Genomic DNA, 124573 nt, shown 5'->3' with positions numbered 1-124573 from the left:
ACGGCTTGGCCGCGCCCAACCCAGCAGGCGGCTAACAGGACAAGCGTACCTTTAGGCTCCGGAGCGCCTTCACGCTCCAGGATGGGCACGTGCGTCCACAGCAGGGGGCTGGGGCTCCTGCCCCTCTCAGGCGGGTGGTCCCAGGCCCAGGATACCTAGTTCTTGGCTCTTTTCCCCAGCAAGGTCACTGCTGCCAGATGCCCTGACCAGACGCTGGCCCTGCCGCCTGTCCCCTCCCCAGGGGCTGTGCGTAGATTTCTCTGTCCTCTCTCCGTCTCACTCCATTGCCCCTGCCCCGCCCCCTGCACCGACCTGCCCGGGGAGGTGTAAACATTAACTCCTGGAGAGGCTGACTGGGCACCTGTGCACCTAAGAAGGGACAGTGACAGAGAACTGGGCCAGCAGAACAAAAGAAAGGACGAGGGCCTCCAAGTGACCCTTTCCCATCAGTCTGGATGACATGTCCCCCACCTCCGATCACTGGACTGTCTGACTCCTGGACCCCAGAGCCTCAGCCCCAGCAGCTGCACCAGACCAGCCTCTCCCCTGAACCCCAACCCCACAATCGCGTCTGGTCACTCCCCTTCTTGAAGGCCCTCACTGTCTCCTCCTGTCACAGCAGAGACCCAGCTCTCCATAACGTGGCCCAATCCTTTCCTGCCACTTCTGGCTGCAAACTTTCAGTGCTAGCCAAGCCGATCGACTGCTCGCCCTCCCACTCCCACAACTGACCTCACATTTTCCTGCCTTGAAGCCCTTCTTCTCATGCTGTTTTCACTCTCAATATTGCCCCCTGGTGGGTCTTCTTTGCTGACGGAAATCCTGCTCCTATCTTCAAGGTCAAGCAAACCCCAGCCCTTCCCAGTGCCCCTGCCCCACGTACATCCCAGAACCCGCCGTGCCTGGCTGAGGAGTGGAGAACATCCCACTCGAGGTGTTAAAAGACGGGTGAGAGGGCTTCCCTGGTGGCGCAGTGGTTAAGAATCCGCCTGCCAATGTAGGGGACATGGGTTCGAGCCCTGGTCCAGGAAGATCCCACGTGCTGCGGAGCAATTAAGCCCGTGCACCATGACTGCTGAGCCTGCGCTCTAGAGCCTATGTGCCACAACTACTGAGCCCGCGTGCCGCAACGACTGAAGCCCGAGGGTTTAGAGGACATGCTCCGCAACAAGAGAAGCCACCGCAATGAGAAGCCTGCGTGCGCACCGTAACGAAGAGTAGCCCCTGCTCTCCGCAACTAGAGAAAGCCCGCACGCAGCAACAAAGACCCAATGCAGCCAAAAAAACCCAAAACAAAACAGAGACAGGCGAGAATCTGGGCTGTGATCTTGGATGAGTTAACATCTCTCCATCTGAGCCTGCCCACACACAACACGGGAACAATCTCACCCCGCAAAATGAGGGGCTCCATGTGAGCACACCTTGCACACTGCCTGGCACATCTCTGGTGCTCAGTACACAGCAGTGTCCTTATTTTCTCCCCTTTCACTCTTTGGGGATGTACCAAATGCTGCTTTGCTATCTTAGGGGTAAGAGACAGATTTCCAAAAGTCCTCAAAAGAACTGCCTTTTTATGGGTTGGTCCCCCCCAATTAAATTTCAAGTGTCTTGAGAGCTTGACAGGGGATGACACACAATCTTGTCCATCTTTTTTTATTAACTGAAGGGCTAGCACATCATCATATGTGGGAATACACAAATATTTGGATTAACTGCTTAGCACCCCTCCTGCCCAAGTCCTCCTAAGGATGGAGCTTGGAGGCAGGATTCTGGCTTCTCATCCTACCTCTACCTTCAGGGACCACAGGGTGCTGGGCCAATGGCCAACGACTTCTTTCTGGGTCTTCAGGTGGGTTATTTCCTCAAGAAATACTTATTCTGTGTAACGTACTGTGCTGGGTACTATGGGGGGTGCAAAGACTGACTAGTTCTACATCTGAGGCCTTTGCTGTCCAGCGGAACCATGACACGAGCATAGATAAGTACAGTTCTGGACGAGCTGTGATATGTGCCTTAAGGCCAGGGCAAGTCAATGGCCGGAGGGGCTGGGGGCAGCAGAGACGGCCACTGCCCCTGGGAGAGTGAGGGGCGTCTGTAGAGCCGAGGACATGGCTGTGGTCTGGACGTGCCAGCATTCTGGAGAAGGGCATGCAAGGCAGTGGGAAACTCATGAGCAAAGATGGGCCCTGCTAGAGAACGGACTTGAGGCTATGGGGAGCGGGAAGGGTAAGCTGGGACAAAGCGCGAGAGAGGCATGGACATATATACACCACCAAACGTAAGGTAGCTAGCTGGTGGGAAGCAGCCGCATGGCACAGGGAGATCAGCTCGGTGCTTTGTGACCGCCTGGAGGGGTGGGATAGGGAGGGTGGGAGGGAGGGAGACGCAAGAGGGAAGAGATATGGGGACATATGTATATGTATAACTGATTCACTTTGTTATAAAGCAGAAACTAACACACCATGGTAAAGCAATTATACTCCAATAAAGATGTAAAAAAAAAAAAAAAGATGGGCCCAGCAGGAATTCCCTGGTGGTCCAGTGGTTAGGACTCCGCGCTTCCACTGCAGGGGGCAGGGGTTTGATCCCTGGTTGGGGAACTAAGATCCCACAAGCTGCGTGGTGTGGCCAGAAAAAAAAAAAAAAAAAAAAAGATGGGCCCACAGTGTCTTTTGGACTGCAAGCGTTGCAGTTTTTTTTTTCTTTCTTTTTTTGCAGTATGCGGCCTCTCGCTGTTGTGGCCTCTCCCGTTGCGGAGCACAGGCTCTGGACGCACAGGCCCAGCGGCCATGGTTCACAGGCTCAGGCATGTGGGATCCTCCTGGACCGGGGCACAAACCCGTGTCCCCTGCATCGGGCCCCTGCATCGGCAGGCGGACTCCCAACCACTGCGCCACCAGGGAAGCCCCAATGGTTGCAGTTTTGCCAGCGTTCTTGAGGGGAGCTGGAGGTACAGGGCTAGCGGGGGGCCTTGGCGGGACTGGGCAGGGGTTTGAAAGCCATGCTGAGTCTGTTAGTGATGATGTGACTCGGGCAGAGCTGTGGTAAGGTAAGGTGAGCTGAACAAACTACGTGATGTGCTGAGGGGTGTGTGTGTGTGTGTGTGTGTGTGTGTGTGTGTGTGTGTGTGTGTGTGTGTGTGTGTGTGTGTGTGTGTGTGTGTGTCAGGAGGGAGAAAGACCGCTGAGAGAGCTACCGCATTCATTGAGACAGATCCCCGTGAGGTCCGGCCATGGTGCAGGGTTCCAGAGTTTGGAGGAGAAAGCAGTCGTGTGAAAGGGGGTGACAGCTGACATGCTGGTTTGCTCAGGGAGGGGAGAGAGTGACAGATCTCGGGGCATGTTTCTGTGAAGAGGGGCCAGGAAAGAGAAGAGTCCGCGAGCCAGAGAGAAGGAAGAAAGGACCGCCTAGGGCAGGTGAGGGAGGAAAGAGCTTCAAGGACAGGTGGTCCTCGTAGCTGTCCAGGGCTGTGAGGCTGAGGCTGGGTGACTGGGAAGTCACAGCCAGCGGAGTCTGAGGGACAGGGTTGACTAGGGAGACGTGGCGAGGGCTAAAATGTGAATGGATTCCCGCCCCCTGCCACCGCCCCGACTTCCTGCTTCGGCTCCCCTCTGCCTCATCTGGCCGTTTGGAGGACAGGACAGAGAAGCCAGGATCTATATGTAGGCTATTCTTAGCCAGAGTTCTTGGTAATCCTAAACAGGCATAGCATTTGAGGCACGCTGCTGCCGCCGCCGCCGCCGCCCTCCCCCGTCACACCCTCCCTGAAACGGATGTGTTCAACTCACCCTGTCTTCCTGCCCTGTGTCCATCCCTACCCGCCCACCTCCTTGGAGCTTTAGGGCGCCCAGAAGCAACCAGGGTTGCTGTAGCCATCAGAGGTCCACGGGAAGCCTCCTTCCTGCCACACACACAGATACTTTAAATCCCGTCCCCCCATCCCATTATTAGAGACCCATTCCTTTGCCTTCTTCCTTTTAGCATCTTCGAAATCACCACCAGGTAGGAGAGAACGAGCTGAAGAGACTTCCCCAGAGCATGAAGAGGCACCCTGGCTATGGAGCCTGGAAGCACCAACAGCTGGGGGACCCAAGGCCACAAGCGGGCGTCAGAGCTGCCGGGCTCCGGCTGGGGTTGGGGCAAGGGCCCCGTCTGAGATGGCACAGGCCTCCAGAGCGGCCTTCCTCGCTCACCCTTCCCCGTCCTCTGTCCCTCCCTGCCAGGTCTCACCTCAGAAAGCAAGAAAGGAAACAGTGAGGGCTTTCTGGAGCCGTCCCCCAGAGGCCTGTCTGTGCTGGGGAGGTCAAAGAGAGGGAGGGAGGGGCCGGAGAAAGGCGGAGAAGAAAGGGGAGGCGAGACAAAGGGCCCCATCCACCTTTGAAGCTGTCTCTAACCCGAGCCGGTTGGGGGGGGGGTGGGCCTGAGCTTTAAAGAATGTCTCAAATTCCTGCGGAAATCAGAGGGCTTGTAAGAGCTCCCCCTCCCCGGCACACCTCCTTCCCAGCCCCCCAAGTCCAGTCCTCCACACCTGGGGGCCCCGACCCTTTGTCCTCAGGTAATTGCTGGGCGTTGCCCCTGCGTGGAAAATCCCATTGAACTCGCCAGTTATCAGCTGTGGCTGCAGACCACCCTCCCTACACCCTCCCCACCTCCCCCGAAAACGACCCCCAACACGTTTCCCGCAGTCTTCAGCAGGATTAAGGCTCTTTGTGATTGGGGGGGAGAGGAAAAAGCAACCTGGTGAAAAGTGATTACGACAAGCCGGAGGGAGAATGGCCTGGGGCCTGGGGACCTCCCTCTTGGCTGCCGCTGTCTAAATTGCCTCGAGTTGGGGGTGTCAGCCTTGGCTCCGGTCCTCACCCAGGGAGAGGTGAGTGACCCCCCCCGCGCCCCCCAACTTGGACTACGCGCCACTCGCCTCCCCTTTTGACTAAACCAGCCCCCCCCCAACAGCTTCCCATTCTTTCTTCATTTTTAGGCCACTGTTGGGAGAAATGGGAAGAGATGGCGTTCATCCTCCTTCTTCTCTCTCCAAAATCTCCCTCCCCAACATTTTCTCAGAAAGAGGAGGGAGGGGAAACTGAGGCTGGGGGGTCCGTCCGCAGAAGAGCGGGCTCAGTGAGGTGTTCCCCGTGAAGAGCAGAGGAGGGGCGCTGCTAGGAAGGGCCTCCCCAATGGACAAAATTAAAAACCGTGGCAAAGGAGGAAAGAGGCGGGTTTTATGGCCTCTTAGTTCCACTCCCCGAATGCACACCTGGAGCCGTCCGGAAAGCCCCCCAGAGGAGCTCTGGGCGGGGAGGGGGAGGGGGAGGGGGAGGGAAGAGGATTGCCCCTCCCCCCCGCCCGCGCCCACACCCCGGGCCGCCGCCTCTAATCGCCTTGTCCCCCCAGGTGTGGCCCCCGCCCCGCCCCCCCGCGGGGACCTGGGCGCACTGTACGCGGTCTCGCCCTCCCTCCGCTTCCGCCCGTCCGCGCCTCCTCCCCCACCCGACCTCCTCACCGGAAAAAAGTAATCTGGCTGCCGGCGAGGAGGCTGCAGCGCCCGCGGCTGCCCGGCCAGCGGCCCTGGCCCCGGAGGCTCGGACCGGCCCCAGGATTGGGGTTTCTGCGCCCCAGCAGGTAGCACGGGACGCGCGGTGCCAGCCAGGAAACCTGAGCCCGCGGAGGAGGGGCGCGCCCCGGGCCGCCAGCCTCCCGCGGGGCGGAGGTGCGGGCCTGCCGGGCCATCCCTTGCCGCTGCTCCTGCCCCCTTGTCCCCTGCCCCTGCGGGTACGTGCGGGGCCCGGCCTGGCCTCCACCTGCCGCGCCAGCCCCGGGCCTGCGCGCCGGCCTCCTCTTCTCTCGGAGGAGCAAGTTTGTCCCCAGTTGAGCTTTGCAGTTGTTTCCCCCACCCCCCCACCCCGCTTCAGATAACCCGTTTGCAGGAAAATGGTTTTATTCCGGGGCTGGGAGTTGGGGGAGAGGGTGCAGGCCTGGGTAGTGGAATGTGAAGAATGGCCAGCCCTCTTTTTTTTTTTTCTCCCTCTTTTTTTTCCTGAAACCAAAACAAAAGTCCTTTCCTACAGTCTGGCCAGGAGGAATTTGGAGGCTGGGGGGCAGACTGAGGGAGACAGGGGCAGCAGAGTTCGAGGAGAGCCGCCTCCAGACCGTGTCTGCAGAGCCTTGAATCCGCTGACTTTGCCCACTTGGTTCAGGGGAGCCTGACCTCGGGTTATTCTACCTTCCCCTTCTGGGGGGCCTGCCCCGCCCCCAGGGGGCCACGCCAGGGTGGGGCCCTGAGGAGCCAGCCCTGGTTAGTGGCAGTCCTCCGCCTTTCCGGTGGGGGGTCTCTGATGCTCGGTGGTCCTCAGCATCCTCCTTGGGGGCCTGGCTCCCCTGCCTCCACCCCAGCCCTGTCTTTGGATTAGGAAGGGAAGGGGATGGGAAGGCCCACGAGTGAGGGGCGGCTGCCCCCCCGGGGGTGTCCCTGACTATGTCAGGGGCTGTGGCCTCCGAGTGCGCTTGGTCCGGCGGGTGGGGGCTGAGCCCACAAACTCGAACTGCTTCTGCCTCTCGGCATGGTTGGGGAAGGGCAGCTGGCCCTGGTAGAGGCGCTTGATGAAGTGAGCCTCTCGCTGGTTCTGGCGGCTGCGGGAGGCCTGGCGGGGCCGGCCCTGCCGCGTGAAGGCCATGAACCAGCCCTCGTGCCGTGCATTCTGGAAGGCTGTGTAGTTGTTCTCCAGCACGATCTCTGTGAACACGCAGTCTTTGCTCTTCCCGCTGGGCTGCAGGGGAAGGAAGGGGAGTTTGTCCGCCTACCCTGGCTGGCTAGTCTGCCTTATGGACCTATGTTGTAGGACCGAGGAGGGAGCGACAGGGGCTGTGAGCCCAAGAATTCCTGCCCGGTGAGACGGGCACCCTTGTTGGAGAGGCTAAGGAGGGGGCAAGGAACAAGCTTTGTTGGAGTCAGATCTGGACTTAAATACAGCCTTGTCATTTGGAGGTTGTACACATTGAGCAAGGTATTTAGCCAGGCTGAGCCTCCGTTTACCCAGCTGTTTCATAAAGGTCAAGGTAACTGTGCAGTTCAGTGCATACCCAGTGGGCACTCGTATATAGGAGAACGTTCCTTGGTCTGCGTGAATGGTGTTGCTGGGTGGAGGGGAGGGACGCGACAGTCTGATGGAAAGAAGGGGAAAACGTCTGTAGAACACCAACTGTGTAAAGAGCCAGGCAGCCGCCCATCTGGCTCTATAGATAATCTTGACACCGTGCCCATTTTACAGATGAGAAGCCTGGGACTTGACAAAAATAAGCCAATATTTGAAAACAGCCAGAATCAGAAGCCAGGATTGGCGGATGCCAAAGGAAGTGGAATTCTCCCTGCACAGCCACTCTGGCCCCACCACTGTAGAGAGTGTAACTAGTGGTTACGCTAGTAGGCAGTTAGCACGACTCTTGTTACTTGGAGCCCAGGACCCCACTGACCTGAGGGGGCGTGGCTTCTGGCCTCTCAACCCTGATCAGCTCTTAGCCCTCGACACAGAGGCTGTGACATGATGTAGGTGCTAAAATTCTTCCTCATCGTTGCTGGGAAAGTGCCTCACACCTCAGAGCCAAGGATTCTTATGGGTCAGCCAGTGTCCTCAGAGGGCTTCTAGACCCACAGGGACCGGAGAGACCAGAGAGAGGCCGAGGGGTGGGGTGAGAGCAGGAGAAGTCAGAGCCCTGGGTGGGGCCCTGCATGCCGCATTCGTTCATGACGCCCTGCCCTCCGGGCCTCACCTTCCCGATGAGCTTGCCCCTCTTGTTCATACAGATGTATTTCTCGCTCTCAGCTCCCTTGATGCGCACGCGGCTTCCGAAGGTGTCTGTCTCCACTATGAGCTTGGCTGGGGGGGTGGGGGGTGGGGGAGAAAGACCTCTGTCCCTCGGGGCTGCTGGCCCAGGGGTGTGCAGGGACCCCCTCCCTACCAGCCTGCCCTCTGAATTTGGGTGGGGGGCCCTCGGGGCCTCTCCTCCTAGAGGCTTCTCCCTGCTCTCCCCCTGCAGCCTCCACCCTGACCCGTCTGGGGATGGACCAGGCAAGGCTGGGTAGGGGCGTGGGTGGCCTCCGGGGAGGGCTGGGCCTCACCAAACTTGTTGCCATCCTCAGCGGTGGCGGAGATGCGACGCCCAGTGACCTGCACGTGCTTGCCGCTGGTCCGGCTGTAGAGCTGGTACTCGCGGATCTGCCGCCGGCTCAGCTGGTCGGTCATGGCACCCTGGTCCCTCACGTACTGGTTAAAATTAGGAGACGGGTGATTCTCCCCCTTTGCGGTTACCAAGGGAAAAATAGTGTCAATTTGCTTTGGGTGACACCACCGCAGGTCCATCCAGGGGAGGGGTGCGGAGGCGAGTGTGGTGGGGCAGGTCATTTGCCCTGAGAAGTTGAGGTGCAGGGGGCATCTGGCCATGACCTTCCCAGGCCAGTGTGTGAGCCAGTCATTGTGACTTGGCTCTTCGTCTGCCCTGGAGCACAGGACTGGTAGCTGCCCAGCTCTGGGGACACTTGGTGATACAGCTCAGGCCTGGAATCACGACTCTGGGAGCTGGAAGGAACATTCAAGCTGCTGGTATCTAATCCCCATGGTCTAGGGAGGAAGTGCACAGGGCCGCACAGCTGATTAGTGACAGACGCCTGTCCCGCCTCTAGGACGGAAGCTTGTCTCCTCTCCAAAACTCCAGGGGCTTGGCGCTTTTAGCCAGGGTGACCAGATGTCTCCCCAGTCCTCCGCACTGGCCTCAAAGGAGCCCACGCCCAGCACATGCACACACACGTGTGTGCACAGTCACGCACACACATACGTGCACACACAGCAGCTGGTCTGTTAGAGTCACTGGAGACCTTTTTGGGAGCTCTCAGACCCTTCTCTGTAGGCTCCTGCAGGGCCCCTGGAAGCATTTCTTTATACCACCAACGAAGGACTCCTGAGCTCACGCCCATCTCCCCGGCCGCTCCCCCTGGGTGCTCAGGGCCCTCAGAGAAGCCAGTGCCCCTTCCAGCGTTCCTCCCCCTCTAGCTGAGGGCGGTGGAGGCGGTGGTGAGAGGTGCCCTCAGTGGTGGCCCAGTGGCTGCCCTGTGAGGCCACCTGCGTGTGCCACAGTGTAACAGAGGCTCGTGGCCAGCCGGGGTGACGCTACCGCCAATGCTTCCAGGGGAGTGGAGAGGGGACGTTTCCACCCGCACACGATACAAAGCCAGGACGAGTACCTCCTCCGGGCCTGGTGTCTCCTTACCCATCTGCAGTGCTGAGTAGGAGAGAAACAGACCACTTCCTGCCCTCTCTCTCCAGCAAGGTGCAAACCGGGATGACGTTTCCCAGCCGCTGGTGACAGCCTCAGCTCTAGCACTAAAAAGTTTCTCCACCTGGATCCTGCTGGCCTGTGCTGGGACAGCCTTTCCCTGCCCCAGATCCCTAAGTCCGCCGCTATCCCAGGCCCAATCGCAACCATCCGGACAGAGCTAGACCCAGACCAGCATCTGTGAGGGGCCTCTCTCTCCTGGAGGGAGGGGTGGGAAGTATCATCTTTGAGGAGCGGGGAGGTGAGGGAGCAGCTCCAGGCTGTCATTCAGCGGAACCTGCTCAGGGTTAACCCTTCCCGGGTGTCTCTGCCCAGGTCCGACCCCGGCTCATCCACAGCCTGGATTCCCAGCCTATGAGGGCAGGGTCTGCCCACCCCACATCCCGCCCTGGGAAAACCTGAGGCCAGCATTTTGGGTGGGGGACCTGCCTCCCTGCCAGGGGGTGGGGTCCGGCCTGTCCCCAGCCCCCCCGAGCCTCCTGGCCCAGGTTCAGGCCCTCCGCCCCTCTTGGCGGGCAGCCTCCTTCTGGCTGTCTGTTCCAGGTCGGGAGCAGAGAGGGCCCCCCCGAAGCCCCCTCCTCTACTCGTCCCCCTTCAAGCCCTGCACAAAAGCAGTCCCACGCCCCCCCCAGCCCACAGCCCACAAGTCGCTCTCCCCGCGGGACCTTGCTTGTCCCTTTCATGTTCCCGCTGCAGGGGGACCTCCCCTTCCACTGCCGCAGACAGCTGCTTGTCAGACGGCCCCTCAAGCATGGCTGCGGTCCGGCCTGCTGGCCCCCCCTCCGAGGGGGGGCGAGGGGGCACTTCAAGGGGGAAAGGACAGCTTTGCCACCTTCCCCGGGTCCTGAATGGGGCCTCAGCCAGGCCATAAACGCCGGCCCGCCGCACCATTGTGCTAATTCCCCCTCCAGAACAGGTTGGGCCCACCCCCAGACCCCTCCCGGCCAGGCTGGGGGCTTTCTTCTTGCTCTCCCTGGATGTGTGAAGCAAAAGGCCTGGAACGGGGGCTAGAGCAAAAGGGGGAAGGAAAGGGGGGGTTGTCTCTCCCTCTCTCCCTCCCACCCCCCCACTGCTTCAAAGGCAGCCCCTTTCCCTCTCCCAGAGAAAAGGCATTTACCTTCAAAAAAAGTCCCCACTGGATATGAAGAGAAGCGGGCCTCTGGCCTGGGAAAGCCAAGGGATCTCTCCCCAGAGCGGTTCTGGACCAGTGCATTTTAATAGCTGCACTTTTATGGAGGATCACAAAAAGGGACCGAGCCTCACATAGGGGGCTGAGGCTGGGGCGGGGGGGCGGGCGCTGACTTGGGGTGGGGGGTGTGGAGAAGCAAACCCTGAATCTCATCCCATACAAACCTCTTCGGGCTTGACCTCATTGCCCTGTAGGTAAGGAGTCGCCCACCCTGGCTGGGCACTCTGACTGCCCACGCGATCACCCAGGACCGCGACCCACAGGACCTCCGTGTTGGTGGGAGCGGGGTGATGAGTGGAACAGACGGGCGGTTTTGCGTGGAAACCTGTCCTTTCAGGTACTCGCAAGTACAAGCCTCACCTGAGCCATCACCTCCGCCCTCTTCCGACCACTCCCGGGCTCCATCCCTCAGGCTTGGCTGCCCCATGCGCTTAGCCTTGGGGGGAACACAGTGTGGAGGGATGGAGGGAGCAGAAGAGACCCCAGGGCAACACGGGAGGGGTGTCAGAAGGAGGGCTGAAATAAAAACTTCCATCAATCCCCCAGTCTGCTGTGGCCCCGTCTCCTACCCCATCCCACCGCCCCCCCAAACCTCAGAGTCTTCTGGACTCAGGGAGAGGCCAGGATCTGCCTCTGTCCACGGAAAGGAGACTGACCGCCCCCATCGGTAGTGTGGGAGAAACGGGGAAAAGCTGGTGGGGGGCGCCCGCCTACCTGAGTTTGACAGCAGAGAATCAGCAGCTGCAGGCACCTGTGTGGGAGACGAGGCGGGCCTGGGTGTGGGTGCTAGCAGCCAGCCCCGGGGCGCAACAGGCACCCACCCCTGCCCCACGCGGTCCGTGTGCGAGTCCCAGGAAGACTGGGTCTGCCCCCGAGGCTGGAAATGGCAACAAGACGGCAGTCCGAGAGGTAGCGCACTTACAGCGTGAGGTTGGGCAGCAGGCGGGCGGCTCCCATCGCCGGAGAGATTTCTTGGGGCCGTTGCCCTCCTGCCCCCAGAGTCAGGAGCAGATGTGGGCAGTCCCTGGGGGCAGAGTCCCAGAGAAGCCAAGGTCTCTCCAAGCCACAGGTTTTCAGTGGGGAGAGGAGAGAGACGGGAGGAGGAGGAGAGAGGAGAGAAGGGAGGAGGGCGAGGGGGGAGGAGGGCGTAATTGGGAGACTGAGGTGTGAGGAGTCCACCTTCCTGGCCAGTGAGACTGCAAAGCAGCTGCTGGCGGGGGTCGGTGGAGGGTGCTGTCAGCCTCTCTCTGGGATACCCCAGCGCAGAGGATGGAGCTGCTGGAGGCTTCTAGACCCAGAGGCTGGCTCCTGCGTTCTTACTGACCCTCACGGACCCGACGGCAGGGCCCCTCCTCCCCTCTCAGGGCAAGCTTCCCCTGCCCCACCTCCCCTAGGGTGAGCTGCAGGTATCATTCCAGGCCTGGGGTCGCTGGGTCTGGGTCTGGGGGTGGAAATTCCCAGCAGCAGCCTTAAAAGGAGGAGCCTCCCTCCAGGGGGCAGGAGGTGGGCTTGGCTAGGAGCGTAGCTTCCACTGCCTCTGTCATCCCTTACTCCCCCTGTCTGCTGTCTGGCCACCGGGAAGGAGGGGTTAAGGCTGTCCCGACGGGCATCACACAGTGGGCGCCACAGCTTGGGGACCAGGGGTAGGGAGGCAGGTGCAGGTGGGGCCTTAGAAGGACCCCATGGTGAGGAGAGCGGGTGCACTGGTACCAGCCGCTTTCCTCCGGACCTTGGCCGTTTCCTCTGAGAGACGGGCACAGTAGTGCCTCGGGATGTTGGAGGACCCAGTGAGATGGCCGCACTGAGGCAGAAGTCAAAGGTATATGTTCTGGGCCTCACTTGTCATCCTCCCATGACAGCAGCCATCCCTAGAACCTCCGGGAGCTGGGAGGAACCCAGGGCCTCCTCCCTGCGGCCCCTCAGCAGCGGTCTGGGATGAAGTGCCCAGCGGCCCCTTCTTTTTCTAACCTCGGGTCCCACGCTGCTCTGTACCACACCAGGTATCACCCCATTCTGCAGAGGAGGAAACTGAGGCACACGGTAGGTCGTTTGCTCAGGATCACCCAGCTAGTGAATGGCGTAGCCAGGTTTCCAAAGTCCATGCTCTTTCTCTCCCACACAGATTCCTTCTACTGTGCCCACGCCTGCCGGGGCCAGCAGAGCGCCCACCCATGATGTCCCAATATTCCTGGTCCTGGAAGCTGATGACCAGGAACTCTACGCGGTTCCTTCCCCGCAGAAGGTGGCTGATGGTGACTGCGGAAGGGGGCTAGGGCTTAGGGGGGGAATCTGAGGGAAGCTTACACCTCAGCTCTGGGCTCCCTGGAGGTCTCCGTGCCTCCAGGATGGGAAGAGAAGGGGAAATGCTGGCTGTGGATTTATTTACCTAAAGAGATGAGTGGGAGGGCGAAACTCTCACCTCGGCCTCCTTCTCACCTTCCTGAGCTAGATCAATCCACAAAGTTGTCTGCCACCCCTCCCCACCCACCGACAAGCAGGGACACCTCCAGCCCACCCGGTCAAGCTCCACACTTGGCTCCCAGCTCCGCCCCAGGTGCCCCGCTGGGGGCTCAAGGGTGAGTTGAGCCCGAGCTGGCCTGGGGAATGCAGTGTTGGCTCCGGCCCTGACCTTTGTAACTAGGGGTGTCCCGGGTTGGAATCAGTTGGAAAGAATGTCAAAACTGGAAGGGAGGGCTTCCCAGGTGGTGCAGTGGTTGAGAGTCCGCCTGCTGATTCAGGGGACACGGGTTCGTGCCCCGGTCCGGGAAGATCCCACATGCCACAGAGCGGCTAGGCCCGTGAGCCATGGCCGCTGAGCCTGCGCGTCCGGAGCCTGTGCTCCGCAACGGGAGAGGCCACAACAGTGAGAGGCCCGCGTACCGCAAAAAAAAAAAAAAACTGGAAGGGAACCTTAGAGATTCTTCATCTGGTCCAGACTCATTCACCAATGAGGTCCAGAGAGGGTCTCACAGCTAGTTAGCAGCATAGTTGGAACAAGGTACCAATCATTTCCATTTTCCACATTCGCACCACCATTTGGGGCCCCATTTAAACTCTCCCTCTTCCATGGAAACATCTGGAATCTACCTCTCCACTGTGATCGGTGCTGGTTCTGTCTCTATTCTCTGGGAAGACCTTGTCCTCATGCTCACATGCTCACCAGCTCCTAGCTCCCCGGTAGGGTATTAAAAGCTATCTCCTCCGGACCTCAATCCCCAGGAGTCACAGGTAAGAGCAGAGAGGCATGGAGGAGACAGCTCAGGCTTGGGGTTCAGGGGTGGAGGGGTCAGCTGGGAGACGGAAGGCAGTGAGGAGAGGCAGGTGTGGGGAGTTCCATCTGGGCCCAAGGTCTCTGAGCCCGAGAACCTGGTTCCTATCAGTGGGGGAAGGGCCTGCTGTCACTGGCCAGCCCCCAGCCCAGCCTGGGTCTCCATGGTAACAGATGCCCACAGTCAAGCTTGGCCTTGGGGCTCAGACAGGGGGCTGGTGCCAGGGGGCTCTGGGGCACAGCTGGGTAGCCCATTCTGCACCTGCAGCCCTGGCTTTCTGGCTCCATTTGCCCCTTTACCCCCATGGGAAGGCCGGCGGTGGGCCCCAAGTGAGGAGTGTTCCAGTCCCAGACTCTGAATTTTATCCCCATTCCCTGACCGCGGCCCTTACAGGCTATGTGACCTGTGGCAAGTCCCTTCACCTCTCTGGTCTCAGCTTCCTAATTTATAAAAAGGAAATGGCCACTGCTGATGCTGCCAAAACTGCTATCTTGTCAACTGAGAGGAAGGACACTTCCTGAAAAGTGTCAAGTGCCGCAAGAACGAGGGAGAGGGGCAGAGACCCTCTTACGTGGTCCAGCCTCAGTTTGCCTAAATTTTGACTTTCTCCCCTCACCAGAGGGACCTGGGAGCGGGGGAGGGGGGCGGCGGGGGGAGAAGGGTAGGGTTCATTACCATTTATGGGGGGTGGCAGGAGGTGATAAGGGGAGTGAGGAGTAGTCAAGGCCGTGGTGGTTAATCCCATCCCACAGTGCCAAGTTCAACACCTCCCTCCACAAAGGGGGCGTCTCACGCCTGCTCCTAGCAGCCCAGCTTGTGCAGACCCAGAGTCCACCTGCATGCCGGCCACTTGTCACCACCTGCTTTGACCCCAGCCCACCCTTTTCCTGTTGACAAACAGAAGGGCTAGGGCTGGGGAAGGGTGAAGGGCAAAGAGCACTGTAGCAATGCGGACAGACCACCCCCCCATCTTTGCTATCTGATCCCCACCGCCTGCCGGCACGTGGAAATCAAATTGTCAGACGTCTAGCTGTTAAGTGCCCTTCTGTGCAGTCCTGCTGCGGAGCCAGAGAACAGGGGCGCTTGCCTGGGGTTGGCGGAGCAGAGAAGTACCTGCGACAACACAGGCTTTGCAATAACTTGGCTCCGGAACTGCCCCTCCTGGGCTCCAGTTATACCGTGGACTCAATTCTAACTCCCACTCTCAGTTTGAGGCTTCCTGGCACCCTCAAACTTCCACGTCCCCCTCTCACCCACAGAGGTTAAAAACAGGGTCCTAGTGCCAGACTACCTGGGTGTGAATCCTGGCTGTGTGACCTTGGGGGGCAAGTTGTTTAACCTCTCTGTGCCTCACTTTCCACATCTGAGAAATGGGGCTAATAACACCCACCTCTAGGCATGGCTGTGAGGATTAAAGGTGTGAATCCATGGAAGGCACTTAGAGCGGCACCCAGCTCACAGCGTTATCACTGCAATCACATCAGCCTTCTTTCTGTCCAAACCACTGTGCTTGTTCTGCCTCAGGGCCTTTGCACCCTCTGTTCCTGCTCCTAGGAATGTCCTTCTGCCAGCTCTACATGTAGCCACCACTCCCTTTTTGTGAGTCGTCTCCTCTGAAGGACCTTCTCAGATCCAACTAAACAGTACTTCCCGGGACTTCCCTGGTGGTCCAGTGGTTAGGACTCCGCACTTCCACTGCTGGGGGTGTGGGTTTGATCCCTGATTGGGGAACTAAGATCCCACAAGCCATGCGTCATGGCCAAATCCCCCACCCCCCCAAAAAAAAAACCCACCAGCACTTCCCCACCCTGGAAATTAGCCTGTTTTATGTCCTCCAAAGCGCTGGACAGTAATTGAAATTATGTTGTTGGCTCCTGTGTTTCCACTAGACTGTAGGCAACTTGAAGGGAGGACTTTGTCTTGCCCACCCTGTATCGCGGTGGCATGAAGCCATGGTCAGTGCCAGCTACCTACCTGGAACCAGACCTGAACTGATGTCCCTTGTCGCTCTGGGGACTGAGGTCAGTAGCATGTTCTCCTTTGTTAGAGGGTGGGACAAAGCCCACATCTGCCGTGTGGGGTGTAGAAAGCGGAAGTAAGAATGCCAGCCCTGCCTTCCTCTATCTCTTCTGGCATCAAGAGAAGCTGAATGGGGAGACTCAAGCCTGCCGGCTGCCCTTCCCATGCAGGTGTTCAGAGACCTCCAACTTTCTGGGACCCATACCTGGGGGTCCTGGGGAGAGAGGGCAGGGCCAGTTCTCCACTGGCCCACTTCAGGCCTGGCCAATGGGGGTGCTGGTTAGGGGCAGGGAGAAGCCCAGCAGAGGCCCTGCAAGTAGACCCCGAGGGGGGCGGCCACCTGCACGTCACCGTGGGTGAACCCGGCTTCAAAGTGGCTCTGCAGGCTGGGAGGGGGCAGAAGGTCAGAGCCACGCGATGGGTCATTCACCCCCCTTCCAATCCTCTGTTGGTCTCACCCCAACAATTTACTGAACCCCGTTCCTGTGGCTCTGACTGCTGCCCTTGGGGAATGCTAGCCCAGGAGTTGTTCACCTGCCCACCTCCTGAAGAGATGCTTTATAGCTTCCAGGAAGCCTGCCTGTCTCCCCACTTGGGAGGGTTCCTTGAAGGTGCAGGCCTCTGGGCTCCTGCCTGACACAGATCACACCAGTGACGTCCCTGTGAGCAGCTCACCTAACAGGACGCAAGCCTGGGAGAGCAGAGCTAGGCCCGGCCCTTGAGATGCAGACCCTCAGGCTGGTCCCTTCCTGGTAGGGGCGGCGGGCAGCTGTCACCCTTCAGTTCTGTATCTGGAGAGCCAGGCCCTGTCAGAAGGGAGTGTGGACGCAGGAAGACCCACCCCAGCTCTAGCTCCCTCCCTCAGGCCTGCGGGCTGAAGGTCGAAGCTGGGAAAGGGGCTGAGACACTTGGTCCTTCCCCCAAAGCTGCGGATGGGGTAGTGGTGCCGGGCGTGGGGGGGGCGCGGTGGGGGCGGTGTGGGGAGAGGGAGATAAAGAGCAGAACACAGCTGGCTGGCAGGCAGGCAGGCAGGCAGGCCGGGGTGTGCTGGCACACGGCTGCCCTCTGCCGGGCTCACGGGCTCACTGCAGCCGGCAAGGACAGCTCCGGGGAAGGGAGGGACAGCTCCCGGGGAAGGGAGAGACAGCTGCAACAAGGTCCTAGCAAAGCAAATTTTATTGTGGGTCTGAGAGGTCGGGGCTCTTCCCTCCAGGTCCTGCTGCAACCGAGAGTTGGGGTGAGGAGCTCTTGTGTCGCCCCCAACACGTCCATCACATTCAGACTCAGCACGGTGGTCTCACGGGCCCTCCCTCGGTCACTGTGGCCAGGCCACTCCTGGCTCCTCATTTCTTAAATCCTGGCTTTTTAGGTCTGGGTGTGGTTTTGGCCTGTGAGAGAAGGCGTTGCTCCAGTGTCCCACCCTCTCCCCATCCTGGCACCTTCCCAGAGAACATCCCTCCTCCCCCAGGAGGACCAGCCCCTTCTTATCAGCACTCACCTTTCCCACAGGGCTCCTGTCTTTAGGATGGTATCTGGAACGGGGGTGGGGTTGGGCAAGGAGTGGGGATGTGAGAAAGAGAGAGCTCAGTCTGATGCCAGTAGCCCCGGGCCCTCCTACTAGTGCCCAGGCTGCAGAGCTGGGCCCTGGGCACTTCCAGGAAGCAGGGGGCTGTGACCTGCAGAGGTTTGCCTCTCCACCTGTCACCTGCCAGGGACCACTCTGACTCTCTTTTATTTTTTAAATTTTTAAATTTTTAAATTCAAATTATTTATTTATCTATTGGCCCACCACGCGGCATGCAGGATCTTAGTTCGCCGACCAGGGATTGAACATGTGGCCCCTGCAGCGGAAGCCCAGAGTCTTAACCACTGGACCGCCAGGGAAGTCCCTAACTCTCTTTTTAAACAAGATGTTTTTTCTTCTTAAGCTTCTATCTGCTTTCCTTTATTTGTGTATAAGACACAAATGTTTCTTATCATAAAAGTAACGTTAACCACATTGCGCAAAACGTAGCAAATAGAGAATAAATTGCCTATACTTTTCTTTACCTCCTACTAATATTAACATTTTGTTTCCTTTCAGAACTTTTTTGCTTGTGAAATAAAATGAAAATAATTTGGGACTTCCCTGGTGGTCCAGTGGTTAAGAATCCACCTTCCAATGCAGGGGACGTGATTCCTGGTCGGGGAACTAAGATCCCACATGCCGTGGGCTAATTAAGCCCGTGCGCGGCAACTACTGAGCACACGGGCCAGACCTAGAGAGCCTGCGCACCTCAACGAAGATCCCAACCAAGATCCCGCGTGCCGCAACTAAGACCCAATGCAGCCAAAACTTAAATAACTAAATATTAAAATGAAAATAATTTAATATCCTGCTCTTTGAATTCTAGAAACACTTTCCAGTTTGCTATATTCTTCATGGGCATTATATCACATGCCATTGAAAAGACGTGACATAGTTTAAGCAACTGGTATATTGATTTACAAGCATTTACAATGCTTCCATTTTATACTATTATTTGAATAATGCAGTGATATAAGTTTCTTAGTGCATATATTTCCCTCATATCTTGGATGGGATTCTTTGGAAGGAACTGCCATAAGTGGGAAGAAGTCAGAAAATAAGAACTGTTAAATGCTTTTCAAAAAGACTGTGCCAACCGACAGTGGCAGCACACCTGTGCACCTGTGTCTCCGTGTACCACACACCTGCACACACACGTGCATCATCCTCTTTCAAGCACGATGTACCTCAACTAAAAGATTTTGGCTCATTTAATAGATGGAAAGAGTTACCTCACTGCCACCTCCTCTTTTTCCACCTTTTTTTTCTGGAAACCAAACACAAGCATCATTGGGAGTTCTGGCAAGGCCCAGGGGCAGAGCAGACTCCCGCCGGGCACCTGGCAGGTGTTGCCCTGGGCCTCAGCGCACTCAACTGGGGAGGCCTGGTCCAGGTTTCTGAGGAGCCTTTGCGGGGGGGTGGTGGGTGTCCCTCCCTCACCTTGGCAATGCTTGTGTGCTTCTGGGGCGCCAGCCTCTTGACTTGTTTGACAGGGGTCTCCTTCTCCAGGGACACATCTGTGTCTTCGTCGTCATCATCTTCTTCCTCTTCCTCCTCTTCTTCCTCCTCCTCTTCTTCCTCCTCCTCCCCCTCCTCTTCCTCCCAGGATTGGTCTGAAGTGTCAGCGATGGTGTGGGAGGAAGGCAGGGCCTCTGAGCCCGAGGGTCTCTGCCAGGCTCCCCTTCCCAGATCTACCTGCCCAAAGTGCAGCTGGCGGGGTGGGGAGGGCAGTGAGGGCTGAGGCCACGGCAGGAGGGCAGGGGAAGTGGTAAGCTGCAGCTCTGGCCGGGCCGGAGGGGGATGCACACTGGGAAGGAGAGTGTGAGGGGAAGGAAGGAGAGGGTGGGGACACAGCAGCGGAGGAACTCAGGCCTCATCCTGAGGCAGGTGGAACCCGCCCGGGGTTTGGAGCAGGAGAGAACCCTGATGGAAGAGGCACCACTGGACAGAGAAGAAGGCAGTTAAAGGTCTGTCGAAAGAGTCAAAAGCACAGCTAATTGCCAGGGTCCATGTTACTGCTACAGCTACACACTTCACAGCAGGTAATGTTTTGAGTGTGCTCTGGTACCAGGTGTTATGTTAAGTGCTTTTTCTGAATATGCCATTTATTCCTCACAACTAGGAGGAATACACTTGAAGATGGAACCAAGTATAACCCCACCCCCGTGTTATGGCTGGAGGGCTGCAGCCCACAGAGGACGTGGCAGAGAGGTAAAGGAGAACTGGGGCTAGGAGGCGTGCCCATGGCCTCCTGGTCCAGGCTGCTGGTGATTCTGTTGCCTTTGGGGATCTTCTCCAATAATTCAAGAATCCCTCAAGTGTTTGAGTACCTATTATGTCCTTGGCCCTGTGCTGAGCACTGTACCGGCAGACCTTTCTCGGGTCCAAGCTTGGACTTACCATAACATTCCTGGCCACAGAGGAACACGGGTCCAGAGCCAGCCCGGAGCTGGAATGTGACAGGAGGAGAAAGCTCCAATCCCGCCAGGACAACCTGCAGGGGTAGGGGGTAGAGGGTAGGGGCAGGAGTAGAGAGGACAGACCACTCGGGCCTGGTACCTGGCTGGGGGTGGGGGATGGGGGCTGGCCTCAGGCAGAAATACTCAGTTTATTCCCTCCCCTCAACCACACATGCTTCAGGGCTTCCCTGGACCTCTCTGCACTCTCAGCCCCCTGGACCTTCCTGCTGAGGTGGACTCTGTTGGAGAAGAACATGGATCTGATAATCTCATTCCTGCCAAGATCACAGACGGTCTTCCAAGCTGAGGTGCAGCCGTTAAATAGTCTGATAGCTATGGACTGAACTGTGTCCCCTCAAATTCTTACATTGAAGCCCCTAACCTCCAATGTGCTGGTATCTGGGGATGGAGCCTTTGGGACCGTAACTAGGGTTAGTTGAGGTCATGAGGGTGGGGACCTTGTGATGGGATTAGTGCCCTTAGAAGCCGAGACCAGACAGTTTGCTTTCTCTCTAGGCCATGTGAGGACACAAACAGAAGGTAGCCATCTGCAAGCCAGGAAGAGGGCCCTTACCAAAACCCGACCGTGCTGGCACCCTGCTCTCAGACTTCTAGCCTCCAGAGCTGTGAGGAAGAAATGTCTGTTGTTTAAACCACTCACTCCATGGTATTTTGTTATGTCAGCCCAAGCTGACTAAGGCATTGATCAAATGAGGAAAGCAGATGCAAAGTTGTATTACAGTCTTCCTATCATCTTATAAGTAATGTGTGAATATTCATAGGAAAAAAGGTTAGAAATATATTACAGTGCTAACCATAATTTTCAGTGGACAGTACCTCATTTATTTTCTTTACACTTTTCCAAACTTTGCAAATTTTCTAGAGTAACAATGATGATACTTAAATTTCTTGAGTTCTTACCATGTGCCAGGCCCCATGCTACACATTTTACCTGCTTTATCTCATTTAACTCTTCACAAGAAGCCCACAAAGGAGGTGTTGTTATTTTACAGAGGAGGAAACTGAGGCTTAGAGAGATTAACTTAGAGTTTCTGGTTCAGAGAGGAAGCAGATAAGTGAAAACTGATCACAAACATCTAGAAATGCTGGATAAAATGTAATTCAATGTTTTTACTGCTTGGTTGAATGGTAAGACAGAAAGAAGTGTCCCTGTGCATCAGAAAGAGGTGCAGCCTGTGCAGAGGCTGATGCCACAGCTGAAGGGAGGATGTCCTTGAAAACAGCAAGGACTTTGGGTTGTGACACTCACGTGGACAGGAGACAAACCCTTGGGGAGGGGACCTTCAAAGGGCTACATCTCAGTAAAAAGCCCCATGGTGAGGGTTGAGGAGAAGGGACTGAAGGACCCTAAGTCATCTAACTAGAAAGGACCCACCATCAAAGGCGGGAAACAAGAACCTGTGGGTGGGATAACAGCGTCTCCTGTGAGAAGGTAACAGCTGTGGTTGTACCTCTCACTTAGAACAAATCTGAATGTACTCGGTGGGCACTGCCAAGCCAAGAGATCTGTATAAAATCCCAGGCTTGCGATCTTCCCGTGGCAAATGGCAGATGCAAATACAAAACCAGTCTCTAGGGACACTCTGAATTCTTTTCACACAGAATTCTTTCACAAAACAGAACCGAACCAAACTGGAAGAGGTTTGAAACAACCCTGCTAGAGTCTGGCAGCAGAACAAAACAAAATGTACAACCAGGAGCCTGAGATAAGAGAATAACAACCTAAACCACATGAAATGTGTGATGAAGATCAAATAAATATAAGAGTAGGAAACAAAATAACAAGAACAAGATATTACAAAAAATAAAAAGAGGGCTTCCCTGGTGGCTCAGTGGTTGAGAGTCCGCCTGCCGATGCAGGGGACACGGGTTCGTGCCCCGGTCCGGGAAGATCCCACATGCCGCGAAGCGGCTGGGCCCGTGAGCCATGGCCGCTGAGCCTGCGTGTCTGGAGCCTGTGCTCCACAACGGGAGAGGCCACAACAATGAGAGGCCCGTGTACTGCAAAAATAAATAAATAAAATAAAAATAAAAAGAACCAAAAGCAGCTTCTAGACATCAAAAACATTAGCATTGAAGTAAAGTGAACAAATGGTTAAAAAGCAGAGTGAAGCAGCTGAAGGAAGAATCAGTAAATTGGAGAAGTGCTGGGAAGAAATTACCCAGTATGAAGCACAGAGAGAAATGAACAAAATATGAGAGAGAAGCTGGACATGGAGGACAGGTGAGAAGGTCCAACATGCATCCAATCAGAGGTAGGGACTGGAGAGAATGGAGTCAGTGTTCCAAGTGATAACGACCAAGAGTTCTCCAGAAATGATCCAAGACAGATCCTCATATGCAGGAAACCTCATCCCTGAAAAGATAAATAAAATAAATCCACACCTGAACATACTATGGTGAAATGACAGATGAGAACAAAGAGATGAGCTTAAAATCAACCAAAGAGGCCAGATTTCCAAAAAAGGAACAATAACCAGGCAGACTGAGGATTTCAACAGCAACATCAGGAATCAGAAAGAGGTCAGGAATCAGACCTCTTACCTAGAAGTATATACACAGCCAAACTATCATGAAGGAATGAGGGTAAAAGAAAGGTATTTCTGAGCAAAGCCCAAGTAAGTTTACTACTCCCAGGTCTACAAAAGGATGTTCAAAAAGATGGCAATTAAATTGAGAAGTAGGTGCAAGCAGCAGTGATGAGAAAAAAAATTGGTATACATACATACATACATACATACATACCTAAGGAAACATTGCCGTAAAATAAAACAACACTAGTCATGACTAGTGTTGAGCTGGTTTAAAACACGTTGGAGCTAAAATGCTACATGATGACAATATGTATGCTAAAATGAAAGTAATTAGAATCCCCTGGTTTGGGAGGAAGAAAACATTAATTTTCGACTTTGATCATGCATGACTGTTAAAAAATTAAGGAGAACAAATAAAGATTAGAATGAGATTCTATAGCTTCTAAACCAGTAGAAGAGAAAAGGGGAAAAGAAACTTTAATCAATCTAATAAAAGACAGGAAAACTAGAAAAAAGAAACAAAAAAATTTAAAAGGCAAGGAAAATAGAAGCACAAACTACATGCTACAAGTAAATCCAAGTATATTAGCAAGTCACAATCAATATAAAGACTATACTGGCTGGATAGATTAAAACAAGGTCTAGCTACATACTGCTTATAAGAAACCTTATAAGGACGGAGAAATGCTGGAGTAGAGAGATGGAAATATACATACCAGGTGCAGCAGAGGCTTCCAGTTGCTTATCCAATAGCCATTCTTTCCTTCCATAATAACAGCACCCTGATATTACTGAAATACTATACCCAGCCAAAAACTGCATTCTTCAGTTTCCTTTGCAGTTGTTACTATGTTACTAATTTCTGGATCAATGAGCTATAAGCAGAATTTGGAAGGTGGTACTTGTGGGAAGACTCCTTAAAAGGTGGACAGAGAACTGAGAGAAGTCCCTGTGGTCTTCCCTTGCTGCTTCTTTCCTATTACATTAATTGTAGAAGTGAGGGCTGGAGCTGCAGCAGCCTTCCTAGACTGTAAGGTGATTTTGAGGATGGTAGGTCTGCACTAAAGACAGGAGAAAGATACGAGGAGACTTGGTCTTTGGTGACCATGGAGTCATCTCATCAGCTCTGGACTGCCCATCTCTGGACTTCTATGCAATACAGAAATAAATCTTAAGCCCCTATAGTTGGGTCTCTGTTACGGCAGCCACACATGACTAAAATGAAAATGAAGCTAGTTGTACTTTCTGGTGAGTGATGTTGATAATGGGGGAGGCTATGTATGTGTAAGGATAGGTGGTATATAGGAAATCTCTGTAACTTCCTCTCGATTTTATTGTAAACCTAAAACTGCTCTTAAAAAATAAAGTCCCTAAAAAAATAAAATAAAATAAAGTCCCTAAAAAATGAAGCTAGTAGTGTTTGTTACGATTAGGTTTGGTAATAAGTGACAGAAAACTCCATAACAGTGGCTTACACAGGTAGAAACTCACTTCTTTGTCACATAAACTAAGTCCATACATAAGCTATGAGTACCCCACTCCTCAATCACCAGGGATCCAGGCTCTTTGTACCGTGTTGCTCTACCATTCTCAATACACGGCTCCCACCTCGCCCAGGATGGCTGCTCTTGTTCTAGTCATCACATCTACACTCCAGGAAGGGACAAAAAAGTGGTCACATGATCTCTCTTTAAGGACATTTTTCAGATGTTGTAGATCCCACTTCTGCTTACATCGCATTGGCCAGAACTTCATGGTTATGCCAAACTTAGAGGGAATATAGTTTTTATTCTCAGTAGCCTTGTGACCAGCTAAAAGTCATGAATCCATTACTAAAGAATAAAGGAATAATGGAGATTGAGGGACATCTGGGAAACAAATTAATATCAGACGATATAAGCTTTAATTCAACAAGTATTTTAGGGATAAAGAAGGTCACCACATAATGAAAAAATTTAGACAAGGAAGATATTTACAATTATACAAGGAAAGTAAAAATTCTACAAGAAAGCTAAACCTGTAAATTATATGCATCAACAACACAGTCTGAACATACATAAACTATAGCCACAGTAATCAAGACAGTGTGATATTAGAGGGATAGACACATAGACTGACAGAAGACCTAGAAATAGACACACACAAATACCTGCAACTGATTTTTGACAAAGGTGCAAACTCAATTAAATGGAGGAAGCCTTTTCAACAAATGGAGCTGGAGCAATTGGATGTCCATAGGCAAAGAAATGAACCTTCACCTAAACCTCATAGCTTATACAACAGTGAACTCAAAATGGATCATGGACTTAAGTGTAAAACATAAAACTCTATGACTTTTGGACAAAAAACATAGAAAACCTTCATGATCTCAGACTAGGCAATGTGTTCTTAGACTTAACATCAAAAGTCATAAAAGGAAGAATACAATAGACCTCATCAAAATTAAAAACGTTTGTTCCATAAAAGCTCATGTGAAGAGGATGAAAAGACAAGTTATAAACTGGGGAGAAAATATTTGCAAGCCATATATTTGACAAAGGACTAGTGTCTAGAATATATAAAAAAATTAACAAAATTCAACAGTAACAAAACAATTAGAAAATGAGCAAAAGACATGGACACTTAACTGAACATACATATGGCAAAAACCGCATGAAAAGATGTTCAACATCATTAGCCATCAGGAAAATGCAAACTAAAAGCACAATGAGACATCACTACACACATTAGAAAGGCTAAAATAAAAGAGATAGTGACAACATGAAATGTCGATGAGGATGCAAAGAAACTTGATCACTTATGCATTGCTGATAGAAATGCAAAATGGTACAGCCACTTTAGAAAACAGTCTGGCAGTTTAAGAAACTAAATGTGTAACCACCCTCATATGGCCCAGCAATTGCACTCCTGGACATTTAACCCAGGAGAAATGAAAACTTAGCTTACGCAAAAACCTATACACAAATGTTCATATCAGCTTTATTTGTAAGAGCCCCAGATGGGAATCAGACCAGTTTTTCCACAGATGAATTGTTGAACTGTGGTACAACTATACCACGGAATACCAGTCAGCAGTAAAATGAACGGATCTCCAGGGAATTATGCTGAGAAAGTCCAGTTCCCCCAAAGTTACATATGTCTGATTCTATTTCAATGACCAAATTTTAGAAATGGAGGACAGATTGGTGGTTGCCAGGGGTTAGGGGGAGGTGAGGGAGCAGGAGGGAGGTGAGTGTGGTTATAAGAGGGCAACATGAGGGATGCCTGGGGTGTTGGAACTGTTCGGTGTCTTGGCTGTGGTGGTGGATATAGGAACTTAGGTGATAAACTTGTATAAATAGATCCCTGCATTGTATCAATGTCAATATCCTGGTTTTGATATTATATTACAGTTTTGCAAAATGTTACCATTGGAGAAAACTGGGCAAAACATACAGGGATCTCTCAGTATTATTTCTTACAGCTGCATGTGAATCTACAATTATCTAAAACGATTTTCAATTAAAAAAATAAACATATATAAAGTAAACAAAATTATAAGAAGAACCCGAAGATCCACAATCATAACAGGAAATTTTAACACATTTCTTTTGCTAATTGATACATCAGGAGACAAAATATATATAGGTTTGAACACAATTAATACACCTGATTTAATGGACACACATAGAATCCTATAATACTACCATGTAGTAAGCCACAAATTGAGTCTCAACAAAAAACCAAAGAATTGATATGGTCTATATATATACATACACACACACACACACACACACACACACACACACACACACACACCCCATATTTTCTGATGCAATTACACTAAGAAAAAGGGTGATGACTCAACCCACCCATACCTTTGGGAATTAAAAAATTTGAAGTAAATATTCATCAAATAAGAAATCATAATGGAAATTAGAAAATATTTAAAGTAAGATAAAGTGAAAATACCACAAATCACAAATTAAGGGATGCAGTTAAAAACATCTTCAGAGGGAAATGTGTAGTATTCAAAATAAATAAATAGAACTTACTTGGAAAAAATAAGCTAGAACATGAATGGGCTAAATATCTAACTAAGGAAGTAAGAAAAAGGAACAAAGAAAGCAGAAAGTCAGATAACCAGAGAAATTAATAAAATAAAAAATAAGGAAACAATAGAAAACATCAACAAAATCAAAAGCTTTTTCTTTGAAAAAAAAGAAAAAGACTAATATCCAGTGATTGAAATGAAGGGAAAAAAGGAAAGATGATAAACACTACTGGGAATTTTAAAAAGAGGAATATAATAACAGATATAGTCATGATGAAAAATATTATTAGCAAATAGCATGAACAATATCTAGAAAAATATAAATAATCATAATTGACTCAGGAGATGTTTCGTTCAGGCCAAGTAAGTAACAGGGACTGAATTTACTCTCCAGCTTGACACAACTAAAAAACTATAATACAGGCATACCTCAAAGATATTGCAGGCTTAGCTCCAGACTACTGCAATAAAGCGATTATCACAATAAAGTGAGTCACATGAAATTTTTGGTTTCCTAGTGCATATAATTACACTATACTGTATTCTATTAAGTGTACAACAGCATTATGTCTAAAAAATGTACGTGCCTTAATTTAAAAATACTTTATTGCTAAAAATGCTATTCATCATCTGACAGTGCAGGGCTGCTACAAACCTTCATTTGTAAAAAACAAAAACAAATGAACAAAAAAACAAAACTCCCGCAATATCTGTGAAGTACCATAAAACCAGGTATGCCTGTGTAGGAAACAACAGCTCTCAAGACACTGGATACAAGTCAAGGAAGAACAGTGATCTCTGAGAGATGGGACAGAGATGAGATGAGCCTTATTGTTGCCCAAGCTTACTTCCTGGACAGTGCAGGGAGGGGGAACCCAGACAAAACCTAGTGGTCTCTCTGAGTTTAGGAAATAGAACTGGAACGCAGAGAAGCCAAGGCACCTAGAGTTCATAAGAGAGGAAAAAGCTGCAAAGACAGCACTCCAGAGATCTGTAGAAGGCCCCCTTGAGTATGCAGTTAAGTAGTAATTGGAACATCCATGCAAGGAAACTACCTGAGGCTGGAGAAAGAATCATCATAAAGGTGTCTGGAGCTCACAGAGTGGAAAATCTCATAATTTATGGGCATCTATTGGAGTACTAAGAAGGGTCTTGCTACAGTAGTGGGGCAAAATTAGACTAAATTCAGCTTAAATCCCTAACAAAGCTTAAAAACAAGATGCAAAAGGATCAAATGGTATTTAAGTAACTTCACTGCATCCCAGAACAAAATTCAAGAATACTTATAAAACTGTAAAAATATCCAGCATCCAAATAGTAAAATTCATGTCTAGCATCCACTCAAAAATTACCAGACAGGACTTCCCTGGTGGCACAGTGGTTAAGAATCTGCCTGCCAATGCAGGGGACGTGGGCTTGATCCCTGGTCTGGGAAGATCCCACAAGCCATGGAGCAACTAAGCCCGTGTGCCACAACTACTGAGCCTGCACTCTAGAGCCCACAACTACTGAGGCTTTGTGCCACAACTACTGAAGCCTGTGCGCCTAGAGCCCGTGCTCCACAACAAGAGAAGCCACCGCAATGAGGAGCCCGCTCACCGCAACGAAGAGTAGCCCCTGCTTGCCGCAACTAGAGAAAGCCTGCATACAGCAATGAAGACCCAACGCAGCCAAAAATAAATAAGTTTATTAAAAAATAATTACCAGACATACAAAGAACAAGGAAACTACAACTCATAATGAAGAGGGGAAAAATTCAATAAAAACTGAAACAGAAATGACATAAATGAGAATTAGCAGAAAAGAACATTAAAACTATAGTCCATATGTTCATGAAAGATCGAAAATGAGATACGGAAGACTTGAAATTTGTAGAGGTGAAAACGACAATATCTAAGATGAAAACATACTGATGAGATTAACAGCAAATTAGATACTGCAGAAGAAAAGAATAATGAAACTGAGTAAATAAAGACTATCCAAAATGAATACACAGAGGCAAAATACTTTAACAAAACGAAAAGAGCATAATGAACTGTGGGACAACTTTAAGGAGCCAAGTATACATGTAATTGGATTCCTCAATGGAGATGAGAGAGAAGGGGGAACAGAAAAAAATGATTGAAGGAATAATGGCCAAAAATTTCCAAATTTGACAAAAATGGTAAATCCACAGATCTAAGAAGTGCAGTGAACCCCAGTGCATTTTATAATCAAATTGCTCAAAACTAGTTACAAGGAGAAAATCTTAAGAGCAGCCAGAGGAAAAAAGACATCACATACAGGGGAATGAAGACAAGGATGTGAGAAGATTTCTCCAAATAATGCAAGTTAGAAGACAATGGAGAAATTTTTTTCAGTGTTGGAAGGAAAAAAAGTCAATCTAGAGTTCTTTACCCGGTGAAAATACCTTTCAAAACTGAAATGAAATAAGGACTTTCCAGGCATACAAAAGCTTAAAGAATTCATCATAAGCAGATCTGCATTACAAAAAATGTTTAAATCCTTCACACAGAAGGAATATGACACCAAATGGAAATTGAATCTACACAAAGGAGTGAAAAGTACCAGAAATGGTAAATATAAAAATGGTTTATTCTAAGTTCTAATCTCTTTAAAATATAGACCGTTTAAAGAAAAAAATAACAACAATGTAGAGTAGGATTTATAGCATATGTAGAAACAAAAGTTATTACAACAATAGCACAAAGGATGGGAAGTGGTAAATGAAGTGTGCTGTAGTTAAGATTCTTATATTGTACATGAAATGGTATAACATTATTTCACTATAGACTGTTGTAAGTTAAAAATGCATACTGTAAACTCTAGAGCAATGATTAAGAAAAAAACCAAAGAGATGAGGTACACCTAAGAAGCGAATATTGAGGATGAAAATGTAACCAAAAAAACCACTTAGTTAATCCAAAAAGCCAGAAAAGAGGAAGAAAGGAGCACAGATGGGACAAATGGGAAAACTAATAGCAAGATGATAAATTTAAACTCAACCTTGTTGATAATTTGGTTAAATACTAACTGTCTAAGTGCTCTAATTAAAAGGCAGAGATAGCAAGTGGATAAAAAAGTAAAACTCAATTAGGTGTTATCTAAAAGAAACCCGATTTATACATAAAGATACAGAGGTTAAAGTAAAATAACAAAATAAAAGAATAGGAAAAATATACAACACAAACACTAATCAAAAGAGAGCTAGATTGGGGCTTCCTTGGTGGCGCAGTAGTTGAGAATCCACCTGCCAATGAAGGGGACACGGGTTCGATTCCTGGTCCGGGAAGATCCCACATGCCACGGAGCAACTAAGCCTGTGCGCCACAACTACTTAGCCTGTGCTCTAGAGCCCGTGAGCCACAACTACTGAAGCCCGCGTGCCTAGAGCCTGTGCTCCACAACGAGAGAAGCCACTGCAATGAGAAGCCCGTGCACTGCAATGAAGAGTAGCCCCCGCTTGCTGCAACTAGAGAAAGCCTGAGCGCAGCACCGAAGACCCAACACAGCCAAAATAAATAAATAAAATAAACAAATTAAAAAAAAAAGAGAGATTGACTATATTAGTCAGACCAAGTAGACTTCAGAATATTTATCAGGGATAAAGAGGAGCATTTCATAATGATAAAGGGATCAATTAACCAAAAGGATATAAGAATCCTAGACATGCAGGATTTATTAGGGTGAACCTAATAAAAGAGTTTTAAAATACATGGGGCAAAAACTGATAATTAAAAAGAGAAATAGACAAAGACATAATTATTGTTGGGGTCTTCAGCGTTCCTCTTTCAGTAACTAATAGATCAAGTGGACAGAAAATGAGTCAGGATATGGAAGACTCGAACAAAACCATCAACCAACTTGATACAATTGACATTTATAGAGCAATACACCCAACCATGGGAGAACACACATTCTTCAAGTGTGAATGAAAGAGTCACCAAGATAGAACATATTATGGGCCATAAGGCAAGTCACAACACTGTTTAGACTGAAATCATATAAAGCATATTTTCAGACCATAATGAAATTAAAATAGAAATCAATTAAAGAAAGAATTAGAAAATCTCTATTTGGAAATTAAAAAGCAAACATACTTCTAAGTACCGCAGGGACTGAAGAATAAAACCAGAAAATAATTTGAACTGAATGAAAATGAATATAGTACTTATCAAAATTTGTGGGATGAAGCTAGAAAGATGCTTAGAAGGAAATCATAGCATGAAATGCTTATATCTGAAAAAGGTCTAAAAAATCAATAATATTATGCCTTAAGAAACCAGAAAAAGATCAGACTGAAACCAAAATAAACAGAAGAGAGGAATAAAGAACAGCTCAATTAAATACAAAAGTGGAAAAACAATAGAGAAAGACTGATGAAACCAAAACTTGGTTCCTGAGAAAGACTGATACAACCGTTAAACCTCTAGCCAGACTGGACCTGGTAAAAAGGAGAGAAGACACAAATTACCAACATCAGGAACAAAAGAGCAAACTTTAATACAGATAATACAGAAAAGGATTAGGGAATAATATGAACAACTTTATGCCAGAAAAAAGTTGACAATTTAGATGAAACAGAAAAATTCCTTAAAAAACACAAACATAAAGCTCTCTAAACAAAATAAACCAAATAGTCTTATATCCATTAAATAAAATTAACTTGTAGTTAACCAGATTGCTTCACAGGTGAATTCTACCAAAACATTTAAGAAAAAGAAAAAACAAAACAAATTTACATGAATTCTTCCAGAAAATAGAAGAGAACATCTTCTTTTTCATTTTATGAGGCCCAGAATTACCTTATGCTAAAATCAGACAAAAACATGACAAGAAAACCATAGACCAATGTTGCTTATAACATAGACAAAAATATCCTTAATAAAATAGTAGCAAATGGAATCCAGCAATATATAAAAAGGTAATACATTATGATTGAATGGGGCTTATACCAAGAATGCACAGTGGGTTTAAAATTTGAAAAAAATCAATGAATGTAATTTGCCACATAACAAAATAAAGGAGAAAAAAATCACCTCACTACATGCAGAAAAGAATTCTTTGACAAAATTCAACACCCACTCATGATAAAATATCTCAGCAAACTAGGAATAGAAGGGAACATCCTCAAACTTAATATAGGACATCTACCAAAATCCTTCGTCTGTCTTAATGGTAAAAGACTAAATACTTTCTCTCCGGTAAAAGGCAAGGATAGTCCTGCTCTTACAACTTTTACTCAACATTGTACTTGATGTCCTAATCAGTGAAGTAAGACAAGAAAAAGAAACGCAAGGCATACAGATAGAAAATTAAGATGTTAAACTGACTTTATTCACAGAAGACATGAATAAATACATAGCAAATTCTGTGGAATCAATGGAAAGCTGCTAGGACTAATATGCAAATTTAGCAAGGTTAGATAATACAAAAACCAATTATATAACTATATACTAGTACTGAATAATGATAAAATAAAAATTTTAAATAGCATTTCTGTACCTTATCCCATATAAAAAAATTAACTGAAAATGGCTCATAGACTTATATATAAGAACTAAAACTTTAAAACTCGTAGGAGAAAACACAGGAGTAAATCTTCATGACCTTGTGTTAGGCAATTGTTTCTAAGATTCAACACCAGAAGTAGAAGCAACAAAAGAAAACACATATAAACTGGACTATATGAAAACAAAAAACTTTGTGCTGCAAATGATATCATCAAGAAAGTAAAAAGACAACCCAGGGAAAGGGGTGTAACTACTTGCAAATAAGCTGATAAGAGGCTTGTATGTAAAATAAAGAACTCGGGTTTCCCTGGTGGTGCAGTGGTTGAGAGTCCGCCGGCTGATGCAGGGGACACGGGTTCGTGCCCCGGTCCGGGAAGATCCCACATGCCGCGGAGCGGCTGGGCCTGTGAGCCATGGCCGCTGAGCCTGCGCGTCCGGAGCCTGTGCTCCGCAACGGGAGGGACCACAGCAGTGAGAAGCCCGTGTACCGCAAAAAAAAAAAAAAAAAAAAAAAAAAGAACTCATACAAGTCAATAGTAAAAAGACAAATATTAAAATACATTAAACTCAAACACAGTTTTACAAAATTAATAAAGATTTGAACAGAAAATTCTCCAGGAATTCCCTGGCAGTCCTGTGGTTAGAACTCCATGCTTTCATTGCCAAGGGTGCGGGTTCAATCCCTGGTCAGAGAACTAAGATCCCACAAGCCACACAGCCAAAAAAGAAAAAACAAAAAGAAAGAAAGAAAATTCTCCAAAAAAGATATACAAATAGCCAATAAGCACATAAAGAGATGCTCAACATCATTAGTCATTAGAGAAATGCAAATCAAAACCACAGTGAGCTACCACTTCATACCCACTAAGATGACTAATCAAAACCAAAGACAAAAACAAGTGTTGGTGAGGATGTGGAGAGATTGGAATACCCGAACATTGCTGGTGAGATTGTAAAATGGTGTGACCACTTTGGAAAACAATATGGCAGTTCCTCAAAATGTTATATATATATGAAGCTACCATATGACCCAGCAATTGCACCTCCAGGTATATGCTCAAGAGAAATAAAAACTTATGTTCAGGACTTCCCTGGTGGTGCAGTGGTTAAGAATCCGCCTGCCAATGCAGGGGACATGGGTTCAAGCCCTGGTCTGGGAAGATCCCACATGCTGTGGAGCGACTAAGCCCATGAGCCACAGCTACTGAGCCTGCACTCTAGAGCCCGTGAGCCACAACTACTGAAGCCCACATGCCTAGAGCCCATGCTCCACAACAAGAGAAGCCACTGCAATGAGAAGCCCGCGCACCGCAACGAAGAGTAGCCCCCGCTTGCCGCAACTAGAGAAAGTCTGCATGCAGCAACGAAGACCCAACACAGCCAGAAATAAATAAATAAATAAAATGTTAAAAAAAAAACGTATGTTCATACAAAAATTTGTACATTAATGTTAATAACAGCATTCCTAATAGCCAAGTGGTAGAAACAACCCAAATGTCCACCAACTGAACAGATAAACAAAATGTTGTATATCAATACAATGGAATATTATTTGGCAATAAAAAGGAGTCAAGTACTGATACATGCAACAACATGGATAAACCTTAAAAACATTACACTAAGTGAAAGAAAGCGGTCACAAAAGACCATACAGTTTATGATTCCATTTACATGATTTGCCAGAATAGGCAAACCTATAGACATAAAGTAAATTAGTGGTTGCCTAAGGCTGGGGGTAAGTGAATGTGGGAAATGGGAAGTGACCACTGGTAGGTATGGAGTTCCTTTTTGGGTTGATGAAAGTGTTCTAAACCTAGATTGTGATTGTTGCACAACTCTGAATTTACTAAAAATCACTGAATTATATACTCTAATGAGTGAAGCTTATGGTATGTGAATTTTCTTCCAAGAAATATGCTAATCTCATTTTTAATAGCACCCCAAATCATGAAATATGTGGGGGTAAACTTTACAAAGTACGTAGGGGACCAGGACCCTGAAAATTACAAAACATTCCTGGGAAAATCTAAAGATGTAAACAAATGGAGAAATATATCATGTTCAATTATCGATGACTCAAAATTGTCAAGATGGCAATTCCCCCCAAAGTAATCTATAGATTCAATTCAATCTCAATCAAAATCCCATCAGACTTATTTTTAAAGAAAGCTGATTCTGAAACTTATACGGAAATGCTAAGGACCTAGACTTGTCAACCCAGTTTTGGAAAAGAATAACAAAATTGGAGGACTCACACGATCTAATTTTAAGACTTACTATAAAAGCACAATAATCAAATTAGTTTGGTATGGAATGAGGGTAAACATAAATCAATGAAACAGAATAGTGTATAGACATATATGCATACACATCTGGTCAACCAATTTTTGGCAAATGCCAAGGTAACTGTGTCAGTGAAAGAGCAGTCTTTTCAATACTGGAGCATTAGATATCAATTTGGAAAAAATGTCCTTCTATCCTCACTTCATACCATACAAGAAACTTATCTTGAAACGGATCATAGACTTAAATATAAGAGCTAAAACAATAGCATTTCTAGAAGAAAACATAAAAGGAAACCTTTGTGACCTTAGTTTAAGCAATGATTTCTTCGGACACCAAAAGGATGAACCATAAGAGAAAAAAAATGTTAAGTTGAACTTTATCAAAATTAAAAACTTGTGCTCTTCAAAAAACATTATTACAAAAATGAAAAGGCAAGCCACACATTAGGAGAAAATATTTGTAATAAAGGACTTATATCCAAAATATATTAAAAAACTGCTACAAGTCAATAAGAATAACTCAATTATTTAAAAATGGGCAAAACATCTAAACAGGTATTTTGCAGAAGAAGATACACAAAAGACCAAAACCCAAATAAGAAGACGGTTAATACCACCAACCCTCAAGGAAAAATAAAAACCACAATGAGGTGCCACTGGATATGTACTAGATTGGCTAAAATTAAGAAGACTGACAATGCCAAGTGTTGGTGAGGATGTGGACCAACTGGAATTCTCGTAGACTGCTGGTAGAAATGCAGAATGGTACAGCAATTTGGAAAATAGTTTAGCAGTTTTGTATAAAGTTTAACATATGCTTCCTATGTGATCCAGCAATATCACTCCTAGGTATTTACCTAAGAGAAATGAAAACACGTCTATACAAATACACTCAAACATTCCTAGCAGCTTGATTGACAATAGTCCAAAAACCGGAAACTACCCCAAATGTCCATATGTCCATTAACAGGTGAACGAACAAATTTTATATAAATTGTAGAGTGGCATATTACTCAGATATAAAAAAGGAGCATATTACTGTTTTATCAACAACGGGGATAAATCTCAAAAGCATTGTGCTAAGTGAAAAAAGCCAGCACAAGAGACTACATATTGTATGGTTCCATTTAAATGAAATTATAGAAAAGGCAAAACTATAGTGACAGAAAGTAGATCAATGGTTGCCAGAGGCAGTGGTAGGTGGAAGGAACAGACTGCATGAGGCGTGAGGAACTGGGGGCAGGGCGGTGGAAATTCTCTACCTTGATGTTGGTGGCTATTGCACAATTTGTCAAATGCATCGAGCTGCACACTTAACACTAGTGAATCTTACTGTATATAAATTATATCTCAATACAGCTAATAAAAGAACTGACTCAAAGAAATAGAAACATCTGAGAAGATCTAAACCTATTAAATAAATCACAATAGTTTAAAAATCAAACCAGTCCCACACAGTTCATTCACTTATTTACTCACTCATTCATTATCTATTGAGTTCCTACAACATACCAGACACTAGTATAGGGGCTATATGGATAATGCAGCAAAGCAGGCAAAATCCTTGCTCTCTTGGAGTCTATATCCTGGTTGGGGGGAACAGACAATGCACAAGTGAAACGTCACGTCAGTAATGGGTCCTATGGGGGAAAAAGTGATCATGGGTGGGGTAGAAATGGGGGTGCTGTTTGGGGCCAGGGAAGACCCTTCAATGAGATGACATTTGAACAAAGACCAGATTGAAGTTGGGGGCAAGTGTGTCCCTGGCATGGGGGGACATGAAATTGACTAAAGGGGACCAACGATGAAGGCAGCTTTATCTCTTAGGAGGCCCTGCAATAAGCCTGAGCAAGAGGTGATGGTCACCTGGACCAGAGTGTAGCAGGGAGGTGGTGAGATGTGGTTAGATGAAGGTAGAGCCAACAGGATTTGCTTGTGGGTCAGATATGGGGTGTTAGAGAAAGAGGGTTTTATCCTGGCTAATTGGAGGAATAGCTATTTACTGGGAGAGGATCAGGTCTGGGGATGGGGGAAGAGATTATAGATAGAAATCAAGGATTTGGATTTAGACATGCTAAGTTTGGAATATCTATTAGATATCTGTTAAGTGTTTTGAGTTGGACAGAGGATCTGGAGCACAACAGAGAGGCTGGGTTTACAGAATAAATGTCAGAGTCTTCATTTGCATAGGTGGTCTTTAAAACTATGGGAATGGATGAGATTTAGGGAGATCTCATAGATAGAGAAAAAAAATAGGTTTGAGGGCAGTTTTACAGATCAGCCTCCCAGGTCTTTAAGGGCAGATAATCCTGGTCTCATATTCACTGTTCTGCTGCATGGAAGGAGGGAACACGCCACGCCTCGGTTCATGAGGCTAATATGCCTTGACATCCAAATAAGATGTGGAATTTATAGGCCAACCTCACTTATGAGTATATAAGTTTTAAAGAAAAGTCTTATTAACAAAGCAAATCTAGAAGTTTATAATACGATCAGTAATGTTTATCTCAGGAATGCAAAGTTGATTGAATATTATTCTATTAGTATAACTTACCACATTAACAGATTAAAGAAGAGAGAGCCCCTGATAATATGAATAGGAAAGCATTTGATAACCAATTTGATAATCATGATTAAAAAGAAGAAAATTCAATTTTTCAAAGTAGAGTAGGATTAGACGGAGATTTCCTTAACCTGACAAAGGGTATCTACCAAACACTTCATACTTAATGGAGAAACATTAGAAGCATTCCTTTTAAAAAAAATCAGGTATGGGGGGGGGACTTCCCTGGTGGCGCAGTGGTTACGAATCTGCCTGCCAATGCAGGGGACATGGGTTCGAGCCCTAGTCAGGGAAGATCCCACATGCCGCAGAGCAACTAAGCCCGTGTGCTGCAACTACTGAACCTGCGCTCTAGAGCCCGCGAGCCACAACTACTGAGCCTGCGTGCCACAACTACTGAAGCCCGTGTGCCTAGAGGACATGCTTCGCAGCAAGAGAAGCCACTGCAATGAGAAGCCCTTGCACTGCAATGAAGAGTAGCCCCCACTCGCCGCAACTAGAGAGAGCCTGCAAGCAGCAACGAAGACCCAACGCAGCCAAAAATAAATAAATCAGGAATGAAACGAGGACATCTACCATTATCATTTTATCCAATATTATACTGGAGGTCCTAGCCAGTGTACCTGGATTTAAAAGAAACAACAACAACAACAACAAAAAACAACACAAAGACTGCCATTACTCACAAAGAAGATCTGCATAGAAAACTCAGAATAAGTTATTAGAGTGAGACTTTCTGGATACACAATCTGGATACACAGGCAGTATGTAAATCGTCAACACTGGTCTCCAACAGTGAACAGTTGAAAAATGTGATTTGGAGAGAGGTTATTTAACTTGCCCAAAGTCACACGGCTGGTAAAGAGCCGACTAGGAGGGAGTTCCCTGGCGGTCCAGTGGTTAGGACTCAGCCGGCCACCCCGCCCCCGGCCCACCAAAAAAAAAAAAAAATTGTGGACTAGGATGGAAAGAGGGCTCCCTGCCTCCTGGGTCCAAGCTTTTAGTCCTGGGCTATATGCCTCTCTAGCACTGGTTGTACTTGTACAGGAGCCTGTACCCCACCTTTGGGTCCGTTCCCACGCAGCGGGTGAGGCCTGAGCAGGGCCTCCTAGGGCTGGAGCCAGGGTGTCCTAGGCCCGCAGGGAAAGGCTCACCATGGGGAGGACGGAGGCCCGAAGAGAGGCCAGGGTGATGGGCTTCCTCCTTCTGTCGTCCTGGCTTGCTGGGGGCAGGATCTCCACGAGGTTCATCTCCTCTTTGGCTTTCTCCCCCAGGCAAATCTGAGAGGGGTGGAAAACGAGCAGGGCTCCTCTTCACCCAGAGGGCGGAGGAGGCAAACCCTGTTCCAGCTGCGGGCACGGGACAATCCCACCTGCTCCTCTGTGGCTGTCCAAGTCCCTCCCTGCTCCGTCCTTCCGCCCCTCCTTGGGGCTGGGGGGTACCCACCGTACTAAGCAGCAGCATACAGTTCTGCTTCCCCACCTTCTGGGGTCTGAAGGTCCAAGTCGGCTTCTCCTGGCTCAGCTCACAGCCTGCGAAGGGAGACGGAGGGCGGAAGGCGTGGCGTGGGGCGGGCAGGCTCCAGGGAGGCGCGCCTCTCTGCCTCCAGCCCTAGGCGCACCCCCTGCCCCCGGTGACGTACCCCCAGCCCCCCAGGTGCTCCGAGAACAGCCTGGAGCCTCACTCACCCCAGAGCAAGGCCAGTGTCGCCTTTTCGGAGGTGCTGCTAGTACGGCTGCGATTCATGATGCGGGGCGGGGGCCGAGCAGCTGCGAGGAAGGGCGCGTTACAACCCCCGGCCGACAAGGCAGCCCACACCCGAGCTGGGGACACCCCGGCGGAGCGCTCCGCCAAAGGACGGTGCTTAGATCGCCCAGAGCGGGAGAGGTGAGCGAGGCGCCCGGCTGCCCCGCCGGCCCTCCCAGCACCCCAGGGGTGCAGCACCGGTCAGCCGCGGGCAAGGCGGCTCGGTGCCCGGTCTCATGTCCACTCGGCCCCGGGCCCCGGCCCTCTCGCAACCCCTCCTCCACCTCACCGTCGCTACTCCGCGTGCAAGGCTCACGCCATAGGCTCCTCCTCGGATCGCTTCCCTCTTGGGCTCCCTCCCTCCGGCCTCATCCTGGCCTCACCTGAGGGCCGGCCGCCCACAGCGGGCGGTTATGAAACCTGGGAAGGGGCAACGGGAGATGTCTCATCAGCCCCATTCCGTTCTTCCACTCTTTCCTCCTCTTCGCTCCTCAGAAGCACCTGGAGAGCTCGTTAAAACACAAAGCGCTAGGCCTCACCCACCTCCATCGTTTCCCACGGGGAGGTCTGGGTGTGACCCAGAGAATTAGCATTTCTAACAGGTGCCAGGTGAGGCGGACGCCGGTGGGCCAGGACCGCACCGTGAGAACCACGGTCCTGACCAATAGAAACTGACTGAGGTCTGCTGCCGGAGCCCGCCCAGCGCCCAGCGTGGAGATGCTTTGCTACCAGGTAGGAAGCGCAGCCTTGTCGGCCCTTCGTGCTCATCGTCTTTCTTCGTGTCCTTTCCCTACCCTCTAATTGTGGGCCTCTTGCCAGGCCCAGAGGGCCTGACCCTCAGGGCTGTGGTCCTCGGAGAGGAAGAGCCCTGTTTCCAGAAGGATGACTTCTCCCAAGGCTAGGAAGGGGTGGAATACACCACGGGGCACTGCGAGTGACCTTACAAGGGCGTCATTTCACAAACAGCAGTTCACACAGCACAGTGATGCCCTTAAATGTTTGTTTGGGTGGGGGGTAGTGAAGAGGAGGAAGCTTTTCAGCTGACCACCGCCCTCAAGTAACACCTCTGTTTGGGAGACAGAAATAACCAGGAATCTCTCTCATTGCATTCATATCCATCATTCGCATCCTGGAAACTTCTCACCTGCATATAAAGTTCACTGATTTTCAACCAAGGTGTCAAGGGAAAGGATAGTCTTTTCCAAAAATGGTGCTGGAGGAACTGGATTTATCTTTCTGCAACCCTGATTGGAGCTTCTGCTGTGCAAGAATCAGTTTTTTTTTTCTTTTTAAAATACCAGCTTTATTGAGCAATAATTCATATACAAAAATGTACCAGTTTAAAGTGTATAATTTGAATTTTGACAGATGTATACACCATGTGGCCATCACCACAGCCAAGTCACAATTTCTGTTACGCCCCCAAATTTTCTCGTTTCCCTTTGCAGTGCATATCCTCCCCTTACTGTCTACTTGGCATCAGACACTTACCTGTTTTCTGACACTGTAGATTAGTAGACTGTCCTAGAAGTTCATATAAGTAGAATCATACAGGGTCTTTTGGTCTGCCCTCTTTCGCTGGGCAGAATGTTTGAGATTCATTTATCCATAGTTGTGGTATCAGTAGTTTGTTTCTGTGTATCGTTGAGTAGTGCTCCACACTTGTATATCCAGATACCTGCTAGTCAATTTTTTTTTTTTTTTTTTTTGGTACGCGGGCCTCTCACTGTTGTGGCCTCTCCCGTTGCGGAGCGCAGGCTCCGGACGTGCAGGCTCAGCGGCCATGGCTCACGGGCCCAGCCGCTCCGCGGCATGTGGGATCCTCCCAGACCGGGGCACGAACCCGTGTCCCCTGCAATGGCAAGCGGACTCTCAACGACTGCGCCACCAGGGAAGCCCTGCTAGTCAGTTTTATGTGTCAGCTTGGCTAGGCTATTGCACCTAGTTATTCAATCACACTGAGGGTGTGGCTGACACCTTCTACTTGGCAGTTGCTACTGAAGGTATTTTGTGGATGCGATTAACATCTACAATCAGTTGCCTTTATGGAAAGATTACCTTCAGTACCATGGGTGGGTCTGATCCAATCAGTTGAAAGGCCTTAAGAGCAGAACTGAAGTTTCCCTGAAGATGTTTTGCGTGTGGTCTGCAGCTTCAGCTCCTGCCAGAGAGCTTCCAGCCTGCTCTTCCTGACAACCTGTCCTACCTATCTCAGACTTGCCTAGCCACCTCTTATGATTGCATTAGCCAATTCCTTGTGCTACATCCCTGACTGATAACACCTGTTGATGGATATTTTGGGTAGTTTCCAGTTGTGGACTATTATGAATAAAAATGCTATGAACATTTGAGAGCAAGTCTTTGCATGGATATATGTTTTAGTTTTTCTAGGATAAATACCTAGGAGTGGAATTGCTGGATCATTTGGTGTGCATTAAACTTTATGTGAAACTGTAAAACTATTTAAAAAAATCCTGTACCAGTTTGCATTTCTACCAGAAGTGTATGAAAATTCCAGTTGCTTTACATCTTTGTCAGCACTTGGCATTGTCAGTCTTCTTAATTTTAGCCATTCTAGTGGATGTATATAGTGACATGTGGTTTTTATTTATCTTTTTTTGATGACAAATGATGTTGAGTATTTTTTCAAATGTTTATTGGTCATTTGTGTATCTTCTTTTGCAAAAATACCTGTTCAAATATTTTGTTCATTTTAAAATTGAGTTATTCTTATTGAATTGTGGTTCTTTATATATATTTGGATGCCTGTTCTGTGTCAAGTATACGTATTCCAAAGATTTTTCACTCCCATCTATGGCTTGTCTTTTCATTTAAAAAAATGGTATCATTTGGAGAGCAGAAATTTAAAAATTTGATGAAGTCAAATATTTCTTTCTTTTATGCCTTATGCTTTTGGTATTTTAAGAAATCTTTGCTTAACCCATTAAAAATTTTCCTGTTTCCTTCTAGAAGCCTTGTAGTTTGAGCTTTCACTTTTAAAACTGTGATCCATTTGAAGTTAATTTTTGTGCATAGTGTTTGGTAAGGGTCAAGGTTCCTTTTTTTCCTCCTAAGTGGTTATCTAATTCCTCTAGCACCATTTTTGGAAAAGACTCTTTCTCTATTGAACTACCTTGGCATTTTTGTCAAAAATCAATTAACCATATATGTTGGTCTATTTCTGGATTTTATTGTTACATTGGTCTGTCTACCCTAGTGCTGATACCACACTGTCTTGACTACTGTAGCATTATAGTAAATCTTGAAATCAGGTAGTTGAGTCCTTCAACTCTGTTCTTCTATTTCAAAACTGTTTTGGCTCTTCCAGAGTCTTTGCATTTTCTTATAAATTTTAGAATCAGCTTGCCAGTTTCTTAAAAAAAAAAAAAGCCTTCTGGGATTTTATTGGGATCCTGTTGCATGCATAGTTCAATTTTGGGAGAATTGTCATCCCGATTTTGAGACATCCAATGCATGAACACGTTGTAATCGCTTCATTTATTTAGATCTTTAATTTTCTCAGCGATGTTTTACAGATTTTAGTGTTCAGATCCAGCACACCTCTTATTGAATTTATTCCTATGTATTTCATGTTTTCAGATGCTATACCAAATAGTATATACTTCAAAATTTCATGTCCTAATAATTTGTTTTTAGTATATAGAAATACAGTTGGCTTTCATATACTGACCTTGTATTCTGATTTTGCTAAATTCATTTATTAGTTCCAGTAGCTTTTTTGTACCCCAAATCACAACATCTGTGAATAAAGACAGTTTTACTTCTTCCTTTTTGATCTGTGTGTCTTTTATTTGTATATTTATTTATTTTTGTGCCTATTTGCTCTAGTTAGGACCTCAGGTACAATGTTGAATAGAAGTGGTAACAGTGGGCATCCTTTCCTTGTTTTCCATCTTAGGGGAAACATTCAGTCTTTCGCCTTTAAGTATGTTGTTGGTGGTAGGTTTTTCATGGATGTCTTCTTAAGAATGTTTCTTTCTAATCCTAGTTTGCTGAGAATTTTTTTTTATTATGAATGAGTATTGAATTTTGCCATATGCTTTTTATCTATCGAGAGGACCAACTTTTTTGCCTTTGTTTATATGAATTAGTTACTGATTTTTTGAATGTTTTAAACCAACCTGGCATTTCTAGGACCAATCCCACTTGGTCACGATGTATTATGCTTTTTTATATATTCCTGGATTTGATTTGTTTATATTTTGTTAAGTATTTTTGCATTCATGTTCATGAGGATATCAGCCTGAAGTTTTCTTTTTTCTTCTATAATGTCTTTGGTTTTGGTATGAGGGAGTGCTTGTTTCATAAAATGATTGGGAGTGTTCCCTCTTCTATATTCTGATTTTTTGTTGAATTCCAGGTGCTCTGCTTGCAAAAGCAGAAGCATACTACAATTGAATCATACTACAATCCACTTTCCTGTACTCTCCCAAAGTCCTGTTGATTCCACCCCTTGACCCCAGTATTTCCCAGCTCTCTCTCTACAGCCCTCGTCTTGGTTCAAATCTTTATTACTCACTAGTTGGTGAGTTACAGATTGGTCACTAGGCTGCTTTCAAACTTAATGGCTTTTAGGATCAAATCCCAACCTCTTGTGCCCCACCCTTCATCCAGACACGTAGAGGACTGCACTCTCCCTCCAGTCATACTGTTTTTGCAGCTCCTAAAAAGGTACAAGATGTTTCATGCCTCAGGGTTTTTGCGCTGCTTGAGTGTTCTTCCCTGTCCTCTTCCGATTAGCTCGTTCCTGCGTTAACGCTCCTCTTGGTGACTCCTCAGTTATCCCAGAGCAAACAGAGCGCGCAATGATCAACCTTTTCAGCTTGTTTGCCCACTCCACTGAGTTCTTCCCATCCAGGGATCAAGTCCTTGAACAGCGCCTCTGTGACTATCACCGTGGATACCCCCACCGGGCACACGGCCCAACTCTGGCCTTGCCCAAGAAGAACGCCCCGGCAACCAAAGAGGACACCAGCCTTAAGGAGTCATGACTGCGCCTGCGCACAGCGGCGGAAGTGGGGTGAGCGTCGACGCGGAGAGGACGCGCCTGGGGAGAGTGCGCAGGCGCGGCGGGGACGGAAGGAACGCCCCGAAACGCCTCCGGGGCGCGGAGGCTTGTTCGGAAGTTGTGCCGGGTTGGGGGTGAGTTCATTCTCTTTCCTTCGCAGCGCGTGCGGCTGGTGTCAGAGGTTTCTGCTCTTTTCCGTTTGGTAGAGGCCTGTGGCAACGATGTGAATTTAACCCGCTCAACGCAGGCAGCCCAGGGCTCGCTCTGCAGGGGCTTCACCCAAATGAAGGTGCGGTTACTCTCCAACTCCCACTTCCCATCTTCTGCAGACTTTCCCACGCCCCAGATACACATCCTTTCACTCATTATGATCTTTTCCGTGTGGCCCCGGCTCCTGAGGAGCACGTTTTGGTTGCTGGGACGAGGAGGGAGTGGGGTTAGCAATAACTCAGATAAACCCGTGAGACTTAGGGACAGTAGGGGGAGACTTCACAGAGGAAGTGGGACTCTACTTTGGGTTTGTAAAGGTGAGCAAAGGGCAAGAAAGTTTAGACCGAGAGGAGAGGGCCCTGCAGACGGGGTTAAAGGCACGAGGTAGGATGTGGAGGAAGATATGGCAGCGGCCGCGGCCTAGTTGGGTGGAAGCGTTCTCCTGCACCCAGCTCCTCGGCTGGTAGTTTATGACTTGTTTGCTGTGTGACATGTCCCAGACTGCAAGGTGTTAAAGGGTCGGGAACTGGTTTCCTGGTAAATATAAATGATAATGGCCTGTTATATACTTAAAACTGAAAAGTGATTTCATTGCCACTAATTTTCCAGGTGAACTAATTCAGCCTTGAGGAGGCCTTACTCTCACTGCAGTGTCATCAGTCTTTAAGAGCTGAGGAGGTATGGTGTGGGTTCTGGCTTCGAAGGTACTGCTCTTACCTTTGCCCACCCTTTCACTGCTATCAGACGTGGGAAGAGTGGCCCCTCCGAGCTTTACATAAGGCCAAATCCATTGTCCAGTTAATCAGTTTTTATCCTGGGTTTGGTTGTCCTCCAGACCTTGAATCCAGATATGCATGGACTTGATTAATTTGTTATCCAGTAGCAGGGGTTAGGAGATTCCCCACTTGTCACTTTTCATTCTTTTGTAACCCAGTAATGGGATGGTTTGGGCCATACAGGTGATGCTGTTATGCTTAACATTTATTATGAGTTGTCTGTCTTCATGATTGTCAAGCAGAATTTAAAGTATAACTGTGTACGGTGCTTGTATAAGTATTGTTCACTACACTGTTTTGGAATCAGTTTGTACTGTTGGGGATCTTACACACAAGAGTGGCAATGAATTTGCCTTTTGCAAATGATGTTCTTTGCTTTTCTGTTTAGTTTCCTTTTCTGTTGCTGACCCTCAAAAAGATATTTGGCTTATAGTGGATGCTGATGAATGAACAGACGGCAGCAGTCAGGCAGTCCTGAGAACCATAAGGGTTTTCTGAGGAAGGAGGCATAATATTGCAAGCTTGATTTCATCCTCCATTCTGATCATTTGATGTCCCACTGTCTGGCAGCTGATTTGTTTAGTGACCCATTGACCTGAAATACACAAAAGTGGCTGACCAGTGAATTCCAGGGTATCTAAGAAACCCAAAGTAGATGTGATGGACCCAGGAGACATGCTACGGAGGCAAGAATCCTCTTAGACGTTATTTACCACCTAATCGGTTGTTGTATTAATTATGGCTGGTGAGTACATTTTTATCCTTTCAAGTTTACTTTAAAAATATTTAAAGAACTAGGACTTTAAAATAGTTACAGTCATTTACATTTTCCCAGGCCCTGTTAATCAGTTATGGCTTTTGCAGTTTCCCTGTAATTATCTTTGCTTTCCTTTTCTGCTTTGGCACTTGGGTAGCTGCACATGGCAACTTAACGTTTGTAGATGTAGCTGAAAATCTTGGGTGGCGGGAGGGTTGGCTGGTGGTAGATAGGATATAGAGAGGTGTTTGGGCTCTCTGGAGTTAATTCATCTTACCCCATGACCATGGATATTTTGAAAAGTGGTCTGTTTTTCAACTTGGTTGAAACTTCATAAGGTATTAGAATATTTTTCCACTTGGGGGGAAGAAAACAAGTTCTGAAGAATAAGTTTGTGTTTGCAGAATACAAAACTATTATTTCTTAGTAGGTTGTCATTTGTCATTAGAAAAATGATACTTGGCTGAAAGTCCTTGCTTCTTAAAATCTAAAAACCTAAAATTTCATCCCACTATACTTTAGTGGGAACAAATAACCCTATTTGTTGGCAGAGCCAGCAAACCAATATATACATACATACATAGTACAGTTTAATAATCCGCAGTCAAGACTTCAGGTGTTCTGTCAATGTACAGTTTGTGTCAGGAAATACTGTCAAAAGACACTTGACTTGATGCCCAGGATAGCCTAGACGGTAATAAACTCATGCTTCAACTGAATAAAACCTCCACAAGATGTCTTGAGGAAACCAAGGTTTAGAGATAACTGGCCTGCACATTTACTAGGTTGAGTCATGTGAAATTGCTGATAACTGATCAGAAAGAAAGGCTGTTTTCTGGGTAACCCTCTTATAACTGTCAATTAAGAAAGGAGCAGCTTCACTGTTTAAAAAGTTTGATGTGGTTGGGGAAGATTTTCCCCATGGCAGTTAGTCATGACTGGACTGTGCTTAGGGCTGCACTGAGGAGACACCAGCTCTGGTGAGTTTCTTCTGAAATTGTTTTTGTGGAAGGAAAGGGAGGGGTATGGGGTTTTGCTGGTCAATCAGCAGCTCAGGATAGTTGGGGGAGACGGTTTCTTCTTCAAGTACCCGTGAGAAAGTTATTTTTTGGTCTTATTTACTGCAGAATTAGAATTCCAGGTCACTGGAACATGTGACTGGTGTGTTCTACATATTAATGCAGCCTGACCATTTTCTATTCGGTTTAGAGATAGACTTGGCTAAGATGAATCAATTCTATTTGCCTTCCAGCTATTAGAATACATTTTTTTTTGGGGGGGGGGCCTGTGAAATAACTTTGGGCCAGAGACCGAAACAGCAGACAAAGGTAGCAGTATGTGTAGTGGACAAGAGTGGCTCTCTAGAGTCTGTGATTATTGAATACAACTCTGCATTAAGGTACAGGTAGGTATCGCAGAACCTTAATACTTTTCAGTGTTCCTGGCAACTAAATTCTTTAACACCTAGGCACTACATAGCATGGGGGATGAGGAACAGTCCCTGTTCCTGGTAGTGTTCTTCATTTGACAGTTCTGGCTCATGAGGTCTGCCAAGTATTTTGGGGGATAAGACTTATCCTTGAACTTGTCGGGGTCTAATGAGTGAAACCCAGCCCACATTAAGGAGCATATGTCAGAACATTAACTAAACTGGGATTTCTGCAATTATTCTTTCTTGGTTACCACCTGGAAGCTCGTAAAGTGGCTTCACTTTTATAACTGTGGACCCAGCACATTTTTTATATACAGATATATATCAACTAAATGAATCCTATTTTTAAATGACATTGAGTCAGACTTAGTCCAATGAGAAGCTAATTTCACAAGGTTGAGGGATGCCTGTCACCCACTGGGTTTTAGGAATGCATGTTCCAAACATCTTCATGAGTTCAGAGTGAGACATGTCCCTGCAGACACACTAGACTTGATTGCTGAAACCAGGTCAGTAGAAACCATTGAAGTTTATTGGCGGTCACAATGCTTACACTGTATGCAGCAAACACCCTTACAAGTCTATCCGCAACCTGATCACGCAAGAAAGGATTCACCACACAGTCGCCAGAGGAGAAGGAAAAAAAAATTAACAGGCTTGTTTCTGGGGGTAGAGGAGAGAAATAAAAAAAAAACCTAATTGATGAGTGTCCCATGGGCAAGAGCTGAACTAGAGATGCGTACAACTAGCAGCAACAATTGTGGAAAAAGTACAAGGCAAATAGCTTTCTCCATTAATTTTCCTCCGTAGGTTAATTTTTTTTAATATTCAAAACATTTATTATGGTTTTCATTTTATAAAAATGTATATTTTTAAAGGGGTGGGAGAATGTTAAATACTTCATGCTAGGTAGACCTTGTTATTAAGAACCCCTCCGCTGTAGTAACTTCCTCCAGTTCATACATTCACGAGTGCAGGGTACATATATAAATATCCACACGCACACATCCACACACACTGCCTCGAGGGCTGGGGAAGACTAAACGTTATTGGCCACACACGACTGGGCCTCTGGTGGACTCATCCAGATTGCTCAACAGGAGAGCAACTGGCTTAATTCCTTCTCTCTGGTCTCCACTTTTACAGAGACCGAGAACCCTAAATCATAGAGTTACATCTGGCTTTTAAAAGCAAGAGGCATATGTCTGAGGATGGGGATAAGCAAAGTGGGAAAGAGGATGAAGCTAAGAACACCAAACACTTTTAGCTGGAGTTGTCTGTCACCGCAAGAGGCCAAGGGACCTAGGGCAGCATCTAGGTTGAAGGGGGAGGGATGGTGCTCCGCATGGCTTAGAGTTCCTAATAACAAGGGTGATACAGTAACAGGAAGTGATAATTTGGGGGGCAAGGAAAGGGTAATAAGAAAAAATATACATTTGGAATTTTTACTTTTTTTTTTCTTTTTTTTCTTTTTGCCTCTCTACACTGTGTCACTAAATATATCTCTGCACGTTCACACATCCTCGTCCAGTAAAGCTTCAGGCCACCAGAATACACATTTTTTCCTCACTCGCATACATAACCCCTCACATCAGCATTGGTGCACTAGACTCTGTAAAAATTTTTCAGTCACACTTTGTTTTTAAACTTGAGTCAATATAAACCTTGTTCAAAATGTTATGAAAAAATGTACATGTTTATACAAGGCAGGTTGTGACAGGACACTGGGGTTCTTTCCCCGTGGGCGGCCCCAGGAGGAGGGGGCTGGAGTCTCACACATTTGTGTCTCTATCTCCTCCCACCACCCTTCCCACCCAATCCCCCAGGAACCAGCAGCGCCCTGCCCCCCCTAGTGAGTGCACTCACACCCCTATTCCCTGGGGAAGAAGCTAGTTGACCTTTGCCATTTTCCCCACACCCCTGGAGGAGGGGGCCAGGATCAGCCAGGCCCTCTCCACTGTAATTGTTCGCCCCTCTGGGCCAGACCAAAGGGACGCTGCTCTGTACAGGTAGAGTCCAAGGAGGTGTCAGCTCATCATATCATTGCTGTTCACGCCGTAAGTGGAATTCTTCATCGAGTCGTTGACTTCTCGACGGAATGCTGACAGATTCTGGGTGAACCTACAGAGAGGATGCATGTAGGTTGGGGGAGCAGGGTGGAAGGGAAAGATCTTTGCCTAAAATGTTTCTAGCAGACAAGTGCCTACTGAGAGGCAGAACGTATGAATCGGTTGTTTCTAAGGTCAGTTAATCTCAGTCTTAAGACTTTAAGGGAAAGTTTGGGCTAGTTTTGCACCCCTTTCTACCTGACAACTTCATGGCAGGCCTCGAGATCTGGTCAAATCTGGGGCTCTGAGGATCACCTTGGGTTCATGGCAGCACAAAAGGAATCTCACTGACAGAGACGGGAAGTAACCCTCACAAAGTGAGAGCTGGGAGAGGATGAAGCTGTCTCATTTCTTAATGCCAAGAGACCTGTGCTGTCCAGTATGGCAGCCATTAGCCACACGTGGCTGTAGACCACCTGAACTGTGCTCAGTGCAACTGAGGAACTGAATCCAATTAAAAGAAATTTAAAATTCAGTTCCCCAATCGCACCTTAATTAAAATGCCATTTTTAAATTAATTAAAATTAAAGAAAATTTAAAAATCAATTTAGAAAAACCTGACGTTCAATTCAGTTATTGGACAACTTCTAAGTATGTTTGGAACAACTTGAGTATGGGAATCTAATTGCAACTGTAAGTTTTATGAAATCTAAATACAAATCAAGTATTTCCGATGAAAATGTAGCATATGGGGCTTCCCTGGTGGTGCAGTGGTTGAGAGTCCGCCTGCCGATGCAGGGGACACGGGTTCGTGCCCCGGTCCGGGAGGATCCCACATGCCGCGGAGCGGCTGGGCCCGTGAGCCATGGCCGCTGAGCCTGCGCGTCTGGAGCCTGTGCTCCGCAATGGGAGAGGCCACAACAGTGAGAGGTCCGCGTACCACAAAAAAAAAAAAGGTAGCATATGAATTGAGATGCCCTGTTAAGTGTAAAATACACAGGATCTTGAAGACTTAGTACAACAAAAAGAATCTTAAAATTCTCAATTTAAAAATATTGATTACACATGGACACATTATTTTGGATACATGGGTTAAATAAAATATATTAAAATGAATGTTGTCTGTTTCTTTTTAGGCTTTTTAGTTGTGGCAACTAGAAAATTTAAAATTACTTTGTGGCTTGCTTTTCTATTGGGCAGCACTGCTTTAGACGGCCTCTAAAAGACTTTTAAGGAGTCTCCCTCATTTCAATGATTTGAAAAGTAACACTTGCCTAGGGTTTCTTGCCAGAGCCTTCTACACTCACCTGTCTCTGTTTTTCGTTAGAAGATTTCGCTCAATGCCTTCCATCAGGTTTTCGAAACACAGATGCATAGCCTGCTGCTTCTCTGGTGGCTGGCTGTTCACGATACTGTTCCTTAGGTCAGAAAAATACTGTAGGGCAAAGTGGGGGGGGGCAGTAAGGAGAGAAGATGGGGAAAGGCTGACTAGCCCTCCATCATCTGCAGAGTGGAAGGAGTGTTCTCCTCCAAGAAATGGAATATCTATTAAAATTGGATACTTGGTTTTTCTTAAAGTTCAAGCAAGCACCTGTAGGATAATATATCTTTATCTTACTTAAAAATCTAGAATTTTAAATTTGTAAATGCTGTGAGGGTCATCTGATCCAGGTTCTTCTTTTATAGGAATCTCTAGACTTATTTATGTCTGTTTATGGCAGAGCTGGAACTAGAACTTAGGCCTTAGGTGCTCTGATTTCTAGGTATCTTCTCTCCTTGTCACACTTCCTCATCCTTTCCCTTTTGTCTGAACTGCCACAGGTGCTGACTTCTAACCGTTAAGTGATTATATGCCTTTCAGAGCATGAATAGGACATGCTCAGAGAATGGGCCACTTTCCCTCTTTCACCACTGTAGGGTGTTGCTGTAAGTGTTTCTCAGTGCCCTGGACACCAGGGAGCTGTTCTCTTACCTTTTCATTAAGTAGTATCAAGCCGAGTAGGGGTCGGGACATAGACCACTGGTTCCTACAGTCTTCGAAGATGATGATGTTCAGCACCGTTGACAGCATCTGGAAATGGAGAATCTGAGGCAGTGACCTAGTGTGTGGCTACTCAAGATAGAATTACAGATTCCAAACAGGTGTTTATTAGGTTGAAGGTCTTTTCTATCTAGAGTAAACCAGACGAATATTTCATGAAGCTTCATTTAAATCTTCTATTACAAGGTAAGTTTTGTTTCTAAGATACTTCCTTTCTTGTTCTTTAAATTGGTTTGAAAATTCAATTAAAAATGGGCCTTTCCAGTTAACCTAGAGTTTTGTGGGTAATGGGATGGGTCAAGTAAATGATTATAATAGGCAAAATCACCTTGCACTATAGCTCCCAGGATCTTTTCTCAGAAGAGAGAGCTTTATAACATTTTGGGGATGTTCACTACTCCTTTAGAGAACAACGTAGACAAAGATGAGATTGGTTAAAATATTATTGGCTAAAAGTCTACTTCCATTGATTCTTTTTCCTTATGTATTTTTATCTGGTACATTCCTGCAAATCTTATTTTTGAAAAGATGTTGCATACAAATAAAATTAGGGTAAGCATATGGTTTGATCTCCACATGGTCAGTTATCTCTTTTTGTCCTGCACTTTTTTTTTTGCAGTACGCGGGCCTCTCACTGTTGTGGCCTCTCCCGTTGCGGAGTACAGGTTCCGGAAGCGCAGGCTCAGCGGCCGTGGCTCACGGGCCCAGCCGCTCTGCGGCATGTGGGATCTTCCCGGACCGGGGCACGAACCCGTGTGCCCTGCATCAGCAGGCGGACTCTCAAACACTGCGCCACCAGGGAAGCCCCTCTTTTTTTTTTTTTTAAATTGAAAGCAAAGGTGGTACAATCTATTTTTGGCTGCGCCACGAGGACTGCGGGGATCTTAGTTCCCCAACCAGGGAACGAGCCCACGCCCTTGGCAGTTAAAGCTTGGACTCCTAACCACTGGACCGCCAGGAAATTCCCTGTCCTGCACTCTTGTTTCTGTTTTGCAAGTGGCAGTACAAGTTTTACAGCTGGATACTGCTAACTCATGCTCCATTTACAGCAATGGATGAGCAAAGTCACTGTCACGGAAGGAGGATAGTGCTCATGGGACAGGCCCAAGGCATGGGGGTTAGTGTGACACTCGGAGAACAATTCAGAATTTGATTTTTTCAGATTTTCTATATCCATATCCAGTGATTACTCAGGTAACTGAAAATCCACTGCAATTTTAAGGTGTAAAATTCACCTTGGCAGCATTAACCAGGTGAGATGTTAGTCAGACTCTTCATCTCGCTTGGCCTCTCCTCTCTCACAGAGAGGTTCTCGCACCGTGGGACACCCACACTGCCTCCTAGCCCTCATACTCCTCCTAGCCCTCCTAGCCCTCATACTCCTTACCTGCTGGATCATCTCTGGATGCTGCTGCATGATATGCAGAAAGCGGTCACTCTCCTGGTTCAGGGGCGTTGTCCTCTTCTTGGTGCTACGTGAAAGCTGCTTGAAGAGGTATGTCACAATGTGGTCCAGGCAGGAGCAGCAGCCTGTGCATACCATGGTGTCTGGAAGAAAGAGGGGGAGGGGTGGAATAGAGCAGGGATGCTAAGCTGCTCATGGTGACTCGGGTGAACATAAGTTGCCCTTAGCTGAGCTCCCACAGAGGTCCCCAGTCAGACTGGGAACTGTGGTCAGTGCAGCCAAGACCACGGCTTGGGATGCTGCCTGTTAACCTCTCACCCTCATCATACAGCAAGGTCCAATTCTAAGTTTGAAAATGAGCCTGTCACAATAGATAATAGTATAAACAATATTGAAATTATTGACTCAATATGATGTGGATTTATGTCTTATGCTTCATAAAAAATATCAAATAGCTTACAATATAGCAAGTATTTTTATTGTGCCAGACATTGTGCTAAGGACTTTACAGGTTATCATCTCTATTTCATCCTCTTGAGAACTCCAGGAGGTAGGTGTTCCATTTTACCAATGAGTAAACTGAAGTTTGGAGAGGTTATGTGACTTGCCTCCAGGTCACACTGCTAGTCACTGGAAGAGCTGTGATTAGAATCCAAGTCTGAAGTGTGAGCCTATATTCTGAGTTACCTGGGTGACTGTCACTAAACTAATACAGCCTATCAACACCTACAGTTCGTTAGAGTGGGGCGCTGTAATATTTGTTTATCTATAGCATCTCTGGGGGAGTGTGCGGTGGGAAGCTGCAGACTTGTCTATTCATTTTATTAAGGGGACACTGCAGCACAGCCTGCAGACAGAGCTGACTAGGTGAGGCACAGGCCACAGGCCTAAAAGAGTAAAGCATGCTGCTTCCGTTCATGCAGAGGTCCCTCTATTTTCAAGAAGCTAAAAAACAGCCTTCCAAAGCAGGGTCTGATACCCCGGCTGGACTGTTCTAGATACGGCTACGCCCCCTGCTGGAGGTAAGTGCGTATCAAAGAAGTGGCCCAGAGCAGAGGTGTGGCTAACTCACCACAGCAGACAATCCAAAGTCACTCTCTGTGCATTTGCAATATTTTGTGATTATTTTGCAGTTGACTTAATCTTCCTATTTATGTTTTGCTCAGCCTAAGATAAAAATGTACTGTATTCTCTGAACACATACACACTGACTAAGACTGCTGGAATGCAGCTTGGTAACAAAATGGTTGACAAGAACCAGGTAGAACAGGATGAAAAGACTTATGGAGCTAGCTGTGTAAAACCTTCCACTGCCCCAAGGATAGAACCCAAACATACTGATATGGCTTAAGGGCAGCCTTTGTGATCTCCAGATTTGCCCCTGCTTCTCTCTCTCCCTCCGGCTTCACTTCATTCCCCCTCTTCTCTTCTGCACGAGTGTGCCAGCCATCTGGATTTCCTGGGTTTTTTTTTGCCAACAGGTGCTAGTACTTGCAGTTCCTGCTGCTAGGAAGCTTCTTCCTCCACTAATCTGATAAGGCCGGTTCACCTGTTAGGTTTACGCTTTGATGCCAACTCTTTCAGCCAGCCTTGCAGGACCCTACCTCCTCAAAGCCAGGAGTTTAGGTATTCTTCCCGAGCCCTCCCACAGCACTCCGTACCTACCCTACTGCTGTGTGTACACAGGTAAGGGTGGTAAACAGGCAGTTGTCTGTTTACATGTCTATTTCATCTACCAGATAAAAAACTCCTAAAGGACAGGACTGATTACTGTACCCTTAGTGCCAAGCACAGTGCCTGGTCCACAGGAAGGCATCACTAAGTATTTGCTGCCTGAGAACGTACCCATGAATTATACACTCTGTTGTTAGGATGCGCTCCCCAAAGCAGTAATCCTTTTGGATGCTGGGGCAAGACTCTCTCTTCTGTTTAGCTAAGTGGTAAAAACCAACCAACCAACTCACCCGCCCGCCCACCCAGGTACTTACCAAGTGCAGTAAGTCCTTCAGAAATGGAAGAGAGAATATACATGATGACATGAGGTTCCAGGCTTGCAATAAAGTTCATGTGGTCCTGGGTCAGGACTTCCAGTAGTGAATAGTAAGACTGGCTGAGCTTGGGGTAATCCTGTGGGAGAAGGAGGACGAAAATCGGCTTAGCTGCTGTGTACCTCAGCATGTGTGGAGCAAGATCTTCAGTAAAATAGCTTAGCTCCCTTCAGACGGGAAGACAGAAGACCTAGGTGGAGCCAGCTTCTAGTTCTTCAGAGAAACATTCAATCATGGTCTCAGCAGGAAAAAAAAAAAAAAGACTGACATGACGTAGGGCTCGGATCCTGTCAACGACACTTAGGGCTTACCAGGAGGTCGCTGTGGGGAATAGAGAGAAGCAGCTTGATGAAGGTCTGTAGAGCATTGTCCAGGGCGTCATCCCCATAGAGACGGAAGACTCCAAAATTGACGTAACTCCCACTGAGAGCAGCCTTCAGCATGGAGAAGCAGATGGAGATGCCCTTGAGCTTCAGTGCATAGACCTGATCCTTTGGGACCTCTCCTAGTGTCAGGATGCGATTGCCTGAGTAGACAAGATACACATTTACTCAATCATGTGGTAACTGACAGTTCACATACTGCCTCAGTCCTCTTGGCACCAGCTGGCGCTGTGACACGAGCGTATGAGACCCACACTGCAGAGTGGTGACTGAGCTGGAACTCACTTCCAGGGTTCTGCTCCTCTTAAGCACTTACCATACATTGTTATCATCTTGCTGGTTTCTCTGAAGAGTAAGATGCCATTGGGGGAAGAGACATCAAACTGGAGTCGCTGGGATCTGAGCAGAGAACACAGAGGAGACAAAGTCAGAGGTATGTTGCTGGAAGACTAGGCTACTTCAGGCTCTCCCCTGAGTACATTAGGTGATACTTTTTGCACGAAGACATGCAGATTACTTATCCTAATGTGAAATAACCAAGTTAACCCAAGATAACAGTGATGTGGCTTGTATCTTGAAGACCAACATACTAGATTCAAGTTCTGCTGCTCAAGCTGAAAACGTTTAAAAGAAACAAAGAAAATGAGGCAGTAGATAAAATTATTCTCTTAAAATTCTCAATTTGCTTAAAGTTTAGCTTTTATCACAGTCACTTCTTGGTCGTACTAGCTCACAGCCCTTCAGACTTTAATCTACATTCACCTTTACAGCTTCAGTGGCAACTGAAGGAGGGGTACGAGCATCGTGTCCACTTTAGAAGAGGAAAAGCTGTAAAGGAACTGAGAATGTTACAAGGGGAGTGGGGTCAGGAGGGCAGACAATGTCGACAACCTGAGTTTCGGGTTCCTGACTGTGCCCTAGACCAGAGCTCCTCCTCCTTGGTCTGTTCTCCTGCTTAATGAGCGTCACGGACCTCATGGCTGCTAAGGCCTCAAACCCAGAAGTCCTCTTGATTCTTTCTTCCTCCCCTCCCTACACAGAATCCACCAAGATCCAGCTCTACCATATGCCCTGAACCCACCCGTCTCCCGTGTGGTCCTTCTGCTTCCACTCCTGCCCCTGTAGTCTCATTCTCCACATGTAGCCAGAATGAGACCTTTAAATAATGTCAATGATACCGTTTCAATTCCTGCTTAATATACTCCAGTAGCTTCCCGTGTAATGAGAGTACACGCCATTCTTCACTACTGCTGTACTAAGTCACCACACGATCTGTCTGACTCGTCGCCTACCTTGACCTCCCCTCCTTCACCAGGCTCCAGCCAGTGGCATTCTGCTGTCTCAGCAAGTTCATCCCATCTTGGGACCTCTGCACTTGTTTTCTGTTTAGAATGCTTTTCCCCCTTATCCTTGCAGGGATACCAGAATCTTTCTGCTCATTCATATTACCTTCTCTGAGAGGCCTTCTCTCCTTCCAATTCCCCTCTGTTTTATTACCTTATTTAACTTTTCATAGCATGCACCACTGTCTGAAACTACCTTCCACACTGCTTTTTACTGTCACCCCCCAGAATGCACATCTAAGTGGGCAGAGGTTTTGTCTGGCACAGTCGATATGAAAGTGCCTAAGTGGCAAAGAGTAGATGTTCTTAAATGTCTAGTGTATAAATGAGTAAGTCTTAACTATAAGCCTCATGGGAGGCTATAGCTTCTATGAATATTACCCACTTCTTCACTAAGACAGTTTTAAAAATTATTAATTCTCAGGGTGCCTTAAGAGGCAGATACAGACCTGAAATCCTAGTGAAGTCAAGGTGCTAGAGTTTTCTTTCCTTTCCATCCCTAAGTTGCTGGGCAAATCTAGAATGTGGTATTTTGGAAATCTTTCTCACTTTTAAGATAAACCTTTACCAATCCAGCTGTAATCTGCCCAACAAATCCCTTTCTGCAGAAAGAGTGTTGAGTGTTCTAACGTGTCTGCATCCCTCTCAATAGTCTCTATGAAATGTGAACTATAGAATGTGATGGACGTGGCACCATCACTAAATGTTAACTTTTATACATGTGGGCAGGGAAATCAGAATTTTGGTCGCCAAATTCACTTCTCTTAAGAGTGGCTATCTTGAAACTTTTTTTTTTTTGCGGTACGCGGGCCTCTCACTGTTGCGGCCTCTCCCGTTGCGGAGCACAGCCTCCGGACGCGCAGGCTCAGCGGCCATGGCTCACGGGCCCAGCCGCTCTGCGGCATGTGGGATCTTCCCGGACCAGGGCATGAACCCGTGTCCCCTGCATCGGCAGGCGGACTCTCAACCACTGCGCCACCAGGGAGGCCCCTTGAGACTCTTTTTAAAGTGACTTATTTCCTGCATGCAGCTATGGCATTGTGTGGTTGGGGACACCCTTCTTTCAAACAAATAAAAACATACACTATAATCTTTTAGAGGTTTTCAAATTTTGATAGCAGTGAATCTTAATATCTTCCACAATCTGCTGAAAACACTAGATAAAGCAAATTATCTTAGGGATCTTTCAGATAAAAGGGCAGCTGTACCCTTTGAAAATCTCCCTGCTTACCTATTATGAACCAATTCAGCCATTAGCTTGAGCACAGGTGTGGTACAGGCTGGATCATGGTACCATAGCTCAATTGCCCGCTGGAGAATTGGCATGTAGGATGGGTAGCTGTAAATGAAAAGCTAAGGAAGAATTCTGAATCCAGAAAGGTACAGAACTTACAATAATTTCTCAGCACTGGTCAAGCACAGTCTGCCAAATTATAGTTCTCTAATTTCCCGTCTCTTCCTTGCTAATCTTAAGAGTCTTTCTAACCAGAAGGTGCTAAAGCGATGTGTGTCCTTTAACTTGTAATAGGCATCTAATGACACACTGTAATTTACATAATGCCTTTCTTCTGAGGAGCACAATGTATTTCATATTGTTCTGTCCTCTTACCACTTCTGTAATGTGACAGGGGAGCAGCTAGTTCCTTTACCTAACTATCCGAGAGACAGAGGCACTTAGATTTGAAGTGATTTGCTGAAGGTTATGAAGTTAGTAAGGTCAGACTTTCTAATTCCTAGTACAGCTGTCTTTTTTTAGTAGATTGTAATGTCTCTCTTTTCTAAGTGTAGCAAAATTCCCATGCAACAATTCCACAGGCATGTATATAACTGGGACCCAAAAGAGAAACTGAGAAGCCACCTCACTCATTTCCCAATCTCAGTGACCAAAGCAGGCGGCATCATATTATTGGACCACTGTGGAATGACAGCTTACAAGACATATGGCAGGCCTTCTGGGTAACTCTTCACCTTCTTTTGCCTCACAACTCCTTCCCCCCACCTTCCCTGATGACTTCATCACCCATTCACACTCCAGTCAAGGCTTGCTGTGGTACGCTCCTAGTTTGAGTTAGGATACATCCATTCAAACAGCATCATGAAGCTGGTCTTGGCATTGAAGGCGAAAGCTATCCCTCTCAGGTCTCTTACTAGGCCAACTAGAGTTCGCTGTAGTAGAAGGCAAAAATATGTTAAGATACAAGAAAAACCAAACCTGTAACCACCTGATGGGGATTTCACATATCTGTAATCAAATTGTTCCTCCCATCATTCAACAAATACTCCTTCCCAAATATTCTCAATCGATCTCTTCCATACTAGAATGGAATCTCTTCACTTGGAAAATTAATTTTGGAAGCTTTTTATTCCAAGAGAAAGGGATGGTTCCTGGCCCATCATGGCAAAAATAGAGGCTGATAAAATTTTAAGACATTAATGTGATAAATCATATGTAAAAAGGAGAAGAGCAAAAAAGCTTATTCAAGAAGAATAAGGGAAAAAAAAGGCAAAAAAGTACATACAAGAAGAGGGAGAAGAGGCATATTCCTAAAGGTCTGGTCCACATCTAATTACAAAGGTGCCAGTGCCACAGGAATGCAAATGTAGACTCCGCCAGAAGCAAGACAAGAGTCTACAGGTATCTGCCCTTTGGTTGGGGTGTCTGGAAATTAGACTGATGTGCCGGATCTTGGACCTATAAAAGTACTAATACTATACTTTTACAGAAAAAGAGTGAGACCCGATGAGGTCAAATAATTTGCCCATAGTTGTGCTGGCAGGTGGCAAGAGGGCCAGGATTAGGACTTACAACACCAAGACTCCAAATCCAGTGCTCTCTTTCTCAGCAGAACTTTTACTAGTGGGCTCTGAACAGCCATAAAAGCGCTTTCAAAAGCTAACAGTCGTCAGTAGGCACAGTTGGGTATTCTGACTCATTTATCAAAAATGTCTGCACTTCTGCTAACAGTCTGCTTTAAGCAAACAGTTCTATTCCTGAACAGATACCATAAGCTCAAATTTAAGTCTAAGACATGGGCAATCTAAAAGACTTGTTATATGAGGCACGACAGAGATATGGTGATGGTTGTAGTTCATGGCCAAGGTGGTTCTTTCATTAATTTTACTTGTTTTTTGATGGGGGAAAGGGCTGATATTCACTGATATCCCTCATTTATCCTTGACAGTGGTTGATACTCTATCCTGTTATTGATCTGTTCCACATTAACCTTAGCTTTGAATGGTACCCATCTCAGACCCCAGAACGCTGAAGTAAAGAGGAGCGAGTTGGGCAAATGGTGTTGCTCTCTGACTTCCCTGCTAATCTGGAGAGAGAAAACTAAGAGGCTTTCTAAAGATGAAAAAGGAGAATTTTAGAATGTCAGGTAAAGTCTGGCATTTTGGGGGGCAATACCCCTGAGCTATTTGGTGGGTCTAAAATTCAGTATCAGTATCATTATGAACACTGCAAAAAAGTCCTACAAATATTAATAGTCTAGTGTTTTCTGGTTTTGGTACAGAGATCCATAGGTAAAGAGAGCAGGTGTGCATGAAGTAAAAAGATGAGGAAAGCAAAAAACCAAGAAATGACCATTCTGACAGCCAGAAATCAATAACTAAAGGTAACTTTAAAATTCCATTTGTATGGAAATTCACAAACCCTTCTAAATGACTCGTGGGTCAAAGAAGAAATCTTAATGGAAATTAGAAAATACAGAGAACTGAATGCTAATGGAAAATGTTACCTACCAAAACCTGTGGATTCTGGAGACCTGTTCCACAACAATATGAATATACTTAATGCTACTAAACCATTCACTTAAAAATGGCTAAGACAGTAAGTTTTATGCCAATTAAAAAAACCAAAACCAAAACCAAAAAGTACTTGTGGAATAATATACCTAGAGGGATATTTATAGTTTTAAATGATTACATTAGGAAAGAAGGGCTGAAAAGAAGTTACAACCACAGAATAACACCAAGGAAAAAGTATGAAGATAAAGAGTAGAAATGAATGAAATACAAAACACAGATAAAATGGAGCTAAAACAAAGCAAAAAGTAACAAATCTCTGGCAAGACGTCTAGAAAAAAGAGAGAAAGCACTAATAAGCAGTATTGAAAATGAAAAGGGGGCATAACTAAATATACAACAGAGATTAAAAAGGCAATGAGAAAACATAAAATAACTTGATGCTAATACATTTAAAAACTTAGATAAAAAATCCTAAGGGCTGTTTTAAGAACACACTTTAACATAAAAATAGAGTTTATAAACTTACACTGGTTCTTCTATTTCAAAATCCTTGGAGTCCAAGAGATTGAGTAAAAAGCTAAATTAGTGGAAAATTTATGGATAAGCACTATTTTCTGCAGTGCTACCCAATCAAGTCTCTCTCAGGGACTGCCCTCAACCAGAAGCTGATCAATCAGTGGGTGAAGGACTCACCTTTGCCTCTTGCTCGTTGAAACTATTAGTACTAAACATCTGGGCCACAGCCTCAAACGCTGCTGTGAGCGGCAGCATGAACTGCTCATACTGATCTTCATCCTCTCCTGCAAGGAAAACAAGCCGGGGTGTGACCCCAACAGAAAAAAATGCAAGGCTGTGTATGCATGGAAAATAAGATGGTATGACAGATGAGTAGACCCAAGGATAATTCAGAGGGGGTCCCTTGATAATCCCAATAGGTACTAGTAGCAATTTCAGAATAAAATGTATGTATAGAAATAATTTTTAAACTAGAAAAATCGTCACGGCAGAAATCATCTAGTCCGGGGATGCCCCAATTTTTTCAATACTGAGATTCAATATCGGAGATTCTGATGTGTACAACGTACTGTGTTGCTTATGTTTCCTTAATTGAGAACTATAGTCAGTTGAGAAAGGACTGAGGCTGGGGTATGAGAACTAGATGAGACTTGAACTTCATTCGGGCGCTTGTGGAGAGGCCCTTCTTTTTATACCTTTCTTTTTGTTTTTTTAAGTAATCTTTCGTAAATATAGAAGGTTTTATAATGTAATTTTAGTAGGATTAAATTTAAATAGCTAAAAAATTATGATACTATTAAGCTTCAGTTTATAAGTTGAGCCCAAACTGCTAATATCACAACCAGAGCCAGAAAGGTGCTTAAGCTCTCCTGGTTCACATGTGCCAGTGAAGTGGGTACTGAGGAGTGCTGGCCGGCTCAGGTGGGTTGCACCTCAGTGTGGGAGGAGAGGATTATCTGGCTAACAAGATGCATTTAGGAATTCTCAATTCCCTTATTTTATAGATGAGAATTATGAATAGAATTTTAGAACCACTGCACATCAAATGAAAACTTCAGACTCATACTGTTTTTCTCTTCCAGTTACAGGGACCATGATAGCATGATCTGTTCTTGGTGAAATCAGACTGTCAGTTCAGCTAGTTTTGTTACTGTTGAAACAACAAAAAAGACCTCCCCCACATCTAGTTTTCTAGCCTCAAGTGAAAATTTAGAACCATGCCAGATTACTTCATGAGCCTCTAGGACTTATTGCAGTACCTAAATCCACCATGAGGAGACGCCCAAGTGCTGTGTAGAAGGTAGTTCGACACCGCATGTCTGTCAGGTTGGACTGATTGTTAATACCCAAAAATGAAAAGTGCTCGCTCTATTGAAAAAAAGAAAACAAGTTAAAAAGATAAAAACATGGGTCAGAGGTAGAATGCAAGCCAGTAATTTCAGAATTACTGAGCCCTTTCAAGCTAATGGCTCTATTATCATTCCTTAAGGGTGTAAGGGGTATTAAAAATTTTTAAAAAAAACTATTGTTATTGTTACCTACAACTAACTTATCTCCATATGAGTAACAGTCGGTGACTTCACCATAACTCAGGTTAGCTGGATCCCAAACAGCAGCTCTCACGACAGTAAGTGTAACCTGGCAGTGTGACAGGAGTCAGGGCACAGCCTTTGGCGGCAGCAGCGCCGAGGAGCTCAACTTAAACATCTCCCTTGTTTGCTGAGAGAGTGTGTGTGTGTGGCTGGAGAGCAGAACCAGGACGAGGGGCTCAAGCACTCACCGTGTGATTGTTCAGCATGAACTGTACCGCACTCAGCTTCACCAGTTTCCTTACACTACTGTATGTAAAGACAAAGGAAGAGGGTCAAGGAAAGTGTGATGCAAACTAAGAATCTTTAATGCAGGATGCACACTTTCTAGGTTAGAGTACTATGAATTCCATACCCAGCTATCTTATTTTTCTTAACCATTTGAGTATGGCACTGCCAGATGGGAAAAACAGGTGTTCTCTTTTAAGCAGAATTTAACTGATTAGTGAGAGAATACCCATACCAAAGTCCTATCTGTAAGAAAAGAGATAAAACTCAGCAGTTTCCCCCAAGAATCATGATATCCTAGAGTAGCTTTTCTCAATGGGGCTTCTAAGAGAGAATTAAGCCCTAAAGCCCACGTCAGGCATCCACTGTGTGGTGAATTAACCTCTCTCCTATGCATTTAGAATGAGACTAGCTATGTACGATCTTTGGGAGAACTGAGAAAAAAGTCACTCAGATCATTTTTATAGGGTTTACTTCTCTTGCAGACCGCTGGTTGTGAAAGGCTGTCTTAGAGCAATTCAACCTTTACAGCAGACTGAGTCCAAGTCAAGAGGAAGTGTAGTGGCTACTTTTATTGCAAAGTTTGTAATCAGGCAGCTTCTACCTATAAGCTGATAGAAAAATTCAGATGGACTTTGCTGCCACCTATGCTAAAACCTTGTTTACAAAGAGTGTGTACCTATCAGACAGACCTGTTGGGTATTTCTGGATCTTAGAGATAGACAGGAATTAATCTGTGGTAGACTATTAGCTTGTCGGTTGGCTCATTTTTTAGGGTCTGGAATTATTCCTGGATTCTGTCTGGGTATTGTCTTTGGTTCCTATGAGAATGGAAGATACTTAAGTACACATACAGCTAAACTAAAAGAGAAATGGAGGAGGCCATGATCTCTAAGACTGTGGCACTCCACAGTTCCTGTTTCGCCCAGAAGCCAGCTTAGAAAAGGATATCCAATGGAGAGGTCATTGAGAAGCTGTAGTGTCTTGGAGGTGATTGGTTCACAACGGCCCCAGTACTTCAGGTTGGTGATGCTGGAGGACAAAAAGAAAAAAAAAGCAGGAGACACTTTTGATGTGCCTGGTATCTTTGAGAGTTGGGAGAAGAAGAAAATCATCCATCAAGAGTCACCACACATCTGCATCACCACTTCACAGACATCACAACCACAAAAAATGGGTATAAAATCTCCGTACTTACATTTGGTTGACTAGAAAAATTATCCTTCAGATAATCTTCACTACTTGGTTCCAAAGCTACACTGGCCCATACCCAGGCCCTTGGAATTCTGGGGCACTCCAGGGCTGATTTCTGCAGCAAGGGTAAGAGATTTCTGCGGCAGTGATAACATGCAGACGTATGCAATTCTGCACCTGCACCATCCACTGTCAGCTGCAGAATTCTAGTAGCCCTTGCTTCTGGGTTCTTGGCTGGCAGAGTCCTTTAGACCCCCTTTGCTTTTTTCATCTTAAATGATTAACCAGCTCATGGATACGAGTGTTTAGGATTGGGATGGTTGGAAGGAGGCAAAACGTCACATTGCACACAGCCCTGGGTAATATATTTATTTGGCTCCTAATGTGTGCTTTGATAAATTGAGCTCCTAAAAAGGGGGAAATGTAAACAAAGGGGCATAACTTAAAAAACAAACAAACAAACAAACAAAAAATAAAAAAGGGCCAATCAGGAGCTCCAACTTTGATGACAATCCAAACAATAGCACTAGATTTTGGAGATTCAAGACTCTCGAAGGGTGTTATGCTTCTTGAGAGGAGTAAGCCTTGTTTTAGAGTGGGGCTCTGCTCCTGGGGGCACACCTAGTGGAAATCAGTGCCAGAAAGTGAAAGCCCACTCTGGGCATCCTGGCAGCAGGGTGATCTGGTGAGGAGCTGAGCACCAATCGCTGGGGAGGAAGGTCTGTTTTGCTAATGCCATGGCAGGGCTTCACCCGTGATTCCAGAGGCTGTAGATGAGATTCCGTGTGAACAAAATGAAATCCTTGCCTGTACAAGCCTGGAATGCTCTGGGGCCGGGCCATATCTCTAAGCACAGCTTGTCACACACTCAAATGCACAATTTTCTGACGCAAACGATCAATGCCGGAATACCAAGGCACTGGCAGCACAATGCCAAGATCACATTTTACAGTTGCAACAGGATTGCAAGGGACTCTTGCTGATGGCAAGCCAAAACACTTACATTTTTCCTATGAAGACGCTTAGGACCATGGTCTCATCATTCAAGCCCAGAACTTCTGAGAGTCGGCGGTACAGCTGGTGGTGTGTTTAGGGAAGAGAAAGTAACCAGAAAATATGGATTAGAAAAATCATATCCCAGTATTGTTTTGTCCTCATTCAGGAGCCTAAGATATAAGAAGAAAATGGACAACAATGCTGGGGAAGTCTTTACTGAAGGAATGAGCTAGTTTCTAAGTATTACTAAATACTGGATAGATGCTGAGTTATCTTCAACCCTGAAATTACAAAAAGACTGTCAAAACCTTTTGTTGTTCTGAACATCAACTCATGTACAGAGACTGAGAATTGCCAATTTGGGGGAGACCAACAGATGTTTTGACTGGTCATTTATTAAGCACATGAAGTACTAGAAAAATGGACCCAATTTTTTGATGAGTCTCCCCAAATTCTACAGACCGAGAGGAGCTATTTGGTTTATCCTGATACATGAAATCTGGAGATTGCATCTAAACTGCTCTCTGTCATTTCTCTTAATCAGAAATGCCACAACCAGAAGTGAGAACTAAATGGAGCCAACTGAGAGTCTGTTACCTTAGAGGATTTCTGCACCTGGTCCCCAATGTAGATCTTACGAAACTGTTCAAAAAAGCTCAGCATGGCCAATTCTAGTTTCTCGTTACCCGCCTGAGCCAAGCGAGAGTCTGTTAGGTTCATCAGCTGGAGCACCCTAGAGGTGGAAGAGCAATGATTCTCTCAACAGCAGGATATCCTGGTCACTGCAGAAAACCAACCTCCCCTGAAGTAGGCACACGTCCCCTCTCCTCACCCATCCTATTGGAAAGGCATTCTCTGCAGGCTCTAAGCTCCACTGAGGGAACAAAATTCTCCATTTCTGACCTACAGGAACCTCAGCCGAGGAGTATGAAGGACCGGTTACATGTTTAAAACTTCCAGTCGCCCGAGACTGTAGATGGAGGCAGAACTCATAATTGCTTAAAAATAGTGGAAAAAACACTAGTACCAGGGTTATGGTCATCCTTGAAACTTCTGTGAGACCCTGGGTAAAGCAATTTATTTTCTGAGCCCCACTTCCTCATTTATAAAATGAGGTCAATTGGACTAAATACCAGTGGCTCTCAATCTTTTTTCTCATGGAGCCATAAAAGGAAAGGAGACACATGAAGGACGATGTTCACAGGCAGGTGACACTTCCAGGGACCAAGAGCAGATATGCTACCTGTGACTTCATCCCTCTTCCCTGCACCCATCCCCTCAAAAGAAAGCATACTGGAATGCTGGGATGAATAAGAATGATGCGATTACAAGTGAGTCACTTGGCATTTTGATAGTGAAAATAGGTAACAAACTATTTGTGACATCATGAGTGAATTGGACTCATTCATCGTGTTGGAACACTCAAGTTGAGAACCAGTATATGAGACACTGTCTAAACTCAATCTATATTATGACACACAGTATCACAGCAGGCTACAGAATCAGAAAGGTATTGGATTTCATCTTTATTAAATCTTTGATCAACTCTTCAAAAAATGCCAGTGTGATATGCCGTGGAGACTTTAGTCAGGATTAAGGCACCTAAGGGCAGATAGGCATCTGACAGATAAAGTGGGGGTGGAAAGAGACCAATGGGGATTTTCAGAATAAGAATAAAAATTATGGATTGAAATGTCTGGGGACCAATAAATTCTAAGGCATCATGTTAAAATGTGTTTATCTCTAAGGAGAGCATCTGAAAGTTTAGAACCCTTCAGGGTAGCAGTTCTCTGCAAGGTAACAAAACCACTTTCATAAAAATACTAAAACATTATTTGCCCTTTCACTCGCATTCTCACATGAGGGCTGCAGTGAGGTTTTCCAGAGGCTGTAAGACATGTGATATCACAACAGACTGAATGCAGAAGCAGAAAGGAGAATCCAGCTGACTTCTACTATGCCAGACATTAAAACAAAGCCAGTTTTCTCATTCACTTCTTCTGAAAAAATAGTTATTAAAAACAACATTATGGGGCTTCCCTGGTGGCATAGTGGTTGAGAGTCTGCCTGCCGATGCAGGGGACGTGGGTTCGTGCCCCGGTCCAGGAAGATCCCACATGCCGTGGAGCGGCTGGGCCCGTGAGCCATGGCCGCTGAGCCTGCGCGTCCAGAGCCTGTGCTCCACAACGGGAGAGGCCACAACAGTGAGAGGCCCGCGTAACACACACACAAAAAACAAACAACAACAACAAAAAATAAAACAACAACGAAAAAACATATGTTGACATGAAATGGGCTTATTGTTATTTTTAAACAAATTCATAAATATTTTAAAAACTTCTCAGTTTTACTTTCTAATACAATAAGTATCGATAGATACAGCTTACATAAACAGAAGCTCTTTGAGGGCCTCCATACTTTTTAAGAAGGTAAAGAGTCCTGAAGAAAAGGTTTGAGAACCTCTGCAGGCTATTAAAAAGTCCTGCCTTTTTATTTCTATGTTAAGTAAAGTTTCAGAAATCACTAAATGCTCATTTACAGGTTTTTAGTAAGATTAGAATCACAGACACGAAGTAACTTGAGATCCTGTATGAGGGAAAGTGTATGGTCAAGAGATTTGAAAGGCTGTAGAAATTCTGTAATTCCATTTCTGGGGATAGTTGAAGACCCACAGCTTCCTATTAGACTTACTCTGGTAAGGCAAAAGCAGTCCACATTTCATTAACTCTGAGATGCTGCACTTAAACAGAACTAAAAGCTACTCTCCACTCTGTATCCAATATGCTTAATTCTATATCCATCATTTCCTTTGCTGAATTACTGCAGATGGTTTTTTAGTAAGGACTGCAGGCATGGTTGTTGCTGTACTTAATAAAAGGTTTGAATTTGAACTTGTAACAGTTCTTCATGGTCAATCAGCTTAGATTATATTTATATTCTATAAATGGGGAGAAATGCACTAACAGAAGCATGTCAAGTTCCCTGGTCTCACGACCCAAAAGGGGGTGGGAGGGTCATAGCAGTGAAATAGAAAGCCTCCATGGGAGCACTTACCGACAGACAAGCTCACCGTCCATAGCATCTTGCTCATCAGTGCTGGCAAAAGAGACCCGGCCACCAATCACTGCACCAATGATATAAACCAGCCACGTCAGCCTTCCTGCAACAGGAAGAAGACCCATTAGTGTCACCACCAGTGATCATTTCATGAAGAAATTCCACACTGTGAGGTTCATTTCTTACTATGAGCTTCCTTAATCTCAAGAAACTGAAAAAGTCATAAAGTTTAACTTTTCTTCCAGAGAATAGCTACTCCTCTGCTCCGGTAAGGGTGATGCCAAGGGCGAAATTCATTAGATGACCAAGGCTCCCCTATCAGACAGGGTCGTTATTTTTACAGTGCAGTACTTTCTTAAAGTTAAACATACCCGCTGCAGGTATGATTTCAGGTGCTCCTCCCTAGTTCCCTGTGGCATTTATTATCAAATATTCTTCTGTGTGTATGGAGCTAACTGATGATGGAAGAATTCTGGGGGGAAGGGTGAAAGAGAGGTAGCAACGAGCGAAAGCGTGCTGACAGCACCTTCTGCCAGGCCCAGTCCACTGTCCACTCACCCTCCTGCACTGCAATGTCCATGGGGCTGGCGCTGGCACTCTGGAGCAGCTCCTGATAGGACTGGGCAGACTGGTCAAACAACTGCACGAGGAGTGCACACGTCTTCTCATATTCACAGCGCCCGATTGTAGACAGCTGGTCCAACTGCTGCTGGACCAGACCTGTATCCTCCAGGGGATCTTCCAGTCCATCTCTACTCCCAAGGGAAGAAGGAAGGCGCTCTCTTAAGATATGCCTACTGATTTCTCTGCCGCAGCAGTTCTCCTCCATTTATCCACCCCGTGCCGTTGTAGAGGCCCAGATCCCAACCCCACTTTTTACCAAGGAAGGAAGGTGTCTCAACCTAGCATCAGTCTCCTGTAGGTATGCTCTGCCCATTGGTGTCCAGTCTTCCAATTCCCAGTTGCTTAACATTTGTCTGCCATGATCCTCTCAGTCCTATGCTTCTCACCCCTAAAAGCTCTTGGTTCTCAGCCTCGTGTTTGTTCCTGACTATAGTAAACTTTGTGACTACAAGTAACCTGTCCCTTGTGTGAGGCCATTGTGACCACATGTGTTTTGGAATTCAGAAATCTTCAGATTTTAGGGAGGCACTATGATGCTTCTACCATGTAATACGAACCCTCCCTGGGCTGTGGCATGTCAAATACAATATTCCTGTAGCAAAATGTATAAATATTATGAATAGTCAAACGAAGTAGAATTAAAAAAAAATGACTATAGGGCTTCCCTGGTGGTGCAGTGGTTGAGAGTCCGCCTGCCGATGCAGGGGACGCGGGTTCGTGCCCCGGTCCGGGAAGATCCCACGTGCCGCGGAGCGGCTGGGCCCGTGAGCCATGGCCGCTGAGCCTGCTCATCCGGAGCCTGTGCTCCGCAACGGGAGAGGCCACAACAGTGAGAGGCCCACGTACCGCAAAAAAAAAAAAAAAAGTATTTGATTCTGAGCAAATTAAGAATCTGAGTTAAAAAAACCCCAAAACACCCCAAACCTTCAAAGTCCAAGTAAATTCCCCTGAGAAATAGCCAATGAAAAAAGTATACAAGATAAGTCCCTACACAAAGAATAGCCTCATTCTTTTTTTTTTTTGGCCACGCCATGCAGCAGGTGGGATCTCAGTTCCCTGACCAGGGATCGAACCCATGCCCCCCACAGGAAGCTCAGAGTCTTAAACCATTCCCCGCCAGGGAAGTCCCTAGAATAACTCCATTTTACATAGGTCATTTCTAAAGGGTCTGACATTTCTTTACTATAGACTTCTGGTCCAGTTAGTAGTCAAGGAAGACAGAAACCATGTGTCAGTATAATGCAGTCAGTGATCGGCTGCCTGGAATTCTTACATCTTCTAGTAAGCTCTGCATTGTGTAGCTTATTTATCTACTCATTTCTTTAGAAGTTCACATTAAGCACCTATATTTTACACATCATAATTGTTGTCATCTATAGCTTATAAATGCTTCTCTCATGTTTAAAGGAAATCACTGGCAAGGACAAACATTATACTGATATACTTTGTATTCAAAGATACTGCTATGGTTGGTGAAGTAGGGACATGAATAGGATATTAAAGAGAAAAACTCTTCTTTTGGACTTTATGCTCTCCTCAGCTATTGTGCTAACGTGAAAAAAATGCCCATTATGGTGTTAGCTCCGATATGACTCATATCAAGTACGCTTTTGCCAACTGGGTGTCTGATCTCTGGCAAGTCGGATGCCAGGATACCTGTGGGGAAAGAGGGAGGCTGGCCCAGTTTCCTTACCTCAGTATGATGTGCACAGATTCCAAACGGGATGTGATGTAGGCTTTGGTGACCTCAGGAGTGTAAGTCTCCAGCATGTGGGGCTCTGTGGCTTTCACGTATGGCACGGAGGCTGCCAGCCGCTGCCACAGGCTCAGGAGATAGTGCACGCTATTTGGGGCAAATTCCCAATGCTAAGGAAAACCAAGAGAATAGGAGGCATAGTTCTCATTTTTGTACATAATACATTAGTCCCATGCCATCTGACACAAAGGATAAAGAGTTTTCTTAAAAAAAAAAAAAAAAGAGAGCGAGAGAATGAGGATAAACTTTGATGGGCTTTGTTCTGTGCATGGCAACTAGTCTAATGTGTTTAGTGGTATTTCAGAGATTAAACATCCAATGACAAGAGCTGTTTTGAGCTGGCTGAGTAACTGGCTCTCAAACATCAGTAGCACGAGCATCTCGTGGAGAGCTTGTTAGCAACAGAGACGCCAAGCCTCCACCCTGGACCTAGTGAGCCAGAAATTATGGGGGTAGGACCCAAGCACCTGCATTTCTCATCAAGCTCCCCAGATGATTTTGATGCAAGCCATCGCCTGTGAGAACCACTGCCTACACATGACTAAGAAAGAGAGGGCGCTGAGTCTCTCTTCACTCTTCTGCCCAGCTCCCTGTTCCAATCTTGCCTTTTTTGGGGGACTACAAGGGAATTCTCCCAGTCTTGAATCTAAATATTACTCTTGCAGTTCCCTTATGCTCCTCTAACCACACTCCTTGAACTTCTGTAATGTGAATGAGTAGGCTGCAATAGTAAGCACTCTGTGCAGGGTTGCCCTATACTTACATTCACTTCTGCCAAGGGAAAAAAAAATTCTTACAAGGTTAAATAAAACCAGTGAGTAAGAGAAGAGGTTCCAATGTTTAGGAAGAAAAGGACAAGCAATTAAAGACAAACCTGTAGGCTGGTCACTGTGAAGTTAGCTATCAATCGGATGACCTCAGGGTAGTTTTCCACCTTTACTAGTTCTCCCAGTTGATAGTTACTCTTCAATCGGGCCAGTAGTCTGCAAAACTCATGGTAATTGTTTGGGTCTGATAAACTCTGGTGACAGCACAGGGAGGAAAATAAAATGTAAAATGTGGTTCATTATACTTCTTCCCGAATGACATCTGGGATGGCATGAGGAGAGGGGGGAATCTGCTGCAGGTCATCATTCAGAATGACACATTTGTATAATGTTTAAAAGCATTTTTTTAAAAAGTCACTTTTAAAAGGGATTATTACATCTATTATCTCATCTGTCCATAATAATCATCCTGTGAGATGGGGTTATTAGCCTCAATTGGAAAAGTCTGAAACAGAAGCCCAGGAGGACAACACTACTTGCCCAGGGCTGTAAAGTTGATTAATGGCAGAAAACGGGCACGATCTAAGATGTGACTGGTCTGTTTGCTTCCCACCAATCAAATGAAAAGTAATGAGATTTTTATTTTCACATCTGTCAAATCTGTCATTAAGCACAACTAAACTACAGTAGCAAAGTTACACAAATATTTCATATATTATATCATCTTTGCTACAATAAACATACTCCTATATTAGTGTGTTTATGTATTTTATTATATACTTATATCAAACACTTTTCATCTGTTTGCATACTACACCAGCATACTTGTTTCCTTACATATGTCCTCCTCTATTAGAGAAGGAGGGCAGGTTTTGTTTTGCTGCCACTGAGTCCCTGGCACATGGTAGGCGGCTCCATACAATTTGTTGATAGAATAAATGAATTTTTAAAAAGAGGGAGAGAACAGAGTATATTTAAAAGTGAACTGTTTTTATGATATTTTCTAGTGTGAAGAAGAAATACTTAAAAAAAGGAGGTGTTAGCTGAGTCTCTGGGACTGAAAAAGACAAAAAGGGCAACTGAGTTATGGAATAAATATTTGAACGAGAAATAACTCCCCTCCCACCTAAATGTAGCCCTATATACTTAGGTAAATAATTACATTCAAAAAAATGGAAATGAAAACAAAAACCAAATTTTAGATTCTTAGTTTCTTTGGGAAAAATGACTAGCTCTGTCCTTGTTTTCCTTCAAAGTGATCCCTTCCCTAAAATAATGCCATTTGCAGCAACATGGGTGGACCTAGAGATTGTCATACTGAGTGAAGTAAGTCAGACAAGGAAAGACAAATATCGTATGATACTGCTTACATGTGGAATCTAAAAAAAAGGGTACAAATGAACTTACTTACAAAACAGAAGTAAAGTCACGGATGTAGAAAACAAACTTATGGTTACCAGGGGATAAGAGGGGGAGGGATAAATTGGGAGACTGGGATTGATATATACACACTACTATATATAAAATAGGTAATAAGAACTTGCTGTATAGCACAGGGAACTCTACTCAATACCTTGTAATGGACTATGTGGGAAAAGAATCTAAAAAAAAAGAGTGGATATATGTATATGTATAACTGATTCACTCTGCTGTACACCTGAAACTAACACAACATTGTAAATCAACTATACTCCAATAAAAATGAACAACAACAACCAAAGGGGATCCCTTCCCACAATTCCTACATTCCTGAAGCTAGAGGATACAAGCTCCTCTTCTGGGTATTATTTAAATCTACAAAGATTAAGATTCACTTAAATCTTCTGAAGATTTAAACAGACTGAACTGTTTTCTATGATTTCTGCTAAGTGTGACCTCTAGATTGATTTTTCTTTGGAGCCGTAACAGATAGGCATATACTAATCATACACACATATACACACACAAATAAAAATACATTCTCAAAAATCTTACCTGTGGGTTTTCCAGTATTCGTTTAACACCATCAACAAGGTGAGAGAGAAACTTGGCCCTCTCTGCATTGTTAAACAGGGATCTTCTAACTGAGGCAATCTGTACTAAGCAGGATAATACCTAAAGCAGGGCACAACCCAAACACAAATGATCAAAAAGATTGTATAGCTATTTTCATTACCCTTTCCCCTGCTGTAAATATTCTTCTTTACATATGGCACCAATGCTGTTCTTTCAACCCCTGCTACCATTATAATGATATAAAAAAACGATCAAGGGGGATGTAGCTTAGGATATCTGAAACAGCTTTATTAAAAGAAAAATAAAAAGAGCATCAGATCCAGGTTGATTGTAACAACTAGTTAAATCCATAGTTTGGAAATTCATCTACGTTTTATTCTTTGACCACCCTGATGGCTTCTTTGATTTGTGTTTAAGATATATATTTAAAGCTTGAAAATACCAAGCAATTCATAGTTTAAATAATGCTTTAGATTTAGTTTTTTTTTCTGTTTTATTAAGGCCTTTTGGCTAATCAGCCTTTGCTCTGTAGTGCTATAATGAAATAACCAAGTCAATCTGTGCCCTAAAGAAAACAGATTTTATAATGAAAACATTTTCCCCTTTCCCCACTGTGCTAGATATTTATATTCTGTTTGCCCCTCCAGATCTATTTTCTGCCCTTCTCCTCCCTGCTCTGCTCCCTGGGAGGCTGACCTCTGTTGACTAACAACAGCCAAGTTCCCTTGCCTTCTTGCTTCTCATTGGCTTCAACCACTGGAAAGTACCAGCAGGAGATCAAGGGCAGGAAGAAAGAGGAGCCCCCTCCCCATCCCCAGCTGGGCCATGGTTGGCAGAGTTTCTCTACCCCTGGTGAACAGTCCTCCCCTAAGTCCCAGCTTCAGCTCTCTCCAGGGTTTCTTTCCCTTGCCCCTTGAGGCTCCCCACTATTGCTAGCCCCAGGGGGTGTACATCACCACCCCTTGTTGGATTCCCTTAATTTTGCCCACCCCTTTACAAACAGTCCTTTCATTAATTACCCTTCTTAAGTGTGTTACCTTTTCCTGAAGTAAACTTAACGATACAAAAAACACGAACTCATGTTTCTGCTAAAGTGAAGGTCCACATTAATTTGGAAAAGTACTACTACCAGGAAAGTAGTCTACTGCAGAAAAACTATGCAAAACACCCATTTACTTTACTGTATTTTCTTTGCATGTTTTGTACAACGGTATTTTATACCAACAATCTGAAATATCAGACCAACGCCTTTTAGGACCTGAATGAATTTTGAGATTTGAGGAGGTTAATTATTGCTTTAAAGGAGAAATGCAGCATTCCCAAGAGGTTTCAAATGTTATTCAGGATAAGTATGCAAATATGCCTTCCCAATACAGCTTCCATTTAGCACTTATGTAACATATGCTTGAGGGATTTTCAGAAATTTTCTTAAGTCTTGACAATCTTCAAATAGACAATATAAGGTGAATTCCCCACATTCTAGCCTGTGTCAATTTGAGGTATAGTATAAAGTCAGATACAAAGGGAGACCGAAAGAGCCTGACATCTGCAGCAATCTGTCATTAATGACAGGAACAATTATTTTTGGCCGCACTGTGCGCCTTGTGGGATCTTAGTTCCCCAACCAGGGACTGAACCTGGGTCCCTGCAGTGAAAGCGTGAATTCCTAACCACTGGACCGCCAAGGAATTCCCAGGAACAATTTAGAAGGAATTAAGTAAGACTTTACTGTGAGAACCTTTAGGTGACAAGCTTTATCTCAAAAGCCTAGATAACTAACCCTAGTATTTCTATGCTTTACTTCTATGATTTTGTACAACAAAATGAACATAAGGCTCATTCACCATTGCTACGTTCTAGAAATAGAAATTGTGGTCCTGACTCACCAGAGGTGAAAACGAAGGAGGGATGGAATGATACAGGTCAAAAAACAGTTGCAGAGTTGAAGAATCTAAGAACGCTGGAAGACAAAAGAGCACTTTACTGAGCATGTCTGCACAATGCCACTGGCACGCTCTGGTGCTACACAGTCATCGGGGAGCATATCTTCCTGCTTGCTTGCTTTTTTTTTTTTGGTAGGAGAACCTTACTTTAATAAAAACGTCCTCTTTTTAACCTGGCCCCTTCCCCCACCACTAGAAAGCAGCTTTATCGCTAAAAAGCAATCCATTTATTTGAGTGTACTTTTTTTAGGCAATTTTAACTTTTGCCACCGCCGTAACACCACTCTGTATTTCTCACTGCTGGTCTTCAAACACTTTTTCCAGGAGAATCCTCATCACTGTCTCTGTTTCTGCTTCTCTGTCCTCTCCAATTAGAAGATCCAGTGTATCTCCCACTTTCACCGTTCTGCTTTTCTTCCATAATTTTTCCCCGTTCAGCCTGAGTTCACCTTTGTAGAATGCATCTTCCACTTTGTTTCTCCCGATATCCAGGCCTGTCTTCAGGGTAACATCATATCGGAAAGACTGCACTACTTTGCCCAGGTCCCTATGCTCTCTGACCGCACTGGGGTCGTCCTCTGGCTCCTCTTCCGGCTCACTCATCTCAGGATGCTCACTCTCTTCATCAGAGTCCCCTTCATCTTCCACTTTTTGCAGAGTCTTTTTAGTGGATTTTTTAGAGCTTACATTACTTTTGAGTCTTATGGAAAATATATTCTTGAGATATTAAAAGCCCTGAGAGTCTCAGTGAGAAAATGTTATGGAAAAATGTTTTATAATTTGAAGCATTTAACTTGGTACTAGACAAATATAAGTATCGATTCCAGGAAGCACAGTGTTTATGTGAAGGTGTCCCTCGTAGCGCTCTGCAGAGCCCAATCCAGGCATCTGGCTTTCTTAAAACGCTGCTGGGCAATCTGACGCTAGTCGTAGCCATGGCTCATACGACCTTCCCGGGTCCTCACGGTCAAGGGAAACTGGACACCAGCGTCCTTGAGCTCGCGGTCTGGGCCTGCAGCCAACAGGAACGGCCGGGTCCAGGGGAAGACGGCCTCGGCCCGCCGGGTTCGCAAGGCCCCTAAGAGCCCCCGGATCCATGGGGCGTCCCGAGCTGGCCCGGCTGGGGCAGGACGCCAGAGACTCACGCGGAGACCTGGCAGGAGCGCGGGCGGGGGACTGGAGCTCGCCTTGCCCGTATTTCCCATGTGCTTGCTGTGAAGCAACAGAAGCGGGAGCGGACAGGGGGCACCGCACGCCAGGCAGGGGCACAGTTACCTGTACATCAGCGCCTCTCCCCCCTCCCCGCCCCCCCCACCCCATGGCTTCGCCAAGCGCAGGACTCCACACCTCTTCCTGCTTTCTTATCTTACAGAATGTTTATTTCATTTGAAAGTGATAACCTAATAGGGGCTTTTTGTTTTCTGTTTTTTTTTTTTAAGCACTTGTTTTTAGCTCCTCTAAGAAATGGATTCATTCTTCTGATTCTCAAACAACTTAAGACAATCAGAACTCTGTTCATAGCAAGAATTTTTATCCTTAGGAATACAATACCAAGCATAAGCACAAGTTCTTTTATTTGATTTTGTTTTTAAAGTTTAAAGTTGAAATTCCCTCAAATGAGTAAGATATCAGAAGTCTCTAGGTGATTAACACAAGGTCAAACTCACATCCGCCAGGAACCCAGTAATTAAAGAGTTCTCCCCGGCTGGAGGATCCTCCAACAGCCTCTCTCTGACTTTAAAAAGACCCATACTGACATCCTAAGTTCTCTCTAAGAGCAAGCAGGGGATTTGCCAGGGGTTCCTGAGACCACCCTGCAGACTCCAGGTAGAGTGGAGAGGCCACCTGTTTCAGAGGGCGCGACTGTATTACCTGATCGCCAGCTGGTGGGAATCTGTACCGTGCACAGGTCATCTGAGGACTCATCAGTAGAAGTGCCAATGAAATCAAAGTTTAGGCAGTTATGAGTGAGTTTGAGCAGTTGCATCAGCAAGCCATGCTGACTTTCATCATTCAAGTTCAGATTTTTTCCAGAAGCCTGTAAAAATGACCACATAATGAGCCCCAAACAATCACTCCTCTCTTCCAAGCTTGCTACCAGACTTACTTATGAGGAGGCTGCTAAGCCAGAAAAGGAGGGCGGTATTCCAACACAGTCAAGTGACGTTTCTCTCCCAAAAGATGCTGCACTTCCATCACCTTCAAAGTCCTTCCATCACTATGAAACTCCTAGCTCCTTATTTACTATTAAAACATATTTACTATAAAAACATGAAGCTGGTATTTAAAGAAATTCCCCCTTTGACACTTACTCTTTATATGCTGTAGGCATCATGGCCACAGTGAATTCTGAAGCAATATGGGATGTTTGGTTACTTTATTTGAATTTTAGATCCTTATTATTTCTAGACAGGGCTGGGACTAAACTCTGGAGGGAGTTCTAGTAAATTTTACACCCTGCCCTATCTTCCTTCCTCTTTTTTTTTTTTTTTTTTTGCGGTACGTGGGCCTCTCACTGTTGTGGCCTCTCCCATTGCGGAGCACAGCCTCCGGACGCGCAGGCTCAGCGGCCATAGCTCATGGGTCCAGCCGCTCCGCGGCATGTGGGATCTTCCCAGACCGGGGCACGAACCCGTGTTCCCCGCATTGGCAGGCGGACTCTCAACCACTGCGCCACCAGGGAAGCCCTTCCTTCTCTTTTTAACATTACCATAGCCAGCATCAACAAAAATCTTTCAAACCACAATCAAAACAAAATCACCACTGAATTTTATTTATTCATCAGCAGTGTACCGGCCTATAGCTCAATAGTGGTCCAGAGCTACGGTGACTATGAGATTCAAATTTCTACCAGCTGTGACCTCAGTGACTGGCTGGCTCATTGTTTTTGACAGAATCAGTATTAGAGGAGGTTTCAAGGCTCAGTTTTCTCAAAAGCTTTTTCCCTCTAGAAACAGCTTTTGCGAGGCAGCTTGTGAGCTACAACAGCTTTTGCGAGGCAGCTTGCCCAAACTGAGAATTTTTTGGGAATTCTGAAGTAAAACTAGGTAACTGAAGGAAAAGATGGACATCATTAACTGGGACAAAAGAAAAATCCAAACCTGCTTCTAATACTACAATTGAGACACACTGGAAAATGAGAACAAGAACAAGAAAACAAACAAACAAAAAACCCCCAAACGAACACGAAGCCAGAGGCTAATTCCATTTGGCTTTCTAGAGCGACAAAGCATCCAAACATGGTTATACATGTGTAGAACTCACAAGTTAACATTTCTTCCTCAGTTCAAGTCTATCAATAAATGAAATACCAACTTGCTATTTTAAAACTGGTAATTTCCTTCTGTGATACTGTCTACCCCTTCAGGTTATGAAGTCTAAGTGGATGTTAAAAATTCAAAATCTACTTTTCCTTACAGATGTTGCTTGTTTATTTGCTGCCTGTAACTCAGCAGGGGACAGGGGAGCCAGCTTGTTTTAGTATGCTAACAATGTAGTCTGAGACTGCTTTCAAAGCACTGAGAATCCAAACACCATAAAGTGAAGATGCTTTTACTCCACATAGGAAGGTCTTATGCGGATATAAAAAAAGCAAACAAGAAAAACCTCAAACTTTGTGGTAAACTAGTTCCTTTAAAATAGGAGCATGGGATAAGTGTTCACATACTGCTCTTTACCTAGGGGAATAGATGTGAAATAGGGAAATCACAATTCTTTCTTTCAGTTTGGTAAGTTTCTTCAACAGCTGGGACATATGTATTACGTGAGACATGACGATGATTAAAGAGATGCATAAACTCTCATGGGGTCATAGCAAGTCCCCACTTATTCTCATCCTTTCAAAAGGATCTGTGAATCAGGTCCCAGCATACAATCTCACCTGTTTTAGCAGATTGCAGGAAAGAGTGAAGATATCAAATAACGATGAATCTCGGAAAGAAGAGGCTATTTTTCTGTGCTTGGTTAAAGGATGGGTGGTGTCTGCCTGTGCAGAAAAACAAACCAACGCAAGTTTTAGAATTAGTTGCAAAGAAAAGAATTTTCATGTAGACTTCAAGTAAACTAGAAGGATTTTCAATAAGACCGACATAAATAACAAAATACATTTTAAACATTTAAGTTACTGTTAGACCATATTTAGTGAGAGAATGCAGATGACAGTAAGCTGCTAATAACAGCTAGCCAGGATATCATGTCTCTACCGCATACAGAGGGAAGACAGAAGGAGAGGTGAGTATCTCCACTGCAAAATTTTAATTTCCTCTGCACTCAGGGAGGTAAAATTTAACAAACTGTTGGAAGACATTGCTAGTAATTTCTATCATGTTGTATTGTGGCTTAGTCTCAAAACCAGACAGTAGCAAGGCTTGGGTTTTGGTAAACAATCCAGTCAGGGCTGAAGTTACTACAAAATTTCTAAAACAGTCATTGACTAACAGCCATGAACTTAAGATAGACGATAGCCTGTAATACTCTCTTCCTTCTCTAACCTATTTCAACATGTAGTCTATACCACAGAAGTGAGTACTTAAGTGGTTGTACTCGTCTTTCATTCACTCCTCTGTTCTTGTCTCTTCGTCATATTTTAAAGGTTTTTGTGGTCAAGGATTAAGTCTTTTACTTCTTTAGTATGCCCTGTATTTCTGACACACAGTAGGTACTCAATGAGTGCAATAAAGGAATTTCAAGGTTGCCTAGAGTAATTTCAGCCCAACCATTTACTGTAAGCTTAAATCTCTTCTATATACTGTTCAGTTCAACCAGGAGGGAGCTCATTTTGCTTCTGGCACATTAAAGAAAAAATGCAGCAAGATTTCTGATAGACAACCAAGTTATGGAATGCCCCCTTAATTTTATTTCTAAGTTCAAACAGGAATGGTAACAGAAATATGCTTTCTGATTTAAATGACAACCAAAAAAAAAAAAAGCCAACAGAAAACTAAGTTACATAGCGGTTCAAAGTGTTCCAATTTTAGCTTCAGTGTCACTGTGTTATCATAAATGTCTTGGATAAAAAGGTGATGCTAGATTATATACCAGATGCTATATATAATCTGTTATACTGATCATAATACAGAGAATAATTACATCTTAAGTATGTCACACACATTTCTATTATTTTCTTAAAAAAGACAAAATTTCGAAGATTTTAAAAATACCAACACTGATGGATTTTCTGGAACCAAGCTTCAAAGGGGAGAGCATTAACCCCACCATCTCTGTACTTAGTTAACGCATGCTCTCTTACTACAGGGGTAATAGTGGGTAAATAATAAGTTAGTTGCTAAGAGCACAGCCTCTGCAATAAGCCTATATGGGTTTGAATTCATATACTGTTGCCAGGTAACTGTGACACTGTAGGCAAATTATTCAACCTTTATGAGCCTCAGTTTCCTTATCTAGGAAATGGGATAACCAGAGTCCCTATCTCACAGGACTATTGTGAGAATAAAATTAACATAAGTAAAGTGCTTACAACAGTGCCTGTCACATAGAAATCACTCAGAAGTGTGAGCTATTATTTCGATAATTACCAACCGCAATGGGGATTGCATGTGACAGAGAACACAATATGGACTCCAGATTTTAACAGACTATAAGCTAGTGCATTTAAAATAGTACCAACTCACAGTTAAAATTTCTCAGGGTTAATAGAAATGTCTGCATAAATATGAGCAGTAGCAACAATGATGCCAATGTAATTAATAGCTGACAACTGAAGGGTGAGATGTTACAATTAATATTAATTCTGGCCTGTTCAATAATTATAACATTTTAGCTGGATACAGAAGTAAATGACTAAAAATAAGAGCCAGAGCAAAAGAAAGCCACTGGTGTTTCCTCTGTAGTTATCTGTGACGTCAATGACTATTTAAAAAAATTACCTGGTATTTAGCAGAACGTTTCGTGCATTCTGAAAAGACTGTCAGCAAAATCTTTAATAATAGCACATGAGAACTGATTTTTGAATCTTTACAAACACATTAATTTATACAGCAGAAGGGGCACACCAATGATGCTGGTTTCCTAAGTTCTGACTTAGGACCATTGCTCTCATCTCTAACAATGAACATTAATACCACTGAGGAAAGCTGAGATGAGAGGAAAAAATATTCTGGAGACAGGAGGGGATCTGGATATTAAGAGTGAGGTAGACTGCACTTACAGAGGGAAACCCAATGGAACTATTTTGTTTCAAAAGGGCATTAATCACTTACCGCAAAAGCACACAACTGCCAAAAAAGATCATCCCACACACAGCAGAAAACACCAATACTGAGAAAAAATATGGCACTTACTTCAATGAGGAAGGCTGTAGCACTTACTTGATTAATTTCATTGGTTAGCTGAGATAAAATTGTGACACCAATGATGCAGTATTCAACACTATCCTGGTAAAAAAAAAAAAAAAGGCAGAAAGAGTTGGCCTGTGCAGCTTGATTTCAGCATTTGGAATGCAGTCATACTTTTGAAATAACAGAGTCCCGTGCTGCTATTAAAACTGCCTAGGGCTTCCCTGGTGGCGCAGTGGTTGAGAGTCCGCCTGCCGAGGCAGGGGACGCGGGTTCGTGCCCCGGTCCGGGAAGATCCCACATGCCGCGGAGCGGCTGGGCCCGTGAGCCATGGCAGCTGAGCCTGCGCGTCCGGAGCCTGTGCTCCGCAACGGGAGAGGCCGCAACGGTGAGAGGCCCGCGGACCGCAAAAAAAAAAAAAAAAAAACTGCCTAGACAATGTAGCAAGAAACTGCAGTTTAAAACTGCTGCTTTTCAGGGCATAAAGTCTAACCTGCCATAAAAGAAGACTGCTAAATCTGACTTCATCAAAATTGAAACCCTATGTATTTAAAAAATACCCTTAAGTATCATACCATACATATCACAGAAAGAGAAACTAGCAAATCACATTTAAGATAAATGATGAACGTGTAAGATAATTTACAAAGAGACTGTATACAAAAAAGGACAAAGAACCCAATAAAAAAATACGTAAGATATAAACAGGAAGTTCACAGAAAAACAAAAATAAGTAGTAAATCAGCATATGAAAATTTGTTCTGTCTCATTTGTAACTCAAATGCTGAGCTACCAATTCTTTCTACCTACCAAACTGGAAAAATAAAAAAGCTGAGGTCACAGGGTGGAGGTACAGGGAAATAGGCATTCTTTTAATTGTGCAGGGAACAACTTTTTTTTGAGGGTAATTTGGAAATATCCTTGCAAACCCAAAATACACACATCCCTCTGATTGAATAATTCAAAGGCTGGGAATTCACACTATAAACACACTTAACTCAAAGTATAAAAAGATATATATATACACACACACGCACACTAGGATATTCACTGAAGTATTTATTTAAGTCAAGATATAGATACTAACTAAATGCCCACTTATAAGAGTTAAATGAATTATGGTATTTTAAACTGGAATGGTATGTAAGCATTAGAAAGAATGAAGCAGGTTTTGTACTGACATCTAAACATGTAAAGCCGAGACACATGAAGAGTTAAAAAGACACAGAAGAATATATACCAAGTAATTCCACTTACAGATCAATATATAAGTAAGCATATATTGCTTCACCCATTTTTATTCCATGAAATACATAAATCATACCTGTAAAAACCTTGTGACATCTGTGATTGCATTTCTGAAGACATAGTCATCCTTCTGACAGTCAAACCAGCCCAGTTTTGTGATTCTGGCATATAACTGAATAAGTGCTTGTGTCACGAAAGTAGCCAACTTTGGCCGAGTGGCAAGGTAGTTGAGCACATAGTTCCCTATAAAACAAAAGTAATCTACGTCGTAGAAGGCTCTGCCAGGGAAGGGTGTACATCTTTAAATGTCTAAGAAGTGGTAAATTTAAACTACTTACCCTAAACTTCCCTAATTATTCACCCTACTGAGAAATGGGACTTGGAATTTAAGATTCATAGGCTTTCCAACTCAGAATATACAACGTGTCACAATGAAGAATCTGAGGTAAGGCAGCCTTGAATCTATCCCTCGATGGTTAAATAGCATGGTCTGCACAGAATTCAAAATCCCTAACAATGTTTTTCTTAGTTATTAGCGACAGTAAAGACTGAATGAAAGAAACCTTCTGAAAACTGAAAGGATAATGCAGGCTTTATCTAGAAGCAATTATATTGGGTCCTCTTCACTTTTAAGCCCAAATTCTGGAAAGAAACTGGATTCTAGATATTCTGTATGCTTAGCAATTTCAGAACATTATCAGACAAGCAACATAAATGTAACTATTACCAGAACATCACTAAACTAATTTCTTTAAGAGAAAAAAGACAACTCTCTACTTACGAATATCTATTCGTTGTTCCAATGGTAGAGGGTTATTTGTGCGCGATACAAGCTTTGTAAGGCATGTAGCTGCCAGTAACTGGGAGTAAGATGACTGTGAAAAGAGGGGGGAAAGGACTTAGAATTCAATTTTATTGAGTTAGTCAGTCATAAAGTTTTTAACTTGGAGATCTGTTCTCGAATTCAAGAAAATTAATCGGTTTTGCTATACTTAATCCTCAGGATTTTAAAGGGTCACATACTAAGGAAAAATGAGCCCCACAAAGCATATGTGCTCATTAAGCTGATTTCAGTCATGAACAAAGGGCAGGATAAAGTGAATGGCTGATCAAACTGAATCTAATACAGGTATCTGTATCACTTTGAGGGGGCAGAAGTTAGACGGGCTCTTTTCAGAAAAGAAGCTAAATCTCTTCTTTCATTTAAATCAAGCAATCTTCTCCCTCCAACAGCCTTGTTATAATGATGTTTCAAAAAGTTCCACCTCATAATATTCCTATAGTATGGCATTAGAAAGAGGGGGAAAAAAAAAAGAAGACAAGAAGAAGTAGTTTTAGAAGGAACCACCACATTATGCTGGGTAGTTAATCCCCCAATTCTATCTTCCCATCAGCACAACTACCAATCAGCTACAGCTTTGGGGAATGTATATGCTGGGTTTAGTAGTAAATTCATAACAATTATATGAGAAAGAAAAATTATGCCCTAAGCAATGGAATAGCATTATCATTCTCAAGTGTGGATTTTAATGAATTTTAACCTTATGGAGAATCAGAGTATTCTATCTGATCATAATGTATAAGGAGGAGCCGTGTGCAAATTCAGATTCCCCCATGTGGCTATATTATATAATGTCACATAACAGGAACAGACTCAGAATCATCAAAATAATTTAATCAAGGGTCAAACATAATTTCCCATAAAACTATAAGTCCTTAAGACAGTAGGCTATCCATATGCATTACATCATCACATCAGTTATAAAAATAACTTAAGTTTATGGAAAAAATCTATAAAAGTGACTTTGACATGTGATTTTTATTCAACACCCTTGAACATGGTTTAAACTGACTAAAGCAGGTGTGTCAAATCACTAATAATGCAAGAGAGGCTACTATAACTATAGAACATAGTGTATATCTACACACTATATAACATGTAAATGGTTTCTGCATATAATTCCAATAAATCTGCTAAGTCACTAAGAAGTCAACAGAGATTAAAAACCCACTATAATTAAGTGTTTTTAGTATTGCACCAACCCTGTTTTATTCCAGCCTGTTGACTGACAACATGAGGAACTGGAGTTAACAGTGTCACAAATGACACTGTGGGGCTCCAGTGGGAGTCAAATGAGAGCTAGCTGTGCATCTCCCACAGTACAAATCTAAGTGGATCAATCCTAGAACCAAGGGACTGAAAGGAATTACAAAAAAATCTGAAAACAGAACAGAGCCCTACACAGTCTCTGACCATGACTGTTAATCTTGTAAACCTGGGAAAAGAGTTAGCTCCCTCAGCTACTAAAGGATATTATTTAGCCAACTATAATTTGTTCAGTTTACTGAATAAATTCTGTAACACTACTAACCAAATTCAAAAATGAAGTCATCTAGAATTCTATACTCTCAACAAATTAACTGCTCTCCTCCTTTTCACATTTCCTTCTAGTCTACTCTGCTGGCTCCCGGTCTAGCTGGGGTTCTAACTCTCTTGATGCCCTTTCGTGATACCCTGGTTGGATGCTTACCCTTCCCAAGACCTCCATCTTGCCAAAAATATTAACTTAATCAAATCATGTCTCATTAAGAGCATTATTGATCATTGCATGCCATTTTTAAGCTGGAAGAGGTTCTAATTCCGTTTTAAAAACTGTAACTTCCTGTAATTTTCATTGTCGAGGTAATTTCTTCCCCTACACTTCTAAGACAAGAAGCAGCTGTGGTACAGGGGAGGAAAAACAGAGAAGACTAGGGATCTTACAAGGTGACATGAACTTTGTGGATAAGAAATGTCAATTATATACAGCCCTGTCTTCTTTGTAAAGGATACGAAGTGGTACTTAAGTGTAAAAAACAGAAAAGGAGTCCCAGAAATTTGATTCAAGACGAAAAATTACAGGACAAAAATATACGCTCGATGACATTTTTTTTTTTTCCTCAATGAGATTTTCCCTGATGAGTCTGTAAGGCCTTTTTTGCCAACCTGGCAGGTGTGGTGCGTTTTAAAAGTGAAATTAAGAAGGCAGAGGTACTTAGAAAAATCAAGGAACAGAAGTTATCCCAATCCACCCCTAAACTCAGAACCAGAATATATTTTCCTGAAGCTGTTACCCTTTAGGATTTTTCAAATCTTACGTACACTTCCTCTTTCGAGGAGTAGCTGGCACTTGCTCAGGCAATCAGGGCTGTTGGTGAATTCAACCAAGGCTTTCTCTGCCTGGAGTCGAGTGGTTGTATCTGTTGTTTCATACAGCTGTTTGCACAGATTCTCTAGTTGGGCCAGGCTCTGGAAAAGATCAGTCAAAAAAGAAATCAGTCGAGCCTACTATAGATACAAGTATCTATACTATACTTGTGCTCGAAATTACTGGATAAAGATAAATAATAATCAATGAAGAGAGACTTGCTTCTCAACATGGAGGAGAATCTGGGTGACCTTTAATAATAACCATTTATAGCCTTCTTTATTTGATGCTTTAGAAGACAAAATGATAGAATGCCTAAAATATCTAGATACTTTTTCAGTCATTCCCTTAAAGGTCAATCACAAATGACATATTTTTTTCCTTGCAAATACCTATCCTAAGCTTTTCCAAAAGGTTTTCAAATAAAAATTCAGAATTTACTTGCTCCGCCATCAATTTCAAGATTATGAATACTAGAGTCATCACTGTACAATTAAGCACATAAACACCCAATGTAAGCATCACACAGATCTTTACATACTTTGCCTAGTAGTCATCAGTTTACAATTATGTGTATGCACAAAGATGGCCAACCTCTATGAGAAAGCTTCCGAATGCAAGTACGTACCTTCCTCCCCGGATCCCTCATGTCTAAAGTTCAGCGGACTCTCTTCTGTTGCACTTTAAACTCTTGCTTTGGATCCAAATTTAAAACGCAGGGTCAAAATAAATTCAACCCTAGCATGTGCTCAGAGATAAGACATGGGAAACGCCCTCAAACAAACCCTTCTTTCCAAATCTTGAACCAGTTCCAGGGAGGCAGGAAGGAGATGGGTACGTGCTTTGGTCAAAACCCCAAAGGGATGCAAATCCACTTCCACTTAATGTGTTCAAAAGCAAAGAGGAAAGGAATGTGTAAGAGTTCAAGTAACTGTCACCTTTCACTGACTGGAGAGAAGGGCAAACATCTGCTAGTTTTCAAAGGACCAGTTTGGACGTTACGAAGAAATTCTGAGCGTATTTTCTACGGTAGCGAGCAAGATCTGGTTTAAATAGTTTGATGGATCCTACTATTAGAAAAGACAATTCTGACAAGAACAACAACAAAAAAATAATAATTAGACAAACCAACCTGTGTAAATAGCCTAAAATACATTACACAGTCTGCCCAAGGCTTTTCATTATCACTTTATTTCATTATGCTGTGACTTTATAAATCACAGCTTTTCTACTAAGCAGTAAAGCCCTTAGGGCAGGATACCTATTTTATTCAATCTGATTAATAAATTTCAAACATTAACCTAAAGAAAACAAGAAAGACAAATACTGACCCAGGGAGATCACCAGTCTCACTTCAGGGAGCTCTCTAAAAACCAACCACCTGCACTCCAAAACAAGATAAACAAACCACCCTTCAAAACATCCTGGGACTCTGATTAGGCTCCTGTTTAATCTGTTCCTCTCTGACTTCCAGAGGTGCCCCTTAATACCCTCCTCAATTCAAAAGCACAGAGAAAACTGTACTTGCAAAGCCAGATCTCAAGTAATGAAAGTTCTATAAGCAATAGCTGATTTTTTCATATAGTATATGAATACAAGGGATAGATAATAAGGCTAATTAACTACATTTATTCCATAAAACACATGTGAAAGTCAGTGTTAGGCCTGCCAGTACTGGCCAAACATCCAATGAATCAGTTTAATTATAAATCCCCACATTCCTAAGCAAGGGATTAAATCTCTTTCACAACGTTTTTGTTTCAACCCAGCAGGCTGGTTCCCCCCTCCCCGCCCCCATGAAATGACTAACTTAAAAGGGGACAAATTATTTTCAAAATACGTAACACAGAAGACATCAATAGAAAGATACCCTAACTGAAACTGAAAGACAGTTATACAATCTGGTATTAGGTGTCAGGGGGCAGCAGCAGCCTCCTAACCTCCACAGCTACCACGCACTACGAGCTTCCCAATATCCTCAACAGACACTCCCTAAAGAGTCTGGCTGCTTAAGGTATAGACTCTCCTTGAAGTCTGATCAATCAGTTCTGGTAGCTCCCCCAGTGCAACTCTTGTTTTCGTTTACTACAACAAAGTTGTTCACAAGACGATGGCTAAGCATCTGTCACCGGTAGTTCCTTACTGCTAAAAAACTACATGCAGGTTATGGTGGGCTTTTTGGTTGTTGCTTTGTTTTGATTTGCTTTAATTTAGCAGACAAAAACATACTGCAGGGTAAGTCTGTTAATGAGTTCTCAGCTTAGGAAACAAGACCGTTTAAAAAACAAAAGAGTAATTTGACCATTTACACAAACAGTTTGAAGAACCGAAGCTCTAGTTCTTTGTTTCCAGAAGAACAAATGGGAAACAATCTTGTTTTCCCAAACAATTAGTGAAAACATCTAAAAACCAAGTCATTTTATTTGGGTTGCCAGTACTACGCATTGAAGGAGAGGGGAATGAGACATTTACATTTCTGTTCTCTTGGATCCTAATGTTTCAAAAGCAAATCTAATAGATTACTTTGAATCACCTTTTTTGGGGACCCAGAATAAAACAATTTACCCTACAATGTTTGATTAGCCATTGAAACTAGTTATTTCACATTTAGCAGCCAACACACCACCGTGTTTCCCCTTTGACGCAGTCCCTTCTTCCATTCAACCAGTTCTTAATAAGGACATCTATTACATGATGCCGGTTCAGTCACAGAAGAGCCTCCAGAGAAGAATGTCTATTTTCTATTCCTGAGGCTGCCAAATTGATAATCCACAGAGAAACGTCCATCTGGTCCCACTGGAACATAAAAGCATGTCTGGGTGAAATACTTAACAAAACTGGAAAGTGTTCTTCAACTAGCAAAGCACTACTTTAGTACAAGAAACTCAAGACAGTCAAACCTCCAAACCTAAACCACCTGGATTTCACCAACAATAGTTACCATGAAGGTATTAAATGAATATATCTTCCTTAATATTTAGCAACAACGTTATTTTATACAGTTTTTTAAGCCTGGATAGAGAAAATGCAGCTCAATTATTCTCATTTCAATATAAGGTGCAACCAGTTGAGACTACAGACCTCAGAATTTAATGATTTATCCGGAGAGTTGCCTGTACGTTACAGGAAAATGAAGACTTTGTTTCTGCATTAGATGTTATACTACACCAGAAAGCAGAATACCTTGGAATTTATTTTGATTTGTCACATATTGCTTTAAAAAGCCTGACAGTATACACTTTTAGCCTCACTGCTTGGAAAAAAAAAAATCCACTTGGAGATTTCCAATCAGACACCAGGATACTCGCTTTTAGGAAGGATTTGATGACATTCCCAATAATGCTGAGTAGTGAACTAGAAAACAAGCATAACCCTTGGATGACTAGGTTCTCTACAAAGTACATCCTTGATCTGACAGCCACCCAAACCACCTGAAATGATCAGAAGCACCACCCTATTACAAAGTGAAAAGTACAGGTTCAATCCAGAGAAGTTCTCACGAAGAATATGTAGTAAGAATTATCAATTTGGTAGTTGAATTTTCATGATTAGGATGCCTGAAATATAAAAAGAATTGCTGAAAAATCAAGCCACTTCCAACCTGTTCATAAACTCTATTAATTTAGATCTTCCTCAGTTGGAATTTTTCTGTGTATTCGGAAAAAAACTGTGTTGGGTAAATTAAAAGATGCATACTGAACCTGCCAGAAAATGAATGATTTAAGAGGTGTATAAGGCTAATAAAATTGATATACTAATTAAATTTTATTTTTTACCTATTCAATAAGGCGTTCCTATTGTCAATAATGAATATCCAATTATCATAGATAATGTTTTTCAAAACTCCTAAAAATCCAGTAACAACAACTATTGTTAGGTTAAAATAGCAAGTGGCGGGTGTAGTGGTTAAGCATCTGCCTGTCAATGCAGGGGACACGGGTTCGAGCCCTGGGCCCAGAAGATCCCACATGCCGCAGAGCAACAAAGCCCATGCGCCACAACTACTGAGCCTGCGCTCGAGAGCCCGCGAGCCACAACTATTGAGCCCACGTGCCACAACTCCTGAAGCCTGCACGCCTAGAACCCATGCTCCGCAACAAGAGAAGCCACAGCGACGAGAAGCCCGCACACCGCAATGAAGAGTAGCCCCCGCTCGCCACAACTAGAGAAAGCCAGCGTGCAGCAACAAAGACCCAACACAGCCAAAAATAAATTAAAAAAAATTTATATGTATAAAAAAAGCAAGTAGCAGAGAAAGACAAATATCATATGATATCGCTTATATGTGGAATCTAAAAAAATGGTACAAATGAACTTATTTACAAAACAGAAATACAGTCACAAATGTAAAAAACAAACTTATGGTTACCGGGGGGAAAGCAGAGGGGATAAAAGTGAGTGACTGGGATCGACATATACACACTATTATATATAAAATAGATAACTAATAAGGACCTACTGTATAGCACAGGGAACTCTACTCAGTACTCTGTAATGACCAATATGGGAAAATAATCTAAAAGAGAGTGGATATATGTATATGTATAACTGATTCACTTTGCTGTATAGCAGAAACTAACACAACAGTGTAAATCAACTATACTCTAATTAAAAAAAAAGCAAGTGGGAAAACGGTATGTAGCGTATATTATTTGTGATATATGTTAGCAAATTCATAAAGGAAAATCTGGATGAAAACACAGCAACAATTATCTCTGGGAACTGAGGTTATGGGAGACTTTTAATTTCTGTCATGTATTTCCATAACTTTAAAAATTTTGACCACAACCAGATATTACTTGTAAGCAGAAAAAAACCCCAACAATTATACAGATAAATATTTTTTAAAAGGAAAAATTTAAGCTACCTTCTTTTTCTAAATTAACTCCTCTAATTAGTAATATTACCAGCTGATTGTTTCCAATCAGAATTCATAAAACAAATCCATGAAACCAAAAAGGCAATATATTCTAATGGCTGAAGTTTTAAAAAGTTATGTCTGTGTTTATTACTACTTTTATTTTGTTCTTTCTTACTAATAATAAATGCTGATAGTTTAAATGGCCTGAAAAGAACATTCCACGCAAGGTTTCTTCTTGTTTACAAAGTTACCTAGAAGGCAATCTTGTGGGCCAAAGCCATTTTAGTTTTATACATATATCAGCAGATCTCTAAGATGTTAACAACTGCAGTGGAGTCAATGCGGGGGGGGGGATATTCTCATTTTTTGAATGAGAATATTTATATAGGCAGACTATTTATTTTTAAAAAGTTAAAAAAAAAGTTTACAAAGCCAGTGCAGAAGACCTGAATCTGTACTTTACGAGAACATATCCAAAGGGCCAATAAGTGAAAGGTGCTCAATTCGATAATCATCAGGAAATGTAAATCCAAACCACAAGGAGATATCCATTAGAATGACTCAAATGAAAAGGCCAACATCAAGCACTGGTTAGGATGCTGGAACTGTCACACAGTGCCAGTGGAGTCGGAATTGGTTCAAACACATTGGAAAACTGGCAGGATCTATTAAAGCTAAACATATAAATATCCTATGACCCAGCTATTCCACTCCTATGTATATACCCAACAGAGATACATGCTAAGTTTACCAAAACACTTGTATAGGAATGTTCATGGCAGCACTAAATGTAATAGTTCCCAAATGTGAAAGCCAAATGTCCATCAATAGTAATATGGATAAATGTGTCATTCCTTAATTTGGGTGCTGATTACAGAGGCATGTCCATTTTGAGAAAATTCATTGAGTTGTACATTTGTAATTTGTGTATTTTTCTATAAGTATGTTATACTTCAATGCGTTTTTAAAAAAGATGGAAGAATGACACAGTTCTCCCCAAATTCTTCAGGTATTTACTCTCATCTATTTCTTTCTGATACTTATGGAAAAGAAGTTCATCAATAACTGACAATTGCACATTAGGTTTAGAATGCTTTAGTTTTACACCAATTCCTGCTTTTAAAACTGTAACTCCCATTATTTGCTCAGGAAATAAATAAGGTAAGATTTCTGGATGCATGTGGGGACATTCTATTTCTGAGGGTACTAAGAGGGTGAGTGAAGCTTTTTGGCTGCAGATGCTATGTAATGTCTACTGTCGTAAATCTAGATAAAATACGTATTTCAGTAGGTGATAATGCAGTGCCAGAGCCTTGCGTGCATTAGATAAGGACAGCACGTCTGCTAACATATGAGACTGCAAAATTCTACACTTAACTTCAAAATATGTATCAATCCTAACTTGTAATAAACACATATGATGTTTGCACTGTGGGTAACACACAGCCAGAACACATGTAAAAAACTTATTTCATGAGGTAAACAGCCAGACTAACTGTGCCTGGCTTATTGACTTATAAATTTAACTCAAGAGTTTCCATTTAACATGTCACTAGAACCCAGTTTTGGTTCCTTCTCATAGTCGCTAATGGTGCAGAGAAATGAAAGCTGCAGTATGAGCTGAATCCTCTAAAGTACAGGTTTCAAACTGGTAGCCTCAAACTGGCCCACAGACATTTTTGTTTTTCATCTTACAGTGTCGTTTTAAAGTCTGATATAGTTGCCAATATTTCAGAGTGATATCTGGTTTTCTAGCTTTCCATGAAAAATTAGAAGATCTGATTACACTGGACCTGCATTTTCAAGTGTCACTAATCAAATGACGGTAAGAGCACAGTGCTTCCCAGGGGGCAGGCTCTCTCTAGTTGACTCAGTTCCTAAGCGTCTGGCCCCTGTAAACAGCGGAGTTTTCTCCACCTGCTGTAATGCAATTTTGTCTCATATCAGTGGTTCACTCCCGGATGTCAAAGTTAAAAAGTAGTGAGCATATCGTATTACAATAGATTTTGACTTAACTTTGGGTACTAACTCTTTGTCAAACTTGGTTAAAACAATCTTTTGAGTACACGGGGCTACATAAAGCTTAGGCAGAGAAAAGAATTAGATTGAGAGTTAAGCAATGTGGATACTGGTCTTAGTAACTAACGGTGTGACTTTGGGCAAGTTTATTTCCTGGAGCTTCAGTTTTCTCATGGGTAAAGTAAATGGATTTTATTATGTTATTGAACAAAGATACTCCCGGTTCTAAATTCTATACTTTTTTTTTTTTTTTTGCGGTACGTGGGCCTCTCACAGCTATGGCTTCTCCCGTTGCGGAGCACAGGCTCTGGACGCGCAGGCTCAGCGGCCATGACTCACGGGCCCAGCCGCTCCGCGGCATGTGGGATCTTCCTGGACCGGGGCACGAACCCGTGTCCCCTGCATTGGCAGGCGGACTCTCAATCACTGCGCCACCAGGGAAGCCTCTAAATTCTGTACTTTTTAATTATACAAGTAAATCAGATTTAAAAGTAAGCAAATACTAAAATTAAAAAGATCATGAAAACAATCAGGCAAATATTGTTAAAAGAGAGAATTCAACAAAAAATAAACCAGGTGAACACTCCCACACATCCCGTGACCTAGCAGCAGGAACAAGGATCCTTTTGGAGTGGAGGTTCAGTACAATCTGAGGTAAGACCTCAGATGTCAGGCAAATCCCTACTCCCCTCAAATCTTTCAAACTAGTTTTCATTTAAGTAGAAATAATATCTATTTCACAAATCAATGTAAAAGTCAAGGAGGTAAGTTATGCAAACTTGATTACTGCGTTTATTACTTGCTCATATGGCATACACTGGTTACTAACAACTGGAGAACAGCAGCTTTTTAAGCACGTGCATAAATGCATATAAACTCTGCAGTTTCTTCTAGAGGGGTTATCAATGCCTTTCCCTGCAGGGCTAGGGGACAGGATATACAATTGACCCTTATTGTTTATGGGTCCCCTATTTGCAAATTTACCTACCTGCTGAAATTTATTTGTAATCCCCAAATCAAAACTCTCAGCAATTGTGCAGTCATTTGTAGACACACACAGAACGGTGAAAATTTTGAGTGGCCAGACACACATGTTCCCAGCTGAGGTGGAACAAGGCAATGCTTTGTGTTCTTGCTTCAGCTCTCATACCGTAAACAATGAGAGTATAAGTGTCCTTTTTGTAGTTTACTTAATGACACGTTTTTTTGCTGTTTTGTGCTTTTTGTTGCCGATTTTGCCATTTAAAATGGCCCCAAGCACAGTGCTGCAGTGCTGTCTAGTGCTGCTAAGCTCAAGAAGGCTGTGTGAAAAAACGTGTTAGATAAGCTTCATTCAGGTGTGTTAAAAAGGTGTCTGTAAATAGAAATACAAATAAAACAAGGTTATAGGTTGTCTGATGAAAATGTGACCAGAGGTTGGCAGGAACTTAACCCTATATATCCTATAGGAGAAAGGGTTCAGTATTTGCTAATTCAGTGTTCTCAGCGACTTTATAGAACAAACTACCATAAATAATGAGGATCAGTTGTATTTCCACACATTTCCAGTACTGGGTGGTATTCAGTACATATTTCCCCATAGAAACAGAACTATATTACCATTGTTATAGGCATTTGTTCAAAGAGAGGTATTTATTAACTTACGTAACTACGTAACCCTCAAACTCTTGCAGATGACTCAAATGTTTGTTTAAATGGCCATTTATACTATTTAGGTACTGTGATTTTAGTAAATGAGCACTAAGGCACACACTGCATGGAAAGGACAAGAGCATGCCTCAGTGTTTGGCACACAGTAGAAGTTTCATAAAAATGTCTTGCATAAACTCTTAAAAAGCTTCTAAAGGGGTCTGGATTAAAATGGCAGACTGACAACATATCTAATCTTGTTCCTTTCCCAAACCCAACTAAAACAACACTAAAGGGATTAAAAAAAAATCATAATCCCACAAGGATTATGACAGGAGACAGGACAACAGCTGCAAAATTTTGGAATATAGAAGAATCAGCAGTAACTGACTTAACCGACTCAAGAAAGCCAAATATCTTGCCAGTGGTGAAAAAAACCTGAAAGCCAATCTGATTTACACTCCATGCTCAGATGTTAAGGTGAAGTGGGGTGGCCAAAGCAAGGAAGAACAGGGTAAAAGTATTTTTGAGAAGTTAAGATTTCCAGATACCTTCCCTTACTCGATGCCTCTGAATGACTGCCCCTCTTCCTCTGGACTGGGGGACACCAAGCCAGTCAAAAGCACCTTTGAGGACATGGGCACCAGACAGTTTACAGGTCGATTAGCAGCTACATACACATCAAATGCTGCTGAGCCTTCCCTTACTGGGCTCCTTCCACCCAGAAATGCCTGTGTCCAAATTGTACTCCCTCAGCAGGAGTTTGTAAAATCTTCCCCGAGAATCTCATTAGTCACAAAGGAAATACCTAAAGATACACTGATATGGGGTTACCCAACAAATGACACAATTGGATTACCGGACTGTGATGCCTCAAGCAGACAAGCCTCACCTCCACATTTAGAGCTTCCAGTCAGCTTTGTAGTCTATCAATCTTGATTATGAGGAAATAATCAAGGATTACCAGAAATCTGACGAAAGCCTTTAACATGGAAGATAGTGTTAAAAAACAGAACAGGCCTAAAATGGAATTGTTTATGGTTGGTCAAAAAAAGAGACTAAATTATAGTTTCGGCTCTCCCAGAAATGGAATCTTAAACCAGTCAATCAGGAATTGCCTGATTAGCACTAGTTAGGTAACCTGCCTGATAGACCCCTGCCATCCCCTAAAGGAAAGCAACTCTGCAATAACTAACCTGCTGTTTTGCTTAGTGTGACTCCCTTGTTCCCACTTCTTTCCCACCTGAAGTCTTTTATTTTGTACAGCTCTTCGGACCTTTCTATATGCTAGATTGGATGCTGCCTGATTGGAATCGATTTTTGCTCAAATAAGCTCTTAAAATTTTTAACATGCCTCAGTTTCTCTTTTAACAATAGCAATCAAAACAAACACATAAAAAGCAACCTGGAACAAACAGGAATCATGCAGGGAGAAGGGAACTTGAAAAAAGATACAGGGAGTAAAAAAGACAAAAATATTATTAAGCTCACCCAACAGACAAAACATACTGCAACTGTTGAATAAGAACAGGGTGCTCTAAAAAAGAAACATTCAAGGAACATAAAAAAGAGATCTTAGAAATTAATAATATAATAACAGAGACAAAATATTCCATCAGAGGGTTGGAAAATAAAGTCTCTCAGAAAATAGAGCAAAAGAACTGAGATGGAAAATAAGACAGCAAAGATTAAAATCAGAGGCCAGGATCCGGAGGTCCAACATCTAATTAACCGGAGTTCCAGAGAGAGAACAGAGAATAGAGAAGGAGAGGAAAATATCAACAAAATAATTCAAGGAAACTTCCTAGAGCTGAAGAACATCAGTTGCCACAAGGAAAGGGTCTACCAAAGCCCAGCATAATAAATGAAAATCAAGCCATACCCAAGGCACATTGCTGTGAAATCTGAGAAACCTGAGGACAAAAAGAAGATTCTATAAGCTGCCCAGGCGGGTGGGGAGATGGGTGATGGGAACCAAAACCAAAAGCAAAACCCAAGCCAGGTAAACACATAAATGATCATGAATCAGATGGCTCTGGGCATCACAAAAGCAACACTCAGCAGCAAGCCAACAGAACAATGTCTGCAAGATTCTGAAGGGAAATGATCAACACAGAATGTTTACCTAGTTAAACAAGTAATCAAGTGGGAGGGCAGAACAAAGCTATTTCAGGCACATAAGGCCACAAGAATTTATCACCCATGCTTCTATTAAAGAATGTGCATCACACCAAAATAAGAGTAATACCATAAAAAGGTATAAGCATGGAGTGCAGCAAATGGGAACTCCAACACCGGAAAGTGATATCGAAGGAATTCTGGGAGGATGGTGAAGGGAGAGACTAGGATGACAACTGAGCTACCCATGGAGAGCAATGAGGCCTTAATCAAGCAAAGTGGCTCAAGGGACAAGTCATGCTGAGGAAGTCATCACCAAGATCCCTGCTGCCATTGAGGACAGAATTCTCATGTTAAGACGATTTCACCTAAATCCATGTTGAAGTTTAGCTCACAGAAAAGCCCTTAACTGACAAAGTAAGCATTCTCCATTAAACTTTGGAAAGTTTTTTTTATAGAGCTATGAAATCATTTAAAACTAACATTCCAAGGACAAAGGCAGTTGTGCAACATAAAAGATAGCTTTGAAATGAATACTGCACAGTATGGTTACTTACAGCATTTAAAAGCGGTAATAGACTTCAGGCATAAAAATTCTGCATCCTATGATTTATAAATGGAGTAAGTAAAAAAAGTAAGAAAAAAAAAGAACATACTTGGTTTTTGCCACCTTCACTTCCTTTATAAAAAAGGTTGTTTGTCTCTCAAATGCCTTTTATGGAACTTGATTTTGCCATGCTGACAGTATTAAAAGACCAAAACAATGTACTTTGCTATGGAAATGGCTGAGTAAGAGAGTAGATTATGAAGGCCAAGTAGATCACCTCAGAAAAGGAAGCCAACACCCAGCCATGTGGGAACCCAAATTTGCAGTTTGAAACAATCATACTTGTAAATAAGCTTTTCTGCTACATTATCATTTCTCTAAAACCTCAGTTTTAAAAGCAGGTCTATGCAGGGAGAAAAATCCTGTAATAGTTCAATACTCTTGTTAAGAGTGTTAAATCACATCTCTAACAATTTAAATTGGAATGACACTATCTACTGATAATATATTTTTCCTTACAAATTTAGTAATTTTTTTTTTCTTTACCACATAAGCAAGTATGGTCAAACAAGTGACTTCTAAAGGTCAGAAAGTGATGGCTTATTGGTTAAGTATTAAAGGGACCAAAATGGGAGAGTTGTATAGTCTTTCACTTCATTTAGTCCTGGTTTCCAAGAGCTATTTGTCTTTGAGTTCTTTACCATTTAAGCTACACTGTAGAGGGATACTGTTGGGTCAGTGTGTATTTATTATTTCAATTTTATTTTCTTAAATATCAATACGGTACAAGATCCAAACTTTAGAGTACTGGGGATATTTTATGCAGAATCATATTAAAATATTAGAAGTGCCATTAAATACATATAATAGAGCAAAGAAAGTGATCAGGCACACAATCATCAATTATCTGATGCCCCCAATCATGAAGCTTCATGACTATGTTTTCCAATGACTAAATAAAAAGAATTTCAGGTTCAAGCACTATACTTGTTTTATTAATAGCACAGCCAAATAAATGCAACTGGCTGGGAGAGTATTCAAACAACTTCAGGAATCTTAGGGTTTCCCCCATTCTTTTTTTTTTTTTTTTTTTAAATTTATTTATTTCTGGCTGCGTTGGGTCTTTGTTGCTGTGCATGGGCTTTCTTTAGTTGTGGTGAGCGGGGGCTACTTTTCATTGTGGTGCGTGGGATTCTCATTGTGGTGGCTTCTCTTGTTGCAGAGCACAGGCTCTAAGGCGTAAGGATTTCAGTAGCTGCAGCACGTGGGCTCAGTAGTTGTGGCTCACAGGCTCAGTAGCTGTGGTACACGGGCTTAGCTGCTCCGCGGCATGTGGGATCTTCCCGGACCAGGGCTCGAACCCGTGTCCCCTGCATTGGCAGGCGGATTCTCAACCACTGCACCACCAGGGAAGGCCCTCCCCTCTTCTTTTAATGTTACTAGTTCTTTCGGTTTCCATGGCTGATAGGAATTGCAGTTACAAACTGAATCTAATTTGCTTAAGAGAATGAAAAGACCAGCCAAACTGGTAGACAATCTTTGCAAAACATATATCTGAGAAAAGACTGGTATCCAAAATATACAAAGAACTCTTAAAACTCTACAGTAACAACCCAATTAAAAATCTGGCAAAGGATCTGAACAGACACCTCACCAAAGTAGATGGCAAATAAGCATATGAAAAGATGCTTAACATTGTACATTATCAGGGAAATGAAAGTTAAAACAACAGTGAGGGCTTCCCTGGTGGCGCAGTGGTTGAGAGTCCGCCTGCCAATGCAGGGGACACGGGTTCGTGCCCCGGTCCGGGAAGATTCCACATGCTGCGGGGCAGCTAGGCCTGTGAGCCATGGCCGCTGAGCCTGCGCGTCCTGAGCCTGTGCTCCGCAACACGAGAGGCCACAACAGTGAGAGGCCCGCGTACTGCATAAAACAACAACAAAACAAACAAAGAAACAAAGAAACAAAAAACACAACAGTGAGGTACTACAACACACCTAAGAGAATGGCTAAGAAACAAAACACTGAAAACACCAATTACTGGCAAGGATGTGGAGCAACAGGAACTCTCAACTCATTGCTGGTGGGAACGCAAAATGGCACAGCCACTTGGGAGGACAGTTTGGCGGTTTCTTACAAAACTAAACATACTCTTACCATAGCATCCAGCAACTGAGCTGCTCGGTATTTACCCAAATGAGTTGAAAACTTACATCTACAGACAAAACCCTGCTCATGAGTGTTCACAGCAAGTTTATTCAGAACTGCCAACACCTGGAAGCAACCAACATGTCCTTCAACAGGTGCATTGAAAAATAAATTGTGGTACCTCCAGAAAATGGGATATTAACCATTGCTAAAAAGAAATGAGCTATCAAGCTGCAAAAAGACATGGAGGAACCTTAAATGCATTATTACTAAGTGAAAGAAGCCACTCTGAAAAGGCTACATACTGTATGATTCCAACTATGCAAATTTCTGGAAAAGGCAAAACTACAGAGACAGCAAAAAGCACAGTGGTTGCCAAGAGTTTGAAGGGGAAGAAGGGATGAAGAGCCCAGAGGATGTTTAGGGTAGTGAAACTACTCTGTATGATAGTTTAATGATGAATACATGCCCTTAAACATCTGTCAAAACCCATAGAACATACAACACAGAGTGTACTTCAGTTAGTACGATAATAATGTACCAGTATTGGCGCATCAATTGTAATACAGCACAGTAATGCAAGATGTTAGTAACAGAGGAAACTGTCTTGAGGATAAGGAGGTATATGGGAACTCTGCACTTTCCACTCAATTTTTCTGTAAACTTAAAACTGCTCTAAAAAGTAAAGTATAGGGCTTCCCTGGTGGCGCAGTGGTTGGGAGTCCACCTGCCGATGCGGGGGACACGGGTTCGTGCCCCGGTCCGGGAAGGCCCACGTGCCGCGGAGCGGCTGGGCCCGTGAGCCATGGCTGCTGAGCCTGCGCGTCCTGAGCCTGTGCTCCGCAACGGGAGAGGCCACAAGAGTGAGAGGCCCGCGTACCGCAAAAAAAAAAAAAAAAAGTGAAGTATATTACAAAATACAGTCTATTAAAAACAAATCTAATTTGTCAATTTATAAAAATTCCTACTATTCTTCCCCAAATTTTATCTTAATATTGTCTAGTTTACTAACCAATGTTCTATAATAAAACATTCCATTTCATATCCTAGCTTTCACCCTGCTGGTCCACTTGACAGGGCAATAAAACGGTTAAAATTCTCTAGTTTAATACATAGGCATTATAACACTATCATTCAAAGATGATGTAATTGCCAGTGGTTCTCTGAAGATATAAATTAGAATCCATACTGTATCTAGCTGGTATAAAATATTCTTCTGCTAGAGGATGTATACAGGAAAAATCTTCAAAAGTTAGATTTATAAGGTCATTTCAAAGTAATGCTCATGTTTAAATAACTTGCTGTTACTCTTCTAAATCATCCCCCACCACTCAAAAATATGTCTAAATGGGAAAGGTCAGCAAAATGTAACTTGGTTTGCCTTATGAGCCTTCTATTTTATATAGTATCTCTGGTGTTCTGCCCTCCTTCAAAAACAGGAATACAATTCTGGTGCACGTTGACAATCGAAAATATCTTCTCTGTAAGTTTCTTCAGCTTAATCATGCGTTTGTCTTCATTTTTTAAAAAAAGCACCCCATCACCTGAAGAACAGAGTTTACAGTAAATTTTAGCAGATTTGTTGCCACATATGCAACTAACAAAACGTGCTACAACAGCAAAAAACTAGTGTGTGCAACATACCAATAAAGCTATTTTTGAACAGCCCTAACGTCTTCATTCACAAACCTGTAGGAAATGACTACAGGTATTTTACCATCTCTCACATCCTCAGTTAAATTCTTAGAAAAGAAAGAGGCCAAATGCACTTGATATTCTAGAAGAGAAGAGACATCTGCTGAACAGGTCGCTAATACAAGGAGGAACTTTCTAACAATGTAGGGATGGTGCTGGATGATCTTTATTTAAATTTGTTGAGACTGGGTTAGGTTATTGATAATCACTCCTATCTTGAACTATTATGTCTCCATCATCCCAGTAGGGATTGCCACTGTTTAAACAGCACAGGATCTTCTCTTTCACAGTCAACATAACCACAGGACTCATATTTAACTGTACTCATAATGAATATATGACCTTACTGTAAGTTCTAGTACCACAAATACCGTACTCCTTAAAAGTAATTTTCCAAAAATACTGGGCTGACAACATGAGGCTCTGAAAAAACATTAGCAGTAGCTGAAGACCCTCAATAACAAAACAGCTGATAACACACCTATATGGTTACAGGCTTCTCCAAGTGTGACCAGGTACTGACAAGCTGCATCAATGTTTTAACTAAATAGGCAGAATGGCAGACAATGAAAAGAAAGGATGGTTTTAACTGGTGGTGTGCATGTGTGTGTGTAATAGTATATAAAGATATGAATAATTGGTTTTTTTAAGATTTATTTTTTTATTGAAGTAACACTGAGTTATAACATTATGTAAGTTTCATGTATACATTATATTTCTACTTCTGTATACCCTACAGCGTGCTCACCACAAATTTAGTTTCCACCCATCACCATACAGTTAATTCCCTTTACTCATTTTGCCCTCCTCACCCTGACCTCCTTTCTGGTAACCTCTACTCTGTTCACTGTATCTACATTTAGTTGGTGGTTTTATGTGCAGCTCTGCTTTAGATTATTTATGTGACACTGAAAGTTCCCTAACTCTTGAAGGTCTCTATTCCATCATATAGGAAACAGGGGCATTCATTTTACAACATATATCTGAGCACCATTCTAAATGTTTGAAACGTATCAGTGAAAAAACAAAGACACTTGCCCTCTCGGAGCTGACATTACAGTGAGGGAAGACAAATCATAATAAACAGAATGAATGAATTATAAGGTATGTTAGAAGGTGGCAAATACTACGGGAAAAAAACAGAACAAGGTGACGAATAAGAGAGTATATATGGGGATGGGGGCAGGATGCAGCATGCAATAGGGTAGTTAAGGTAGGTCTCATAGAGAGGTGAAAAAATGAAATAACACATTTAGAAAGGGAGGGAGTTGACCAAAGAGGTAAGCACATCTACTTATGATTCTTAACAAGGATTCGCTATGAATAAGACGATATACATTAAGTCCTCAAAGGGAAAGACTATCATTTTTCTGGGTACCGGTTATGTGTTAATCCCTGTGCTATACACTAATACGTGTCTCATTTTCTATAAAAATTTAAGGCAGAATATTAAAATCCCACTGGAAGTTATTCTCATTTTTAAAAAAGTAAAAGGTAAATGTAAATTTTATGAGTTAAAGAAAGACTACTGAAAAAGAAATAGGAATAAATGTGTATATACTATATGTAATACATTTAATTCATCCTTCTAATGCTGTTTTTGAAATTAACAATGGTATATTGCAAGATACTTCAAACTGAATTCACCCAAAGAAAGTCCATGCAACATTTGCAAACTGATCAAGATAACATGAAATAAACTGACAATCCAGCAGCTGAAATGAAAACAATAGAAATAATCCCAGAAAGAGACATGGTGTACCTCAGCATAACCTCACTAACAAATTTGAGTTATTTGATGGGGAGAACAATTTACTCTTCTCTTTAGGAGAACAAAAATCAGCTCATATAATTTAGGAACATGATATATTCCTTCGATGAATGGTACTAATGATAATTAAATCTTCGGACAAGTGTTTCTTTGAAAATGGCCTTAAAAGCCTGTGAAACAAATAAGATTAAAGAAACTACTTATAAGGAAATGAAATAATTTCAGATCCATTCAGCCCACTGGATTCTGAAATATTTCAGGGTAGGGTTGTGAACTAAGTCGAAAACAAACCTACCTACCTAAAATGTTTGCTTTTTTTTTTTTTTTGCGGTACGCGGGCCTCTCTGTTGTGGCCTCTTCCGTTGCGGAGCACAGGCTCCGGACGCACAGGCTCAGCGGCCAGGGCTCACAGGCCTAGCCGCTCTGCAGCATGTGGGATCTTCCCGGACCGGGGCACGAACCCGTGTCCCCTGCATTGGCAGGCGGACTCTCAACCACTGCGCCACCAGGGAAGCCCTCTTTTTTTTTTAAAATTAATTTATTATTTTTATTTATTTATTTTTGGCTGCGTTGGGTCTTCGTTGCTGAACGCAGGCTTTCTCTAATTGCGGTGCGTGGGCTTCTCATCGCGGTGGCTTCTCCTGTTGTGGAGCACGGGCTCTAGGGTGTGCTGGCTTCAGTAGTTGTGGCTCACAGGCTCCAGAGCGCAGACTCAGTAGTTGTGGCACACGGGCTTAGTTGCTCCGTGGCAGGTGGGATCTTCCGGGACCAGGGCTTGAACCCGTGTTCCCTGCATTGGCAGGTGGGTTCTTAACCACTGTGCCACCAGGGAAGCCCTCATTGTAGTTTTGATTTGCGTTTCTCTAATGATTAGTGATGTTGAGCATCCTTTCATTTGTTTGTTGGCAATCTGTACATCTTCTTTGGTTTAGGTCTTCTGACCATTTTTGGATTGGTTTTTTTTGATATTGAGCTGCTTGTAAATTTTGGACATTAATTCTTTGTCAGTTGCTTCATTTGCAAATATTTTTTCCCATTCTGAGGGTTGTCTTTTCATCTTGTTTATGGTTTCCTTTGCTGTGCAAAAGCTTGTAAGTTTCATTAGGTCCCATTTATTTTTGTTTTTATTTCCATTTCTCTAGGAGGTGGGTCAAAAAGGATCTTGCTGTGATTTATGTCATAGAGTGTTTTGTTTTCCTCTAAGAGTTTTATAGTGTCTGGCCTTACATTTAGGTCTTTAATCCATTTTGAGTTTATTTTTGTGTATGGTGTTAGGTGTCCTGCTTCTAAGTAAGGGTTAGACTTCACTTTTAGATCAATATATTGGGGTGATCCATATTACAAAGTTGGTAAACTATCTGACTTCAAATGCACCTATCTACTTTCCATTACCCCTCAATGCAAACCTTCTGGTCTCTGGCTTTCAGATCCATCACTCACTCTTCTTCTGTGCTAATAGCATCTGCTTACTATTGATACTTTAGTTTTTTGTTTCTTGTTCATTTCTGTAGATGTCCCATGTGTGCTTGATAAGAACGTGCTGTCCATCAGATCCACCCCGTAATTTGTGTTAAAATCTTTTGTAGCTTTATTCTTTCTGGCTCCTTGTCCAATCAATGACTGAGTGATTTTTAACTATGATAGTGGATTTGTGGTTTTGCCCTATACTTTTATCAGGTTTTACTTTATATATTCTGAAGCCATTTCATGAGGTGCATACAAGTTTAGGAGCTGGGTGTGTTGCTATTTAGTGACTATTTTGATCTCTAAAGTTTTTGCCCGTTATGTGTATAAATCTTGCCTCCCACTTTGTAGATTGTATTGTTACTCTTAATGATGTCTTTTGATGAAGAGCAGTTCTTAATTCTAATACAGTACAATTTATCATTATTTTCCTTTATGATTAGTGTTTTGCTTGTCCTTTTTTTTTTTTGCAGTACGTGGGCATCTCACTGTTGCGGCCTCTCCCGTTGCAGAGCACAGGCTCCGGATGCGCAGGCTCAGCGGCCACGGCTCACGGGCCCAGCCGCTCCGTGGCATGTGGGATCTTCCCAGACTGGGGCACGAACTCGTGTCCCCTGCATCGGCAGGCGGACTCTCAACCACTGTGCCACCAGGGAAGCCCTTTGTTATCTTTTAAATGTTGGTTTCTTTTACTTTTTAAATTTTAAAACCCAAGCATCATTTACTTATTTATTTATGGCTGCATTGGGTCTTCGTTGCTGCATATGGGCTTTCTCTAGTTGTGGTGAGCAGGGCTACTCTTCGTTGCGGTGCGCGGGCTTCTCATTGTGGTGGCTCCTCTTGCTGTGAAGCGTGGGCTCTAAGCACGCGGGCTTCAGTAGTTGTGGCACGCGGGCTCAGTAGCTGTGGCTTGCGGGCTCAGTAGCTGTGGCTTGCGGGCTCTAGAGCGCACGCTCAGTAGTTGTGGCGCACGGGCTTAGTTGCTCCGTGGCATGTGGCATCTTCCCGGACCAGGGCTCCAACCCGTGTCCCCTGCCTTGGCAGGTGGATTCTTAACCCCTGTGCTACCAGGGAAGTCCTGGTTTCTTTTACTTTTAACTTTAGATCTAAAGGCCAATTGGAAGTGACTATCTTGCATGGTTGGTTTGTTATGTTGGGGGTGGTGGTGGTCAAGCTTTATTTCTCTCTGTTATTACTATGGACTCTTCCTTTGTGCTGTGTTTGTCCTCTTTTTCTCTTTGTTTTTCTTTCCTTGATCTTTTTTGGATTAAAAATTTTTTTTTGGTTTGCTAATTCTTGAATTCCGCCCCCCACCCCACCCCAATACTAGTAACCTCACATTCTTAATAAAGCCCAAAGTTAGCAGTATTTTATCCCCCATCCTGAAGAAAACAATGCCCTTAAAACATAAACTATGATCAGTTCTCTCCTGTGTTAGTCTGTTATTGTCCATTACTTTGGTTTCATATTTTTATTTTTTTCTTATTTTTTAATTCTATTGGAGTATAGTTGATTTACTGGTTGTGTATTTTTAGCCCTAAAAATTAGACACTACTGTCATTTCATATAATGTTTGTTTAGATTTACTTATGTTTGCCAACTTCTTGGCTGTGCTTTACTTCTCACTACCCTTATTCTAGGGTATTTTCCTTCTTTAAGTGTATGCTTCTTAAAAGTTCCTGAAGTAAAGATTTGCTGATGGTAAACTCAACTTTTCTTTATCTAAAAACGACTAAGAATGTCTTCATTCTTGAAAAATTATTTTGTTGTGTACACAGTTCTAAGCTGATATTGATTTCTCTCTGTACTATGTTTTGGCTTCTAGATTGCTGTTGAGATGTCTCTATCAGCATGATTTTTCTTTGTAGGTGATGTTTTCTTTCTGAGAATTTGTAGCTTTACTATATGTGTAGGTGTGATTTTAAAAAATGTTATCTTGTTTTATATGCAAAGCAACTTTAACTTGTTTCAGAAAATTCTCAGCCAACATTCTTCAAATATTTGGCTTTCCTTCATTCTTTCTAGGTATGTTAAATATTCTATCCTCCGTGTCTCTTGACCCTTCATATTTCACACTTTTCCTGTCCTTGTTTCCCTGTGCTGTATTCTGAACAACATCTTTAGATCTTCCAGTTCTTTAACACTCTTCCTCATTGTCTAACATGCTAACCTATTCACTGGGTTTAAAATTTCAACGATTATATTTTCAACTTATATTCTACTTGACTTTTTTTCAAATGTGCCTCATCATTTTTGATGGTCACGTTTTGTTCTTTAAAAAAATTCATTACTTTGTTAAGCATTTCAATAGATAGTTTAATTAATTTTTTATTCTGCATTTGATGATCTTCCAATATCTGAAGTATCTGGTATGTATGTGTGAGGGGGGATGATAGGGGATGTAATATCTAAATCTGCTCTTACAGTTTCTGCTCAACCTCACTTATGGGGCCTTTTCCCATGTGGGGGGATAATATAAATTCACAATTGGCTGATATAAAGCTGTGGAAATCCTGAATACCTACGTTTTCCTGTTTCTGCTAGTGGCAAGGGAGTGGTAACAACTCCGATTGCTTTCTAGGGTCCTGGATTAATGTGGAAGTTTCAGCTTTAGATTCCTTACTTTGCAGTGGGCACAAGTGTTTAGTTTTGGGATTTGACCCTAGAGCCACTTCTGCTTCACTACTGACTCCCCACACTCCAGTTAGAATGGGTTCATTTAAATTAATCGATAGGGGTGGAGGACCTGGAGATTTCCCTTATTTCTTGCAAGCTTGTCAATGCTTATTCAAATTCAACAGGATCCACTTATGCAACTCTATCTTTCTACTTATGTTTTTTTTTTGGCATGCGGGATCTTAGTTCCCTGACAAGGGATGGAAGCCGTGCTCCCTGTAGTGGAAGCTCGGGGTCTTAACCACTGGACCACCAGGGAAGTCCCTTCCTACTCATTTTTGCTCCCAAGGAATTTTTTTTGGGCTAAGGTCAACTACGTATTTGAAAGGAATTACTTTAATACTTTACTAAGCATTTCTAGGTGTTATACAGAAGAATTTTCAAGTAATGTACTCTGCCACATTGCTAGAAATTTCAGGAGTCCTCTTTTCTTCAAACATGTGTTTAAACTATATCTCTCCCATTTTATACCTATGTAGCTTTTCTACACCTACATGTAGGATCATGCATTGATCTATATAAACTTATCTTGTCACGCTTGGAGAATTCTTCTAGTCTATTGAGATCTTTTGAGCTCCTGTTATCACACAGTTTACCCGTTCACTCTGTATATAAGCAGCCCATTAAACTTTTATTACAGCAGCTATTTGTTTATATGATCGTTTCTTTTATTATCCGTTGAGATTAAAGGATAGGATATATGTTTGTTATTTTTGAGTTCTGAGAGCATGTTGGAATATAACTCACAGGCGATATTCAATAAATGCATACTGAATGGATGTCCTTATCTAAGTTGCTAATAAAAGTACTGAACAGGATAAGCCCATGGTCAGAGCCCTGAGCCATAACAGAGACCCTGTTCCTAGCTGTCAATGACTCATTGTTTAGCATGCTTGTGTATGGCCATTCAACTAGTTATTCAGTGATTCAACAAATATTTGAGACTGTATTAAATTTTACATTTCAGCCAATTACCTAATGTCTATGAGGATATCCTGATTTCATCCAGTGCTTTGCTGAAATCCAGATATATTCTGTCTATAGCATTTCCCTTTTCTACTAGCCTTACTGACTCACCTTAATTCCTTCATGAAGCCATTCTAAACATTCAGATCATACTGATTTCTTTAGTACAACTCTGAACTCAGCAACACACATTTTTACACTTCAACTATATGCTGCCTATTTATTAACTGTTTAATGAGTTTATAACTTATCTTCCCACGATATTTAACAGTATTGTTCATATAGCAAATTGTCAATAAATAATTGCTTTTTATAGCAGAATGCCTTTTAAATGTGTGATATTTGGGGAGAAAAGGAGAACTCATCTCTAGTCCCACCCTCACTGGAGGAAAAACTGTAGGAAAGAAATAGGATTTTGTATTTAGTTACCCTCAAGGGAAGTAAATAAAGAATGCTGTATATGTTTAATAAAATTACTCACCCTTTGATACTACTAAAATCTGTTTTTATATCCTTAAAATCTTATTTCTTCAAACAGCAGAGCAACAAACACTTGTGAAAGAAATGTATTCAGTTACAGCAACCCAAAGAATGAGGGCCTATACATTTTACAGATGATGTGAAATAGAATATTTTGAAACATACTGTCAACCACTGTAGCATATTAACACTCCAGTCCTAAATATTTTATCCAATTGATCATGCCCAAAAAGGAACTTCCATAAATTATCAAGTACTTAATTACTGACAAGCCTAGGAAAGCCACATTGTGTGCCAATTCTTGAAAACACAAGTAGTTAAATTTTCATATCTTTCTCAAAAAATGACAAAGACGAGTGCTGAATATTACAGCCAGTGAGAATCCACAAAGATTTCCAGTTCAGTGTTTCTCACACTATGATTCATGGACTTCTGGCGGTTACTGAGACTCTCTCAGGAGGTCTATAAGATCCAAGCTATCTTCATAATAATACTAGGACATTATTTACCTTTTTCACTGTATTGACATTTGCACAAATGGTGCACAAAGGCAATGGTGGATAAAATTGCTGGTAACTTAGTACAAACCAAGGCAGTGGCATCAGAGTGTACTAGTAGTCATTGTATTCATATTCTTCACTGCCACACACTTATTGGAGGAAAAAAAAAAAGACAGTTTCACTTAAGAACATCCTTGATGGAGGGAACAGAAAAATTATTATTTTTATGAAATCTCAACCTTGAGGGCACTTTAAAAAATATTCTATGTGATGAATGGGAAGTATGCATAAAACATTTCTCTGGCATACCAATGGGTTTTCACATAACAGAGCAAGGAAAGTTCAGACCCGGTTTCAGATTCCATACTGCAACTAATCTCCATGAAACTACTACTTGTCAAAGAAGTATCCAAGAAGAATATCCATAATTATCTGAAAAGGTTATTAAAATATTCCTCCCTTTTCCAACTACTTACCTGTGTGAGGCTGGATTTTTTTTAAATACATTTCAACCAAAACAATGTATGGTAACAGACTGAATGCAGAAGTAAATATGAGAATCTGGGTGTACTCTATTAAGCAAGGCATTAAAGAGATTTAGAAATAAATACAGAACAATGCTACTTTACTAAATTTTTGTGTTTTGGGACATTTTTTCATAAAAATGTTTATAACTCATACAACTCAATAGCAACAAACCAAACAATCCGTTTTAAAAATGGGTAGAGGACCTGAATAGACATTTTCCCAAAGAAGACATACAGATGGCCAACAGACACGTGAAAAGATGCTCAACATCACTAATCATCAGGGAAATGCAAATCAAAACCACAATGAGATATCACCTCACACCTGTTAGAATGGCTATTATCTAAATAAATAAATAACATAAATAAATAAATAGCAAGTGAGGTTGTGGAGAGGATGAGGAGAAAGGGGAACCCTTCTTCACTGTTGATAAGAATGTAAGTTGGTACAAACACTATGGAGGGTGTGGAGGCTCCTTAAAAAATTAAAAATAAAACTACCATATGATCCAGCAATTCCACTTCTGGATATTTAGCCGAAGAAAACAAAAACACTAAATTGAAAAAATATATTCACCCTCATGTTCTCTGCAGCATTATTTACAAAATATGATACACACACACACACAGGAATACTACTCAGCTATAAAAAAGAATGAAATCTTGCCATTTGCGACAACATGGATGGACACTGAGGGCATTATGCTGGGTGAAATAAGCCAGATAGAGAAAGACAAATACCGTATCATCTCACTTATATGTGGAATCTAAAACAAAGAAAGAAAGAAAGAAACAAACAAACAAAATGCCAAGCTCACAGATACAGAGGACATACTGGTGGCTGCCAGAGGCTGGGGGTGGGTGAAATGGGTAAAGGGAGTCAAAAGGCACAAACTTCCAGTTTGTACATGGTGACAGATGTTAACTAGACTTATTGTGGTGATCATTTGACAATATATAAATATATCATTATGTTGTACACTTAAAACCATATATAATGTATGTCAATTATACTTTAATAAAAAATTTAAAATGTTTACAAGTTATGATTATTGTATTAAATGAATTAAATACACACTCTAAAAATTTTGCTTTAATTTCTAATCTGATAAATATAAACCACATAGATGAAAGCTCTTTGTAGTCCTCAATAATCTTAGTGTAAAGTGGTCCTGAGACCAAAATATCTGACAACTGCTCCTGCAGTTGACAGAAAGCATCATTTTGGGAAGCCCTGTTCTACTTTCATGCAGGACTTACAAACTACCTCGTTTATCTTACTTACCAAGAAATACTTAGGACTACTATTTGCTACTTGTACATCTTCTCCAACATTGCGATGATGACCCAATAAACTATTCTAAGGTGAACATCGGTCACGTCCAGAAACAGAACTTTGCCAACCACCCCAGAAGCCCCATCCCAATCACACCTTCCTTCTCCTGCTGTTATGTACCATTATCCTGCTTTTACATTAATCACTCCCTTGCCATTTTCCGTTTTTTGTTAATTCCCTAGACACTAGTTTAGTTCTCCCCATTAAAAAAAAAAATTGGTGTCTTCTAGGTCTCTTTCAATCCACAGGGTTCCCCAGCTTCCCTTTTATTTACATATAATGTGTCTACTGAAGAACCCAGCTGCTCTATAGAACAGGAATCTATAGAGTTCCCCAGGTTTGGGTTTTGCCAATTGCATATTCTTGGTGCAGTTCAGCATGTTCCTTGGTATTTCCGAAAAATTGACAGATGGATCCAGAGACTGGATTAGACTCAGGCTCTGTCCCCCTTTGGCAAGACAGGAGGCACATAACGCCTAATTATCTCTCTTTTGTGATGTTAGGAGCCACTGATAATTACTGCCACTGTCAGTGGGGATTATAAAATGGTGATACTTTAATTCTACAATTTCTTTTCCACTTATTAGTTGGAATACATATATAAAGCGATTCTACCCCTCATCTACTATTTGGTTATCTACTGGCTCCGTTCACTTAGAAAAGGCAGGGGTAATACTTGATTCTTTTCCTTTACCAGTTTTCAAGATAATGAATTGGTTTCCTATCACCCTCTGAAGGTGACCAATTATTTTTATTATTACTTTTAAAATACGATTAAGAATTAATGGACTTAAACATATTTGATTAACTTCTCTGCTGAATTTTCAAACAGCACATTCTGGCCACCAAGGGCTAGATTTAACTACAGATTTAGCTGTGTAAAGATCAGCTTAACATCTGAAAAGGTCTACCTCCATTAGCAAAGACATTTTAGTTATGGAAGAGGCTGGTAACTAATTACTTCTCAAATATATGACAAAATTCAGGGTACATCTAAAAATATGATTTTCTTAACACAAATGCTAAGATAAGTTCAGACAAAATATAAAAGATTAGGAAATGTTTGCTAATTATATTTTTAAAAATCCTTCAGTGACTTCTTGGTTTTCAGAATAAAGTTAAATCTCATTAACTTAGTTCATAAGGCATGTCATGATTTGGTCTCTTTAGCCTCATATTTTGCCACTCTGTCACACTTAATCTTTTTGCGTAGTATAAGTTTAAAAAAAAAGTTGTCTGTTTTGGTGATGCTGTTTCCCTAATACGATGTTGAAAAAGTATTCATAAATATCTAAAGACAGTTCATATTACAATTATTTATTTATTTATTTATTTATTTTTGCGGTACGCGGGCCTCTCACTGTTGTGGCCTCTCCCGTTGAGGAGCACAGGCTCCAGATGCGCAGGCTCAGAGGCCATGGCTCACAGGCCCAGCCGCTCCGCGGCATGTGGGATCTTCCCGGACCGGGGCACGAACTCGTGTCCCCTGCATCGGCAGGCGGACTCTCAACCACTGCGCCACCAGGGAAGCCCCTACAATTATTTTATAAGAATCTGACCCAACTTTTGCATAAAAAATACGGCTCAATTGTTGGAAGTAATTTCTCTAAAGCAAATTTTAAAATCTGAAAATAAGTTACTGCTTGAAAATCATGTGCACATTCTACAGGAAAATCTATATCTAGTTACAAAGAATATATACGGAACAAAATAATAATCAAAAGGGCAAAAAATGAAATTTCATTTTATCATCAATTTGAAGTTTCCAAAAGGGAGAAAGTATTTTTCATGTTTCCAGTGAGCAAAATTATGTAAATAAAAAGTTTGTTTTCACCAAAATGAGACAGGAATAAGACTTTCCCAAAAATTATTTTCACACTGCAGGGCAATTATCTTAAAAAATTTCAAGTATAATAAGAGACTTAAAATGCCCATGCTCCTCATTCTCATTAAGTACACACAAGACCTCAGCGATTACATAAACCAGTGTTCTTCAATTTGGGATCCTCAGATATAGTCTCCGTTGTCCATAAGTGCTCTAGGCGAATTTTAGTGATGTACTTCCCCTTTTAAGATTGTTTTTAAAATAATATAAGCCCATTTTGGATCATCTGCCTAACCACCTTAATATCAAGTACTACCTCATGATTTTGGTGCTCATGTACTTGATTAAGGATATACTTGGGTCAAGCAGTTCTACTTGAATAATTGAGGGCTAATAAGAAAAGAGCAGAGGTAGGCTTAATATGTAAATGATGCATTCTACCAAGGGAAGGCCAAGTTACAGTATGAATGAATGTTTCCCCTGCAGAAAGGGAGAACTGGGTCATCAAATGGCACACAATAGTACCGGCATGTTGAACTCAAAACAGAACTTAGAGAAACTTCTTAATGGGTACAGAGTTTCTTTTTGGGGTGATGAAAATGTTCCGGAATTAGATAGTGCTAATGGTTGAACAACACTGTGAATATACTGGAAGCCATTGAATTATATATTTTCAAAATGGTGGATTTTCTATTATGTGATTTTTACCTCAATAAAAAAGAATTTAGAGCACAGCAGTTGGCATTATAGACATCATCACCTAGCACTGTAAATGTATGTTGCCAATTTGAATGTAATTGGTCTTAAGGTTTGTTTTAAATTTGTAAAATCATTTACAGTTGCCTAAGAGTGATAACTCTGTGAAATTTATGTCTAGTTTTATGTTTATTCCTATTTGTTACATTAAAACAGGTTAAAACAGATACATTAATTTATATACTAAATTAATACTGGGGATCTGTGAGACACAATTTGCCTTTGAAAAAATGGCTATATATTAAGAAAGTTTTAGAAAAACTGATATGTAAGACTCATAAACATTATCCATACCTTATTTCTCTGAAGCTTTAGTAATAAAACAGTTTAATAAAAATGGGAACTTAATACAAATTTTCTATCTTCTTTAGAAATTAATCCAAGACCTTTCAAGATTCTCATTTATCGGGTTTCCCTGGTGGCGCAGTAGTTGAGAGTCTGCCTGCCGATGCAGGGGACACGGGTTCATGCCCCGGTCTGGGAAGATCCCACATGCCGCAGAGCGGCTGGGCCCATGAGCCATGGCCACTGAGCTTACGCGTCCGGAGCCTGTGTTCCACAACGGGAGAGGCCACAACAGTGAGAGGCCCGCATACCGAAAAAAAAAAAAAGATTCTCATTTATCCATATATCATTTATACTTGCAAAAACTGAATACCAATTTGAACACAGTAGTTGTTCAGCAAATACACACTGCTTTAAGAAAGAGGAACAAAGATACCAAGAGTCAGGCACTGAGAAACAAATGCAGGTTTCTGTGTTGGTCCAGGGTACTTCAGTTTCTGCTTGATCTGCTACAATTAAACAGAGTTACTAGTCAATAACTTCCAGTGATTTTAGTGAGTCTTTTAGTAATTAATCAACTCAAAAAAGGAATACCTTCCCTGTTCTGACAACTGGTAGGCTGTTTCAGATAGGGACCCTGCAGTGAAAGGAACAGCGATGGGAATAGGAAGGAATCGGCTAAGAGCTACTTCTGAATGCTAAGGAATTAGACAAGCACAGCTTGAAAAGTATACTAAGCTCAGATCCTGAGGAGTCAGGCAGCAAAAGAGCAGATACAAGTCTTTCCTATTATACGAGTACTAAGATGTTTAATCTTGGTAGTAGAGAGATCAAAAGTAACTTCTGCCAACAGATCAAGATGTTTTAAAAAGCAAATAGTTTAATGACAAGTGTATTTTGGAAGTACATTTAATAAGCCAAAATAAGATTCATTCATTCAACCAAAAAGAATTTGTGTATTTATAATCTACCAATAATTATATATAGATGTCAATCTAAAATTTTCCTAGCCATATTGAAAATTCCAGAAAATATGTAAGTTTAAAATTTTTGGAGCCCTTATTGTGTAGGCATTTAAAAATACAGTCCAATTTTGAAATTCATAGATTTGGTTTTTTTTAAATAGGAAAATACACTTTTAATGCTATATTGATTCCAATTTTACATATTACAAAAACTGGATGAAAATACAACAAAATGTTAACAGTGTTTATATCTAGATTGTGGGACTATGGATGACCTAAAATTTTTCTTTTTCATATTCTTCTGGTTTTTCACATTACCGTGAAATTAGAAATTTTTATTTTTTTCTTAAAAAATTATTTTCTTTTTTTAATATGATTTTTAAAAACTGAAGTATAGTTGATTTACAATATTGTATTAGTTTCAGGTGTACAGCATAGTGATTCAGTATTTTTGCAGGTTACATTATATTACAGGTTATTACAAGATAATGGCTATAATTCCCTGTGCTATACAGTATACTCTTGTTGCTTATCTATTTTATTTTATTTATTAAAAAATTTTTTTTAAGCTTATCTATTTTATATACAGTAGTTTGTATTTGTTCATCCCATACCCCTAACTGTCCCTCCCCCTTCCCCTCTGGTAGCCACAAGTTTGTTTCCGTGAGTCTGTTTCTGTTTTGCATATACATTCATTTGTATTATATTTTAGATTCCACATATAAGTGATATCATATAGTATTTGTCTTTCTCTGTCTGACTTATTTCTCTAAGCACAATATTCTCTAGGTCCACCCATGTTGCTGCAAATAGCAGTATATCATTCTTTTTTATGACTGGAAACTCATAGATTTGATTAGTCAAAGCCTGTGTCTATCAAGAGTGACCCAAAGGTTGATGACAGAGTAAGTTTTCTATTTTGCTGAGGCTGGTATATAGTAGCAAGGCACTTACGTAGGTAGCAAGTAGCCTAGTTAACTGCTCAACACTGACCTCTTAACTCCCATTTCATCCTCAAAACCACCCTATATGAAGTAGATATTATTCCCCCTTTTCGAATAAAAAACAGAAAATTCTACCTACAGAGCAGTGAGTGTTTCACACTGGCTACTTAACAGAATTACACGGATAAAAGACACGAATAAAAGACATTCCAGTTTGTGAACTGCCAAGTTAAACAAAACAAAAAGAATTTTTTAACTGAAAACCTTGAAAGAGTACTTCAGTATGCAAATGTATACCATGAATTTCTAAGAGAGAAATATGTAACCTTCGTAACTTCTAAGGCCACATAAACCTTTTGGGTGTGTAAAACAGGTGACAGACCAACGAGCCATGAAATAACTTAAGACATGCTGCTACTGTGGTCTCACAAAATCTGACGATTCATGGAAGTTTGGGAATTAAGCATTTGAGACTATCACAGAATATGTATGATTCAATCATTATAGTATTGTTGGTTTGGAAAGGCATCATTCACAATCATTCTCTACAGAACCGAAATCTAGTGACCTGGATGTTATGAAGGATTGTAGATTCTGAGATTCAAACAGCCTCTGTGAAACAAAAGGGCAAAAATCAACTACTCTGTTGATTATATCTTCTGGGCTTAAAGGGAAGTCATGGTGGAAGAAATAAGTACCAGTGATCCCTAAATGACTGCTAATCAGAATCACTTGGGGGGGCTATTAAAAAAATTAAACTGCCACAATCAAGATTTTGATTCAGCAGGTTGAAGTGGGGTCCCAGGTGATTCTAATAAAGGTAGTGTTAGAAAACAGAGGGAAGAGATTAGAGAGCTTGGCTTTCAAGAGGACAGAATAGAAGGGGAGATGCCTCCAGCTGCCACCTCAGAAGGAAATCAAGAAACATTAGGTCATGGACCATGACCATTAGAACTTGGTAACCTCTGGAGCTTTACTGTACAGTGTATATTGCAGGATTCTATGACTTGGAATAGTTCAGATTTGGGTTCCTACTCAGATTTGGGTTTCACCTAAGTGTGTGAAACTGGGCAAGTTATTTAACCTCTCTGCCTGCTTCCTCATCTATAAAATGAAAATAACAACATACACCTGATTGTGTTGTGAGGTTTAAGTCAGATAATATATAAAAGCACTTAGCAAAGTGCCTGATATATGATAAGAGCTCAATATATACTGTTATTATAGTTACTCTTGGTCAGTCTTCAAGTAGTGATTAGGAGTAAAACCGTTAGAAAAAAGGGCCCTATGACACTGTTTCAGGGGGATATAAGCCATAAAAATGTTTGGGAAAAGAAAACCCTAATGGACAGAAAAGATGGGGGCAACATGAAACATGAAAATGAAATAACAAAAATGAAAGCAGACTGAGTCCCCGGGGTTTGCAGAAACTGGAGAGAGAAAAATCCTGCCCATACATACTCTTCATAGGGACTGCAGGGGGCATGAGAGGGGCCCCGGATTTATTTAGAAGGAAGTCTCAATACCCCAGACAACACCTACATGTAAGAAAACTAAAGCCCCGACGATTAAAATTATTTGCCCAAGGTTATGCTGCCATTAAATAAATTAAAATTTACGTGTTGCTTCAAATCCAATGCTCTTTCCACTAAACCATACTTCCTGAAAAAATAAATTCCTTTTAAATCCTAAAGAAGCAAAAGACCAAGCTATTTAGTAAAAACAAATATACATTCCAATAAATACATGAGTTTCTACTACCTGTATTTAGTAGAAAAGAGGGAGTTTTGGCAAGAGACCTAGACTTGGAGCGTAATACTAGAATTTTAATCCTGGCTCTCACTGATTTGGGCAAAAAGCTCAATTTCCAATTATTTTGCTTGCCCGGAGGAAGCTTGCACCTTGATATGGAAATCAAAAGAAATAGTGCATCTAAAAATACTTTGTAAACGAGGTTCATACTTCTGGTTCCGGCAATATGGTCAACTAGTTAGCTTCAAACCTTCCTGACACAAACATCTAGAGCTGCTATTTAAATAAGACAAAAATCATTTTAAATGCGTGGCTGTGGTAACTAAAGAGTAGGGGGAATCAATGAGGGCCAAAAACTAAGAGAGAACGAAAAACCAGAGAAGTAAGCATGAAAGATAACCTGTGACTGTCCTGGTGCAGATGGAGGGTGGGGTGTTGGTTTTCGGTCTTGGTAATCTAGGGGCTTACGTTTTGACATCTGTGCAAGGAAAAGAGATGCTCTGGGCCTGCATTGGGTCCAAGTTGGAAATGAGTCCCCAAGGATTCTTGATTCATACTAGTAAATAAAGTATCTCAGAGAGAAGGTAGTCTAAAAAAAATAAAAGATATAAAATATAAGTTTAAAATCTGCCCACTGTATAGGGACAATAAGGAAGCGTGTCTATCTTAATCTGGACTCCGGGTAAAAGGAAAAAAAATCTCCTGAGAATCTGTAATCAAGGATTGGTGTCAAACTCTGGTTCAGGATATCGCAGGTAAGAAAGTAACATATAAATTGACCTTGGGCCAATGGTACTTCTTGACGGGTGGAGTTAAATATAAAACCTCTCCACTAGAGGGCACATCTGATCCAGGCCACACAAGATTTCCACAGACAACTCTCTATTCCAGTTTATCTCATAATCTAAGACTGAAAACATGAAGAGAGCAAGAATCAGCAGACCAACAGAAGAATTAAACCTGTAAGAAATTCACATAAGATAACAACATGACAGAGATGAGTACAGATGTTGAAATAATCAAAACCTTAAGAGAACAAGACACTTGAAAAAAAGAAGAGGCAGATTTGAATAAATACGAAATAAAACTTTGGAAAATATAAGCCAATTAAATCAAAAAGTTCAGAAGATGAGTTAAACAGCTGAATAATCACAGCTGAAGAATGAGTTAGTGAACTAAAAGAGAAATCTGTGGAAATTATGCAGACTAGACAAAAAAAAAAGACATGAAATATGAGTGGTTAAGACATACAGGAGACAGAACAAGAAGATCCAACATATGTCTAAAAAGGTTTCCAGAAGGGAAGATAGAGAATGCGAAAGGCAATATTCAGAGAATTTTCCTGAACTGATGAAAACTAGAAATCCCCAATTTCAAGAAATATAACATGTATCAAACAGAATCAATAAATATCAACCCATCCCACTTTGCAGTAAAACAAAGAGGAGAAGATCTTAGATCTTAAATAGAGTGAGCACATAATTTATTTTCCAAACTGGGACACTTTTTTTTCCTGAGACAAATGTTAAACCAGATGGGATCCCAAGACAATAGGAGTAAAAAATTGGGACTGTTCCAGACTATATATCCCAGCCAAGACATACAGTAATTTTACTAAAGAAACGATAAGGAGACTGACAGAATACCTGACAACAAAAGATGGAAGACAATGGAATAATCTCTTCAATGGGTGAGAGAAAGTGACAGTATTGTATTTCTATACTTCTATTTCTAGCTACACTATCTTTCAAAAGTGAGTGAGCTAAATAAAAACATTTTCAGACAAAAGCAGACTGAGTTTCTTATTCAAATTGCTGAAATAATTACTAAAAGATGCACATAGCAGAAAGAAGGAAATTCACTTAGAAAGACAGCACAGAAATTAAAAAAAATAACAATTCTATGGACATTACGTGAATTAATTAGAAAACTTTGATAAAATGAAAAATTTTAGAAAATTACAACTTAACTGAAAAGATCTACTGCCCCACTGCAAAAAACATTTATGTAAATGCTACCAAACATTTAAGTACTAATGCCAATCTTATTTAAATTGCTCTACAAAAGAAAGAAAGGGAGGGAGGAGGGAGGGATGAAAGAAAAATAGGAAAGCTCCTCACCTGAGTCTAAGGCTAGTATAATCTTGATACCAAAACCAGATAATGGGAGAGCAAAGTATGACAAAAGAAAATTATAGGCCAATTTTCATTTATGAACAGTTACAAAAATCCTAAATAAAATATTAGCAACCCAAACTGAATATAATAAATTTGACCAGCTGATCCTAAAATTCATGTGGAAGAGAAAAAGGGCCAAGAATAATGGAGAATATTTTGAAGAAGATCAAGTTTGGGAGAACTTGCCTTACCAGAGACCCAAATTTATTATAAAGCTACATCGATTAAGAGTATGGTATAGGCAGAGGGACAGAGAAACAGATCAATGGAACAGACAGAACACCAAAAGAAAACTTGTATCACAGTCATGGTAATACAGATCATGGGAGAAAAGCTCAGTGGACTACACAATAAACAAGGTTGAGAAAAGCCACATGGGAAAAAGTGAAATTAGATCTCTACCCCAAAATGAATTTCAATGGATAAAATGAAAAGTATAATAAAAATGTGAGTTTTTACTTTTTCATGTAAATAGCAATATATTCAGAATAGAATGATTTAATCAAAGGGCATTAAATATTCTTGAAGAAAACAGTTTGATTTTTGATGAATACCAGAATAAATGTTCCAGCTAGTTGGAACTAAGGTTACAAGGTTATATATGTATAACATAATAAGGTATACACACACACACACACACACACACACACACACACACACGATATACCAAAACACAACTTTTAACGTATATACAACTATTATAGTTCTTAGAGATAACAAATTATCTTGGGGAAAAAGGTATTTTATTCAAAAGACAGTCCCCATTTACTAACACAATTATGCTTATTTTAGTCATATCATTTCTCATAACTCTAATAAACAGCCAAACTGAAAACACAGGAAGGAAAAAAAATCACACAGATAATCACGATCTCTTTTGTGGTGTGCTTCCTTCTTGCCATTACAACTTCCACCCTGGCAACTAAAAATCAGAACAGGAACACTACACAAAGTTTCACTCCTTGCTCTTTTCATTTAATTTATAGAATGAGTATTCTAATAAATCATTTAAATCTCTGAAAATCTGATCTGAATACCTGAAAAGCAATCCATCATATGCTAGGGATTGCTAATCTCTGTAGCATCATCTTTCCTGGTTCACTAAGCTGCAGCCAGGATGATCTCTTCCAGTTCTGTGAGGGGAGGTCTTCCAGACCTCAGGGCCTTTAAACATGCCGTTTCTTTTTGTCTGGTACACTGTCCCCTTCCTTTCCTTAATATGCCCACCCAAAAATAAAAATAAGAAATCACTCTCAAAAGATTTCAATACAACCTTTTTCCTTCATATCACTTATCACAAACTGTAAATATATATTTATTGGTACAATTTCTGAGTATCTATCTCTGAGCAAATACCATGCCTATTTTCTTCACTGCTTTATCTCTAGTATTTAGTACAGTGCCTGCCCCATAGAAATGAAATACACAATTAAAACAAATTTTTCTTGTCTAAACCTATTCTTGTCTAATAAACCTTCTTTAAGCATGATGACTTGTAATTTTTCTTTAATTCTGCTAATTGTATAACAAAATTAAGATTTTAATGGTTGGGATAGTTAAAATTCTTGCATTATCTCTAAAAAACAATAATATACAGCTAGCTATCCTCCAAAAAGAGGGCATATGAATTTTTAAAAATTTTATCATCACACTCTAAGATTCTTTTTAGCTTAAAAATTATGTGATTCTAATCCCATTTCATTAACCTGGTAACACTATTATTCTCATTACCATGGACATGTCATACAATTATAGCATTCATAAATGAAACATTAAATACTCAGTTGTAGCTAAACAAAAACAGTATACTTGGGCTTCCCTGGTGGCGCAATGGTTGAGAGTCCGCCTGCCGATGCAGGGCACACGGGTTCGTGCCCCGGTCCGGGAAGATCCCACATGCCGCAGAGCGGCTGGGCCCGTGAGCCATGGCTGCTGGGCCTGCGCATCCGGAGCCTGTGCTCCGTAACAACGGGAGAGGCCACAACAGTGAGAGGCCCGCGTATTGCAAAAAAAACAACAACCCCAAAACCCAAAAAAACCAGTATACTTGGTGGAGACATGTTAACTGGCTTTAAAACGCTTTCTTAAATAAAATATAATATTAAATAGGAAGCAAGCTACTATTGTACATCATTAAAATAGCTGTCTATTTAAACACAGGGGTCAGGGCAGTATTCCAATCTTAAACAAACCTGTACATGTGATTGGGGAACTCATGATTGATATAATCCTGAATCCTTGAATTACAGGAATTTTTCAAAACAGCACATCAACCATTAAACAACAGTAATGACGATAACATCATAAGGAGACATTTTAATAGTTTTCTAATACCTCAGAATGTCAGATACACCTATAATTGTAGCAGTAAAGTAGTACAGTATATCACATGCCAATTAATACTTTCTTGCCCTACAGAAAAGTGTCTTTGGTTCTCTAAGTCAATGGGTATATCAAATACACAATATACAATGTGTATAAGCCGACTTTCCTTAAATTCTCCCATTTGTATGTTATTTCTTTATACTTGTGTATTACAGGTATCAAGAATGAACAGTCTGTTTGTATCAAGAATGAACAGCCTGTAATTTCTGAGCCACAGTGAGATTTAATATTCTGAGATATTAAAACAGCATCTCCTCTGGCCTACTGACTAGCAGTCTAACTATTGTTAAAAAATGTTTAAAAGCTTGTTAGTAAGAATGAAAGAAATGTAAGAAATAAAGGGATAAAGAGAAAAGAGAGTTTTTACTGGCCTAAATATTCAGAAGAGAGCTTCTCAACTCTCCTTATCTCTCTTCCCATGAGAAAACCCCAAACACCTTATATACTCCTTTAGAAGACTCAACAAAAAAGTATAAGAAGCTCAAAACAGAATATTAAAGGAAGAAAGATAAAGGTAATCACAAATACTTAATCTTGGAACCCTGAACTCTGATTCAGAGAGGCAAGAATTTAGAGTTCCATATTTACCCTCTGATAAAAAAAGTAAAAAAGAGTTTTTGAGTAAATGTTTCCTAAGATGTTTTGGCATACACACCCCGTACATGCCAGTTTTCTGGAATTCTAAATAATTTTTCCCTTAACAGTTTTGTAAAGTATCTATTTGCCTTTAAGTTTACACTATTATATGATCTATGAAAAATGTTTTCCAATAACTCATCAAGTCACCAAATAAGGAAGACCAGGCAAGCTGTGAAATAGAAGATTTAGGAGAATCCGCTAATAGAAGAAATTACAAGTTTTTAAAAAAGAAGCCTTTTCTGAATACCCCTCAAACACTAGTTCCGATGGGGAATAAAGAAAAACTAATCTGGTTTTCCAGAAGATAAAAATGGGATGGGGAGACAAAACAGACCAAGGGCTATAGATTTACTTCAAGATCAAGCAGATTTAGTTTTAACTGCCTTAACAATGAAGAAACCTTTAAGACATATTGATGGCCACAGTTGTCAACATTGTAAGGTTTACTCAAACTCCTTGGAATATGACCTCTTTTTCACATTACATGCATGCCAATTTCACTGCTGATTGTCAAAAGCCTCTTACTCCTGCTGCTGGTAACATAATATGAGGCTGTTTCAGAAACCAAACTAGAATAAAACATCAGGATTTCACTCAAGTTTTACAGTTGCTGTAAGACTTAATAAGAAATATGATAGGTGTATACTGTGAGCAGCTAACATTTTACATATTTACAATATCTAAAGGCTACTGAAATGGATTTTCACTATGAAAACATGAGTTCCAACCCAAGTGGACAACAAGTAAGCAAATGCCTACTGGACATCTCCACTCAAATGTTTACCAGCACCTCAAAATCTGTATATTCAAGACTGACCTTACTATCTTTTCAACATCCTGTTCATTCATTTGCTCTCAACTTTGCTGCCCAGAAATGTGGGAGCCTGCCTTCTCACTTTACACATTCAACTGTTAACCAAACCCCATAGTATAACCTCCTTAACATCAATCTCCTAATTCTCCATCCTTACAGCTAAATTATGTTAGTTCAAGTCCCAATTATTTCTTGCACAGACTACTGCTTCATCTCCTACTTTGTCTACATCCAATCAATCTTTTATACCATCACCCCAGTGATGTAATTATTCTGTCACTTCTACTTAAAAACCTTCAACTACACATCTACTGTACAAATTCCTTATTAAGATATAACAGGGTCTTCATGTTCTGCTCTCTTCTACCATTAGAGTCTCATTTCTTACCTTGCTCCGCTTTATTCCCTATACAGCTGCAATATTTCATTGCTTTCACTTTCCTGGAATGTTCCATGAACATATATAGCTTTGCTTATGGTATTCTCTCTGCCTGGTATACGCTTACCAACTGGGAGAAAGAATACCATGTCTTTTTAGATCTGGCTTAGGCATTCACTACTTTAAGAAGCCTTTCCTGGCTCTCCAAAGGAGGACTAACATTTATGTCTCATTATGTTCTATGCATACATGTGTCACATCACCTATATCACTCCATAGTCCTTGTTGGTATACATTTCTAGTTATTCAGGTCCTTGAGCATTGATGCTGTACCTCACTCGTTACACATTTCCTTATATCTACATACAAGAACATCACTAGAATACCAACATGCTACTTTCTTACTGTTAGCTGGTGTATTTATTTTCTTACTTCAGCAAAACATTTCTAGGTTGTACCATATCGACATGACTGAACAGTCAACAAAAACTTATAAACACTTCTATTCATGTTAAGAACAAGATAATTCATCTACTATAATAATTACATCTTTTTTGCTAAAGAGGGTGACTATATTTGATAATATATTTATTGACCCATCACTTCAGTATTCAGAATTGGTTATGCTTGCCTCCAAGAGTCGAACCAAAAAAACCAGTTTTCACCGATGTGAGGGAAAGCCTTTAAATACAACCTTAAAATAGGCCATCTCAACCATTTTAATTTAGAATATTTCTGGGTTATTTTCAAAGCTAACGCTATAATTATAATATAATATAATATAATATAATATAATATAATATAATATTTTAAAATTAGTAGCTGAAGGGAACCAGAATTGCTACTATATCAAGACTTAGCACCTTGAATAAGTGATGTAATGGCTTAATACCTTCCTCAATATTCTCCCTCCATCTTATCTGTAAAATGGTTACAAATACACGGGGATTTCAGAAGGTTTGTTTTTGCAAAGAGCTTTGAGGGAGAATACATTTAGGGTACTTTTTAGAAGTCCCTAAAACACTACTTCCTATCAGTAGAATTCTGAATTTCTTTTATGATTTGACTGCTTCCTCTCACTCCCTTGGCTAAGAGAACAAACATATCATAGGTTCACAGCATAAACAGTAAGTAATCTTAAGTAAATTATTTAATATATCCATTTACATTCACATACCTGGGAGAATGAGGATTTAGCTTATTTTTACAGGCACACAGGAAAGCAATTCTATAACCTATGCTCCACCTCTGCGTCCAATCTCTGGTTTTGTGGCAAATTTTTATTATTCTAGAGTAGCACTGTCCAAAAGAAATTTCCATGATAATGGAAAGATGTTATACCTGCATTGTGCAATATGGCAGTCACCATGTGACTACTGGGCACTTGAAATGTGAGTGAAGAACTTAATTTTTAATTTAAATTAAAATAGCAAAATGTGGCTACTGGTTACCATTTTGGACAGTGCAGTATAAATGCCACAGTCAACAAAATGGATCAAGTCTGATCTGGCTCCCGTCAAATTGGGCTTGGGTTAGAACCATACTGGGCTAGCCCTCTCCCCACTCAGAAGTCAGGCAATAGATTTGAGGGGACAACTCCCAGGAGTCTGCAAATTTTTTCTGTCGAAGGCCAGATAGTAAATATTTTAGGCTTTGTGGGCTAGTAGGCCAAACGGTCTCTGTTGCAACTATTCAACTCTGCCATTGTAACACAGAAGTAGCCATACACAATGAATGTGTAAAGGAGCTCGCATGGTTGTGTTCCATTACAACTATT

The 124573-nt window shown here is 42.7% G+C and overlaps 3 protein-coding genes, 2 long non-coding RNA genes and 1 pseudogene across 8 annotated transcripts; 2 read left to right on the top strand and 4 right to left on the bottom strand.

The window, feature by feature from the left end:
* Window positions 1–5950: 5950 nt before the first annotated feature.
* On the bottom strand, window positions 5951–11470 carry FGF17 (fibroblast growth factor 17). Of its 2 annotated transcripts, none has more exons than XM_060153577.1 (5): window positions 11436–11470; window positions 11228–11264; window positions 8114–8291; window positions 7765–7871; window positions 5951–6764 (listed from the first exon to the last, which is right to left on the bottom strand). In XM_060153577.1, the coding sequence occupies exons 1-5, from the start codon at window positions 11468–11470 to the stop codon at window positions 6471–6473; spliced, it is 651 nt and encodes a 216-aa protein (XP_060009560.1). In that variant the 3' UTR covers window positions 5951–6470. The 2 variants fall into 2 exon arrangements, with proteins under 2 accessions (XP_060009560.1, XP_060009561.1); XM_060153578.1 differs by having other exon boundaries at window positions 8114–8258.
* A 6890-nt stretch (window positions 11471–18360) lies between these two features.
* Window positions 18361–38749, bottom strand: NPM2 (nucleophosmin/nucleoplasmin 2). Its single transcript, XM_060155584.1, is given in 6 exon segments — window positions 18361–18785; window positions 18788–18981; window positions 19769–19862; window positions 37931–38056; window positions 38223–38308; window positions 38465–38749. Coding segments are annotated over 6 exon segments (747 nt in total). The 5' UTR covers window positions 38523–38749; the 3' UTR covers window positions 18361–18596.
* On the top strand, window positions 19406–20558 carry LOC132523840 (uncharacterized). The gene is made up of 3 exons (XR_009541667.1): window positions 19406–19579; window positions 20009–20135; window positions 20344–20558. It is a non-coding gene; the product is annotated as an uncharacterized LOC132523840 (long non-coding RNA).
* A 4942-nt stretch (window positions 38750–43691) lies between the features above and the next one.
* On the top strand, window positions 43692–103900 carry LOC132523837 (uncharacterized). 2 transcript variants are annotated; one of them, XR_009541666.1, is made up of 3 exons: window positions 43692–43840; window positions 44926–45282; window positions 103864–103900. It is a non-coding gene; the product is annotated as an uncharacterized LOC132523837 (long non-coding RNA). The 2 variants fall into 2 exon arrangements; XR_009541665.1 differs by lacking the exon at window positions 103864–103900 and adding an exon at window positions 48258–49617.
* Window positions 47237–108118, bottom strand: XPO7 (exportin 7). 2 transcript variants are annotated; one of them, XM_060155573.1, is made up of 28 exons: window positions 108022–108118; window positions 85093–85239; window positions 82732–82825; window positions 82027–82193; window positions 80709–80801; window positions 78290–78394; window positions 76282–76447; window positions 74353–74426; window positions 72446–72565; window positions 70579–70725; window positions 69642–69814; window positions 67883–68076; window positions 67322–67427; window positions 64865–65000; window positions 64275–64348; window positions 63029–63109; window positions 62041–62104; window positions 61520–61628; window positions 60438–60544; window positions 58072–58160; window positions 57226–57333; window positions 54968–55050; window positions 54580–54794; window positions 54209–54347; window positions 52203–52363; window positions 50747–50845; window positions 50082–50209; window positions 47237–48847 (listed from the first exon to the last, which is right to left on the bottom strand). In XM_060155573.1, exons 1-28 carry the CDS (start codon window positions 108112–108114, stop codon window positions 48754–48756), a joined length of 3366 nt encoding a protein of 1121 aa, XP_060011556.1. In that variant the 5' UTR covers window positions 108115–108118; the 3' UTR covers window positions 47237–48753. The 2 variants fall into 2 exon arrangements, with proteins under 2 accessions (XP_060011556.1, XP_060011557.1); XM_060155574.1 differs by having other exon boundaries at window positions 80736–80801.
* Window positions 74574–75616, bottom strand: LOC132523010 (mitochondrial transcription rescue factor 1-like; annotated as a pseudogene).
* Window positions 108119–124573: the final 16455 nt, after the last annotated feature.

The sequence above is a fragment of the Lagenorhynchus albirostris genome, chromosome 7, assembly GCF_949774975.1.
Source record: "Lagenorhynchus albirostris chromosome 7, mLagAlb1.1, whole genome shotgun sequence".
In the NCBI taxonomy this organism is placed as follows: domain Eukaryota; kingdom Metazoa; phylum Chordata; class Mammalia; order Artiodactyla; family Delphinidae; genus Lagenorhynchus; species Lagenorhynchus albirostris.
Note: the sequence above shows the minus strand (reverse complement) of the source record. Positions and strands in the feature narration are given on the sequence as shown.

Excerpts from the sequence above, each read along its gene's own strand:
- FGF17 (XM_060153577.1), bottom strand. The coding sequence starts at position 11,470 with ATGGGAGCCGCCCGCCTGCTGCCCAACCTCACGCT. Across the intron at positions 8,292-11,227 it reads TTCTCTGCTGTCAAACTCAG|GGGGAGAATCACCCGTCTCC; the intron begins GTAGGCGGGCGC and ends GTAACCGCAAAG. Across the intron at positions 7,872-8,113 it reads TGAGGATGGCAACAAGTTTG|CCAAGCTCATAGTGGAGACA; the intron begins GTGAGGCCCAGC and ends CCACCCCCCCAG.
- XPO7 (XM_060155573.1), bottom strand. The coding sequence starts at position 108,114 with ATGCCACTGCCTTGGTTTGTACTAAGTTACCAGCAATTTTATCCACCA. Across the intron at positions 82,826-85,092 it reads TACTCCTCGAAAGAGGAAGT|TCATCTTACTCCCAGTTACT; the intron begins GTACGTAAGATT and ends CTCTTTTCACAG. Across the intron at positions 57,334-58,071 it reads ATGATGCTGTTTGAATGGAT|CTACCCATCCTACATGCCAA; the intron begins GTATCCTAACTC and ends TTTCATTTACAG.